Genomic DNA, 144,179 nt, shown 5'->3' with positions numbered 1-144,179 from the left:
AGTGTGTATTTATAACAAACACTTTCTGTGATTCTTAATCCAATGGAATTTGCAAATAGGCATCGCGAAAATCTACCTTTGAAAAGTAACGTTCTGCACCAAGCCTGTCCAAGAGTTCCTCAGGACGAGGTAACGGATAAGTGTCAACTATTGTCTGTGGGTTGACTTTATTCTTGAAGTCAACACAAATGTGAATGCGATCAGAAGGCTTAGACAACAAAACGAGAGGACTTGCCCTTTGACTAGCCTGAACGGGAGCAATTATACCATTATCTTGCAATTCTTGCAATTCATTGGCTACTTTGTCTCTGAAAGCAATTGGAACGCACCGGGCCCGGAAAAACTTAGGCTGTGCATTGTTTTTCAATGCAACACGAGCTACAAAGTTATTAGCTTTTCCCATTCCTTCTGAAAATAGTTCAGGAAATTCTTTAAGCAAGCTAGCTACATTGTCTTCTGGATCAAAAGCAGACACTGAAAGTACATTGTCTTGGATGCTAAGTCCAAACAAATCAACGGCATCAAACCGCATATCTTCTCACTGTCTCTTGATTTCATCAGAGTAAAATTCACTGTCCTAGTGTGAGATTTGTAAGTGTCAGGCAAACTACATTGTCCAAGCACTGGAATTTCCTGTCTTTCTAAGCAATGAGTGCTTGCTAGATTTAAAAAGGCACGGTGAGCCTAACTGTTCGCACGTGGCACATCGAAGCAAAGATACTGAGGCACCCGTGTCTAACTGAAAGTTCACGCGACAGCCAGCAATTCGTAATGAGACAAATAATTTGTTAGAACATCGTTGCACAACACTTGGGCGAGAAGGAGGCACAATACTAATCTTACTTTTGTGAGAACCTGTTGCAGGTTTTGGAAACACAACGTTCACTGCAAGAGCACGAAGCTGTTTTTTGTGTGAGCGGGCAAAATTGGCGTTTTAGTGTTGCAAACAAACTGCTCGGATATTTTTCACACGTGTAACACGTTGCGTTACGTGATGGGCAATCCTGTCTTTTGTGGCAAGCAAAACATGTAGGGCAATTCACAGGCCTCTCACATGGCTCTCCACGGGGAGGTGTACGTGCTCGTTGTTGTGGCTGCTTGAGTCGGTCACGAACAAGGGGCGACTCGACCCGACAAATCGGGGCCTGGTCAAACTTATCGGCCGTTATAACACCCGAATCATATTGCTCTAGGATCTGCAATACTTGAAAAAGTGATGGATCTAAGTACTTTAAGATCTGTTCCCGTATTCTACTATCCAAGAAATTTAATGTTAATGCATCACATATCATTATATCACTGCAGAAGTTGCCACAACATTACTTAAATTTACACTTCCTAGTCATGCCCGTTAATTCTGTGTACCACTGGCGGTACGTCTGTTGCGGCTTTTTCTGCAAGCGAAAGAACTGATATCTAGCTGCAGCTACGTGGACTTGCTGGTCATAGTATTGAATTAATGCAGCGATTACTTGGTCATAGCTGAGTTCCTCAGGAGATGCGGTTGGGAACAGTTTTTGTATTAACCCGAACACTGAGGACCCGCAATCGAAAGGACGTATTGTAACTTTACAGTACCTTGAACACGATGAACTTGACGGAATGCTTGGAACTGGGTCAGGTATTCAATCCATTCCTCTTCCGTTTTCTTAAATTGCCGGAATGGCGCTATACTGGTTGGCGGCACTTGCTGGACTGGTTGCTTAGTCGCTTGTGGCTGTGCTGCCGACGCGGCTTGTGCAGCCATTAGTTGTTGTACCGTCGTCAGTAGGGTAGCAATTTGTTGGTTCTGAAACTGAAAAGCTGGTGTTAGATCCATTATATTGGCCGTCTGAGGCTGAGGCGCGGGGCCATGGGTTGGAGGGGGCTGGGAATTTATGGTTTACACAAATATGTTATATAAAAAAGCAATCAAAGCCTCTGAAAAGAGGAATTTGATGAGTTCTGTGGCTCCCCTCCTGGAATACATGCAAAAACACAAATATAAATTAGCAAAGAGAAACACTTGAATATGATCAGCCCTGCAAGCTAAAATACAAGAGAAGTAAGCAAAATCTTCAGCCACGTTGATTATCTTAAATCACCATTACACAGTCTTGTACTGTAAGGAAGAAAGGGAGAGGATGTTGTTACGGGAGGCCGGTATCGTCTGTCTACAACACAAATATGCACATGGGTTAATACAGTTCTTTATTTACATGAACTGCATGTATTTACTTAACTTGAATAGAGTCAGTGTGTTGTGGAACAAACTCATCAGTAATAGTCCTCTTTCAGACAAAAACGGTAATCTTGCTATTACGAACTGTAGTCTCACTGCTGGTGTACACTATGTGATCAAAAGTATCCGGACACCCCCAAAAACGTATGTTTTTCACATTAAGTGCATTGTGCTGCCACCTACTGCCAGGTACTCCATATCAGCGACCTCAGTAGTCATTAGACATCGTGAGAGAGCTGAATGGGGCACTTCGCGGAACTCACGGACTTCGAACGTGGTCAGGTGACTGGGTGTCACTCCTGTCACACGTCTGTAAGCGAGATTTACACGCTCCTAAACATCCCTAGGTCCACTGTTTCCAATGTGGAAACGTGAAGGGACACATACAGCACAAAAGTGTACAGGCCGATCTCGTCTGTTGACCAACAGAGACTGCCGACAGTTGAAAAGGGTCATAATGTGTGATAGGCAGACATCTATCCAGACCATCACACAGGAATTCCAAACCGCATCAGGATCCACTGCAACTACTCTGACAGTTAGGCGGGAGGTGAGAAAACTTGGATCTCTTGGTCGAGCGGCTGCTCGTAAGTCACACATCACGCCAGTAAATGCAAAACGAGACCTCGCTTGGTGTAAGGAGCGTAAACATTGGACGATTGAACAATGGAAAAACATTGTGTGGAGTGACGATCACGGTACACAGTATGTCGATCCGATGGCAGGGTGTGGGTATGGCGAATGCCCGGTGAACGTCATCTTCCAGCGTGTGTAGTGCCAACAGTAAAATTCGGAGACGGTGGTGTTATGGTGTGGTCGTGTTTTCCATGGAGGGGGCTTGCACCCCTTGTTGTTTTGTTTGGCACTATGACAGCACAGGCCTACATTGATTTTTAAGCACCTTTCTGCTTCCCACTGTTGAAGAGCAATTCGGGGATGGCGATTGCATCATTCAACACGATCGAGCCCCTGTTCATAATACACGGCCTGTGGCGGAGTGGTTACACAACAATAACATCCCTGTAATGGATTGGCCTGCACAGAGTCCTGACCTGAATCCTGTAGAACACCTTTGGAATGATTGGAACTCCAACTTCGTGCCAGGCCTCACCAACCGACATCAATACCTCTCCTCAATGCAGCATTCCGTGAAGAATGGGCTGCCATTCCCCATCACATAGCGTAGTACAAGTCACTAATCTGGTCGCCATGCACTGTCGTAGCATGTGATGAAACGAGCCCGCTCTACAAGAATACTGATAGATGCCAAACTGGAAGGGTGAGTCCGTGAGGCTCTCCGGCCAGCGGCGGCGGCCTAAATACTTGCTGTCGAGAGGGCATTGCCGGATTGTTGCTTGTCAGAGTGTCCTTAGCCTCTGTCGTGATAGGCACGCTTGATCCTGCGCCTACTAATCGATCTTCGCTTCATCTTTGCTGACCAGTGTGCTGGGGACAGCTTATGCCAGCATAGCTAAACATTGTTATTCTGACGTATTTTTGCAGACGTTTTAGTTGTTGAATTGGCATTGTGACAGTTGACAAGCGACATAGATAAATGTATGTGTGAAAACATTTAATTTGAAGGTCCATTGTGTCTTAACACACAGGGTAAATCCAAAGATGAAATTAACTGCGTTCTTCCCATAGCTGTCAGTAGTTCAGATTGCCTATTTGTTTGTGTTCTTGCCTGCTTAACATAGTTGTTTAACTTTGTACAGTTATAAGCTGGACTGACTTCATTTAGTTTAAGAATACATTATGACCCTCAGTGTATCATTACCATAAGGACTGCAAAGAGAAGACTGGGCTAATTACAGTGCTCGCAGAGAGATTTAAGCTATCGTCCTTTCCACACTTCATACACAAAATGGAGCGACCAGAAGCACTCTTAAGTGAAACAGTGAGAAGTATCCTCTGCCATGCATAGTTTTCAGAGTATAGTAAATGGCACAACTCCAGTAATAAATATAGACTTTGAACAGAAGTCTGTAGCTAAGGTAGAATTTTCAAAATTTTTAGGTGTGTCCATTGATGAGAGGTTAAACTGGAAGCAACACATTGATGGTCTGCTGAAACGTCTGAGTTCAGCTACGTATGCTATTAGGGTTATTGCAAATTTTGGTGATAAGAATCTCAGTAAATTAGCTTACCATGCCTACTTTCATTCAATACTTTCGTATGGCATCATATTCTGGGGTAATTCATCGTTGAGTAGAAAAGTATTCATTGCTCAAAAACGTGTAATCAGAATAATTGCTGGAGCCCACCCACGGTCATCCTGCAGACATCTATTTAAGGATCTAGGGATCCTCACAGTAACCTCACAGTATATATATTCACTAATGAAATTTGTTGTTAATAATCCAGCCCAGTTCAAAAGTAATAGCAGTGTGCATAGCTATAACACCAGGAGAAAGGATGATCTTCACTATGCAGGGTTAAATCTGACTTTGGCATAGAAAGAGGTAAATTATGCTGCCACAAAAGTCTTTGGTCACCTACCAAACAGCATCAAAATCTTGACAGATAGCCAACTAACATTTAAAAATAAGTTAAAAGAATTTCTAGATAACAACTCCTTCTACTCATTGGCTGAATTTTTAGATATAAATTAAGGGGGGCAAACAAAAAAAAAAACAAAAAAAAACTTAAACATTAGTGTCATGCAATATTTTGTGTAATGTAATATCTTGTACAGACATCTTTTATTAACCGACACGTTCCACATCATTACGAAGTGTCGTATTCATGATCTATGGGACAAGTATTAATCTAATCTAATCTAGATGTAGGTCTGGTCCGTCTGATGCATCGAAAGAACATGAGAATATAAATCAAATGCATCACGATAACTTTTACCAAAAACAAGTATCTGGTTACAATGAGAAGCTTAATGGCACCATTTAATATTTGACACATGTGTTCGGCACCTTGCGAAACTCTTTAAACACTTCTCACAATTAGCTACAGAATCGGTTTTGACTATTACCTGTGCAGAGCGCCTCAGTATCGTACTGACGTCCTGAGAGCAGACAAAAGAAAAATCAATTAATTTGTTCGGTAATACAGGGTTTCTATATCTGCAAACCACGGAGGCCACAATCCCCTCGACGCAAATGAGCATCAACAAACGAGAATTCTCTGTGAGTTAAATGATAGACAAGCGTGAGTGAATAGAATTTTCGCCCGGTTTTGCTCGTGTTTGGATGGTTGTTGGTCTTTTAGCGAATCATCAAAGTAGTTTCACGTCCCCTGTACTTCAGCAGTGCAGAGAGTTTTCATCTGCTGTTTTGCATGTGAAATGCAAACTTCAATGGTTTCGCTTGATGATGGCTGATTCTGAGTCAGTGAAAGTCGGTAAAAGTCGAATGGCTTCAGCCAATAGACATTTGTTTCTGGTTGCAACAAATGTTAGTTAGCTGACAGTAATACAAGACATACACATTGTTTTCTGCTGCGTAACTTTGCTGGACTTCACTTTATTTCATTGTATTTCCTTTACTTGCAATAAGTGCAGGTGATAGCTGCGGTTAGCATATTTATCAAACATGTCAATAAGTAAGGTGATTTCAGTTTTATTAACGAACAACATTTAAGTGATTTTTATCTCTGCATGTGATTTCTGCTTTCTCAGAAGCATTAGGTACGGTTTATGGAGCCAACACTGCAGTGACCAGACATGGCTTGTTCCCCACTACACGTCTCCTCACTCCGTGATGGACTACATGAAGACCAGTCTTACTTCCTTCCTTCCCCCACTACTGGAAATGGCCAACTAACAAGTAACATCTTGTACTTTGTTCTTGACATGAGTTGTAAGAGAATTTAATGTTGGTGATAGAAGGATCTGCCCCATCAGTTGCAAAAGTTTTGAGACTGGATTAACAGAAAATAGAGAAACATTGAGATGGTGGTTATAATGCTTCACGTGCTCAACATGCCCCCCCCCCCCCCCCCCCGCCCATTGTACTCTTGAGTACAATGCATAGAATATTCATACAACCACATGAAACTATCAGACAAGTTGTTCTTTGGGATGTAGTTCAACTCATGCATCACATTGGCTTGAATGTTGGTCGCGTTATCAGAGTGTGCCCCTTCATGTGAATTTCTGCACTTTCTCGTTTTATGATAAGTCATACTGATAACACCTATTTTCGTCACCTGTCATGATATTCTCTAGAAAACAATTGTCCTCTTTAAGCATTTCAGTCCAGATGTGGCAGGCTACCAAGCATTATTGTTTTTTGTTCGGGAGTCAATTTGTGAGGGACAAACTTTACACATTTTTTGTCTTCTCCAAAACATACTGGAGAATGTCTTCAACACTCGATCTAGAGATGTTTCTCCATTGCGATCTGTAATGCAATAACGTTGACCCATCCACTACAACACTGCCTGTTCACAACCGACTGGTCGAATGAACATCTGTTGTTTACAGTTGTTACATCAAGCTGGTTCAAATGGCGCTGAGCACTATGGGACTCAACTGCTGTGGTTATCAGTCCCCTAGAACTTAGAACTACTTAAACCTAACTAACCTAAGGACATCACACACATCCATGCCCGAGGCAAGATTCGAACCTGCGACCGTAGCAGTCGCACGGTTCCGGACTGCGCGCCTAGAACCGCGAGACCACCGCGGCCGGCCTACATCAAGCTGCTACCAGTTACTGGGCTGACATCGCTCGTAAGCCAGGGAAAAAATCAGTCTTGGAACTTTGTTGGTGGATGGTGCAGATGTCATAGGTGCTTGTGTGACCCAGTAGATCTACTGCACAAAATGCCGAGCAAAATGAGAAATGATCACTAGCAAATTGTGAAAGCACTCAAAGTTCCAACTGGGGACGTGAGGAAGATGATATATTCATTAAATGCTTCCATCAGGCGGTAACAGAATGAATAAGCACAAGTTTTGTATCTCCTTTCATTAAAAAAGAACAGCACAGTAAATTCCCTTGAAAATGTACGGGTACAGATATGCTGATAAAAATTATAAATATACAAAATACCTTATCATTCTCATCGATTACGTTCACTGTGGCTATAATTATATCACTGGTGTGTCATTGTTATTTTAGACATTTTTGGGTGTCGTAAATTAATGCATGAAAATAGGTTTCCTGCAAACACTGTGTGACGACTGTTAACGGTAAACCAAAAAGCTTCGACAAGGAAGTGAAGATCTTTGACTTTAGTTTGCTTTGGATCATTTCTGTATATGCGCAAGTTTATTGTAGTGTGTTTGAGATACAAATAAATAACAGAGACACATCGACTAGTTGGCTTTCGGTATCTGTCTCCACCGGCTTTGATACATGAAGTCCACACTGGTGACTTCTCTTGCCGATATACATATCCTCTGTGGCTAGCCTCTAGTGTTACCAGCCAAACTCTGAGCCCCCACCCGGGGATGAGCTGCCCACCCAAGTCAAGCGCGTCCACTCACACCTTACGAACATGTGCACGCCACAGCCATTCTCGCTGCATTTGGTGTTTGCACGTGATGAATTGGCTCACTGTGAATTCGTCACGTTACACGATGAAACGGTTCGTGCAGCACTTCAGCTGCCATACGCAGACCTGCACAGGGTACTCAGTTGGGCGAGTAACACCATGAACATCTTACTCAATGGGAAATGCCAAATGGTTTCCATCAACAGAGTAAAACACGCTTGGACCCTGGACGAAGGGGCCTTTCTCGGCTACTGCCACTGATATGGAAGTTACATGCCATATAATTACCCTACCTTGTGTAACAATGACTTCATCCAGTGTGACAACCCCCCTCCCCCCGTTCCTCATGTACAGTAGTGCTCAAAAGTATCCGAACGACCTGAATTGCATTTCGCCTTATTCGCATGCAACCCGCATAACGCAACTGTCTAGCAGGTCCTCTAATCGCTCCTTGGTACAGTCGTTTGACTATTGAAAATGGTTCCAACAAGTCACCACTAGAAAACACTGCTCTATATCGCAATAAATCAAGATGTAAAGTATTACCACGATACTACAAATATCAGGGAACACCTTATCACAGATAAGACTGTCCTTAAGGCTTGTAAGCTCACATTTATTACAGTAAATGACATACCTGAAATGTTACCATTCTCATTATTACGTCAGATAGGTAATGCACGTAGTAAGTTCGTCGTATTCATGATTTCCTTTTCAAAGTAACACACTGTACGTATTATTTAACACAAAATGACATTAAAAATTTAAGTTATTCACGAGCAGAATATGTATGAACTTCAAATGACACGACGAACCGTCTCGTTCTGCATATGGATTCAAACCCGGGTCATACATACTAAGCAAAGATTTCGTGACTGACGGAAACTAACAGTCATTCCTGACTAGGTACACAGAGAGTGATATACCTCGATTTTAGACAGCATCAGTTAGCAAATATCAACTTTTTAAACATAACGTAAACATTTTTAACGGACGCGAATTCCTACTCAGCATTGTCCCTGTTAACGAACTACGAGAGAAGTTGAATACTTCTTCTTCACAAACAACTTACTTGAAATGCCGTGAGGTGAAGCTTTGTGTTGGACAGGGATTCGAACCCAGAACCTAATCGGATTGTTATCGAAGCACAATCAACTGAGACATATCGGATTTTTTTGGCAGTAGCAAGATGTTTTAACTGAAATGACGAGATGAAACATAAATTTTTTCCCTCCCAGGACTCCAACCCGGGACCTATCACTGCTGTATTCTAGAGAAAACGAATGTTAAATATGGGTTTGTTACACCAGCAGCGACATGTGAGCATGTTTGAACTAGAAATAATATGACAAAGAGTTCAGTGCTGACTGGTAATCGAACCCCACACATATCGTTGTTGACTACACACAAAGAGACGTCAGCTACCGAATTTTTGTCCACCAGAATCTCGGAATAACATCCTTGAACTTACAGTGATCTTGCAAATAGTTCTGTGTCTCAATGGGAGTCAAAAACGTCAGATATCGTTAGTGTTGACAACGAATGAAAATACATTAAAAATCTAAATTATTATCCACCAGCAGATAGGCGTTCTCATGCTAGAGCTTGATAATAAATAATGGAAACTTTAGTGCCGGGTCAGGATTCGAAACCATTCACGAGCAATATGTGGAGATGTTGAGGAATCTGCAGTTTTGAACAAACAACAAATTGTAGCCGAGCTGTATTGCCACGAAGGGATCAAATTCCGCGCTCAGGGCGGTCTGAGTTGCATTCCCAGTTCAGAACCAATTTTATCGACATACAGAAGTTCAAATAAAAGATGGAATAAGTGTCCTGTGACCCTACAAAGCGTTTGTTTCGTCATTAGAAATAAATAACTAGTATAAGAAAGGTTACTGGTGATTGAGTTTCTACATGTCGCCACTCCTGACTTTAATGTCATTCAACCTAACATCTACTTGGTACAGTAGGAATATCATGTTTAATGTGTATTTTAGACCACAATGCCATTATACCTTTTCCACTTGGGGTAGCCAGAAGAGAATAGAATCCGTCTCTCCCTATCAAAAATCATCAGCAGAAGCTGGAATCGAACCCACACCATAAGTATACGAAATTATCATCAATACAACAGACCACCAAATCCTCATCTCTCTGACTCATTTTTCTATCATAACGCCGTTGCGCCATACTGGATGAGAATTCTGACACACAGTCTCTCTGCAGTGGTTTGCAGCATATTCAGTACATTCATTTACTTGGATGACCGAATCGCCATGAACTAACTGCCTCGGCTACCCAGTGCATACATTCGACTCTATTTTGTAATCACCGAAACAAAATCACGTAACTGCCACCTACACAGAACTGCCAACAGTGAAGGATGCAGAAATTTAAATAGGAAGTGTTCCTTTCCACTTGAGCTACTCTATTGCGCTGTTTGTTGGAAACGTCATGCAGTGCAAAAGAAAAGCTGTAACTGTCTGTCTCTCAGAAGTCTAGATCCGGGCATATGCATTATCTCACACCACTGTGGAATGCGGAAGTTCTTAAGGAATTGTTGTTGACTCCTGGAGCTGCTGTAGCTATGTGTCAGCTAGTAGCATAATGGTGAGTGTCGCACACCGTAGCTAAGATGTCACGTGTTCGAGCACATTCGCTGCTACATTTTTTTAAACGCTGAAGTTATCAATCTAATGGAGCTTTGAACATAATTCCCTTCATTTCTCAACCCAAAATAGTTGCATGTGGAAACAGGGCTTACTTCTGCGACATTTTGTTCTTTTCAGGTTTAATAGATGGCCAGGCAGCAGATGCATCTCGAAACTTTTGTATTATGCATGGGGAGAGCGCATCGTGCCAAAATAAGTCAGAAAAGTATTTTCTACATTAGCTGTCATGTGGTAGTGGCATTTTATTCTTCTTCAAACCTTGTTCAAATGGTTCAAATGGCTCTGAGCACTATGGGACTTAACTTCTAAGGTCATCAGTCCCCTAGAACTTAGAACTACTTAAACCTAACTAAACTAAGGACATCACGCACATCCATGCCCACGGCAGGTTTCGAACCTGCGACCGTAGCGGTCGCGCGGTTTCAAACCTTGTTTGACAGCTTTAACTCAGAACAAGTTTTCTACATGCATGTAATCAATAAACTGCATGTGCATTGTCAGATTGTTATAGATAATATCAGAGAGTTCGCATATATCATTGATGATTAGCCGGCCGGAGAGGCCGTGCGGTTCTAAGCGCTACAGTCTGGAACCGAGCGACCGCTACGGTCGCAGGTTCGAATCCTGCCTCGGGCATGGATGTGTGTGATGTCCTTAGGTTAGTTAGGTTTAATTAATTCTAAGCTCTAGGCGACTGATGACCTCAGAAGTTAAGTTGCATAGTGCTCAGAGCCATTTGAACCATTTTGATGATTAATTTCTCTCTCATGTTTACTATTGTTTCAACAACACTAAACGAAACCTTGCGAAAATTGTGCACTGCATTATAAGAAATGAAATAAAACTACCCACGATAACCTTATGACGAAAGTCTGTTTTAATAAAACTGAATATCTGTACGCAAGCGTGCCTCTATCGGCACGAATTAGTAAAATACTACTCACTTGGATTTCGATTGGGTCTGTGTTTAATTGGTATGCTGTGTCATACTCAAGAGGTATGCAAATGTGGCATTTCATAAGTAAAGTTATGTATTCCTAGAAACCCAAAATTTGTTTGTCAGCAGTGGAAAGAGGCGTTACCTGTTGTGCAGCATTGTAAGGCCAATAGTGGCTAGAACTCGTAAACCGCTATTTAAAGGATTTAGTTGCGATTTGCATGTGCAACGACTTTCCTGGGCTGAAAACAGTAAATTTTTTGCATCTCCGTAAATTTTTACACCTATGTAAATTTTTTACACCTCAAGCGATAATAACTCAGATTATTCAATAGAAATGACAAGAAAAATCAAGTGAAATTTGAGGCTTAATTCCGTGCACACCAGGAAGTAACTCGTCGATCACAGAGTTGCCAAACATACCTTGCCTTGTTGCCAAATCTCAGTTACAGTACCAGCAGGAAGAAGACGAACCGATGTGTTCCTACAGTGGGCTGGGAAGTGATCATAGCTGGCGTCTCAAAGACGCGGCTTCCATGGCCTGGAATACATAAAGCGTCTCATTCGCATTTCTGTAACTAGGTTTAGGGACTGGAGCGTAGTTACTAATAATACTCAGAACTGAATGCAAACTAATCATCATAAATCAGTAACTCTCATAGTTGTTTTTACATATTTTCATAAGTGTACTCAAAACTAAGAAACTCATTCATGGACGTTTTCGTGCCTGGCCGAGAGTAGAGCACAACAAACAAATAAAAATAAAAAAAAGAATGTGTGTGTGTTATAAAGAAATTGAATCATGGTATGTAAAGAAGTCTTTCATTAAAATGACACGTTTCACATCATTACGAAATGCAGTATTCATGATCTATGGAACAAGTATTAATCTAATCTAATCATATTGCTGACTAGCCATGAAGAGTCATGAATTACCGAATTTTTCGCTAATATCAGCAACCAAATCTAAACTTGAAAATAAAAGACGGCAGTTTTTTAATAATCTGGGACTCCTATCAAGACCCTTTCGTCCCTGTTAACTAACCACGAAAGATGTCTGATATAGCTCCATTCAGAAATAACGAAGTGTGCACGCATTTAAAGATGAAGTGCATAATGTGAAGTTCTGTGACAGAGATACGAACCCTACACGCAATCGGATTTTTAACTAAGTACAATCAAATGATACATATCAGTTTCTCTTACCAGCTGCTAGGTGTTTGAATCTAAAATAGGGATACAAATTTTTGTGCCTGAGTGGCAATTGAACCGCACACCTACCATACTTCTTTATCATCAACGAATATAGCTTAAGTATCAATTGCTTACTCACCAATAGTAAGATGTGTGCATGTTTGACCAAAAATAACGACACCTATTGCGATTGTTGGCAATATATGAACAGACATTAAAAATGCACGCATACCAGTGGAGGCATGTTGAAGTCCTATGAAAAGGCATGAAAAAAAAAACTTTCTGAATTTCGCATTCTTGTTTATATAATACTATGTATGACATCTTATTGCCGCACCGGGTAGCCGCGCGTTCTAAGGAGCTTTGTCACGGTCCGCGCGGCTCCCCCCGTCGAAGGTTCGGGTCCTCCCTCGGGCATGGTTGTGTGTGTTGTCCTTAGTGTACGTCAGTTTAAGTTAGATTAAGTAGTTTGGTCCCGTAAGACCTTACCACAAAAAAAGCACACTTGGCTAGCTTCCGACTCCCGTCGCGCGCATTATTCTCAGGTGCCGACGATAAAGTAACCATTGTGTTGTGCGAGGTATCAATTTTTTACTTTTCTCAATAACAACTATTTTATTCGCGAATCACACATTGTCAGTTTGGCAAGCCGTAGATGAGTAACCAACATTTGGCATGTGCTCGTCATTCCACCTGAAAGGTATGCTCGTCATTATTTTAATACTGCTCAGATGAGAATAAGGAATAAAATCCTTTAGTAAGTTTCCATTCCAGTCGTTCAGAATGAAAAATACGATGGGTTATGGGGATTCAACCAAAACTCCAACAAATTTGGCGATTTATTTTTATGTTAATTGTTAACCTTTTCTCATTCGAAGAAGCATCAACATTTATGAGTAACGACCACATTTCTCTTCTTGACAGGCTTAATTGTGCTTCTTTTGCCAAAACACAGTACAATTTGCACAAGCTCATTTTTGGAGCAGCTATTGTGACAGAATTCTGGAACAGAGTGTCCCGTTAAACAAGTAATTGGCAACCAGAGAGCTCAACAGCTTGCGGAAAACCTCATTATGTCGGTTTGCGGTAACAAAAAAGAAGAAATTTCGTGTTTATTTTCATACTAGGAAGCTATTGTTTCACTAGCTGTCGATAACTCTTAAAAAATTACAGTCAGTTGAGTGAAAAAAGTGTAACAGAAAGTACAACTTCTGATATATCGCCATAGATAAGAAAGTTCAGTGTGTTTACGAACTGGCAAAATGCTCTCATCCTTACGTGCCATCATTCGCTAAAATCTCGTTTCGATGTCTCGAGCGGTTTAGGAGATATTAGGGTTGTTGTGAACATTACATTCTCGCGGGCGTGAGATCGGCAGTGAACGTGCTACATAGGATCCATTTTCTCGAGATCGCAGACAGATAGAGACCTGCTCCCAAGTGTAAAGAAAAATTCAATATGTTAGCTAAATTTCATACGCAGCAACATATGGTGTAATACACATCAAGCGCAAAAGCATAGCGGCCCCTAATTTTCATTGCAGACTTCTCGAATTTCGCGTAGTGTCTTACTAAAGTATGTATATCACAATAAGTATGATCGTTAGCGAGATGATAAGCACTTCGTCACGAAGCTGACATATAATGCTTCAAGTAAGGCAAAAGTGATATAGACCTACAGAGTGTACATAAGGTTCAAAATGGCTCTGAGCACTATGGGACTTAACATCTGAGTACCCTAGAACTTAGAACTACTTAAACCTAACTAACCTAAGGACATCACACACTTCCATGCCCCTGGCAAGATTCGAACCTGCGACCGTAGCGGTCGCGCGGTTCCAGACTGAAGCGCCTAGAACCGCTCGGCCACATCGGCCGGCAGTGTACATAAGGTCTGGGAACACTTTCAGTTATTTATTGCACAAGAACTAAACATTGTACAGATGTCATACATATTGCATTTTGAAGAGAAACTCTGAAAGATTTATTTTTACAAACATTCGATATGCAAACCATTAGTGACCCGGCAGACGTCAATACGGTAATCGAATTCTTGCCATACCCGTCCCAGCATAGCATTGTCGACTGTGGCAGTCGCTTCCAGTATTCTCTCCTGGAGCTCTGCTGCATCACGTGGTAGAGGCGGTACACACACCAGATCTTTAATGTGTCCCCACAGAAATAAGTCACACGGAGTGAGATCAGGTGATCGGGGAGGCCATTTCATGAAACAGATGCCCCCTTTGTAGCACGGCCATGTTTGTGACTAGCGCTGACTTTCGGCAAATTACCAAACTACGCTGTGGCGGTATACATGGAAAAAAAAAAAAAACTTACAGGATTTCTCTTCAAAATGACATAAGTATGGTATCTGTACAACGTTTGGTTCTTGTGCAATAAATAATTGAAAGCGTTCCCGCACTTTATGTACAGCCTGTATTTTTACTGAACAGTTTCGTTTGAGAAAGATTACAGGGTGCTCGCGCTTAGATTCTGTCAGTGGAGAGCGTGGCCAGTTGGCGCGTGCGAATTATGTGAACGCGTCTCAATACGCGCAGGGCCCGAGTAACATGTGCGGAAAGTGCGCTGTGTTGTCGTGTCACGTCACATGGGCTGTACGTGTCTCAATTTGCGCTTAGCTTTACGCTGAACATTCCTCCCTCCCAAAGCGACGGTCCGTCATCCTGTAGGGAGCGCGACAACGGAGGGGGAGGCAGGAGTGTGGACGCTTCGCTGGACCGGAAGCTGTAATTGCAGAGGACGTCGACCTTCCGGTCGTATCCCGCCATCTGGTCTTCGCTCTGGCGGAAACGTCCCCCGGAAAACGACCAGAAGGTTACGCGTCCACCCCCTGAGGCCAATAACCAGGTGTAGAAGGCGTCGGCTGCTGTGGTGTGGGCGGGTCTAGCCCCATCCGTAGGACGAGAGGAGGCGGAAGAGGCGAAGGTCCGGTCTCCGTGGGGTCTTCCCGCGGTGTCGTGATAATACCTTCTGGCGGCTGCTGTGGCCGCGGCGTCCTCGGGATCTGTGAATCTGGGGGAAGAGACACAGAAAGATCACCGTGTACATGACAATCGCGAAGTTGATTGTGATGTCGGCGCTGCAATCCGTCTGGACCTGAAATGAGATACGTGATAGAGCCAAGTCGACGGACGATCTTGCCTCGCGCTCACCGTCTGCTGCCGCTAAAATCCCTGTAAAACACAATATCATACGGCGCGAGGGATACTTGCGGCCTTCCTTCGATGCCGGATGCTGAGGAGGGTGGAGCAGGTGGAGCAGTGTCCGATGGCGGCTGCCGTGAAGCAATTTCGTCAGCGAGAAGTTTGGGCATCTGCTGCTTGAAGGTTCTGAAAAAACGTTCCGCTTCGCCGTTTGACTGTGGATGGAACGGTGCACTAGTTAGATCCTGATGCCATTGCATTCACAGAATGTTTCAAATTCGTCTGACGTGAACTGAGGACCGTTGTCTGACACTATGACTTCAGGTAAACCTTCGAGGCAAAAAATAAGAGGACAACACCTGAATTGTGTTACATAACGTTGTCGAGTTCATTGGCACAGCAGAAGGAGACTTGCTATACGAATCTACCACAACCAACCAACGAATGTTCCAAAAAGGTCTCGCAAAGTCTATGTGCACACGTTTCCATGGTGATTGCGATTTAGGTTAAGCAGAGAATTTTTTTGGCCGATCGGACTGATTTTCCGCACAAGCGTGACACTGTGACGTCATCTGTTCCATTCGGGTGTCCATACCCTGCTAAGCACAGTGTCGAGGCGCTGACTGTTTCGTGCGAACAATCCCCAAGTGTCCTTGGTGAAGTAACTGCAACACTTGTTTTTGCAGAGCTTTAGGGATCAACACACGTGACTGTCCACTGTCGTTTTGAACAAGAATAACAGCTTTCTGTATAGCGACGCTACACCGGCGTGCAAAATATCGGCGCACTACAGAGTTCTTTATGCTGGGCAAGAAACGAGGTCAAGATGTGCGAATGTATGTGAGCAAAATGTTCAAATCTGAATCAGCTTCGGTAGCCTGTGCAATTTTCCTATAGTTCAGTAGAAAAGACTGAAGCAATTCAGAATCCTGAGCACCGATGTGACAAGACGCAGCAGAAGCGTGAAAGTCTGTATCAGGGCCAATCGGAAGACGTGAAAGTGCGTCCGTATTACCATGCTGAGCTGTCGGACGATACACAACCTCGTACTGGTATTGAGACAACAAAGCCCATCTTTGCAATTTTTGGGCACTTCGTACAGGAACCGGTTTTGTCGGATGAAACAAGGACTGCAAAGGCTTGTGATCCGTTACTAAGTAGAATTTTCTGCCATACAAATAGTGGTGGAATTTGGTGACACCATGCACAATAGCCAAAGCCTCTTTCTCAATTTGTGAATAGCTACACTGAGCTTTGGACAACATTTCTGATCCGAAAGCGATAGGCCTGTCTTCATCGCCAATTCTGTGCGAAAGCACTGCACTGATACCGTAAGGGGAAGCGTCAACTTGCAATACAGCTGGTTTGACAGGATCAAAGTGAACTAAGCATCGGTCACTGAGCAATGCATCTTTAAGTTTTTGAAAAGCTACTTGGCAGTCATCCGTCCAAACAAAGAGGACATTCTTGCGACGCAAGCAATGCAGTGGAGCTGTGATTTGTGCAGCTTTTTGTAAGAACCGAGTGCAATAGTTTATTTTCCCTAAGACTGACTGCAATTCTGGGACATTGCGAGGAACTGGCAAATCTCACACGGCTAACAAACGCGACTGAAGAGGATGTACACATTGACTGTTTATGACATGGCCAAGATACTGCAACTCAGGTTTAAAAAAAAATCACACTTGTCCAGTCTACACTTTAATACTGCTTCACATTAACACACGTCCGCAGCTCGTGGTCCTTTGGTAGCGTTCTCGCTTCCCACGCACAGGGTTCCGGGTTTGATTCCCGTCGGGGTCAGGGATTTTCCCTGCCTCGAGATGACTGGGTGTTGCGTCGTCTTCATCATCATCATTCATCCCCATTACGGTCGGAGGAAGACAATGGCAAACCACCTCCGCTAGGACCTTGCCTAGTCAGCAGTGCGGGTCTCCCGCATCGTCCCCTACGCTCGCTCCTCGGATTATGGGACCTCATCATCATCACATAACACACGAAACAAAGCAAGCAAATTTGCAATATGATCTTCTGATGTACGACCTGCTACAATATCGTCCAAATAGTTTGAACAGTTTGGCACTTGAGCAGTCAGTTGTTCCAAATACCGTTGGAAAACGGCGATGCAGAAGCAATGCCAAAACAAACGCAAATATTTAGGCAAGCCCAAATCACTGTTCATTACACACACTTTCTGAGATTCTTCATCAAGCGGTATTTGAAAATACGCGTCGCGCAAATCAATTTTTGAGAAGGAGCGGCCAGCACCTAATCTGTCCATGAGGTCCTCTGGGCGAGGCAACCACAGTTTGTGGGTTGACCGTATACTTAAAGTCGACACACAGACGAATGCTACCTGAAGTTTTGGGGAGCAAAACCAGTGGACCTGCCCATTGGCTAGTTTGTATGGATGCAATAGCTCCGCTATCTTGCAATTCTTTAAGTTCAACAGCGACTTTGTCCTATAATGCAGTGGGAACAGTTCTGGCGTGGCAAAATTTCGGCTAAGCATTGTCTTTCGGAGTAATATGAGCAACAAAATTGTTAGTCTTGCCTAAACCTTCAGAAAAGAGTTCCGGGAATTCTTTCAGCGAAGCTAGCTAGCTACACTGTCTTTTGCATGGAATGTGACACTGACAACACATTGTCCTGAATGTTAAAGCCAAACAAATCAAATGAATCAAGGCCAAATATGTTCTCACAATCGCGTGATTGTAGCACTGTAAAAGTCGCTGTTCGCGTATGCGAGCGATACATGGCAGGCAAAGTATATTTTGCGAGAACGGGAATGTCTTGTCCATTATACGCCATCAGGTGCGTGCTAGTTTCAGACAGGCTTGGGGAGCCTAACATTTCATAATGTATGTGTGACGATTCTGCAGTGTGACAGAGACACCCGTGTCCAACTGAAATTTCGCACGTTTCCCACAAAGAAGCAAATGAATAAAATGTTTGTTGGACTGGCGTAGCACTGAAGAAACTGCTCACTTGCAAGTTTTGCTAGTGCCTGTTGCAGTCTTTGAATATATTGCAGTAATGACGTGGGCCTTGTGACTAGATTTTTGTCAGTGGGCTGAATTCTTATGTTTGTTCCGTTGCAAACATACAGATTGTAAATAACCTTTCTTGCCACAAGCGTAGCACTGTGATTGTCGGGAGGGACAGTCTTGACATTTGTGCCGTGAATCCCATCCTCGTCACCAGTATTGTTTCCTGCCCACTCGTCTAATATATAGGGTGCCTAGTAAGCTGTTTTCTCGGATCGCTAGACAACAATTCAAGGTTCAAAAAATGGTTCAAATGGCTCTGAGCACTATGGAACTTCTGAGGTCATCAGTCCCCTAGAACTTAGAACTACTTAAACCTAACTTGACCTAAGGACATCACACACATCCATGCCCGAGGCAGAATTCGAACCTGCGACCGTAGCGGTCGCGCGGTTCCAGACTGTAGCGCCTAGAACCGCTTGGCCACCCCAGCCGGCCAACAATTCAAGGAAATCGTATTAATTGAATTTATTACAGTAAGTTAAATTGACAATACTTTGCGTACTCACAAATGTGTGTCGCAAGCAAATGGCGACATGCATATAATCAATGTCCTTCGGTACATACAATTTCAATGCAAGCAGTTTTTAAGTCATTGCTGTAGCGTTTGTATGACGGCTCATCTTCCACTCCAGCCACAGCTAGGCGGCGTCGTGCTTATATTCTCTTCAGCGTACTATCGACTGACGTCGTCTCACTGCCATGTCTGCTCTTGCGTTCTTGATCGTCGTGCCGGCTCTTGCCGTTAAGCCGGAACAGACACTGGCGAATTTTCTGCAAATGCTTGTTTGCTTCAGTTACTCGTATTCGCTTCCATTCAAGCTGGTGTAAACCAGCCTGCCCCCAGCCTCGCTGTCAATATGTTGGGTTTTGGCAGGCAGAGCTTGCTTCCTCCACTCGCCTCACACTCATAGAAACTTGTCGATGACGTTGTGAACAAACTGCACAGCTGCGGTTGTGTGTTGCATGAAGGTTTCGCTTTTTGTTATGAGACAAGTGCCTTTAAAGTTTACTTTGTAGTTACCAATCGTAACTGTGCCTTTTAAACGATATATGAATTAAGTATTTTAGACAAACTTAGGGGAGAAAATAGTGATACGCTCGACTTACCCGGAAGTGACGTCAAAAGTATGTATCACTTGGTGCGACCATGGCAGTCGACACTTTGAAGTTGACATATTGATTCAGTTGTACTTCGTTGTTTGTGTATTTTAACTTACATGTCATGGCAGTGTGTCATTTCGGGCAGTGGTACACTGAAGATTTATCAGAAACATATCACTAAATGTCAGTTAATGAACCACGCCTTTGGAAGATCATAAGCTGAATAATATTATTGTTGAAAGTTGTATGTGTTTCTGTCATCTAGTGGTTAGGAACATTGAATTATGGAGTCTAAGAAAGTTGGTTTGTGTCCTGCTACGTTCCATAATGACAGACATCGTTTTTAATAGTGCGACCACAGGCATGTGGTCTCACAGACCTCAAAATTTATGATCAGTTATGGAATATATAAACATCACATGTGTCCAAAAGTAGCAACACAGGAAAGTATAAGACAAAATTCAAATACTTGTGATTGACAAAAAAATCAATTTAATGTAAATGAAAAGCAAATATTAAAATGATACTTATAAATTCCCATTTTATAGTTAAACTTGATTACTAGAATGATTCAGTTTATATTAAACATGCTCTTTCTTAACTTATAGTACATTTTAAAAATCATATTCAGGAAATAACAAAAAAAATTAAAAATCTAATTAGTAAATAAAAAACCTAAATGTTAGTATGCCGACAGTTTCCACAAGCTGGCCTAGAACACTCCAAGCATGTTGGCCGGCCAAAATGGTAGCAATGGTACGAAGTCTTTCACCTTTTAAGTTATGGGCAAGTGCTATATGTCTTTTTGTTATTAATGTGCTTCCATGGAGTTTGATGAGCTAGTTACTGAAATGAAAATATATAATTGTAACATCTAAAAGTACGCTACTTTCATGAAACAAAAGAAGCTTTACTCACTAAAAATATTATTACCTGCAGGTATTTTGTCTTATAGTCTTATAGTCCACTTCATATCCATTGGTACTTGATGTGTATTGAACCTTCTTTGCATATAAGGTTCCATTAAATCTTTCACTAGTGTGAACATAAAATTTTTCCAGCAAATCAATTCACTGTCCCTGTTAAGTCTACAGAAAGACTGAGCATTCATATTGGCTGTGTCTAGTATCCTGAAAAATGTACTTCAAAAATGTTCAAATGTGTGTGAAATCTTATGGGACTCAACTGCTAAGGTCATCAGTCCCTAAGCTGACACACTACTTAACCCAAATTATCCTAAGGACAAACACACACACCCATGCCCGAGGGAAGACTCGAACCTCCGCCGGGACCAGCCGCACAGTCCATGACTGCAGCGCCTAAGACCGCTCGGCAAATCCCACGCGGCAAAATTTACATATGGCAGATATCTGAGTTTGCAGTACTATACAGGGTGTCCCAGCTATCTTGTCCACCCAAAATATCTCTGGAACAATAACAGCTATTGGAAAACGACTTTCACCGGTATCAATGTAGGGCTGGGGCCCATGAATATACATATTTGGAAACATTCTAAAACGAAAGCGTATGTGTTTTTTAACACAAACTTATGTTTTTTTTAAATGGACCTCCTACATTTTTTCTCCAGCAATCCATAGCATGACAAAGCACATACACAATGGCGTTGATTGCATCGCAATATTCCCATTACATCCCGAGATATTAAGACGCGAAGTTGACGCTTGAAACACCCGACATGCGCTGCTAGCGCACGTCCTGAGGCTCAGGCGTAAACCCCATGCTGCCCGTAATCGCGATGTGATTGACATGCGTAATCACACTTCCATACTTATCAAGAGGTCCGAAACGAATAATACGGTCTGCTGCCATCCTGCATTAACGCCGTACATTCCAGCAGGTATTTATCCCATAGGCTAGGGGTGATGCGGTTCTGTAACACATCTGTGTACCGCAACGTTAGTCACAAAGTTAACTTCGCTTATCGTTAACCCGTTACTAAAAAGGTAATGCCGTTCAACGTTAAAACTTTACTTTACTGTAGATCTAGCGCAAGTGACAGTTAATCATTCACTCGTAATAGTAAAATTCATGTTGATGGTTTTAGTGAAACGAGCAAGTGGACTAAAAGTTTTACCGTTGTTTACGTAAAAATGTTTTGATTTGGGAAGTTCAGGTAGGACATAGAAGATGAATGTAAACATGTTTAACCAATTAGTTTTATTATCACATAATTATCAATGTTATGTTTATCTAATGCGTTAAATGACAAATTGTTGCAAACAAATGTTTCTTAACATCACTGGGTAAAATGGCCCTTTGTAGAAACTTCCACTGTGATACCAGCACTACATACTAAACATAGCGTTCACATCTCATGCTCAAAGTGATGCCCATTGGCTTGCATACATAGGGTCACTCTGCAGATGAAGGATGCCCTACTTCGTGCTACTGTTTCCTCTTTGATGGCTGTACAAGCATCAATAATGGTGTTGTTGGTTCATGTTGGTAAACAGCATCCTTCACTGCTCCCCAAAGAAAATAATCCAGCGGTGTAAGGTCCGGACATCGGGCAGGCCACCTAACTGGGCCATCTCGTCCAATCCATCTACCAGGGAACTTACGGTTCAGAAGTCGTCGTGCTCGTAAGGCGTTATGTGCAGGGCATCCGTCATGCTGATACCACAGGACCATTCTCCGGTTCAGAGGTACGGTGTCCAAGAGAACAGGAAGATTGTGTCGTATAGATCTGGAGTATTGTCTGCCATTTTGGATACCATTTATAAAGAAAGGTCCGATAATGGTATCTCCAATAATCCCACACCAAACATTAACTTTGCACGGACGTTGATGCTCTACCTGACGGAGCCATTTTGGATTGTCTGCGGACCAATAATGCATATTCCTCATATTGACAATTCCTTCGTTGGAGAATGATGCCTCGTCGGTAAAGAGAACATGTGCAAAAAATTCTGGATTAGTCAGAAGTTTTTGCTGAGCCCACCGACAAAATGTTACCCTATTGCGGAAGTCATTTCCATGAAGATCCTGGTGTAAATGAACATGGTAAGGATGAAATTTATGACGTTTAAGAATACGCTGTGCACTTGATTTCGACACACCAACTTCACGTTCAATTTGACGTGTGCTGATTTGAGGATTCACAGCTATGGTAGCGAGCACAGCAACTTCAGCACGTTCATCTGTGCGTGTTCTAGGACGATGTCGAGGTCTTGGATTTAAGCTTCCCGTTTCACGTAGACGAGATGTGAGGCGACCAAACATCCGGCGCGAAGGCGATGGCTTGTCAGGGAATCGTCTTCTGTACAGTCGTTCTGCCTGAACAGCATTTCGTCCACCTAGAACAGGGCAAAGTACAGGTATGTAGAGTAGGGTAGAAAACAGACATATTAACTTGATAATCATAATGTTCGCTAACAGTACTATCAACAAACAAGCAATCTCATAACGTATTTCCCGTCAACGTACATTCTCCATAGATCAGCAGCATTTCTACCATATCTTCATGTGTGTACATTATACTGTACAGTATAAGTTCCACAACACAACGTTTATTCACGATGTGTACTACCTCCGTGCCGTCACTAGATTACTCTGATGCACGACTACACTGGCAAGCGGTGTACTGCACGCCAAAGCAACAACAAATGGGATGCTCGGAGGGTGGTGGAGTACAGGAGTTTGCATGGGTCGCAAATCACAAAAAAGGCGAAGTGGTAACTGCGGCAGTAGTTGGAACTACGTTGGGCACTTGACTAGCTAGAGCCAGGCCCTGCGCGACAGACACAATGGGTCGTATAACGCATTAGATAAACCTTGTTTAGGGTGTGCAGGATAAATAAGACAACCTGACGGGTGTACACCGATCGGTACTGGTTCATATTGTGTACGTAGATACGTAAAACGTGCAAGAGGGAAACCATTATGTGCTTGTGAGAGTTGATGGCAGCAGACCGTATTATTCGTTTCGGACCTCTTGATAAATATGGAGGTGTGATTACACATGTCAATCACATCGCGATTACGGGCAGCATGGGGTTCACGCCTGAGCCTCAGGACGTGCGCTAGCAGCGCATGTCGGGTGTTTCAAGCGTCAACTTCGCGTCTCAATATCTCGGGATGTAATGGGAATATTGTGATGCAATCAACGCCATTGTGTATGTGCTTTGTCATGCTATGGATTGCTGGAGAAAAAATATAGGAGGTCCATTAAAAAAAACACAAGTTTGTGTTAAAAAACACATATGCTTTCGTTTTAGAATGTTTCCAAATATGTACATTCATGGGCCCCAGCCCTACATTGATACCGGTGAAAGTCGTTTCTCAATAGCTGTTATTGTTCCAGAGATATTTTGGGTGGACAAGATAGATGGGACACCCTGTATGTGGTGTATTTTTCATCTTGGGCGTCTACACCTCCCTTGGTATTGTTGTAATATGCAACTAGTTCCTCTTTTCCTGTTTCCTTACCTATACCTCTGCAGTCATGCATAGATGACGCCAATATTGTGGCTCTCCTCTTTTTTCGGATCAATGGAAAGAAGAGTCATCGCTTTAGGAAATCGACGTATTGGCAGCCCTTCTGGTATAGTATTTTTTGTTGTGTTGTCGTTGTTGCACCAACATACACCAATCCATTTCTTACAGATGTTGCATAAGTGGTTCTGATAAAACCAGTTATCACTGGTTGCACTTACGTTTGTTTTGAGCAGTGGTTGGGATAGTCTCCAGACAGACTGAGATGTCTTATTAAAAATACACACTGTAAATATTTTATTCCTAGAATCAGTTAGACATTGCACTTTTATGCCACACGTTCTGAATTTGCACCTACCTCTGAAACCTATAAGTATTTCGTCAATGTACACGTTCTCCCCAGGTATGTAGAACGCTTGACATCTGAAGAGTTCTGATGTCTGAGCTAATAGCTCAATTTTTTCCTCTCTTCTCTCGTTTTGGTATCGTCACTCACAGAGCTATCAAAATACAGTATAACCTCGTTAGCGCGAACTCGCAGAAGACGAACTCGCGGTTAACGCGAAAAAAATATTGGTCCCACCAGGAATACATTAGTTCTTATGGTATGTTTTATCGGTTAACACGAATTTCGGTTAAGGCGAATTATGAACTCTGTTTCAGTTCCTAGCGCAATTAAATTTCACTGTAACACAAACTTCCCACCTTAGGGTATTCTAAAGAGTATTTTTTTCCGAAATGAATGTAGGAAATGTAGCTACAAAGCTAATTATAGTTATTGTTGACTCGTTTTTAACTTATTGTAGGTCGGTAGCCGCAATTATTACCTCAAGAATCAGTGTATGCTGTACATTGTAAGACATTCAATAATGTGTGCAGCAGCATTTAGGAACGTACTCAGTGCCAGATTTGACAGGTGTTCTGTTAGTCGTAGCCGTATTGAGTTGGAATACTGAATAAAAACTACAGTTACAACCGGTACCGTAGCACGCGAAAATGGCAAAGAGGAAACAGACAGCTCTAAATGTACAGGTAAAGTTTAAGATTCTAGATGAAGTGGACCGTGGTACCAAGAAAAGAGCAATTGCAGAGCAGTTTGGAATACCTAAATCTACTTTATCTACGATTATTAAGAATCGAGAAAAAATTATTAATGCTGCCGCATCAGGTTCTGGAAACAAATCTAAGCGACTTCGTACTGCCAAGTATTAAGACATCGAGACGTTACTGCTAGAATGGTTCAATCATATGCGTGCATTTAAAATACCTTTAACTGGCCCTGTGATTCAGTCAAAGGCAAATGATATTGCTACAGATATGGGCGTCGAAGACGTCCGTTGTTCTGCTTGTTGGTTGTATCGGTTCCAAAAGAGACATTCAGTTTCATCTGTACAAATTTGTGGTGACGCAAATAAAGTTGATGAAGAAAGTGCGAAAAGCTGGTTGCATGAATTCAACCGAGTGAGGGAAAAGTATGCCTCGTGTGATGTGTTTAACATGGATGAAACTGGATTTTTCTTCAGTCTTTTTCCATATCACACCCTGGGGATAAAAGGTGATAAGTGTCACGGTGGAGCACGAAGCAAACAACGTGTGACTGTTGTACTGTGCTGTAATGCTGACAGCAGTGAGAAGCTTCGTCCCTGGGTTACCGGTAAATCCGAGAAACCACGTTGTTTTAAAAACATAAATATGGACACTTTACCTTGCATCTACTCTCACCACAAGAAAGCTTGGATCGATGGCACATCATTTCGCAAGTGGCTTCTTCGTTTCAACAGTCGAATGGTTGCTCAAAATAGACATGTTCTTCTTACATTGAACAGATTTACTGTCCATAACGTTCATGATCTGAACCTACCCAACATAAAGGTTCAGTTTTTTCCACCCAACGCCACAAGCCGCCTTCAGCCTTTGGACCAGGGCATAATCTCTCTCATAGAGAGAGCTTATCGTAAGCGACTTGTAAGAGCTGCAATTCGTGCTGCTGAAAACAATAGTACAACCCCAAATTGGAATCTGCTTGGCGCAATAAAAGCCATCGCAGCAGCCTGGAACTCAGTATCGCCACATCATATTGGGAAGTGCTTTAACAGAGCTTGGAGACATAGGAACACTGAAGATGTCCACGAGTTAGAAGATGCCATTTCATCTGATGAATGGACAGTTCTGCAGGACGTTGCGAACCCTGGGATTAGTTTCGAAGAATTCATTAGTGTAGACGACGATGTTGCCGTATGTGCTTCTGTGGAATCGGATGTGCCAAAAGCTGTGAACGAGGTGCAAGAAGGGCCATCAGAAGAAAGTGAAGAGGAAGAGAATACAGATACCATTCCACCTACCCGTCAGGAGATGTTTACATCCTTGGACTGTTTAGAACGATTCGCTTCAACATCCGACGTCACTGCTGGGTTGGTTGTGAAATTACAAAATATTATCATTCCCAATGAACGTCAGCGAACCATGACCGAAGTTTTTCCAAGAAAGTAACGTACATAATTTTTGAGTACTTGTAATTTTACCATCACTCTATACAGTGGTGTTATAAGTCTACAATAACGTGATTGATAGTGTAGTATATTACACATTAGTGTACTGCTGTAAATGTATACTTATTAAAATGAGTGTTTTTCACTTAACACGAATTTTTTTAACACGAACTCCTGATTTTTCAGTCCCTTCGGATTCGTGTTAACGAAGTTTTACTGTAATAGCAAATCTCTTGCAATTCATTATTGCACTGAATATTTCTCATCCAGGTGTGTGCACTAGAAGCCCAAAAATGTCCTCATTTCTAAATAGCCAATATTTCTCATACTGGCATCACTGTAATTGGTATCACACAGATCCCCTACTTTTCCGAATCTTTCATTAGTGTGAAGAACAATTTTGCTTATGAAATCATCAGTTATTAGTAATGACCACATTTCGAGAGGTTTTGGTTCATGCCCACTTGCAGCTTTTATTTTTAGTCGCAGTAAATGCATTATTATGTTACGTTTTGATATTAGAGTTCGCGTATTAGCAAACGGTATTTCTATCCACGTAACATCTATTTTTGTCACAAAAAGCCTTACCTCTGTTTTGAGATTGTTGAATTTCGGCAATGTTGATATTGTTGTCACTGTTTTGCATAGAGCACGAATCATCTATGTCTGAAACTTCACTCTGCTAAGGTAAGCTGTTGTGCTGGCAACCAATTATATTAGTATCACTATCACATCACAGTTTTTAATATCGTCCTCCAACCACTACCCGACTATTTCAGCAATTTTCGGATCGTTCAGATAATGAAGGCATGTGGGCAGTTCCGGCTCTACAGCTACTGAGAATCGAAAGGAGGCGCGCTTCCCTGAAAATAAATTATACTTGTCTCCAGCTTTCTAGGGGTCTGAGAGACCACATGACTGTGGTTACGAGATATGCTGATTTTCTTCACTTTTGTATCAAATTTTCAGACTTTCTCACTAAAGTAATACAAGTATGTTCTGCAATGTTACGCTCTCTCAGGGACGAATTTCTTCGATTTTGTGATCTCTGCCTCATTAATACATGAAGGGTGAAATTGATGCAAGTGAAACAATGAGTAACGACGTTTGTATTTTTACTTGTCACAAATAATGGTCGTTTTCCAAATATGTCGCGACTTCCGAGGGTGTGGTTAGGCAGGAACTTCAGTCACAGTAATGAAATTTATATTCCCTGCTTGTCACAAATATTTCACTATTTATTTCAGAATACCGTATGTTGCGATTTCAGAGGGTGTGTTTAGTCAGAAATATAGGAGGGCAGCTTAAACCGCTGCGAGTGAAACTAGCATTCCTAACATTCAAATTCTTCCTTGTCACGTGTATAGGGTTGTCTGTTTCCGAAAGTGTTGTGATTTCTGAGAGTGTGCTTAGGTAGAACCTAAGAGAACAACTTAAAATTGCTGTGTGCGGCATATTTAGCTTTTTCTTCTGCGAACATGTTGCGATTTCAGTGTTCACACTTGCCCAAGGGAGCAGCTTGTGTCAGTGTAACACTTGACTTACACGAAACGTGCTGCTGGACATCAACACGTCGTTTTGATGTCACTTCCTTAAGTAGTACCCATGATCCCGGACATGGCGCGGTTTTTCCCTAACAGGGATCAACTTATAGTTGGACTGAAAAGAACGACATCGGGAATTCCCCGTTATTAATATAGATCAGAGACTCGTAATTTCAGAGAGCTCGTTTCTCTGAAACGTAATAAATTACTGAGGTAGAACAGGGACAAAATCTTGTATACCTTATTCTCCTTTCTCCATCCACGTCACTTCTAAAAATATATTTCGAAAGAAAATGAGAAAAACCATTGACCTCGTAGAGTTTGAGAATGAATTGGTAATAACAAAATTTATCGTCAGAAGCTCGTCACTGTAAAGCGACTCTGTCTGCATGCCTTTTTTCACCCAACACTTCTGACAAAAAATTTCTCTGAATTTGAGGTCTCGGGAGGATTCGCCGAATGTCCGTTGTCAAGGAAACACGTAAATAGTTATTCATCGTTTGAGTGAGCAATGCATTATTTACTGTAATTTTTCCGAAATGGCAGAAAAAGTTGTATCATATCCGACTACACTTGTGAAATACGACAATCCGGTGTTGGTGACTAGGCATCCGGAGAAGAAACCACCATCTGAGGTATAGTTAAATAGAACTGTTATTCTCATGTCACACGCAACGCTTGTGTTACTGAATCAGACACGCTTCTAAACAACTATAACTGGCATTAAAAAAAAAGATGTGCTGGCCTCAATTCTGGGACGTTTTTGCGTTATACTGAATCATTTAGTAATCGAAACCGTGCGATTACTGATTACAAAATATGTAAAAGGGTAAGCGAGTGGTACGTTAGAATAGAAGTATCACGTGTTTCGACGATAATCATAAAACAAATACTAGCTGCTGTATGCCACATTTAACGTAACCATTTGTTAATGAAATTGATGAGGAGCTGTCGAGTGTCCAGCGTCTGACGATCGAGCTGAAACCTGAACAATGCACATGTCAGACGAGTAGTGCTAGACCGATAGCTACTGCTCAGGGAAGTCTTTATTCAAGTCTATCGTGTACATCGCGCTTTCTTGTGGATTTCAGAAAGTTTCACGGACTGAAAGGGGAAAAAGTTTTCTTTGATTTAAAAACCATCTCCGCTAAATGTCACTCCGCCTTATCTTTCATTCTTGCAAAAGTCTATTTAAAGGAAATCTTATCGATATATAAACATAGGAAAGCTTTACTACTCCGCATTAAAGACTTTCGCATGGGCTGAAACCAGGCCAATCGCCGTATGATTTTCAACTATTCCTCTGAGAAAGCTAGGATTGAACAAATCGGACGGAAACTATATGGCGAAAATTGTAGAAACAAACCTTTGAAAATGGTTATTTTTGTTGTTATAAGCCACATTTCTTTTAGTTGCTAGTCACTGTCATCTGTTATTCCGCCAAGTACGTAGGCCTACCGGTACCATACTTATTTGCTTCCTCTTCAGAAAACCGGTATTAGCAAGTCTCATTGGGCACGGGTATAATATTTTCAATAAATGATAGTGACGGGCTATGTTCTCTTATACTATAAATATGGACTATAGACTGTCGTTTATAATTTGTAACAGCAGAGGTTAGTATATTAAATATGAGCAAAACTTTTTCTGCAACTGTGCATAGCGTCTTTTTAAAACTGTTCGACACCATTTGCAAATGGTCCAACCCAACAAGGCTGGCTTCACATTACAAGACGAATGGCGACTTGGAAGTAGCCATAAACGATTCCAGTTCCTACCCTGATAACAACTTGAGTAAACCTATTTTTTTTTACCATTTTCTTGAAACAAATATACCCGATTAAGCCGTATAATTTCCCCTTCGAAAGAGCTAAGGGGGAGGGGCGTCTCCCGTGACTCTAGGTATGGACGCACTTGATTGTGAATGGTAGTCATCCCGATTTGATTCCAGTTCCTACCCTGATAACAACTTGAGTAAACCTATTTTTTTACCATTTTCTTGAAACAAAAATACCCGATTAAGCCGTATAATTTCCCCTTCGAGAGAGCTAAGGGGGAGGGGCGTCCCCCGTGACTCTAGGTATGGACGCACTTGATTGTGAATGTTTGTCATCCCGATTTTTTACAATAGTGGTTTTCAACCTTTCTGAGACCATTACCCCTGAATGCAGTCAGATATTCCCTGTTCCCCCCCTCCCTCTGCCCCCCCTTTCGCCCATCATCGACGTTCGTGCCCAACTAAACGCCAGAATGAGAAAAAGGGTTTTCTTTGAACATTTTTATTTTTGAAGTGATGAAAGATGTGCTAACCAATTCCATTTTATAATTGTTCTATTAAAGAACAAACTGATGAGTCAATGAGACAGTTTATACTGTTAATTGCTAACAAACCTTTTTATGGAATGATGAACAAGTTCTCAGTGTGTCACAAATGTCAGCTACAACTCTTCTTCAACAAAGGAAGTTAACTGTCCACATTGAGGGTAGATACTTGTTACACAGCATGCTTCCTCTGCACCACTCCTCTCCCTAGTGACACTTGTTTCATCCACACCCTGCACCAGCATTTGAAATTTACCAAGTTAAAATGTGTGTGCTATAGGTTATATATTGTTTGTAAATCACTTGATTGCAGAACTCCTTATTTTTGAACTGGCAAAAATTGAAAGCCTCCAGGCTGCCAAAGATTTGTGTCTGAGCACTGCCACTAATAATAATAATAAATGTGTAAAATGTGCAGCAGTGTAGCACAGCTATTACATGGTTACTGTTGTGTTGTGCTGTCAGTCAGTTCACTTACTGTTGCAAAGTGAATAATGAAGAAATTTCTGGTCTGTTGTGGGACTACCTACAACTTTGAGAAGGAATCTTCATGAGATATTCAAGCATATGTGATAGATATCTCTCAATTTTTCTTTGTACAAAGTACAAAGTTTTCTGCATAGTGAGTGAAGTTTGAGAGGAAGATGTTTATACATTTGTTTTACAAACTATCAACTCCACCACATATGTCAATGCTAGTATTTGAAATAAAAACTGTGATTATTGGTAAGTTATGTAATCAGTAGTACAGTCTAATGAAATAGGGATGATAGTAACGATCATCTGAAAATAATTTAGTCTTATGACCATAACTCAATTGAATCTTTTCATTTTTACCCATTACAAAAATTCATTTCACTCCTCAGGGGGTAGTTACCTGGACGTTGGGAGCCACTGTTCTGGAAGTAAAGAAATAACTCAGCCCCATAACAGTCCTGATTTTGCTTATGCATGCACTCTTCTTTGCTATTCTGATAGAAGTGCTCTCTGAATCTGCTATCAATGACCAAATATGCAGTGTAAAGTTGCAAGCAGTGCAAACATACATGGTTGGTAACGAAGGATCTTTGTGAAAGCGAATAAACTGATCACAACATTATTAAAGAAACTATACCTGTTGTATGATCCACTTGCAAATATCACACCAGTACATTAAATCTGGACTAGCGGGCAGATTGTGATTCAGCTCCTTCTTGCATCTGAACAGTAGCTGTGTCTGGTTTGTAATTAGCTAAGTAAAATATGTAGTTGTAATTTTATGATTGTCAAAAGGCTTTTTTGATAATGGACAGACAGTAACCAATTTTATATGTTCAATAAAATTTTCCTATGTTTGTGACTGCATTGTCAATATATATAAAACTACCAACATTTCAGTTCCTACTGCAAGCAACACCCTGAAGAAGGTCGCTTGCAACAGGAACTGAAACATTGGCAGTTTTATATATATTGACACTGTGGTCACAAACCCAGAAAAATTTTATTGTATGTGACAGTGGCCACAGAACCATACACTTATAATTTTATATATTGTTTAAATCATTTTTTTTCCCTTTGTGTATGATAAGAAAGCAGAGGAGCTTGCTTTGTTTAGAAAGAGAGGTAAGGCACAGCTTTCATAATATGTTTGAAGGTAGAAAGTTTAACATCCTATCATTGATGGAGTCAGTTGAGAGCAGCTAAGGTTGGGCAGCAACGGGATATGTAAACAGGTGCATCCTATTCGAAAGCATCACACACATGTCTGGCTGAAGTAGTTTCAAGAAACCATGTAAAACTTAAATAATCATTTCAACTGCAATACATCTTCAAGAATTTGCAGTTCATTTGTTGAATGTTGCTTTATGATCATTACAAACAGAGACAAAACATATTACCTAGTACCTAAGAACCTACTTTAAGTGGCTTTGTTTAAACTTAGAAGTCACTGTAAATGCTTTGGATCTGTATGATGCATTTTTCCCCAAATAATTGTTAATGACATATTGCTTAGTACTGAACCCACACTGTTTTCATTCCTCATATACTTTATGTGCCCTGGTGTTTCTCTTCAGATTGTGTCAACAAACATATATGGCATCCAGGGCTGCTACTCTATTGCCCACCCTCCACCCCTTGGCACCCGCAGTACGGCATTACACTTCTTTGCGTTCGAGACCAAACACATTCTTGAGGGACAACATTCCCCATCCCCCAACCTTCCAGTCAGGCTGAGTTATGTTTAACAACTGTGCCATTTCTCTCCTGCTCTGTTTCCGCAAACTGTTACCTTTCATGAAGATATAATTCAACCCAGTTATTTGCTGTTCCCCTAACAGTTATTTTTCTAATTTAAAAAGCTGGTTTTCGTTACTAATTTTGTCACGTGGTTCTGGCATAGGAATATATAGCAGACTTTAATTCAAATGTTGTTATTACATTATTGCCAAGGCTATTAATATTCTCAGTTTTAGAGAAAATAGCAGTAAACCATTCCTATTTAATAAAAAAATGTATAAATCATTTCAGTATTTCAAAATTAAAATAAGATGTCATCAGACCACAACTTCTGTACATTTTGTATGAACAAAGTCTTCTAACTGGCAACTCAGGTTTTAAAATTTTCTCTATAGAGAAAACGAAGTCTTCTTCTCATTTTTCCTGGTCTTTTTCCCATATCTTCATAGGATTGGCATGTCAGTTTTTGGATTTGTCGTAGAATGTAGTCAGATGCCCTTAGGGAAGTATGGGGAAGGAAATTGGCATTTGCCTTAAGCGATTTAGGGAAGCCACAGAAAACCTAAATCAGGATGGCCAGATGGGAATTCAAGTGGGATATGGGTACCATCTGATATTCACTTTGCAAATGTGCAAAACCATGTAAAAACCATATTCAGCCTGACCGGCATACTGGCTCTCATCACTAATACACTGGGCAGATTTAGTCGCGACTCCTCAAATCCAAGAAGTGGTGCGCTAACGTGCATGGCCATCTGGGTGGATCCGGTAATGAAAGTAACACAGTCATTATTCAGTACAACAGTACATTACTTGGTACTGTAGGCACTCCGGTGGTCCCGGTCGCCTACGGTGGACTGGATGACCGAGCGGTGACCTCTCCAGTTGTCAGGATGCTAGGAAATGGCTGTAGAAGCGTCAGAAACGCCAAAGAAACATTATTAATTCATAACACCTTTATTCCTGCCGAGTACAATGTGGCTTGGTGATATCAACAACCTTCCCCGAGTCCTCGCTGACTCGTAGCGATGACACCAGATCCGGGCCACACAGTCTTGCTAGCGCAGTGCCGCGTGCTGTGACGTAGCGGAGGAATGTCCTTACTTCGGCCGTGCGTGGCTGGCGGTGCCCAGCTGGGTGGTGGCTCAGCTGCGGACAGCAAGCTGCTGCGTGTGGAGGCTCTGGGTTGGAGTCCTGATGCTGTCGGCACGAGAGGCGTTTTCGTAGTGCGGAGTGTACTCTATCCCACCCCGTCTTCTTCCCCGCTCCTCCTGGTGGCTCATCCGCGGTGGACAGGCGGAACGGGCTGCAGTTCCCCAGCATCGTCGGCTCACCCGGTTGTGACGGCGGATGCACAGGGCCTAGGCCCCGCACGATCTCGACGACGGCTCACTGATGTGGTCAGCATTGGCGGCGAGCGAGTCTGCCGCGATGTCTGATAATCCTGGGTTGATGATTGACAGCGACAGCAGAGAGGACCAGAGCTGGTACTGTCCCCTCATGTCTGCTGCTGGATGGGCTGCCCTTACTGCAACATCTCCTTAATAAAGATTAACATGTCAATCACAGAGCTGAGTGCTACGCAGCGACCCAGTACACATCTAACTGTGAGTGCGAGTGCCTTGTTGCTATCAAAGCTGGCGTATTTAAAGGAAACACGAGCGACGTCCTGACGTCATGCTCGTTTGTAATGAATGCGTTCGTTCAACTTATACTGCTGATTCCTCTGTCGTACATGCCCCTTAGGTGTTCTTGCGACAGAGTTACGTGTTGTTGCGGCAGACTTACGCGAAGTATTGAAATGCAATACAGCTGACGCTAGACCTCTGTCTTGCACTCTACGAAAGTCTCCGTCTAACACAAACCCGCGTGCTAAGCAATTCTCTCTCTCCTGTTGTGTGTAACCAGGCTATTGCCCCTGCGTGATGACACATTCACTCTTGGCTAACCTACTGCCTCTGGCTCTCGGCATAGGCAACGAAACTTTGACAATATTTCACATTTCCAACTCTTTACTATTCCACGACACTACAGTACTGCCGTACTTGAGGTTGTGTCTTCTTGTCTTCGTTTGACTTTTGAACTGATTTATTCAGCCAGTTATTGAGGTACCTACAATGTAGCATAGAATCTGAGCTGTGACTTTTCCAATTCAGAAAGAAATATGAAGAAATGTGTTAGCAAATATGTAGTAGAAGCAACTACAGATTGAAACCAAACTTTTCAATTTGCATTAATCTGAGCATAAGAATACAGCTAACAGTCTTCATGACCAAACTTTTCAATTTTCATTAATCTGAGCATAAGAATACAGCTAACAGTCTTCATGTTCAAGACATACTTGAAAATGCATATCAGTAGCACTGAATTATAACCTTTTTCAGTTGAAATGATGATTTAAGTTTTACACGGTTTCTTTAAACTACTTCAGGCAGACATCTGGGTGAACAGACTGCAGTTGTTTTCATACCCCATTGTTGCCCGAATCTGAGCTACTCTCAACTGACTCCAGCATTGATAGGATGTTAAACTTTCTATCTTCAAACATGTTTGGAAAGCTGCGCCTTACACTCTTTCTAAACGAAGAAACATTGTCAAAAAAACCTTAAGCCTTCTAAGTTTAAAAAACCAATTAAAGTAGATTCATAGGACCTAGGTAATATATTTTCTCTCTGTTTGTAATGATCATAAAGTAACATTCAGAAAATGAACTGTAAATTCTTGAAGATGCCTAGCACATTAGATTCTAAACTTTTCTGTATGTAACACATGAGAAGTTTTGCTTTGATGAAATCTTACTTTTAATTGTGAAATCTTGTAGAGCTGCATAACCTTTTTGATATGTAAGGCTGCCTGTTGTTATTTTCTTTAAAAACAAGAACATTAATAGCCATGGTGATAACATAATACAATGTTGATGTATTCAACCAGTAGTTATTTGATAATTGTTTTCTGTGTTTACAAAAAGAACAGCATAAGTGTAACTTTTTGGGACAGTGCATTGTTATTAGCTTTCCAATACACATAATAATTTTCTCTAGCAGAATCGGAGAATTGGAATTAACTACACATATCCAACTGCTTGTGTTTCTCATGTTCATTACTTGTGTCTCCACTATTTGTGGGCATCAAGTCTAATTATGAATGTAAGGAGGACACCCTTGTCTTTCTTATTTAATTGCAATTTTTTTCATTTTCTTATTGTTTCCTGCCTCCATATTTATTCCAATGTTGGTGAACGCTTCAGCAAAGAAACTGTATGCTAACTTCTATTGTTATCTGTGAGAATGTGACCATTGTTAGGATGTTTCATTGTGTTCTGCTTGGAAGGTGATAGAATAGTACTTGATTGATTACTACAGTCATCACTTATTGCATTAAAATTATGAGCTCAAATATCAAGTATCACTAAAATGTACGTTTCAGGCCATTATTATCAATCCTCTATCCTGTTCCATCCACATATTGAGCAAGGGAAAATTTTTTTCTGTGGTGTTGAGCCAAAGTCATGCATTTTTTTTAAAAAAAAGTTAAACCACCATTTGAATGTGTATACCATATTTATCTTGTGTACTGTCTATTCCAGCTTTTATGCCATTACCAAGTACAATGCTAAAAGTTATTAGACCATTTTTATGTCATATCTGTTAAGGCAGTCCAAAGCAGGTAAACAAAACTGTCACATGTCTTTAAGATGTGACTCTTAACACCACAGCTGTGCAATATTTTTTTTTTTAAAGTGAACTGCCATTTGAGCATGTATTTCTATATTTATTTTCTGTACTATCTAGATTTGAGCTTTTATGCCATTATCAAGTACAATGCAAAAGTTGTTAGACCGCAATTAAGTCATATCTGTTAAGGCAGTTCAGAACAGGTAAACAAGGCTAACACATGTCTTTAAGATGTAACTGTCAAGGGGGGATTTTAATAGCACTGGTTTTTTACCTACGTTTTAATCACCTTCAATTCTGCTTTACATCTCTTCGGTACGTTATGAAAGTGTTCATCATTGGCTTTACATTTTGCTGCCTTGATTTCTGACTTACGAGGTCTGTTCAAAACATTACGGAACATTTGCAATTTTGTGACAATAGTGTGCTTGAGTGAAATGCGGTTGGCTTCCCTTGCACAAATCTGTGTTTAATGTGTAATTGCTGTTAGTTATTGTTCAGTGCTGTATTGAGTATAACATTGTGTCACTCAGCTGTGAATTTAGAGGTGGAAGAGTGAGAGGGGCAATGCATCTGCATTAAATTTTCCATGAATCTCAAGAAATCTTTACATAGACATACCAAATGAAGCAGGAAACATACGGTGATGAGTGCTTAACCAGTACTCGGTGTTACAAATGGATCATGTGATATAAAAATGGCTGGACTGAAGTCAAAGGTGACCCTCCTTCAGGACACCATTTGACATCTACTAATGACGGTTATGTCAAGAACGTCAATGAAATTGTGCATGCCAATAGAACACTGACTGTCTGAGAGATTATAGAGGAACGTGACATTTCAGTTAGATCATGTCATGAAATCCCGATGCAGCATCTTGGAATGCACCATGTTGCCGCCAAGTTTGCCCCATGGCTCATGAATCAAGACTAGAAAGACCTTTGCCTTGCAATCTGTGAAGAGCCCAGAAAATGAAATCACTGTGCTGCCTCATCATCTGTACTCTCCAGACCTGGCCGCTGCAAACTTGAAAACCTCATTGAAAGGATTAAGACTTGCAATGATAGACAAGAGAAAAGAAAATTCGCATATGACGCTTTGCACAATCCAGCAAGAGGCATACCAGGACTACTTTCAGAAGTGGAAACAACATTGACAGTAATGTATGAATTGTAGAGGAGAGTATTTTGAAGAAGACCATTCATAATAAGTAAAAGAAAAGCATAGAAAAATGTTGTGAACAAAGTACCAGATTTTTTTGAACAGACCTCATATAATGCCGTTTTACTTTTCTGTTCATTTTGTTATAAGCGTTATACTGTGATATGATCTCTTATAGCACAGGACCATCAGGATTCTTGTATTATTTACTGTAGCTGTAGTGTACCAACTTGCAGCCTTTTAGATGTAGTAGAGGGTTTCTGTTTTGCAGTGAATGTTGTAGTGTGTTGGACAGATTTAATCAAAGGTTTCCATTAGAACATTTAAGAATGTAGTTGTTTACTCGTTTGCTTTTATATTCTGCAGGAAATATTTATTGAGGTTTATTAAATTTAATCTGTGTTTTAGCTGAGTTAATTTGTGAAGATTAGGGGTTCAGATTAATCTTCCATTTATTTTATTTTTTACAGGAAGTTGCAGCTGTTCATGGTCTTAGAGAGATAGTTTAATATTACACTTATGTTAAAAAAAAAAAATTTAAAAAAATCGCACACACACACACACACACACACACACACACACACACACACACACACACAGAACATCTTGAACGACTGGAGGTAGGATGTTCATATACACAGAATATGCAAAATTAGTATGTTCTGCAGAAACGATTAGCATTTCAGTCACCTTGGTTCAGCATGTGTCCTGGTGTCTAAAAGGCACAGGATCTGCCACAGGCCCTGCTAAGTTGTTCCATACTACGTGATGGTATTGATGCATATAAGGCATGACTGGCATCCTGTGGTATAGCCTTCCATAGTGCTTTCATCTGGTTCCAAAGTTCATCGGTGGTGATGGACACTGGGTCACAGCACTGCACCCATTATTCCACCATATCCCACACATATTTGATTTTCAGCAAGCTTGATGATATGGTGGGCCAGGGCAAAAGGCTGACATCTTGTGACATCAAGAAGGCATGTGTACATGCAGCAGCAAGTGGTCGTGCATTGTCTTGCTAAAAAATGATGTCTGGAGTGTTGTGCAGAAAGGCTATCACCATGGCTCACACAATGTCATTCATCTACATCTACATACATAACTCTGCGAGCCACCATATGGTGCATGGCAGAGGGTACCATGTACCACAACTAGTTGTTTCCTTACCTGTTCCACTTGCAGATAAAGAAAGGGAAAATGACTGTTATATGCCTCTGTATGAGCCCTAATTTCTTGTATCTTATCTCTGTGGTCCCTATGTGAAATGTATGTAGGTAGCAATAGAATCGTTGTGCAGTCAGCTTCAAGTGCCAGTTCTCTAAACTGTCTCAGTAGTGTTCTCCGAAATGAATGTCTTCTTCCCTTCAGGGATTCCCATTTGAGCTACTGATGCAGATCTGTAACACTTGCATGCTGATTGAACTTACCAGTAACAAATCTAGCAGCTCCCAAGGGGGGCAAGGAGTAGGCCAGGGGGCAAAGGACTAAGAGGGTGCTACCTGGAGCTGGGCACATGCTGCACAACTATAGGCCATCTTTTTGATATTGCCATTGATCCAGGGCCAGTACACCTGGTGGTGTGCCGCTGTCTTCATGTGGGTCTTGACAGTGAAGCAAACTCAATACCTGACAATGCAATTCTGCTGGAATAACCACTCACTGTGCCTCCACCTCAGTATCCAAAGATATCCACAACTGAGAGTCGGTGATAAATCTGTTTCTGAAGGTGGAACTCTGTCATCGACCAACGAGTGAGATATTGGGGCCAGTCATGGATCTGTCACAGGGTGAAATTCTGGCACTCCGCTGTGTCAACACACTTGGTTGTAAGGGGAAAGCTGTACAATGTATGTTGCCTTTTGGCATCAGTGTGGAAACAGAGCACTTCTTCTTGGGTGAAATCAGAGTCTGGAGAAGCCAGTAGATGGGACAATGTGTCCTCATTAGAATGCTGGGCTGTCGTCTTTTACCGGATAGTATAATTGTAGGGATTGAGGAATAATGTCCATTCTGGGAGGTTGAAATGCACCCCAAATAATGCCGCCAATGGCTTGTGATCCATAATTAGAGAAAACTGCATCCCAAAAAGGTAGACATGAAATTTCTTTACTGCGAACACTGTTGCCAAGACCTTTTCGATCTGGGAATAGTTGCATTGTGCCGGGGTCAGTGTCTTGGATGTGTCTGCCATAGGCTGTTGGGAACCATCCCCATTCCTGAGTGCTAAAACCACTCCGATACCATAGGCGGATGCACTGTCTGCCACAACCGATGGGCAATCAGTAGAATAGGGCATGAGGCAGGGTGAGAGTGTCTGCATGGTTTTCAGTTTCACAAAAGCCTGGTTGTAGGCAGGGGTCCAGGTGTAAGAGATGCCCTTTTTATGCAACTGATTGAGATGTTGTGCAATGTGGGCCACCTGGGCAAGAATTTAGCATAATAGGTGAGCTTGCCCAAAAACGCTTAGATTAGATTAGATTAGATTTACTTTCATTCCAATTGATCAGTAGTGAGGAGGTCCTCCAGGATGTAGAACATGTAAGGTAATTCAGGTAAGTTTCTTGGGCAAGGTAAAGAAGTGATGGTGGCAATGTTCCAAAAATCGCTGGAATATTGCAGGGGCTCAGGAAGTGTCAAAGGGTAGTTGCTTGTAATACAACCCAAACAGTGTGTTAAGGACAACAGTGTTCTCAGATGTCTCATCTAAGGGTAGCAGGAGGTACGCATCAGTGAAGTCAATCTTGCAAAAATATTCTCCCCCCAGCCAGTTTGGTGAGGAGGTCTTGCCAGGGAATAGAATAGGCTTCTACCTGTGACTGAACATTGATGGTCACCTTGAAATCCCCATGCAAGTGAAGAGACCCATTCAGCTTCCGAATGATGATTAGAGGCATGGCCTGTGCACTAGATTTGACAGGTTTGACAGTCCCAGCTGCCTGCAGATGAATGAGTTCCTGCTTCACAGCAGCCCATAAGCCCACTGGAAGGTCTGGCATGGTAAAAATGAGGTGTGGCATCCAGCCAAAGGCTGATGTGCACCAGAAAGTCTGAAGTACACCCCAAATCGATTGAAAGAGAGGTGAAAATGCTGTTCAGAGGTCATCCGGTTCCTGGAAAGAGACCCCAGTGGAAATCACCTTGACTTCATCTGAGATAGAAAATTCAAATGCCATGAAGGCACCAAGGTCAAAAATGTTGTTAGCTGACAGAAGGTTGACGACAAAGAATGTCAAAAGCCGAGTAACATATTTGAAGTTCACGCATTGAGAGCTGCCTGTGAAGAGGAATTGCAGTGTCTCTATAGGCTATCATATTGCATGAGAGCGGGGACAAGTCAGTTGAACCCAGTCAGTCAGAAGTTGACTGATTGATCAAGGAGAGGGTGGCCCCAGTGTCCACCTGAAAACGGACATCCTGCTGAGACATGTGAAGCATGAGAAACAATTTCTGCATGAAGGGCTCACGCTGGGAGACTGCTTTTTGCAGTGTGTGTACTGTGTCCTGACGTGGTCGTAGCACCGGGTGGGGGTGTGTCGTACAATTGTGGCATACTGAGGGGAGGTGCCCCTCCTTGCCACAGGGTGTACAGGACTCCCAGAAATATGGATAGTCAGCTCAGTAGCGAGAGAAAAAACACTGCAGGCACGAATGGAGCTGCTCCTGTAGCCACTGTTGAGGGCCAACTGGAGGCTAAGAAGTCATTGGGACATCAAACAAAGACGAAAGACAACATTGCTGCAAGATGGTGGTCATCCTCTCTTTACGACACTGGGGTGGTGCACTTGGTGATGTGAGAACTGCCGCCACTTGTGGCTTTGCCATGAGTTGGTAGTAAGCCACCTGTGCACTTCCACATAATTGAGTGACGAGCAAGATGTCCTCTAACGACGGGTTATCCAGTTTTAACACTGCCATGTGAATCCAAGTAAAATCACATTTTTGGCTGAGTCCTTGCAAGTCAGTGACCCACAAGTGGTATGACCGTCCTGGCTGTTTATGATAATGATGAAATTCTAGGCTGGAGGCAACCACATGGTACTGATAGTAATAATAATTAGTCAGCAGAATGCGTATCTCCTGAAAGGAGAGGGTGATATGTCAGAGAGAAGCGCTAATTTTCAGAGGAGAAAAAAAGTGTCCGGAGACGCCCAAGACACAAAGAGTGATCGCTGCAGTGAATCATCCATAACTTAAAACATTGTGAAATGTTGCTACAGTTGATACAAACATGTGTGCCAGTTCTCCGTACCATCACTGAAAGGAGGAAACAGTGGTGGACAGAATGTGGTGTCAAGTGTAGTGGACACTGGTCTGTGGGGCACAGCAGCCCCCTGCACACAAAGTTTGTCTGCCAAGGCCGGCCGGGGTGGCTGAGCGGTTCTAGGCGCTACAGTCTGGAACCGCACGACCGCTACGGTCGCAGGTTCGAATCCTGCCTCGGGCATGGATGTGTGTGATGTCCTTAGGTTAGTTAGGTTTAAGTAGTTCTAAGTTCTAGGGGACTGATGACATTAGAAGTTAAGTCCCATAGTGCTCAGAGCCATTTGAACAATTTTTGTCTGTCAAGAGCTGAAGTGGCTTTTGTAACAAGTTCATCTGTATCTGTTGCTGGTGCATCAGCTGTTGCTGTTGCTTGAGCGGGCTAACCAATTTGCTTCCATGCTATGAAACAACTTTCTTTTTTCTCGTCACCAATTACTATATCAGCGAGTAGCCAGATACCAGAGCACATATCATAAAAACAGGAGAGAAATGATGATGATGCAAGGTGGAAAGACTGTCTGCAGACGAGACTCAAAACCCACACCGGAGTCGAGCAACAGGGCTGACCGAACAGCATACACAACACAACAGGAACAAGTCAGTAGCAGCCTATGCAACAATGAAGTGCCAAGAAATTTCATCACAGTGCTGTCAACAGGTGAGGTATGAGCCACAGTCAAAATCAAGACCAAAGAGGAAAACCAATATCAAAGCAAAGTTGTCAGTGTGTAGTCAGAAGGACAGTGGAGATAGTAACGAATGCTTTCAGACAAAGTACTTGACTGACTGAACAGTCGAGGTGCCACAGTATTTATGCTGTGAGGGACACTATTGGCCATGTCATCCATCAAGGTCCATTTGCTCCAGCAGGCATTCACCTTTCAAGTAGCCTGATACCAGACAAAACCTTTGTAACAACATCACGTATGACCAAGCCATTAAGCTAGATGCAGAGATGCAGACATGAGGGATACATGGGATTCCAGCCCCAGCAGGAACTGATATTAGCTATAAAATGTACTCGATAGTATTGGGCCCATCACAATAATGTCTGTATGTAGAGGGCAATGTCCCAACTGTATGACTCACTGACTCATCATTGCTCAGCTCAAACTAGTGAGGACAGAAATTTGAAATGTACAGCACAATGGGCGTCGATCTTACACTGTAGGCATTGTTGAAGAAGGTATTTTTTGAAATTCCACCTCTTAGACGATGAAATAGGGGATGAAAGACTTTTTAAAAACTGTCACTGTCACTGTTAAGGCAATTTTGAAACTAGAACTACGAAAATTGGTATTTGGTTTATCAGTCAGAAATAAGGAAATATGTTTTTGAGCATTTTGAGAAATGTCATCTCTATGGGAATGTAACAACAAGTAACATTTTTTTTAAAAAATAAATCATTATTATAATTGTGTTCCAGTGTTTTTGGAGATTCAACCCCTAAGGGGGTGAAATCAGGGATGGAATATTTTATGGAAATATTTCTTCATGAAAATAATGTTAAATCTATGAAAATTTGAATTTGGCTTCTTGGATAGAAGTAAAAAAAATCATGTTTCACTATTTTTTGAAAATTCAACACCTAAGAGGGTGAAATAGGGGAGGAAAGTTTTTATGGAAATATTTTATAATTCAAGCATTTTGAAACTAAATGTATGAAAATTTGTGTTTGGTTTCACTGTTACAAATTAAAAAAATACTCATTTCATTGTTTTTGGAAATTCAACCCATAAGGGTGTGAAATGGGGTATGAAATGTTTTATAAAGATATTCCATTATGTAAGCATTTTTAAAATTAGATCTTTGAAAACTCATCTTTGGCTTTTTAGTTAAAAATGACAAAAATTTGTGTTTCATTGTGTTTGGAAATTCAGCCCTTATGGGGATGGAATAGGGTGAGACTGATTCACTGACTCATCATCACCCAGCCCAATCCACTAGGGATAAGATATTGGAAATTTGGTGAGGATGTAGGCATTGTTTAAGAAAGGGTTTTTCAAAATTCCACTCCTAATGGGATGAAATAGGGGATGAAAATATTTTTGAAAATACATCACTATTAATGCAATTTTGAAGCAAGAGCAATAGAAATTGCTATTTGGTTTCTCACTCATAAATAAAAACAGTGTGTTTCAGCATTTTTGGAAATTCAACCTTTAAGGAGGTGAAATGGGATGAAAATTTGTAAGAAAATATTTTGTTATATTAAAAAAAATTTAAAAGCTAAATATTTAAAAATTGGTATTTCATTTCTTGGTTAGAAAAAAGAAATGTGTGTTACAGGATTAAAGTTTCTAGGGAAATATCACTACAAGAAAGAAAAAGGCATGGTTAACAAAAACCTTGGATTTCAACTACCAGAATTGCTTTCTGGCCATAAGTACATTCAGAAAAGACCATGCTTCTATGGCCTTATTAGCATGAAAAGTTTAGGTGTTATGATTGTGAATAAAATAAAAATTTGATTAAAGAAAAACAATAAATTCAGTGCAGACTTGCAGTCTACATGAGCTAATCTACATGAGCTAAGCTAATAGCCTATATACAACCTCTGCAAAATAGGAGAAGCACCATACCAGTCCCAATACAGCACTGGTTGGATAAAGGGCATCGGATTGGAAGGAATATTATAACTTAATTGCAACTTTTTGTTAATAAATACAAATACGTCACAATGTTTTAGATTTGTTCTATAGTGACTTGTTGCTCATTCATATTCATTTGGTACACTTAATTTTAGTTCATCAGTGGACATCCAGTGGTCATTAACCATAAGCAGATTACATTTAAGATTTTCTAACCTGTATTGGAGTTCCAGTATTGGGCATTGTATATTTAAACTGGGGCCCTAGGAACGACGGAGGGCACCATCCTGCCGTAGCCCTCAGTAGTTCACAACCCCACAACAGGCCACAGCAGTCCACCCACCCCACCACTACCCCACACCAAACTCAGGGTTATTGTGTGGTTTGGCCCTAAGTGGACCCCCATGGGAACGTCTTGTACCAGAGAAGTATAACCCCAAATGCTTGTGTGGTAGAGTAATTATGGTGTATGCACACATGGAGACAGCATTTGCACAGCAATCACTGACATAGTGTAACTGTGGCGGAATAAGGGGAACCAACCCACATTCACCGAGGTAGATGGAAAATGGCCTTAAAAACCATACACAGGCTGGCTGGCACACCGGACCTCAACACTAATCCGCCGGGTGGATACGTATCAGGGACCAGCATACCTTCCCGCATGGGAAGCAGTGCATTAGACCACGTGGCTAGCCGGGCGGGCTGGAGTTCTAGTAGCTTAATTTCTAATTATGCTACATAAATATGGCCAATGGCCTTGCCAAAGTGGTAACATAAGTTCCAGTCAGATAGCCAAAGTTAAGTGTTGTGGAGCATGGATAGCCTTTGGACGAGTGCTGTTGGCAAGTGGAGTGAACTCCAATTGAGGAGTTACTTGACTGAGAAGTAATGGCTCTGGTCATGGAAGTTGACAATGGCTGGGAGAATAGTGTGCTAAGTACATGTGCCTCCATATCTGCATCCAGTGACACCTACTGTCTGAAGATGATATAGTGGTCATTTGGTACTATTGGGCCTTCCCCGTGTTCATATGGAAGAATAAGAGGTGCATAAATATGCAGGAACATCAAGTCTTTCTCAGTGCAAGTTGAATTTCATGGGGATACTTCCTGGTTTTCAGGATTATAGAGTGTACTTGAATGTTCTAATTTCTGCAGACCTAAATGAATTTCCTTTGCATTCAGCACTGTATCAGATGTGAACCAGCTCAATGGTAAGGTGGTCCCTTTCTTTAGATTTCCTGGCAATCAAATTTATTATATGGCAGTGGTGTCACAGGTTTTGAGGTTCTTCGTGCAACGGTGTAGATGTAATGTTTTTTGCCTCTACTATTAAGATGGAGGCAATGTGTTGCTTGGCAGTCCATGTTTAGGCTTCTTAAATCTAAAAGTATTATATTTTTGTATTTTCCACAGATTCATTCCAAGTCACTATTAAATTTAGTAATTTTCTTTATCGATATTTTCCGCAAATTCATTCCAAGTCACTATTAAATTTAGTAATTTCTTTATCGATACTTGATCTACAGTTACAAAGATCATTTTTTAGATACATTAAGAACAATTACACTGGTGTACTTCAGGTCACAAAAGCATTTTTTTAAACATTTCTACTGCTGTTTTTCTGTTGTTACTGTAGATACCATATGCTCCACTGGAAAGCACCTAACAGTCTTAAATACATATTCCTGTTGACTGCTGAGCAATATTTTCTGTAATAATACTACTCCAGAAAACTTGACATTCACACTTTTGTTTAAATTAACTGGGATTCTTCTTCTGTGACTTCCATCACTGTCATTTCAGTAGACTATAACATCATCATTGAGTAACTGTGTGATAAATTGTTTATGTGTATCCAGAACATTAGAGGTCCTACTATGCTTCCATGGGACACACCTGATGTTATTTTCATTTCTGTGATATGTTTGCTATCCTACAGTCAAATATTCGCTGAGCCAGTGATGTATATTACAATCCATACAGCTGAATCTTTGTTGGTAGTAACTAATGCGATTTGGGGTCAAACGTCTTTTGGCAATCAAAGAAGACAGAATCTACCTCTTCACCTGTATCGGTTGTGTGCAAAATGTCATGTATGAATAAAGGAAGCTGTGTTGTACATGAGTGGTATTTCTTTAGTCTGTGCTGATTCTTTGAGAGAAACTAGTTTTCCTCCAGAAATCTCATAATTTTTGAGCGTAAAACATAGCCGTGGACACAACAACTTTGCATCATTACCATTACATGTTCTCTGTCTCTGTGCCATGCCATGTACTCTATCCATTACTTACAGTGGCAGCTGGTAATGCAGGGGTGGTGCCACATTGGCTTTCTCTTTCTGATTGTAACTCTTCCTAGAAAATTTATAAGTGCAGAAGACCTTCACTATCACTTATTAATGTGATAGTTGTCATGTTTGTCTTATGCTACCCATAATTAACCCTGTAGTGGCTACATAAGCTCACTATACCTAAACTAACATGAAAATCAATACTAATTGTTGTATGTGCATTCTGAAGTGTCCAGTACAGACATACACAGTAGAAAGGTGCTATTGGCTGAAATACCACTTGGTACGCTGCAATGAAGACCAGTGTAGGCAGTTACAAGCTGTGAGAGAGCACAAAGCCTCATCCATTTTAGTTGCTTCCACCTCAGATTCAATTAGCAATAGCCTAGTTGATCAGTTTCAGGAAAGAAAGAAGAGGGTATTTTGGTATTTGGAGATAACCTGCTGAGAGCTGCAAAGCTGGAATCTTGGACAAACAATTGCTGCAAATGACCAATTTGCTATGTACTTGCCTGCATGTCTGAAAGAGCAGACACTCTTGACAATCCAGAGCTGTACAAAATATTTCACAGTTTATTTGTTCACTATGAATTACATGACATCAGCTCTATTTAGTATAGATCTACTATCCAGCAGTGACATATGAAAATTTTTACCATACTGAGACTCGAACCTGAATTTCATGCACATCACTAGTGATATCCTAAATCTTCAATTCAGAAGTGTTATTTTATGTTACTCGAGGAGCGAAGAATGCTCAGCTGTTTGATGAACTAAGGAGAGCAATACAGGAGACAGAATAGCTGTTGATACTATCACAAACAGTTAAGTGGGTGTTGCAGAAGCAAAGTGAATCTGTTGAGAGCTTTGTAGATAGAATATGAAAAATTAATGTTAAAACATACCTGCTGACAGATAGTGATGAAACAAATAATGTCATCCTGCTGGAAGTGGATCAGAGGGTGCTATACTCATTTCTGTGGGGGCTATCACCTGAAGCATCAAGAAAGATGCACAATAGTTTCCAAAGGACTTGGCTGAAGCCATAGGCATAGTGATGGCATTGGAGAAAATAGATGTGGTAAAGAGACTGTGATAGGAGAAATCTGATGTGAACTGCTATTGTTGTAAATGTTCAGGCCACACTCAAAGAGACTGTCATTAGTCACATTGTGAAGATTGTGGAAGTGAATGGTTTTGTGCAATGCCATCCCAAATGATTCAGACTGCCACAGTAGCTTGTAAGGTACAGTTACCCCATGGAGAGACAGAAGTGGAAGGATGCCCACCTGATATCCCCGCACTGCAACCCTATTTCCACAAAGAGGGTCCACTCAGGATATATGCTTATATGATCCAATAGTGGCTGTCATGAACTGGTACAGACAGAGGCTACCTAAGAATACATAATGGTTGGAGCTGCAAGGTAGCAACATATTGGTAGATAGTATGATTTTTGATATTTCAAGGCCAACTTTCCACTTTCCTGCTACCACAAGCAGGAGCCACAATTTCAAACATAACATACACTTTACTAAAGTGGCCTAACAAACCTTTAGGCATGCTACCTGCTCAGAACTCAATTTTCCTAAACAGTACCGTAGAACTGAACCTCCTTAACTCTCTGGATGAGTTAATAGCTGTGCAGAAGGACGTATTAACGTAGAGCAAATGCTTCAGCACATGCAAAAATATAGCAGTAATTATCATCATAAAATGTAAATAACATCAGCTCCAGCTATGTGATATGTGTCATTGTGCACATTCAGCTCTGAGAAGTACTTCACACCAGTCACTCACTTGATGTGGGTCATCTTGCATAACTACTGCTAGATGCTGCCTCCACTAACTGTGGGTCTATGGGCTGCACCTAGTCCTGATATGAAGTGTGCTGAACTGGTGCCTTCCAGCTGCCAACTTCTGGCTGACTTCATCTGATTTCAGGGCACCTACCAGGGAGTCCATGGTTCACAGTCTGTGCTCAGGCAACCCCCTTTGCACCTGACTTACTGCCGAGCCACTGCTCACCCTGCATTCATGCACTGTGCTACCACACACTTCACCTGATGCATTTCCCTTATTTATTTTACTTATTTTGGTGGACATTAAAGTTCACACTTACATTGTAATCAGTTTTTTTTTCATTTTGACAAAATATAGAATGCTTTATAAGGAAATTGGCATCATAATTGAAAAAAGTTTTACTTGTCTCACAATGGTGGTCTCAGTGTCAAGGCTTCTTCCTTTGTGTTGTTGTAACCTATAAAAATATTTGGTCCTGGGTTCATCTCAATGACAGAAACTAAAACATTATGTTGCTGTTGTCCACATTCTTTTATTGATACTTGCTTGAAATGTGACTATTGATTACATCGTAATAAATACTACTTGAAAAATACATCACAGAACTGGTTTCCACCATGCAAAGAATATAGTAATCTGAAAAAGCTCTACCACGCTAAACAATCTGATGCCATGTAACAACCACTTGAAACTGTATAACCCTGTCTAATGCTGTCTGACTGTCCCGTCATAAGCTGAGAGCAACTTGTACCAAACTCTAAAAAGGCACATCCCATTCTTTCTATTATGAATTAAGCTCCCAGTACCTTCTAGAACAGGAGATAGTCCAAATTAGTATTAACATGACTTGTAATTGAAATTATGTGTCGGTTTTAGCTTATATTTTGTCTTCTGTAAATAATTATTTAAGTGAAGATTTATAGGCCTAATGATTAATGACAAAGGTTGCAAATTTTGACAATATGAGAAATAGAATCTTCTTTTATTTTATAAATTTGATTTCTTTATTGATAGTAAAATTAATGACATTATAAATGCTTAAAGATAACATTGAAAAATACACATTATTGGATCTAATGTAAACTTCATTTCAGACCATACACATTTAAAATGGTGACTACTAATTTTTATGGTGTAAGATAGTATATTGAAATACAAGTAGAAAGATATATTCACGGAAAAATTGTATTTCACATTTAAGAAACTTTATAACCTTTCACAGATAAGAAATAAATAATTTGTGTAGTAAGGTCAACCAAATCTGGCAAAAATTTAGATGATATCGAACATTTCATTAGTTGAGCAGAAGTTCCGACAGGCTAGATTCATTTTAACCAGTGGGCCGCAGATGCTGCATTCTACCTGGAGGTCTAGTTTGCATCCATGCCTCCTGCACTGGGCCCACCACAGGCTATTAGCTGGACATACATTTGCACCATAACAGTATAACTGGATTACTTAAGAATTTGCTGCTCCAGTGTGCCTGTCACCTGTCTCGCCTGATGCAGCTCTACATGCCTACTGAGGAGCTTATTTGGGCTGTACCTCATAGTTTGCCTCTCTGGCTTGGCGATTCTGTGCCCTGGCTGGCTCCTGCTGCCATGTGCTGAGCTAAGCAAGCACCACCATCCTTGAAACTTCATGACAGATTAAAACTGTGTGCCGGACTGAGACTCGAACTCATGACCTTTGCCTTCTTGGGCAAGTGCTCCACCAACTGACCTACCCAAGCACGACTCATGACCCATCCTCACAGCTTCAGTTCTGCCAGTACCTCGTCTCCTACCTTCCAGACTTCACAGAAGCTTTTCCGCGAACCTTGCAGAACTAGCACTCGTGGAGGAAAGGATATTGCGGAGACATGGCTTAGCCACAGCCTGGGGTATGTTTCTAGAACGAGATTTTCACTCTGCTGTGGAGTGTGCGTTGATATTAAACTTCCTGACAGATTTAAAATGTGTGCCAGGTTGAGACTCGAAATCAGGATCTTTGCTTTTCACGGGCAAGTGCTCTACCAACTGAGCTACCCAACCACGACTCACGAGCCATCTTCACAGCTTCAGTTCTGCCAGTACCTCATCTCCTACAGGCTGTGGCTAAGCAATGTCTCAGCAATATCCTTTCTTCCAGGAGTGCTAGGTCTGCAAAGTTCGTAGAAGAGCTTCTGTGAAGTTTGGAAGGTAGGAGATGAGGTACTGGCAGAACTGAAGCTGTGACACGGGTTGTGAGTCATGCTTGGGTAACTCAGTTGGTAGAGCACTTGCCCGCAAAAGGCAAAGATCCCGATTTCGAGTCTCGGTCTGGCACACAGTTTTAATCTGTCAGGAAGTTTCATATCAGCACACACTCCGGTGCAGAGTAAAAAGTCACATTCTGAACCACCATCCTTGGCTAGCCCATGCCACTGGACGCTGACTGCAATAAGGCAGCACTTTCAGCTGCTGTTTGAATGCTTATCAATAAACATATTTGGAAGGAGAGACAGCATTGGTCGTATATTTTTGTTTATTATCGCAGAATCGATTTTCGGTCACTTAGTGACCATCTTCAGTGCTGTAGTATATAACTTAAATTAGTAAGCACTGGTGTCAATAAGCGTACGGTGATCACCGTAAGCTTATTGACACCAGTGCTTACTAATTTAAGTTATATACTGCAGCACTGAAGATGGTCACTAAGTGACCGAAAATCGATTTTGCGATAATAAACAAAAATATACGACCAATGCTGTCTCTCCTTCCAAGTATACCCATTATCTGGTCGTAGTGCACAGGACACTATGGAGTCGCCAATCAATAAACATATTGTTGTTTCTCACTGCCTGTATGAATCCATAATGGCCCAATATCAGGTTCTACATACGTGCTGCCTTGGCAAACATTCCTGCATCATCTTCCCAACCTGCAGTGAGGCCAGCAACCTGTTGAACCACCATGAGCCACTACATAGAGCTGGGGAGCTTAGAAACAGCTTTAATCACATCTGTGAGAGTGACAGTATCCAATGGAAACTACGTTCCATATGGAGCTCAGCACCAAGCAGATCTGTAGCACATTTATCTGTTGGGTTAATTGTATACCTCAGTTTGCTTACTGAATTCAGAAAGTAATCTTTTAACCCATTTGCTGCTTCAGACATGCTCTTTGGATCCTGCGCTGAGGCAGCTGTTGCTATCGTTGTAATGCTTGCCCAATTCTGGTGCCTGTGCTGAGAGACAGCTTCATGGCTGATATGAAATAATTATAATCCGATTTTTAAAAACTGTTAGGTGAAAAAATTGGTTTTTGCACATCTTGCAGTCTAATGTCTTCACCCAATAAAATACTGAATTTCTTTTCATTATCCCTCATACTTACTGTGCTGCATCAAATTAAGTAAAACATTGAACAAAATTTTGAAGGGTTCACTGAGGTAAAAGTGCATTATGTAAACTTTGCATGTGGTTGATTTTACTTCATACATGGCTGTGAATGAAATGTAGATAAGATACTGAAATTTTATTTACAGTTGAGAGCAGAAGGATATTTCATTTCACTCTCAGGTTATGGGATCTTACATCCAAAGGACTGCAGCACATGATGCGGCCATTCATGTCCTTGCGCATTACAAATCATGTGGTCATAACAGCCATCATATTTCAAGTATTTCAATATATCAAAACAAGGTTTTTTGCAAATGATAACATGCAGTGAAGCTCATATATTGTATGAAAAATACTCAAAACCTTTCTATTCAGTGAGACAAGGAAGTAATACATCTGTGGCAGTGAGAGGTCAGTGGCTCAGGATTCATTCAGATGTCCATAGTACTGTAGGAAAATCCGAGCGGCATGCATATACACATCCACAACACCTGGGGAACAGTATAGCAGGATGTGTATACATGCCTACAGCAGCAAAATGTGTGTGTGTGTGTGTGTGTGTGTGTGTGCACCCATGTGTGCAAGAACGAGAAAGCAATGGTATGTTGTTAGACACAATGAAAAAAATGAAAATGAAAAACACACAAATACCTTAGGTAAGTCTTTCCGCTCCCGGGATTGGAATGACTCCTTACCCTCTCCCTTAAAACCCACAGCCTTTTGCCTTTCCCTCTCCTTCCCTCTTTCCTGATGAAGCAACCTTGGGTAGCGAAAGCTTGAAATTCGTGTGTGTATTTGTGTGTTTTCATTGTGTCTATCAACATACCATCACTTTCTCGTTTGGTAAGTTAACAGCATCTTTGTTTTATATATATATATATATATATATAGAGAGAGAGAGAGAGAGACAGAGAGAGGGAGGGAAACATTCCACATGGGAAAAATATATCTATAAACAAAGATGATGTGACTTACCAAACGAAAGTGCTGGCAGGTCAATAGACAAACAAACATATGAGGTGCGGCTAGAAAAAAACCGGACTGATGCTGGAAAAAACATTTATTTACAATTATTTACAATTTCATGTTATCTCCTTCAATGTACTCTCCTCCTCGGTCTCTACACCGCTCCATACGAATTTTCCACTGTTCATAGCAATGCTGCAGATCATTTTTGGTAAGTCCATACATTACTTCCGTCGCTTTTTCTTTTACTGCTTCAATAGTCTCAAATCTAGTTGCTTTCAAAGCTGACTTGACTAGGGAAAAGAAAAAAGTCACAGGGGGCCAAATCAGGTGAGTAGGGTGGATGATCTAAGATGGGAATGTTGTGTTTTGCCAAAAACGTCTTCACTGACAACGCACTGTGAGCTGGGGCATTGTCTTGGTGAAGGATCCATGACTTTTTTCTCCACAAATCGTTCCGTTTTCTCTGTACTCGCTCACGTAGGGTAGCCAGGACGCTAATGTAGTAATGCTGATTCACTGTTTGTCCCTCTGGTACCCAATCAATGTGCACAATCCCTTTGATGTCAGTTTTTGCTGACAATGGTGTGCCAGTGCGAGTGTTATCACTGGTGTCTTCGCGGCCATCTTTAAATCATTTAAACCACTCAAACACTTGTGTTCGCGATAAACAATCATCGCCGTACACTTGTTGTAACATTACAAACGTTTCACTTGCAGATTTTCCTAGTTTGAAACAAAATTTGATGTTAACACGCTGTTATTTCTGTACACTCAACATTTTCCGACGCACAGACAAAACGTCAACTACTTAAAACAGACGCCACGGGTAGACTGAGTGCAGGAGGCAGATGAAACTCGAGCAGTAGGCGGAGCGAGAGTCACGTGACAGGCCACGCGACTTTCAGCCTTATTGCATTCGTTTTATTGTTTCACCAGTAATAGTCCGGTTTTTTTCTAGCCACACCTCGTACACACGAAATTCAAGCTTTTGCAACAAACTGTTGCCTCATCAGGAAAGAGGGAAGGAGAGGGAAAGACGAAAGGATGTGGGTTTTAAGGGAGACGGTAAGGAGTCATTCCAATCCCGGGAGCGGAAAGACTTACCTTAGGGGGAAAAAAGGACAGGTATACACTCGCACACACACACATATCCATCCGCACATACACAGAAGGGTTCCACAACCATGGTACTTGATCGTCGGGAATATGTGGCTGAGGGACTGTGTCGGCTTTCAGACAACACTACATACAAAGTTTGCCAAGGTAATCCCATTCCTGATGTCCAGGCGGAGCTTCAAGGAATCCTCAGAACCTTAGGGCCCCTACAAAACCTTTCACCTGACTCCATCAACCTCCTGACCCCACCAACACCCCGCACCCCTACCTTCTACACTCTTCCTAAAATTCACAAACCCAATCATCCCGGCCGTCCCATTGTAGCTGGCTACCAAGCCCCCACAGAACGTATCTCTGCCTACGTAGATCAACGCCTTCAACCCATTACATGCAGTCTCCCATCCTACATCAAAGACACCAACCACTTTCTCGAACGCCTGGAATCCCTACCCAATCTGTTACCCCCGGAAACCATCCTTGTAACCATTGATGCCACTTCCTTATACACAAATATTCCGCACGTCCAGGGCCTCGCTGCGATGGAGCACTTCCTTTCACACCGATCACCTTCCACCCTACCAAAAACCTCTTTCCTCATTACCTTAGCCAGCTTCATCCTGACCCACAACTTCTTCACTTTCGAAGGCCAGACATACCAACAATTAAAGGGAACAGCCATGGGCACCAGGATGGCCCCTCGTACACCAACCTATTCATGGGTCGCTTAGAGGAAGCCTTCTTGGTTACCCAGGCCTGCCAACCCAAAGTTTGGTACAGATTTATTGATGATATCTTCATGATCTGGACTCACAGTGAAGAAGAACTCCAGAATTTCCTCTCCAACCTCAACTCCTTTGGTTCCATCAGATTCACCTGGTCCTACTCCAAATCCCATGCCACTTTCCTTGACGTTGACCTCCACCTGTCCAATGGCCAGCTTCACACGTCCGTCCACATCAAACCCACCAACAAGCAACAGTACCTCCATTATGACAGCTGCCACCCATTCTACATCAAATGGTCCCTTCCCTACAGCCTAGGTCTTCGTGGCAAACGAATCTGCTCCAGTCCGGAATCCCTGAACCATTACACCAACAACCTGAAAACAGCTTTCGCATCCCGCAACTACCCTCCTGACCTGGTACAGAAGCAAATAACCAGAGCCACTTCCTCATCTCCTCAAACCCAGAACCTCCCACAGAGGAACCCCAAAAGTGACCCACTTGTGACAGGATACTTTCTGGGACTGGATCAGACTCTGAATGTGGCTCTCCAGCAGGGATACGACTTCCTCAAATCCTGCCCTGAAATGAGATCCATCCTTCATGAAATCCTCCCTACTCCACCAAGAGTGTCTTTCCGCCGCCCACCTAACCTTCATAACCTCTTAGTTCATCCCTATGAAATCCCTAAACTACCTTCCCTACCCTTTGGCTCCTACCCTTGTAACCGCCCCAAGTGTAAAACCTGTCCCATGCACCCTCCCACCACCACCTACTCCAGTCCTGTAACCCGGAAGGTGTACACGATCAAAGGCACAGCCACGTGTGAAAGCACCCATGTGATTTACCAACTGACCTGCCTACACTGTGAAGCTTTCTATGTGGGAATGACCAGCAACAAACCGTCCATTCGCATGAATGGACACAGGCAGACAGTGTTTGTTGGTAATGAGGATCACCCTGTGGCTAAACATGCCTTGGTGCACGGCCAGCACATCTTGGCACAGTGTTACACCGTCCGGGTTATCTGGATACTTCCCACTGACACCAACCTGTCAGAACTCCGGAGATGGGAACTTGCCCTTCAGTATATCCTCTCTTCTCGTTATCCGCCAGGCCTCAATCTCCGCTAATTTCAATTTGCCGCCGCTCATACCTCACCTGTCTTTCAACAACATCTTTGCCTCTTTACTTCCGCCCGACTGACATCTCTGCCCAAACTCTTTGCCTTTACAAATGTCTGCTTGTGTCTGTGTATGTGCGGATGAATGTGTGTGTGTGTGCGAGTGTATACCTGTCCTTTTTTCCCCCTAAGGTAAGTCTTTCCGCTCCCGGCATTGGAATGACTTCCCGGGAGCGGAAAGACTTACCTTAGGGGGAAAAAGGGGCAGGTATACACTCGCACACACACACATATCCATCCGCACATATACAGACACAAGCAGACACATGTCTGTCTGTATATGTGCGGATGGATATGTGTGTGTGTGTGTGTGTGTGTGTGTGTGTGTGTGTGTGTGTGTGCGAGTGTATACCTGTCCCTTTTTCCCGCTAAGGTAAGTCTTTCCACTCCTGGGATTGGAATGACTCCTTACCCTCTCCCTTAAAACCCACATCCTTTCGTCTTTCCCTCTCCTTCCCTCTTTCCTGATGAAGCAACTGTGGGTTGCGAAAGCTTGAATTTCGTGTGTGTGTTTGTGTTTGTTAGTGTCTCTATCAACATAGCAATGCTTTCATTTGGTAAGTTACCTCATCTTTGTTTTTAGATATATTTTTCCCTCGTGGAATGTTTCCCTCTATTTTTATAAATATACTACAAAAAGAACAATAGCTTAAAAACTGGTCAAGTTTTATGTGCTGTACCATGAGTCAGTCAGCTGCAAGTAAGTGGTTAGCCAATAAAAATTATGGAAGTTAAAGTCATGAACTCTGCTTGCTAGCTGACTGAATATTCACTTATATCAGTGACAAGCAAATACACATTTTGCAACACAAATAGACAGTACACAAGTACTGATCCACATGATGAAAATGGAGCTCTATGTAACTCTGTTATATCTGCAATGAAACAATTATTTTTTTCAGGCATGGGAAGGTAAGTCTGCATCTGGCATTCTGTCACCTACACAGCCTGCAGGAAGAGCAAAGTCAGCGGTAGCACAGAGCGCTCAAAGTGTTAAGGAAACAGAAGAAATACTTAATGCCATACTACCTCCTCGGGAATGTGAGGAGAATGGCCAGCTTTGGAGACAGCAGGTTTGTTTCTGTAGCCAGATATGTTAATCTTTACATTTGTAATCAACAGTTTACAATATTCAGCACAAAAATTGCTTTCCTTCTTAAGTGACCTGTATTTCCAAACTGTAATGATCTTGTTAATTAGTACACATCTTTAATGTCTTTTAACTCAATGTTAACAAATTATTACATGAACATTTACTTAAGCTAATTAATGTACTGATCAGAAATATTGGTTTGATGAAGATGTATTTCAGTATCTTGCAATGAACATTAGAATTTGTAAATGAAAAACATGCATAAGCAATATTTTCTTTTGTTGCATTTGTTTATCTTTCTCTTTTCTATGTATAGACTGGCAGTATATGACATGTAATATTAATTGTGTTATAGAATAAGAAACTAGAGTAATTACTATATGTTTATACAGGGTGAGCTTTAATAAAACCAACAAATTGCAGGGATTGATTCCTGCCTGGAAAATTCCTGCCTGGAAATGGAAGAAAAAAGGTCCTATGAACATGTGTCTGGAAATTTATTGTTGCCACAGTAGATGGCACTGATGAATGAAAGATTCTCTGACGACATGCCATGTATTCCTTGTGTCTTGCAGGCTGTGTGACTGACACAGAATACTGTAAGCAACAGAATGGTTTGTCGGTAAAGAGGACTGATGACAGAAATCCTGTAGAGGGAAATATGCTGCTGATGATGCTTGCACTCATTGCTGGTGATAGGGATAGTAGTGTTTGTCATGCAAGATACACACACATAACCATACTTTGGCTTACCCCAAGTTGGTGGGCCACTTGCCTGGAGTTTGTTCTAGGGTTCATCTCAATATCCTGTCAAATCTGGTGCTTCAAATCTGGTGTACACACAGTTCGCTGCCTCCCTTCACATTCGTCTGTCTGAAAGGACCCATGATCACACAAACATGAATTAAGGGATTGAAATGTTGTGTGATGTGGTTGGTGTCTGTGAGGGTACTTGTTTGTGTGTAGCTGTACTTCCTCTTGACCATTTGCACCTGCTTGGCCATACACAAACACCATCTCAGCTTGTTCCCAACATGAATACTGGACCATTCTGCTGCTTGAAGTATGCTGAGTCAATATCACAGTCTGCAACACATAAGGATCACACGGTATGTGAACAGAGGAACTTCCATTCATCAGCACCATCTATCGTGACGACAAATTTCCAGACACATGTTCATATGACCTTTTTTCCTTGCTTTCCAGCCAGGAATCCATACTTGCAGTCTGTCAGTTTTATTAATGTTCACCCTGTATAAAGTACATTGTAAACCTTTGTGCCCTGGACAAAAAAAGTGTAATAAAATTATATATGCAGGATGTATGCCCTCTCTAACTCTGGCACCTGCAAGAAGTATGATAATGCTTATGTCACAAGGAAATGGTTCAGACAAGGTTTGTTTGTCTTCAGTAAGCCCTATCTACTTATGCTACCAAAAATCATTTGAATGGTATATTCTAAAGTATACAATGGTCTCAAAGATTTTTAGAATAAGATTATAGTATTTTAATGCACCGGAATAGCATATCTGATGAGGCAAATTCATTGATATAACTATCTTGGAGGTCTGCCAATACAATTGTATTTGATATGGATTTTTTTAGCCGTTTGAATGATGTGTTAATACATATTTATGTCACTGTTCATGGAAAATAGAGGCAAGTGATGACATTGTGTTTATGCCCTTCACACTGCAGAGTGGAGTAAATTTCCAAGTGGTGAACTATTCAAACAGCTATAGAAACAGCACAAAAATTCCCACATTCAGTGTAATTTTATTCTGTGATTTCTTGTCATATTTGCCATAAGGTTATTTTACTTAATCTTTATCATCAAGAAGCTTTGCTATTTTGATGGAAAAAACTGTCATCCCATACTTTTTGTAGATTTCAGAGTTTTCAAGTACAGTTTTAATTCATATGAAGAAGTAAAATTGTTATGTATGAGGTGGAACTATGGGCCTCATTGAAAAAGGGTGACCCAGCTGAATCACGCAATTTGACTCTTAGTCTGATCATGAGGTGTGACCATTGCACGTGTTGATCACATAGGCTGATGTGAGGATCAATGAACTATACTTGACGGGATGTATCTGGAACATCTTAGGTGATCAGAAAGTTAGTAGACAGGAATACAATTAAATACTTAGCTTTAATTCAGCATCAGCGGTGAACGTCAATCTTGACTTTGTACAATAATATTTACAAGTGCAGTTACAGACTGAACTGTGAATACTTCTCTACAGTTCTGATTGCTTCACACATATAGATCAATTGTCAATGCATAAACTGTATGTGGTGCCTGGCTAGGTCGTAGCTACTGACTTAGCTGAAGGCTATGCTAACTAGCATCTCTGCAATTGAGATCTCTGAAGCTATAACCAGTGAACCATTCCTATTAAAGTTGGCTGTAGAACTGGGCAGTGCACTAGCTTGTCTTGTAAGACCAGCTGTGTGGTGGCGCTCGGTTTGCTAGCATCGACAGTGGTGGCTCGCGGGTCCGATGTGTACTGACGGACCGTGGCTGATTTGAAGCCTACAAGCTAGCCAGTGTGGTGCCTTGCAGTGACACCACAAAAATACTGAGAAAACAACCATTTTTGTAGTTCAAATAACAGTAGATTTAACTTGCATGACAGATATGTGCTTTTACTTGAGTCATGCCTGCGTGTACCAATAATATGTTGTAAGAACAATAATAGCAATAACAATAACCTGTTTTGAGGTGGACATCAATGATGGAGGGATATAAAACAATCTGTAATTCAATTATTAATTGAGAATGGCTGTATGTCGTAAATACTGCTTGTGTAAATATGGATTCCATGAGATACCAAAAGTATTTGGGAAGCATCCTTATCCATGATCACTGAATTACCACCCACATTATCATTGCCAAAGAAAGAGGGCTGCCTGTGTGCAGGAGCCAATCTTTCAAGTCTTAGGGACCCATGACCGTAGCAGTCTGGTCCCTTCAATCCCACAAACCAACCAACCTTTCAAGTCTTGGTGAATGAGTGTATGCTGAGTGATTTCCATGTGGCATGAGACTATGATCTGGGAACACGGCGGCACCCAGGGCTCATAAAAGTATTTGATGTGGCTATCAGGTTTGGCATCTGGTAAGGAAGAACAAAACACAAAACTCTCAAAAACCTTGTCCTGAGGTGCCTCACTAATGAGATTACAACCAGTTGCAGGGGCGTAACTGGTCAGTGAAACAGCAACTATAGCAAACAATAAGCATTTCCCTCTTCGAGAACAAACTGGCAGTACTGTACGATTAGCGTGCTTCACAAAAATGAATGGCTTCTATGTGACATTTTTTAAAAAAAGTTAATGACATTCTGAATCACTGGTGTCCTGGCTTTCCACTTCTAGATTCTACTGAATTTTCTCAGGCAGACTCCTTATAAAGAAGAAATGCTTGTTAACTCATCTAAGTATCTTCATTAATGTATCAGCTTTTCAATTTCTTTCATAAAGAATTTTGTCATTCTTTGTATATCTAGTCTCTATGTTTATCCCATTTTGATTCCTACAATACTTTGTGTCTTCCAAATATATTTGTTGAAATCCCTTCCCAAAATAATCATAGCTTCCAAAATTATCATTATTTTTACTTGCAGAATCCAAAGTCTCCCCCTAAAACACTTTGCAAATTTTATCTTTATCATTAGTTTCAGTTATAAATCTAGCCTTAAAACCTTGTAAAATATCAGTTTGTAATCGTGACAATTCTGGAATGGATGAGATGTAACCACACCTTGATATTCATTTTAATATTCCAATTTCTTTGATGTTCATCATACCATACAGGATATTCTTGGAATTGACATACATATCAAAATACATCCTTGTGAGAATGAAATCTATCATATTGCTGGCATTTGACACTAGGACATTTGACGATGCATTTGAATGAGTTAAAAGACACAGGATCCAAAGTGATTTCACTATGTAAAAACTGTAGGTTAATGTGCCATTACTTTGATTTAGTTTATGTAACTATTGAGGAAGACATTAATGGTTAATGGATCAGTGAAAAAAACCCACATGCAGCTGACAATGAGAGCTTCACTTAGTGAAACCAAGTATTCAGTCATGATGTTCACCCTTGTAATCATTTGTACATAATCAAAATCATTTATTATATCCCATGTATAGAGGGTACCATTCTTTGACATGGTGTTTATTTAACTTCAGTTCTAACAAGAAAAATGCATGTGCACTGTCATTGATATCTTACACTGTTTCCTTGATCACAGTGATTTCTGTTAATGTGGTAATTACTCTAGTCTTTTAATCACTCCATCCTTAACTGAAAAAAGTCTCGTTGGCTTCAAGCAGAGGCAATAGATGAGAGTACTGAACTAGTCAGTTTGACTTTGTACCTCACAGAAGAAATTTACAATTTTCATTGTGGTCACTTACTTCAGAAACTAAAACTGCTAGAGTAGAGAAATGGGCAACAAAAAATAGTACAGCAGTTGCTAAGCATTTAGTCCAAAAGATTCATGATAACATATGAGCAAAATTTTGGAAGCTATCTGCTATCATAATTTACATATTTGAAGCACACAGTAAGCAATGCATCAGTGCCCTCTTTCTAATAAGACCTTCGGAGGGCTCTCTTGAAAGAGAGAAGTACACATATCCACAGTATTACAGTTCCTGTCGAACCATTTCTAATCATATTTTAGTTTGGCTCTTGTGAATGTGCAAAGAAGAGCAACAACATTGGTCCAGGAAAATTTTGAGTACTGAATTAGTTTTACTGGTGTCATTAGTAGCCTAATGTGGGACTAACAGTGATTGGAATGAAGATTCATAGATTTGTGAATTTCAGTATTACTTTTAACTGCATTGATTGACATAAAATAAAGTTCAATATGATGGTACAGAGAAGTTTCCAGAAGTTTGATCATTCATATAATATAAATGTGCTTCACTGGAACAAGTCAGTAGGCAGATTCCTCCTTCATAGTTATACATAGGAGTGAAACAGATTACCAAAAGAAACCTTAAGTCCTGATTTTAGACACTTACAGTAATGCAGAAGAAGGCTGAAAATGTCTGGGTTAACAGTGAACAGAATTAATGAGATTAGTTGCATATACGCATCATATAATCTGATTGTTCATGTGTGTAACAAATGTTGTATGAGGAATAAGTGCAACATCAGTTCATTTGATCATGGCGAGTTCATAGTTGTCCCACATATGGGACACGCCATCTTAAGGTCAAGCAGGCACTAGACTTTTCATGTTTCAAAATGTTAAGGATGACAACAAGTGAGCAGGCACTCCATCTAGATCTACATCTTCAGTGCTGGGTACAAAATGTATCTCATCTAATTCATACCTATGCTCATGGCATACCTCATGACACAGAGATTAGCATGAGTGCAGGAATGCAGAATGGTTACCTGGACTGATGGATCATGTATACATTGGTACACCCTATTGCCAAAGAACAAGTCATTAAAAATTCTTGGTGTGGTGCATCCCTTGTGCCAAGGCAATATAACACCCCATTTCCCCATATCATGTTTGAAGGACATTACAAGTAAGAGGGTATTTTCCCTCCATATCACTTGATCCAAATGATATGTAGCACACCTAGGACAGCACCTAGTTAGAAGCATGCATATTGAGCCCAAATTCAACACTTCATCTTTAAATGTGGGTGGCAGTTCAGTGGTCATGGATGGGAATGCCTTGCCAGTTCCTTTGGTACCTCAAGGAATCTATTCCATGATATGTTGCCACTGTCATCAAGAAAAAATGGTTTGTTACATATAATCAGATACATGCCTTCCTTCAGTCAATTGTGAATGTAATAATAATATTTGTAATAATAATAGTGTAAGGAGTGTTCAAATTAAAAGGTATGAAATGTCATAACAACCAAACCTGTTGAAATCTGCATACTCCACTGTGGGATAATGTAGTGAGATATCTAGAGACATGACTGTAGTGTCTGGTGTGGTAGTGCAAATGCACAGGCATATGACATAGGAGAGAAGCAGGCAAGTGTGTGTTCTGTCTATTTGATGTAGCAGTGCATGTGAGAATCCTATGGTGTTCACATTGCAAAATTCGATGATTGAGGAGCAGAAAGGTGTTATCAAATTTCCAACAAGTCAGTGAGAAAGTGGAATGGCCATTTTTGTGGAGGCCAGGAGTGTTTGAGTGATGACTAAGACAAGGACAGGCAAAGACGGTAATCATGGCCAACCTTATTGACAAGGTGAACAACCTCATGAGAAGTGATTGGCGGGTCATAATGGAAATGTTGGCAGTGATGGTGGGGCCAGTGTTGGAACTGTATGGACAGTTGTGCATGACAGGTTGGGTTACTGGAAGTTACACATGCAGTAGGTTCTGAAGAAGCTCAGTGAACCACAAAAGGAAATGTGCATGAGGTTAACACTGCAACCCCCTTTGCTGGAGTGGATTATCACCAGTGGCAAGAGCAGGTGCCTTCACTTCGAGCCAGAGACAAAGTGGGACAGCATGCAATTGAAGCAAACGTCATCACCCCACCCCACAAAATTGAAAGCTGTGCTCTCAGTAGACAAGGTGATACTCAGCATCATTTTCAACATCCAAGGGCTTCTACTAGTTGAATTCCTTAAGCATGGAAAAACCATTAATAGTGATGTGTATTATGAGACACTCCATAGCCTACACAAGTCGATCAATAGTAAATGGCCTGGGCTGCTCAAGAAGGGAGCAGTTCTACTCCGTGATAAAGCATATCCACGTGTGTCCAATGTCACACAATATATAATGGCCAAGTTCAAGTGTTAGGAGCTTTAGCATCTACCCTACTGCCTGGAAATGTTACGCTGTGACTTCATGTGTTTCTTCCACTACAAAAACATCTCAGAGGGAAGCACTTCAATTTGAACAACGAACTGAAAGAAACAATGGAGGACTGGCTCCAGTCATAGCCACAGGAATTCTGGGAACAGGGAATCCTTCATCTTATGAGTCTGTGGTATAGTTATGCTCAGGCCTCTGGTGAATGCTTTTGAACAATGCCTTCAATTAGCAATATTGTTTCATACAGTTTCATTGGAACACCCCTCATATTAACTTGTCTTTCAGGTGGACATCAGTAGTAGATAGGTTTAAAAGAAACTGAAATTCAGTTGTTAATTGAAAATGGCTGTACTTGGCAAGTAAATATTCTTGTACTGAGCTTTATACTTCTTCTTTTGTATTTTTTGTTTATTCCTAATGTATTTAATTTTTGGGGCCAGGTGACTGTTTAGTAGTCATTTTATGAGAACCATCCCATCTCATTCTGCATCAGTAAGCAAATTAGGGACTGGACAAGAAGAAACAACATGCTGCATCAGCAAAAGATGTAATAACTTAAGATTTAGTTATTGAATGTTCGACAGATGTGTCACGTAAGTTTACTTCAGTAGTATCAACAGAAATCAGAAATTTTATTTCTTATATTACTTCTCTGGAGTTATCCACAGACAACAGTGCGTTGTAGCTGTTGTATCAATTGCAGTGTTACAGAAACTGCAACAAAAATGAAGGTGAACCATGAACAGTAATCTTTACTGAGCAATAGAATGTGATTGAAATTTAGCATTTCCTGTCATATTAAATGTGGTTGCTGAAGACAGGCACTAATCTTAGAATCCTTGACATTATCAGATAGTAATCTTGCCATTCAACCATAAAATAAGGTGCTTAATATACTATGTAGCTTAAGTAGTTAATAGCTTATCTTTGTTACATGATCCCAGTATGAATACTGAACGTTTCTTGTGCTGTCAGAATAAGTCACAAGACACAGTTATTTCCCTATTTTGCCAGTCACTAAGTGTTTTGTCAAGAGTTTGGATGTGAATAACTTGTAATGAGATTTTAGTGTCAAACAACTCTGCAGGTCTCAAGCACACCAGCAACTCGCCTTGATGTTATAAACTTACAAGAACAGCTGGATATGTTATTACAACAGCGGCAGGCTCGTGAATCAGGAATATGTCCTGTTCGTCGAGAACTGTATTCACAGTGTTTTGGTATGTATATGAAATCAGACCTGTTTCCACAAATGTCTTAGAAATACAGACATTGTTAAGCTTCATTGAAATTTTAATTATGTATTAACTGAAACACTACCATTGTCCAGATGAACTGATTCGACAAGTAACTATCAATTGTGCAGAACGTGGTCTGCTTCTGTTACGAGTGCGAGATGACATAAACATGACAATTGCTGCATACCAAACTCTCTATGAAAGCAGCATTGCCTTTGGCATGAGAAAAGCCTTGATGGTGAGTTTATATGTTCAAAGGGGTGAAAGCTATACATAATAATGGAAATAATTTATTATAAAGAAACCAGTGCATATTTTCATGTCAGTAATTACCTACAGTAGGAGATATGTATTTGCAGTTTAGCGTCAAGATTAAGTAAAAAGAAAACTATACCTCACTACAAAAGAGTGGTTGTTATATTCAGATAACTCTATATAGAATATAACTTAACTAATATCTACACATAAAAATATGGATGAGAGTCTTTATATAATACTGCATTATAGAAGATTTAGAAACTGAGGGTGGAATAGATGTACTATGCATGTCTGAACATCATATAATCACAGATATGGAAAAGGTAGATATAGATGAATATAAGCTTTCAGCACATGTAAGTAGAGACACTATGGAGAGAGGAAGAGTTGCCATATATGTTAAAATTATCATAGTGTTAAAAAATTATAAACTAAAAAAAAATTGTTCAGAGCAATGTACAGAACCATGTGTGTGAGCTTAAACTAAATAATGATACTTCTATAATTGTAGCTGTGTATAGGTCCCCACTGGGAAATTTTCAGCTACTCTTGAAAAATTGGATTCTTCATTGTGCTGTCAGTCATACAGAAGGAAGCAAATTATTGTTTGTGTGGATTTCAATGGAGATTTTCCGAAAGAGTCTGATAGAAAGCTTGACCTTGAAGTATTACTTGGTTCTTTCAATTTGATTGGGTTGTTAGGAGGAGGAGACCAAACAGCGAGGTCATCGGTCTCATTGGATTAGGGAAGAATGGAGAAGGAAGTCGGCCATGCACTTTCAAAGGAACCATCCCGGCATTTGCCTGGACTGATTTAGGGAAATCACGGCAAACCTAAATCAGATTGGCTGGATGCGAGATTGAACCGTCGTCCTTCCGAATGCGAGTCCAGGGTGCTAACCACTGCGCCACCTTACTCGGCTTCAATTTGACATCAGTTATTGATTTTCCTACTCAGGTAGTACAGGAAAGCAGCACACTGATAGGTAATGTTTTTATAGACCTTGATAAATGAAATCAAATTAAAACTTGTCTTGTTAAAAATGGTCTGTCATATCATATGACATAGCTCCATACAGTAATGAAAACAGTCCTCCAAGATAGTGTGTTCAGTTAATGATTTAACAATTGCAAATTTTAGGGAAAGCCTGAAACAGTTAGACTGGGGTGAGGTGTACGGGGAACCTGATGCTAATTTAAAATTTAACCTATTTCATGATACCTTTGTGAGTGTATTTGAAAAAGTGTCTCCCTAAGAAAACAGTGAGACATAATTACAACAAACCATCTAAAATACCATGGCTTGCTAAAGGGATAAAAATATCTTGTAAACAGAAAAGGGAAATGTATCTTATAGCTAGAAGGAGTAATAATCCAGAAACAAACAAACATTATAAAACTACTGCACTGTATTAAGAAAAGTTATTAAAAACTCCAGGAATATGTGCACTATGTCTGAGATTAGCACATCTGACAATAAAATTAAAACGATTTAGAATATTGCCAAAAGGCAAACAGGGCAACTGAGAGCATAATAGACTGTATTTCTATCAAACTCAATGAAAAGTTTGTTAACACAAAGTCAGAAGTAGAAAATATTTTTTGTAATCATTTTTAACATGTGTTGTAGAGAAAATAGGGTTCATTCATTCGAAAATGCAAGGCTGTATATGGAAGAGGCAATAACTATGACCGAGCGAAGTGGTGCAGAGGTTAGCACACTGGACTCGCATTTGGGAGGACGACAGTTCAATCCTGCGTCTGGCCATCCTGATTTAGGTTTTCCACGATATCCCAAAATCGCTTCAGGCAAATGCCGGGATGGTTCCTTTGACAGGGCACGTTCTACTTCCTTCCCTAATCTGATGAGACTGATGACCTTGCTGTTTGATCTTTTCCTCAAAATCAACTCTACTCAAATCAATAACTATGAAATTTGATAAAACTGAAATTCAACCCATCTCTCCTACTGAAATTAGGAAAATAATAAGTTCCCTCAAAAGTAAAAGCTCACATGGAATTGATGGTATTTCCAATAGAGTACTAAAAGCTTGTCCCCAACATATTCTCAGCCACAATGTAGTAACTTACTGAAACAGTGCATTTTTCCAGATAGATTGAAATATGCTATTGTTAAACCATTGCATAAAAAAGGGGATAGGTCTGATGCTAATAACTACCCCCCCCCCCCAAAATCTCACTTCTAACAGCTTTATGCAAAATTTTTGAAAAAGTGATTTATTCAAAAGTAGCTTCATGTATTTGTAAAAGTGAAGTACTAACGAAATGTCAGGTTGGTTTTCAGAAGAGGCTTTTGAGCAGAAAATGGTATATATGCATTCACTGATCAAATATTAAATGCTCTGAATAAGCAAACATCACCCATTGGGATATTTTGTAATCTCTCAAAGGCTTTTGAATGTGTGACTTACAAAATTCTTCTATATAAGGTTAAGTATTGTGGTATGAGTTGGATAATGCACAAATGGCTTAATTCATATTGAACTGGAAGAATGCAGATAGTCTGCAAAAATCAGCAGAGTCCTGTAATTGCAGAGGTATCAAGAATGGTGTTCCATAGGGTTCAGTTTTGGGTCCCTTATTGTTCTTAATATGTATTAACGACTTGCCACTCTTATTCATGAAGATGCAAAGCTAGTTCTTTTTGCCGGTGATGCAAGTATGGTAATCACACTCAACAAACAAGAATCAGCCGAGGAAATTGTAAATTACATCATTCAGAAAATTATTAGGTGGTTCTGTGCAATGGACTCTCACTAAATTTTGAGAAAAATACAGCATATACAATTCTATACAGTGAATGGCATAACACCATTGGTAAATATAGACTTTGCTAAGGCAGAATATTCAAAATTTCTGGGTGTGTGCATTGATGAGAAACAATATGGGAAGAAAAACATTGACGATCTGCTGAAATGTTTGAGTTCAGCTACTTATACTGCTAGTGTTATTAGAAATTTTAGCAATAAAAAAATAAATAAATAGCTTACTATGCTTGTTTTTGTTCACTACCTTTGTATCTTATTTTGGGATAGTTCAATGTTAAGGAAATAAGTGTTCATTGCACAAAAACATGTAATCAGTATTATAGCTGGATCCCAGCAAAGATCATCTTGCACACATTTATTTAAGGAGCTAAGGATATTCATGGTAGCTCCACAATATATATATTCAGTTATGAAATTTGTTATTAATAACCCATCCCAATTCAAAACTAATAGCAAAATGCATAGCTACACCACTAGAAGGAAGGATGATCTTCACTATTCTGGGTTAAATCTGATTTTGGCACAGAAAGGGATGAATTATGCTGTCATAAATATCTTTGGTCATGTGCTAATATTGTGTAAGGAATACCTATGTTACACAGATATGTTCCACATCATTAAAAAATATCCAATTCATGCCCTGTGGAACAAGTATTAATGTAATGTAATGTAGTCTAACACATACGGTTGTTATAATCCTGCTGATTTTTTGCTACAAATGTGGCAGCAACATTTATTTATTTATTGTATCCATAGACAAAATACATTTTATAGATCTTGGATAATCATATTTCAAGCACTGATAAGTACACAGTTTTTACTAAGCATTTAGTAAGTTATGATCTTTTTATAATGAAATTCTAGGCTTATTTTGTAGTAGACTGCAGTTTTTGTTTACATCATTTGTGCTATTTGTAATTGTAAATGTAAGTGACAGTTATTTTAGATTCGGTAATTGCAGTGCACTTTGTTTTACTGTAAGACTGTTTGACTGTGAAACTCATAAAATCATTTATACTATAGTAACAGTTTTCTCTCAAATAAATTTTGAGAGGTTTTTTTGAAAATATTTTTTGTTTCTTGTCATGGTTGTGTTAATTCTTGTTCTTTTGAGTATCGGGAGCATGCTTGAATTTTATCCATCACAGAACTTGTATGAGGGTATGCAGAGTAGTGTTAGGATCTTTAAATGCTGGCCACTTGATTCTACAGAGTCCACCAGAAAAATGTATACACACTTTAAGGAACGAAAACTATTACTTATGTGTTTATTTTGTATTTAATAATTGAACACATATATTGTACAACCTTCAGTTTAGCACATGGTTACTTTAAATGTTCAAAATGTTCACCGTTAGTGGCTATACACATAACAGAATGATGAGTGGTCGCCACAACTACATCAGTCAGTGTTACAGTGGCGATCACTGCACTTGTTGCTGTAATCTCCTGGCGAAGTTCCTCCAGCATGTATGGCTTACATTGATAGACATTATCTTTCACAGTTCCCCACAAGTAAAAGTCCATATGTGTTAGATCTGGCAACCATGGAGGGAACTCAATGGGCCCTCTTCATCCAATCCATTGCCCCCAGAAACTGTCATCCATGAAAGCTCATACGGCTAGGTGCTATTGTGGTGGTGCCCCATCCTATTGGTAGAAGACCTCTTCATCAGCTACATAAAGTGCATGTATACCTGGCAAAATTGATGTGCGTAACATTTCCAGGTACACTTCTCCAGTGACAGTAGCATCAAAGAAAATGGGTCATACTATGCCCCTAGATGATAATCCACACCACACATGAACCCCTGGTAGATTGACTGCTTTATCCACATAAACATGTGGATTTTCTGCCCAGTACGCACTGTTATGTCGATTCATGGTTCCATTAAGTTTAAATTGTGCCTTGTCACTCCACACTACCTTCATCACATATTGTTTGTCATCAGTTACCATTTGCTGATACCATTCGCAAAATTGCATTCAGCAATCAGGATCATCATCACTAATTGCGTGCAGTAATTGTGGAATGTGCACATTGCTTAGCAGACTTCTGTGGAGAATTAACAAACATTTCCCATATGAGAGCCAATGAAGCAGGACTTGTAGCTGTATGCTGTCTTCCTGATCTTCCTTTGTGAATATCACAAATTATTCCATGCAATTCAGACTTGTCAATGACACGTCTAATTGTTAGGCGGGTTGGCGGTTCTGTTTCAAACTCTAGCCTCCTCTGACATTACACTTCAGCGGCATTATCAAACTTGAAAAACCACTTCACAATACATTTTCATTGCTCAAATATCAAGCGTCCTCCAGCAATCTTGTTTTCGCAATACTAACTTAGTACTAACATCTGTTGAGCCAAAGACCATACTACAACACACTCGTAACTCAAATCGAACGACAATATCGATATCTCAATATATAAGGTTGGCTATCATCCTTATCACTCTTTTATCTAACTTGAAAATTCTATTAATGTTTGTTTTGAGGTACCTCCCTATCAAACTATGTCATAACTTAATGCTGAATGGGTTAGTGAGCAGTTTATCATGTTCATAATATTTGTGTTTTTTAGATAGCTGAGTCTTCGCAGTACATATAGGTATGAGCTGATTTTCCCTCTTATATAATCAATGTGTTTATCTCAGTTTACATTATCATTGATTGTTTTCCAAGGAATTTTGTTATCTGGAGTTTTCTGTTATGCACTGATCAGTGCAAATATTAATGTCTTCACTACAAAGTTTTTTTAGTTTGAAATTTACACAGAGTATTTTAGTGATATTGTTACACAAATTTAATTCAGTAAAGCTTTGAATACCATTATTTATTTCTAAGTTAGCTTTTATTTCTAAATTTTCTATGTCTTTATCCATGAACAGTATAGTTGCAACATATGCATAAATAACTATTTTACCACAATTAATAATGTTTTGAAGTGATCTCTATGTATAAAAGGCAATATTCTGACTGAGTGATGACTCATCATCGCCCAGCCGAATCCACTTAGGATAGAAACTTGCAATTAGCAGAAGGTATGGATCTTATACTGTATGTGTCATTTAAGAAAGGGTTTTTTTGAAGTTCCAACCGTATGGAGGTGAAGTAGGTGTTGAAGGATTTTTTTGAGAAGTGTGGCTTTCAAGGCAATTTTGGAGGTAGAGCTAAGAAAATGGATATTTGGTTTCTTAGTCAGAAATATATGTGTTTCAGAATTTTTGGAAATTTAACCCTATGGGAGTGAAATAAAAGGTTGAAAATATATCATTGTTAAGAACTATTAATATATTTTTCAAGCTACATCTTTGAACATTAGTATTTGAGTTCTCAGTTACAAATAAAAAACATGTGTTTCAGTATTTTTGGAAATTTAACCCGTAAGGGGGTAAAATAGCGGATGAGATTTTTTATGAAAATATTTTATTATGAAAGTATTTTTTAAGTTAAATCTATGACAATTTAAATTTGGCTCCTCAGTTAAAAATAAAAAAAAAATACCTTTCACTGCTTTTGTAAATTCAGTGCCTATGGGGATGAAACAGGGGATAAAAGTTTTTATGAAAATATTTCATTATGCAAGCATTTTGAAGCTAAATCTAAAGAAAATTGTATTTGGCTTCTCTGTTAGAAATAAAACGTACATATCTTACTGTTTTTGGAAATTCAAACCCTAAGGGAGTGAAATAGAAGGTGAAATGTTTTATGAAAATATTTCATTGCGAAATGAATTTTAAAGCTATCTTTGAAAACTGTTATCTGACTTCTCAGAGATGAAAAAATATGTGTCTCTGTTTTTGGAAATTCAACCCCTAAGGGGTGAAGTAAGGTCAGACTGATTCGTTGACTCATCATCACCCAGCCCAAACTGCTAAGAATAGAAATTAGATGTTTGGAGGGTGTGGATGTTATGTGTAGGCGTTAGTTAAGAAGGGATTGTCCAAAATTGCACTCCTAGAGGGATTCCTAATGGAATGAAAAAGCTGTTAGAGAATTTTTTAACTAGTACTATGAAAACTGGTATTTGCTTTCACACTCAGAAAATAAAAATAATGTGTTTCAGCATTTATGGAAATTCAATGACTAAGGGGATAAAATAGTGGATGAAGGCTTTTTTGAAAATAATTAATTACTAAAGAACTACTAAAGGATTTTTAAGGCTACATCTATGACAGTTGGCATTTGACTTCTCAGATAGAAATTTAAAAATAGTGAGTGTTTCGGTGTTTCTCAGCTGCTAAAGGAGTGCAATAGAGGATGAAAATTTCAAGAAAATTACGTTAAATTTAAAAAAAATTACAGCTAAATTTATGAAAATTGGAAATCACTTCTCAGTTAGATATAAATAAATATTTGTTAGGGGTTGAAAGCTTCTATCGAAATATTTTCACAAGAATGCAAAAGGCACGGTTAACAAAAACCTTGTACTCCAGTGACCAGAATTGCTTTTTGGTCAAAAGTACATTCGGAAAAGACCATGCTCGTATGGCATTAATTTATTTGAAAAGCTTAGGAGGTGTTGCAATTTGTGAACAACATAAAAATTTGGTTAAATGAAAACAAAGAGAAAAAAATCTTTGTAGGTCATACATTCTACATGAGCGAAGAGCGAACTAGCGGACGCTAACCTAGTTTGTGTATAAAATGAAAATCAATGGACCAAATTACCCCTTTGAAACAGAGAAGTTTATAGTTCATGCTTCAGATGTTATTTTCTCTTGTGTCATTCTTGTGATTTTGTATATTGTTTTCTCTTTCTTTGTCAGGTGTGATAGGATCCAGTCCACTGCAGTCCCTCTTGTACCACATACTCCTAATTCCCCTACTAAAGTTTTGTGCTGTACATAGTCACATGCCTTCATTAAATCCATAAATACTCCTACATATTTACTTCTAGGGTCTAAGTTGGTTATGACATTCTTGATGAGATTGATGCCAGTATCTGTGGAGCATTTTCCTTTCTGGTAGCCAAACTGGTTAGTGAGAAGTGCAGTGAGTCGCTTTGCATAAGCTCATTCAAATATTTTTGATATAACTGGTAGAAGAGCTACAGATCTACAGTTTTCTGGTTTGTATTTGTTTCCCTTTTTATGTATTGGTTTTATCAATGCTGTCTTGAAGCAACCTGGAAAAATTCATTCCTAGAATGATGTGTTCATTAGTTGTGTAAGAGGTTTCTTGAGTTCCTGTCAGATAGCCTTAAGCCACACTGCTGAATGTGATATGCTCCTCCTAAATTTATATCATCTGATGCAGACTGTATTCTTTCTAACTATAGTACAGGAGAACAGTAGCACAACTTTTGATGTACAGGGTGTTTCAAAATGAACATACTGATTATAAGGCGTTGTAGCATTTATTACGTTCAACTTACAATTGTAAATAATACACCAAATGAAGAGCAACTCAAACAGTTTTGTTTGTATACTTGTGCGCAATGGGAAGAGTATGAAATGACAAAGAGTGACTGAAAAACATGTTGAATGAATGTGAGTCTTTCACGCTTAACCCCAAGAAATATTCCTGGGGGAAGTTTATGGGCCTTTCTTTTTTGGTGAATCAACTGTAACTAATGTTTCTTATCTTGATGTGCTACAGCTATGGCACGTGCCTCAATGGGAAGAAGCTGAACAACACAACTCTACTTGGGAGCAAGATGGTGCACCGCCTCACTGGCATAACTCAGTATGCGACTGGTTAAATGACATTGAATCCGACCGGTGGTTTGGGCACAAGAAGCCGGTTGACACAGCATTTTATGCATGACCTCCATGTTCACACAAGATCTGGCACAATCATGTGTATGTGCCTCTGATACCAGCTGATCTATCCGACTTAGAAACAGTGTTATTGCAATAGTTACTCCTGACTCATTGAGCAATGTTTCGGAACAACTCATCTATCGACTTGATGTGTGATCGGTGTTTACACTGAATAATTGTAAGAAAAACTGTTTGTGTTTCTCTTCCATTTGGTGTATTATTTATAATTATAAGGTGAATATAATATGTGCTACAAAGCCTTGAAACCCTCATATTCATTTTGAAATACTCTGTGATTACAAATCATTTATAAGTGTTAATCCAGTGGCAGCAGAGACTTTTTGAAACCTCATTAACCCTTTCATGAGCCGTGGGAAACATGATTCCCACTTCAATGAACTCGCTCCTAGTCCCGTGGGATTCACAGTTCCCACCTCTGTATGGTGCTACCATCTAGTGAATAGTGTATGGTACTACTTCCAATCAGAAGTACCCGCCATTTTTGCTGTACCTTCGCGCAGAGGCATTGTATAGCTGAGTGTTGCTCTGTAGAGGAGCCTTTCAGTGCTGTTTGCGTGACATTTTGTGATTTTTTACTCAAAGCTATAGCATAAGGTAAATAATTTTGATTTTTGCTATGGTGTCTTATTATTTGGTGTTCCCTGTTTGTTGTAAAATGTGTTTTACTTACATTACTTGTGGACTTCCTTCCCACCGCCTCTTTGGTAGCCCATTGTTTTACGTCTCTAGAACGAATATTTCTATATTTTACCACATTTATTTGACATTTTTGACGTAGTGGGTTTCAGAAATAATGCACAGATCATTATGTTACTAAAGAATGTCAAGTTTACCATACCAAACCAAGTGCTTGCTTCCGTTGAATCTCTCATAGTATTTTTAACACTCCCCAGTTCTCTATTTCGTGGCATTGCTTTCCTTTCAGAGGTCTCATTTCCTAGACCTCAACAATCTCAAACATGTTGACGAAATTTACAGTATATTATTTTCATTACCTGATGAATGTGATTCAGAAACTGAAGGAGATGATGGTGCTGCAGATGAACTGAATGTTCTAGATAACACCATCACCAGTGCTTTAAGGCATGTTCCTGTGGAACAAGACATTTATGGTGATGAACATGACAGTGAATCATTCGTGCTTCCGGCTGTTGCCAGTAGTGATACCTTGGACAGTGAAAGTGAAGAAGAATGGAACGGCGACTGTTCTTACTTCAACAATGTAAAGAACAACTTTGAAACACAAATGGAAGGAAAACCAAAATTTCTCTGTAGTGCCAATGATCGGGAGCTCACTTATTTCTCTAAGTTCTTTGATGATGATGTTTTCACTCTCATTGTAAATGAAACAAACTTGTATGCAAAACAAAATCGTGGTAGTAGATATCCGTCAAAAACCTGGGTGGACACAATTACTCAAGAAATGAGAGCTTATATAGGATGTCTTATTGTAATGAGAATTCATAAACTTCCTGCTCTCTCTAACTTCTGGAGTTCAGATCCTATACTAAAAGTAGAGCCAATTGCTAATGTAATGACACGTAAAAGATTTAAAAAGATTGTAGAGAATGTTCACTGTAATAACAACGAAACTGCAAAGCCAAGAAATCATCCAGAATATGATAAATGCATAAATTATGGCCATTGATTGAAAAGCTTTTGCAGAGCTGTAAGAATAATTGTGAGCCCTCATCATTTATGTCAGTGGATTAATCGATGATTCCTTTCAAAGGACAATCATCTATGAAATAGTATATGCCAATGAAGCCAGTGAAACGAGGCTACAAAGTGTGGTGCTTGTCAGATTCACTCACTGGATATATAATTGACTTTGATGTTTACACAGGCAAGTATAGGCAGATAGTGACTTGATGTTGGGTGAAAGGGTTGTAGTAGATCTAACAAAGGAAATAAATAATAAAAATAATGTAGTTGCATTTGACAGATTCTTCACCACCATGAAATTGGTGTCAACACTTTTGAAGAAGAGTGTGTATGGATGTGCAACAGTAAAGACCAACAGGAAAGATTTACCCAAATTTATGAAGGAAAACATAAAATTGGAATGAGAAGAATTCCAGTTTGAAACAAAAAGGAGCCATTTCTGCAGTAAAATGGATGAATAACCATCCAGTCACTTTCCTTCCCTCAATTCATGACCCAAGAGAAACAGCCATAGTGAAAAGGAAAAACAAGGATGATACTAGTACAGAGATTTCTTGTCCTGAAGTTGTGGCAGAATACAACAAAATAATGGGTGGTGTCGATAAGTTTGTTCGATTACGAGAAAGGTATGCTATTAGCAGACGTTCTGTAAAATGGTGGCACAGAATATTTTATTTCCTGGTGGATGTTGCTGTCGTGAACAGTTTTATCCTGTGGAAAATAAGTAAAAGAGAAAGTGGACAGCATGATCAGCTCACATACAGGATCCATCTAGCCAGACAATTGATCACTGGCTTCTCATCACGAAAAAGGCGTGGACAGAAACCTGTCTTTCTGGCAAAAAGGGGTAAAGTACCAGAAGATGTTCGTCATATGGCTGTAGGGGAGCATCAACCCATTTTAGGAGAAACCTACTGAAGGTGCCGTCATTGTAGTACCAAAGCTGCAGAAAAGAGCACTCGCTGTGTTTGTACGTATTGTCAAATACCACTTTGCATAGACCCATGTTTCAGAAAATTTCATGGCAAGTAATTGTGAAGAATCATTGTAACAAGACAAATAAATTTATCAAATAAATATGACATATATTGAAAAAGTTGTTTTGTCATTTAACTCCAAGGAAGGGCAGTGGGAAGAATACTTCCCACCTTGTTGTGTGACCTCACTTTCACAGTTGGAGCAAATTTGATATTCTGTATGATAAATATACCTATCTGTTAACTACCATCAGCTCTCCATTCATTAAAAAAATTGCTCAATAATTTTGCCCACAAAAGGGTTAAAGGATAAGAGTGGCAGGATATTTATAGTGCTGATAACATAGAAAATAAATATAATGCTTTCCCGAGTGTATTTCTCTTGCTCTCCAAAAATTACTTTCAATTAGAACTCAGAACTTAAAGAGCAGATACTAAATGCACCACACATACACAGACACACAATTATGACATATTTCAACACTTTGTGGTCCTTTTTATCATCATTATCATTAAGCACACTCTCTGACTTGAGGTTCAGATAAAACTGTCAATGTACCTCTAGTTATGAAGTACTGCTACTACTATTACTACTACTACTACTGCTAATAGTACTACATACAAAAATTATGTAGACACTAAATTATGTTGCGAACCCTGGAGCAGTGAAAGCAACAAAGGCATGCTTTGTGTGTTGGGCCCATATGGAAATGAATTACATGATAAATTGGTGAGCCAGCTGCTCATGTATACAGTATGGGCCTACAGATATAAACAAAACTAGTTTACCACAAGATCAACAGACGTCAGAAGCATCAATTTCAAAATTGATGACAGTATGCTTTGGGCCCTTATGGTTCACAACACCTCATGCAAGGGTTACAACATACATCACTGGGGTACATCCAAAGTTACTTCTATATCTGTCAATGACTCTCCATCGAAGATAACTTGCTGCATCCTCCCTACCAAGAAATCCTTAATCCAGTCACAAATTTTGCTTGATGCCCCATACAACTGTGCTTTTGATAATAGGCATCATATATATGGTACTGATTCAAATGATTATCAGAAATCAAGGGATACTGCATCTCTCTGACTGCCTTGATCCAAAGCATTCAGTATGTCATGCAAGACTGGGGTTTCACATCACTGATATGTGTAGAATCCATGCTGGTGGCATGGATGATATTATTTTGATAGAGATTCCTCATTGTGTTTGAGTTCAGAATATGTTCTAAGATTCTACAACAAATAGACGTCATGTATACTGGATGGTAGTTTTGTGGACCAGTTCTATTACTACTTTGTAAATGGGTGTGACCTGTGCTCTCTTCCAGTTACTGGGAATAATTTCTTGTTCAAGGGATCTGTGACAGATTATAAGTAAAACAGGGACTAACTCAGCTGCAAATGCTGTATAGAATCTGATAGAGATTCTATTTGGCCCTGTAGCTTTGCTCAGATTTAATGCTTTCAGGTGTTTCTCAATGTCAGTGCACACTTATTTTTCTCATCTTTTCAATAGTACAAGTATTAAATTGGGGCAATTCTCCTGGGCTTTCCGTTGTAATGGAACACTTAAAAATGGAGTTAAGCATTTCAGCTTTTGCTTTGCTACCCTCAGTGTCAGCTCCTTTATCATCCTTGAGTGATTGGACGCTAACTTTGGTGCCACTAACAGCCTTTACATCTGACCAGAATTTCTTAGTTTTGTGAAAGATCATTTGACAATATTCTGCTATGGTAGTCACTGAAGGCTTCACAAATTGTTCTCTTGACAGCCAAATGCATTTTGTTTTGCATCTCGCTATCTATAGTCGTATGTGTTGATTATACCTACTGTGCAGCTGTTTCTGTTTCTTTAGAAGTTTCTTTACAGTGGAGAGTCTGTCCCATTATGAACTGTTCTATTGGAAACATGTCTACCCCTGTTTCTGTTTCTTTAGAAGTTTCTTTACAGTGGAGAGTCTGTCCCATTATGAACTGTTCTATTGGAAACATGTCTACCCACTGCATGGGCAGCTATTCTTTTGAACTTGATCCATAGTTCCTCTAATGCTCCTGTCCTGTGCTAAAAGTTTCAAGTTCCTCATTGAGATATAACACTACTGCTTTTTTATCTAGTTTATTGAACATGTATATTTTTCTAGTTGTTTTAGTTGTCCTTTGTGCTGTGGTAATGATGGTTGCCACTATACCTCATCGTCTGTGATAACAGTTTCGATGTGAACATCATCATAAAGTAGCCCCTGGACTGAAATGGATAAGAAGGGACATAAGATAGGCCTTTTTGTCGCCTAATCCTTGGCAAGTTGCAGTATAAGAAACTGAAGCATAGAAAGACAATAATAATAATAATAATAAGAAGAAGAAGAAGAAGAAGAAGAAGAAGCACTATATCAAAACGGATATGATCCAATTTGTAGTTGGAAGTTCACAGTTATGTATAACAATAATGGGAATTCCTGGATGGAGCAATATGTAAAATAAAGGAAAGGCAACCATTCACCTACAGCAGATCGTTGTGAGGAGCACAGAAAATAGCATACACACTAGCTTTCAAGCACTAGGTCTTTTCCAGCAGTAGCCCGCACATTCACACACATAAACACCGAAGCGCACACTGTTTGCATTTGGGTGTCTGCGTGTTTTGTGTGCACTTGATGCATAAACATTGTACTTTAGCATGTGATGCGAAGACCAAAGTTCTTTAGTCTGGCTACTTCATGTGTGAAAGCTGCTGGAAGCAATTAAGTGAAACCTTCGATGTATGATGTGTTGCTCCATCTTGTTGGAAGAAACTGTATTCTTTTTCATTACCAGTTAATTATGTTTAAAATTCTTTGAAGATTTTGAGGTAAAGTTCTGTATGGCAGTCCGGTTGGAACATATTGGTCCCACTGTACAATTATTGGAAATGACACACTAAACACTGATTTTCTCACAGTGAAGTGGGTGCTCTAATATCCCGTGAGGATTCCTCACCTCCCAATAGCTGGTATTCTATGAATTAATATGGCTTGATAAATGAAACCATGCCTCATCTGATGTGAAATATGACATCAGGTCTATATGTCCACCAACAATGTTTTTGAGAAGTCCGTTGTAATAATCAATTCATTTCAGTTTGTCTGTCTGCTTCAGTTCTGTCACAGTTGTAACATGGTATAACTACAATTTTAATTCAGGAAAAATTTTATGACACTATGTATTTAACACCACATTGCTGGGATAACTTGTGTACAATTTTTTTTTGGACTGGCAGTAATTTGTCTTTCAGTATCAGCAATAGCCAGCAGATTTCTAATAAAAGGTCACCTATTTCATTTTGTATTTGAAATTGAAATTGTTATACACTATTTTGTAACTAAATTATGTATGCTACTCTCCACTGGGATAGTGTTATTCAGAAATTTTTCTGTAAACACTTGACATTTTTTCTTCATACAATCAAGAATGAATATAGGCTTCAACTTAGCTGTTCTGTCCTCAATTGAATAAGACATTTTATGCTAGCACAACTGTAGTCACCATTCTGCACTACAGTGAAATGTATACTGCACCGACTTGTAACCATCTGAGGAATGGCAGCAACAGTCAGTACTTAGTGGCAGATGCATCTTGTAGGCATGTTAGTTGTGTGAGAGTCTTCCATACACAGTGTCCGGTAGTTATTTCATTATAGATTTGGTTTTTGTTGCTCACTTTGAGTAAAGTAATGTGACAGTGTGTTAATGTGCTTTATGTGTGAAAAATTTTGTAGCCTCTAAAAGTGACAACCAAAACGCACTTAATGGGCCGTAAGAAACTAATAAAGCTAATAGGTATTGGTGTTACTTACCAACAGGCAGAACAAAGTAAAGGTGATCTTGAAGAGTTGGTTCAGACACTGAAATCAGAAAAAAGAGAGTTGGAAAAGCAAGTTATTGAACTCAGGCAAAAGGCAGAACAAGTAGAACGAAGGTCAAAGGAAATGCAACAGGCTGAAGAGAAGAAACACACTGAAGAAGTTGAATTTCTGAGAAAGACAAATCAACAGCTAAAGGTAAGTTACTTAAGCAAAAATGTGTTCTTTGTTCATAGTGTGCATGATGTTTTTTCAGTTTCATTCAGTATTCTGATACTAGAAAGCATTATTATGTTACATAGTTCATTCATTTTTTGGTAGCACAGTCATTTTGCTAACAAAGTTATAAAGTGTCAAGAATTTGGGTTATCATCTCTCTACCATTGTATTTTGATAAAATGTTTAAGCATAAGTAATTGCTTAATTGTGGCCATACTCAAATAATCTATCATTACAGAATGATTTTACTATAGCTCCTTAGAATTTACCCCCAGTTGCTTTGATGCCTCTTTCTCTTTGACAGAATGTTAAATCAGTTTTCTAATACAAGAAAGAAAGAAAAGGGGGAAAAGAAAGAACATACAAAAAGCAAGCACTTAAGGCCATGTGAGCTTCATTACAAAAACAATGTCATTAATATTGTAAATCAGTATGTTCCCTTTCTACATTTTTAAAGTTCCTGTCTTGCTCTCCTTTTTTCTACATTAAGCATTGTAAGTTGATATATATACCACAAACTGGTTTGATATTGCAAATATGTATCAGTTTCAGATATCCAATGACTATAAATGTTATACAAAACATTGGCTAGCAAAATGAATTTTTTCTGGACAGAAAAGAGTGTCCACAAAAATACTACAACTTTATACTACAGTTAAGAGATCTTGCCACAGTTACCTTTTGAGTCACTTCTTGACTCAAAATATTCTTCCTGCAAAACTGATACACACAGTGCTTACTCATAGACACAAGTATGGAGATGAGCAAATAATATGTAATTACATATGGAATTCATTTCCAGCAGCATTTTTAAAAAATATATGAGAAACTAGTCTACAATAGAATACAGACCCCCTAGTCTGAGAAGAACTCCTTAACAGTTTCTGTGTTTGGGTTTTACATAGGATTATTAACAAAGTTAGTCAAATGTAAAGATATTGCATGATTAAACAAGGAATTATTTTCATCCACAGTTAGAATATTCATTTTTTGAAGAGCATGAAATAAGGATTTCCTTAGGTTTGATAACAATTGTCTGTGTTACTGAGGTGGGGAAGTGTGGATTATTATACAGCAGTATTCAAAGAACTGTGACTGATGCCGAAACAACAGTGAACTGACATGTATTGAGACTAGAAAATAGTGTATTGATAATGAAAAATCTGGATTTGCCAAAAAAAAAAAAAAAAAAAAAAATCCTAATGGAAGGAAACCTGATGTGTGGATTTTATTTTGCCAATTGAGGAGTGGAATATTGTTCACATTTAAGAGTTTGAGATGAACACTCATGTGTCTTTTTCTAAATGACACCTTCTCTTTACATCAATAAATCAGTTTTATATCTGCCTTGATTTCTGCATTCTATTTTGTAGTGCTTATATAAGCTGATTTTTTTTGGAAATTCATGTTAATGTTCATTGTTCCACATATTATGTTAAGAGTTTGCCTTAAAACATTTTTCCTTTGTAGTAATACAAATATTTCTCCTTTACAGGCTCAACTGGAATCAGCCATTGCACCAAAGAGAAAACGATAATCTTTTAAAAGCTGATAAATTTTATTTTTAATACAAAGCTTTTGTTGTTTTGTACATTAAATGACAAATACTTTGTGGCAAAAACTTTTTTATATGGAAAAACTGTTACTTCAGCTCCAATTTCTGTACATATATTCATGGCAAAGCAAGTTTTTTCAAGAGAAGTAATAAAAAGAAAAATGAACATTTTTTAAAAAAAAGTAATGAGAATACAAGGATTATTATTAATTTCCACCTCACCTACACCAGTGTATATCATTGTCCTGCAGATTTACAATGATTGCCTTTGTAGCATTCTGTTAGGCAACTGGTTGTAGCGAACTTTCTCCTGAAAATGATTTGTCTTAAGAAAAGACATAAATAAACTGGCTATTCAGAAAAGCATGACTGCATTTTTGCACTTACCTAAGCTGTATACCAGATCATTAAATGTAAGCAGACTTTTTGTAGTTGGAATTGAATTGTGGGTAACTGTTTCATCACATCTATGTGAGATTGTACATGTGCAGAAGTATAACAGGTCACTCCTGGTAGCACAAAGCAGTCCTTGTAAAAGGGAATGTCACAAATTACTCCGTTTCTTATAGTCTCATACTTTTATATGTTGAGGCATAGCAGAAGCCAAATTGTGTGGTATTGTATTGTCTTTTTTAATTATTTTATCATTTTTGGGGAGGCTTGCGTGCCTCAGCGATACAGATGGCCGTACCGTAGGTGCAACCACAACGGAGGGGTATCTGTTGAGAGGCCAGACAAACACGTGGTTCCTGAAGAGGGGCAGCAGCCTTTTCAGTAGTTGCAGGGGCAACAGTCTGGATGATTGACTGATCTGGCCTTGTAACACTAACCAAAAAGGCGTTGCTGTGCTGGTACTGCGAATGGTTGAAAGCAAGGGGAAACTACAGCCGTAATTTTCCCCGAGGGCATGCAGCTTTACTGTATGATTAAATGATGATGGCATCCTCTTGGGTAAAATATTCTGGAGGTAAAATAGTCCCCCATTCGGATCTCCGGGCAGGGACTACTCAACAGGATGTCGTTATCAGGAGAAAGAAAACTGGCGTTCTACAGATCGGAGCGTGGAATGTCAGATCACTTAATCGGGCAGGTAGGTTAGAAAATTTAAAAAGGGAAATGGATAGGTTGAAGTTAGATATAGTGGGAATTAGTGAAGTTCGGTGGCAGGAGAAACAAGACTTTTGGTCAGGTGATACAGGGTTATAAATACAAAATCAAATAGGGGTAATGCAGGAGTAGGATTAATAATGAATAAAAAAAATAGGAATGCGGGTAAGCTACTACAAACAGCATAGTGAACGCCTTATTGTGGCCAAGATAGACACGAAGCCCACGCCTACTACAGTAGTACAAGTTAATATGCCAACTAGCTCTGCAGATGACGAAGAAATTGAATAAATGTATGATGAGATAAAAGAAATTATTCAGATAGTGAAGGGAGATGAAAATTTAATAGTCATGGGTGACTGAAATTCGACAGTAGCAAAAGGAAGAGAAGGAAACGTAGTAGGTGAATATGGACTGGGGGGAAGAAATGAAGGAGGAAGCCGCCTGGTAGAATTTTGCACAGAGCACAACTTATTCATAGCTAACACTTGGTTCAAGAATCATAAAAGAAGGTTGTATATTTGGAAGAATCCTGGGGATGCTAGAAGGTATCAGATAGATTATATAATGGTAAGACAGAGATTTAGGAACCAGGTTTTAAATTGTGAGACATTTCCAGGGGCAGATGTGGACTCCACAATCTATTGGTTATGAACTGTAGATTAAAACTGAAGAAACTGCAAAAAGGTGGGAATTTAAGGAGATGGGACCTGAATAAACTGACTAAACCAGAGGTTGTACAGAGTTTCAGGGAGAGCATAAGGGAACAATTGACACGAATGGGGGAAAGAAATACAGTATAAGAAGAATGGGTAGCTCTGAGGGATGAAGTATTGAAGGCACCAGAGGATCAAGTAGGTAAAAAGATGAGCGCTAGTAGAAATCCTTGGGTAACAGAAGAAATATTGAATTTAATTGATTAAAGAAGAAAATATAAAAATGCAGTAAATGAAGCAGGCAAAAAGGAATACAAACGTATCAAAAACAAGATCAACAGGAAGTGCAAAATGGCTAAGCAGGGATGGCTAGAGGACAAATGTAAGGATGTAGAGGCTTATCTCACTAGGGGCAAGATAGATACTGCCTACAGGAAAATTAAAGAGACCTTTGGAGAAAAGAGAGCCACTTGTATGAATATCAAGAGCTCAGATGGAAACCCAATTCTAAGCAAAGAAGGGAAAGCAGAAAGGTGGAAGGAGTATATACAGGGTCTATACAAGGGTGATGTACTTAAGGGCAATATTATGGAAATGGAAGAGGATGTAGATGAAGATGAAATGGGAGATAAGATACTGCGTGAAGAGTTTGACAGAGCACTGAAAGACCTGAGTCAAATGAAGGCCTTGGGAGTAGACAAAATTCCATTAGAACTACTGACGGCCTTGGGAGATCCAGTCCTGACAAAACTCTACCATCTGGCGAGCAAGATGTATGAGACAGGCAAAATACCCTCAGACTTCAAGAAGAATATAATAATTCCAATCCCAAAGAAAGCAGGTGTTGACAGATGTGAAAATTACCGAACTATCAGTTTAATAAGTCACAGCTGCAAAATACTAACTTGAATTCCTTGCAGACAAATGAAAAAGCTGGTAGAAGCCGACATCGGGGAAGATCAGTTTGGATTCCGTAGAAATGTTGGAACACGTGAGGCAATACTGACCTTACGACTTATCTTAGAAGAAAGATTAAGGACAGGCAAACCTACGTTTATAGCATTTGTAGACTTACAGAAAGCTTTTGACAATGTTGACTGGAATACTCTCCTTCAAATTCTAAAGGTGGCAGTGGTAAAATACAGGGAGCGAAAGGCTATTTACAATTTGTACAGAAACCAGATGGCAGTTATAAGAGTCGAGGGGCATGAAAGAGAAGCAGTGGTTGGGAATTGAGTGAGACAGGCTTGTAGCCTCTCCCCAATGTTATTCAATCTGTATATTGAGCAAGCAGTAAAGGAAACAAAAAGAAAAATTCGGAGTAGGTATTAAAATCCATGGAGAAGAAATAAAAACTGTGTGGTTCGCTGATGACATTGTAATTCTGTCAGAGACAGCAAAGGACTTGGAAGAGCAGCTGAACGGAATGGACAGTGTCTTGAAAGGAGGATATAAGATGAACATCAACAAAAGCAAAACGAGGATAATGGAATGAAGTCGGGTGATGCTGAGGGGATTAGATTAGGAAATGAGACACTTAAAGTACTAAAGGAGTTTTGCTATTTGGGGAACAAGATAACTGATGATGGTCAAAGTAGAGAGGATATAAAATGTAGACTGGCAATGGCAAGGAAAGCATTTCTGAAGAACAGAAATTTGTTAACATCGAGTATAGATTTGAGTGTCAGGAAGTCATTTCTGAAAGTATTTGTATGGAGTGTAGCCATGTATGGAAGTGAAGCATGGACGATAAATAGTTTAGACAAGAAGAGAATAGAAGCTTTCGAAATGTGGTGCTACAGAAGAATGCTGGATTAGATGGGTAGATCACATAACTAATGAGGAGGTATTGAATATAATTGGGGAGAAGAGTTTGTGGCACAACTTGACCAGAAGAAGGGATCTGTTTGTAGTACATGTTCTGAGGCATCGAGGGATCACAAATTTAGCATTGGAGGGCAGCGTGGAGGGTAAAAATCATAGAGGGAGACCAAGAGATGAATACACTAAGCAGATTCAGAAGGATATAGGTTGCAGTAAGTACTGGGAGATGAAGAAGCTTGCACAGGATAGAGTAGAATGGAGAGCTGCATCAAACCAATCTCAGGACTGAAGACCACAACAACAACAACATCATCATCATTTGTTGTACAAAATGTGCAATATGATGTCGGGCAAGACAATTTGCATTATTATGAATAGTTTGCCATGATTAATATTCTGTGAACTGCTGCAGTCCCAGATCTACGGTATTTCCAAACTGGGGCAAAAATCTGATAGCAGCGGCCCCTATCCTTCAAGCATTTGAGATGGGACATCAAAAATTAAAAGGAATTGATTTTTCAAAAATATGTTCATTTTGTAGTGCACGTCTTTCTGAAGAGTTTGATTTATAAAACATGAATGTTCGAGGAAATGTAAGACTTGTTATTTGGTTTTAAGTTTGCCAAAGTGCAGTGGCACACCATGCCTCTTCACACAGCATTCTTCTATTGCATGACACTGTATTTTCCTCTGTGGAATTCAAATGTATATATTTTGTAATGGAAGCCATCAAACTTGTATTCAGAACAGTAGAAATCAAAATTTCCTCTGGTGCCTCTCGTGCTCCCAGACAGCCGGTTTGACATTCTAGCCTCTTACTTACATGCACACACACACACACACACACACACACACACAATTAATACTGGGTGGGATTATCTGTGACTGGAAGAATAAGAACTCTTCATAAAATTTGCACTCTTCCTTGCGCATTAGCTAATAACTTTCATGTGATATAAAATAAAATATAGAAACATAAATCCGTAAAGACGAGACATGCAAGACAATCCCCAATTCTTCATTCCTTAGGTCCCAGCATTTTTTTCTCTCTAATCTTGCTACAGCTTTACACGGCATGCTTGCCTTTGTGTGAAAGATTCTATTATCTCATCAAAGTTCATCGAATGTTTTGCTACACGAAAAATGAAAATGTCATTGTCTAAAACTGAAAAAGCTGTTAATACGAATAGTACTCAAGACTGGTGTCATTTCTCAGTTTGATTGTCTATTTTGTCACTGTCTGCTACATAAAATGAAATAAGCCTTTCTAATATTGCAGCAATTGTAACACATGCCAAATAAGCGAGACAGTTTTGGGACAGATGATCATTTTTTTGTACCTCATTTACATATATAACATGACAGAATATCAAATGCCTATTATGCCTACTACAACCAAAAAGTTTTATGTTGAGAAATAGTTTTACACTTCATTCATTTACTCCAGTTTCTCAAGCATGAGATCGAAAAGTAGTAGTATGAAATTTTTATAAAAATTTGGAATCGTCATACTCTTCCATACAATTTGTATCATGTCTCCGTTTCTTCTCCTTTGTCATTCCAACAACCAACCTTGTCATCACTCATCCTGTAACTATTCTTGCTATTTTTGAAACTTATTCTCCAGTTAACTTCACTAATCCTGCCAGAATGACTGATTCCATTATCATGCTTTTTTGGCCAGTTAGATGTTATTACATGTTTGTACTATTTGTTTTCCATGCTGTTCCAAGAGTAGAATTTAAACAGCTGCTAACAGGGGACTGTACAACAGCCCTTACTAGTGTAGCAATCTGGCAAAAAATTTATGTCATAATTTCATTTTCTTGGATACACCGAGAAGATAATATGTGATCTTTCTTACCTCTTATTCCTGTTAGCCATTTATTTCCACTCTGGTAGTCTGAATCTATGGATTTCACTAATAATTATACCAAAGCTGATCATATGCACACCAAGTCAACCACACAAACAACAGCGATTGGCATTCACCTATTCGGGTTTATTTGGCTCAGCTCGTACAGCTCCATCCCCTTTTGTCTGCGGGAAAGTTTTTTATTTCTAGATACAATGAGGATTCTCCTAGCAGAGACATCATGTACACTAAGCACGCATTCAAAAATCAACTTATGATTCATTCAGAAATAAACTTAGAACACAGCCAAAAATGTTCAAAAACCAACAGCAGTGCATTTCAAAATCATATGAATAATTGATATAACAAAAACATGCACTGCATGCTTGGCGCTTTGTGAAATAAGGCTTTTTTTTCTTCAGGAATATAAATTTCGTGCCCCCTGAAATTGCCGCCCAGGGCAGATACCCCGGTTTGCAGCCTTCCCCCCTCCCCTAGATCCCGTCCTGAACTGTTAACATAATCATACATTTTCTTAAAATATGAAAGAATATTTTAAGTAGATCTAAGCTCTATTCTTTTCATCACAATGATATGTGAGATAATTTTCATATGGTTCTTCCACATGATATGAACTACTGCTAGGTAACTTGCTGTATTTATACAATTTGCAGTCATGCAGACTAAACATCAGAACACTGTCTGATTCAAATGTCACATATTTAACAAAACATTCAATCAGTTTTCACACATAAGACTTTTGCTATCATTTCACACTTACTATTATGAAGTTAGTAATAGATATTCCTGTTACAAGATGTTCATCTTTACTGTGATACTGCTTTTTAACAAGTAATTAAGGGTAGCTGTTTTAAATGTTGAAGTATCTTTCATCAGTTCCATGCCAGGTACAATAGTTAATTTTGCAGTTTGCACAGATCCATAATGTTTTAGTGCTGTGTGCGAAAACTGAATATGTATGTACTATTTTCGCATTGGGATATGATTTTGTTAGCAGATGAGTTTCCTTGGACCATAGCTCCATACAGTGGCAGCTTGTGAGTATGAATTTCAGGTATTCACAAATTTTTAGATTCAGATAAATTTGAGAGTGTGAAATTAATAGCATCTGCTGTATAACAGTTATGCTTATCAAGTTCATACAACTACAGCCACTGACAGTAATAATGATAACATTAGTAATAATCTGACAAAAGGAAGAATTGTTTTTGTGGAATTTTATTGCTTTGTACATAATTATGTACAGTTTAGGGTAATAACAAAATAATATATAAGCTTTCACAACTCTCCAATCTGCATTTTTGTGTAAGTGGGAGATTTCCTCCTTTACCATTTTTTCGGGAAAATGTACAAGATCCCCAACAGATGTATTGTTTCACAACTTTACTTCCAGGTGGAAAATCAGATACTCTTATACTGCACCCACACAACAACTTGTGCTAACTGTGCACTTCCTTAGTAAATGTTTGCTTGTAGTCATGCTTATTTGATTTTGTCACTCTCTCAATCAAAGGATCTGTTCTTGGAGGCCATAGTTCCTTTGTGGCTAACTTTTGCTGGTAATTTACTTTTCTTTTCTCAGAATGAGATTTTCACTCTTCAGTGGTGTGTGCGGTGATATGAAACTTCCTGGCAGATTAAAGCTGTGTGCCAGACCAAGACTCAAACTCAGGACCTTTGCCTTTTGTGGGCAAGTGCTCTACCAATTGAGCTACTCAAGCATGACCCACAACCAATCCTCACAACTTTATTTTCTGTTAGCATTTAAAACAGATTCAACGTAGTTTACACTGCACACAAAAGCCGATTCCCGCACAGTAAACAACCAACTCCAGACACAAAGTGTCATTTGTGGAAATAATTAAACTCAAGTATTAATGTCTACCAACATGGTCACTTGACTAGAATAAAATTGAGGTGTTGAGATCCATAAGGGCCTAAAGCACACTACTTTCGATGTAGCATTTAAAGTGAATATTAGAGAAACCAATGATAACAGCTTTACGTGAATTTTTATATATACAATGTGGGTGTACAGCACAGATAAACCTGACTAACCATAAGATCAACAGATTTCAGAAGCGTTAATAAATGCTACAGTCTCACAATGGATGGTGATGTGCTTTAGACCCTTATGATTCCCAGAATCTCAAACAGATTACTATGTGATACAAATTCATAGCTTAATGTACTATAACTCATTCAGAAACCCATGAAATAGTTTACTTCAAGACAGATTTAACATGTACTGATGTCCAATCTAATTTTACTACAAAATATAGTGAGTAAATTAGCATATCTGAGGAGTGAGCTATTATCTAGCATGATTTATGCTGAGCAAACAGGGATAAAAGTCAGCTGCAGAGTGCTACCACTTAGTGCACTGATGTAAACCTGTAGTTGATTGGCAAGAGCTAGTTGTGCACGTCATGAACCGTGCACATTGTTTATCAAATATGTATGTATTTGGCCCATAAGGCATTTACATCATGCAAGTTGCACATGTGCAGAACTTCCTTAAAATGTGCATAACTGTAGGCATGCTCACAACCCTGATGCTAAGTTTCACAGAGTCTAGAGGAGCTGTAGCATGGTAGATTTAAGTACCATATCTTTCAGATTGCAGCATCTATGTTGCATTTAACAGCATTCAAAGAAAAATAACCAATAAATCTGCAAGGTGTTGGTAGTTAGGATATTCATGTGGTCTTGTGCTCTTACACCGCAGTCACCACTGACTGCATATCATGAAAATAAGTCTACCTGACTAAACGACATATTTTAACTCTCTTTTCTCATCTGTGACCAGAAAGTATGTTGATGGAATATCATAATAGTATTCATTTCTGGAACATTCCATTGGTACTTGTAGGAACATAGACACATTCAAAACTAAAATACACAGAATTAATATTTCACAATAAAAAAATATTATTGTGGGACATAAATACTATATGTTTCAGTTTTTAATAGAGTATTCACCTTATTGGATATATATTGCATCTTTCACTTACATTAGATCCTCCTGAACCTATACTCAAAGAACTGATACAAATTATATTCTCAAGAGAGATTTAGTGCATAATTACATATAAAGAGGTAATAGGTGCTTGTTTTTTACTGTATGCAAATGCATTGTGACTGTTTTTGCGTGTTTATTGCTATCCTGTTTCCATAAAACCAATACATATGGTGTGTTGCTTGCTTTTTAATTTAATACTGTGGTTTTTGTGTGGCATTGCCTCTAATTGATGTGTTTGTATTGTGTGCAACTTTGAAAATTTTATGTATTTTTGGTATGGGATTGCTGGTTCTATGTTATTTTAAAAAGGCCAAAACAGCACTGGTTCTGGAGTGAAGCATTGTGAAACACTGTATTTAGTGCTCTGTTTTTTCTGAGCAGTAGCACTTATATGCTAATAATTTCTTTAAATGCAAGCTCAACTATTGGGTTTCTATTCTATACATAAGAATTAATTTGCTGGTAGGCAAGTTCCCTAATACTTACATACTTCAGTTTCATAAACAATGTGTTGTAGTTTATGACACTAAATGCAAAATTACTGAAGCTTTTGTAGCTACATGTTGACGTATTTCCTGTCGGCTTCTGTCTCAAGTTCTTTGGCCAGTGTTTCTTTTATGATTGTTCTGACATTTTGCAGGCACAAGTTTCTAGCAATGTCAGTGCTTCACCCTCCATTGCTGGTGCCAGACTGGATGGTTGTCTGCAGCTGGATATTATACGTACCTGTTGCAGCAATGTCTGAGGGCTTTTCTTGGTCATTGACACTGTGGTTCTCCCCATGCTACCTGCAAAGATCGTTTTCTGCAGCATGGGGATCAAATGTCCATTTAGGCTGAGACTTTCCTCTTTCTTACTTTAGCAGTTGTCATCCTTATGGATTTCTGTGGCTTCTTCACAGCAAGATCTTCTGTGTCAACAAATTTTATTGTGTAATTGGTCTCACACATGGTATTCTCTGGCACAGCTAATTTCTCCTCTTGTCCCAGCCTGAAATGCCATTTATGTTTGATGATCCTGATGTTGATGGATTGTTTAGTCATCCCACATAAACTTTTCCACATGTACAGGGTATGATCTATATTGTGAACATTGCATGGGGGCCCTTTTGTCCTTTGTTGTTCAGAGACACTCTTTACTCTTCATGATTGGCTTGCAAATCACCTTTAAGCAGTGTTTGCACAACATAGGGCCAATCTTCTCTCTTGGCGTACATACAGAGGAACCTGCACAACACAGGAGCCCTACCACCTCAGCTGTATGGATTACTGTGCTGCTAAGACTGATTGTAGAGACTCCTGGCTTACTAACACATAAAATGGCAAAATGCTCTGCTTCAGCCACAGCTGGGAAAGACTGATACATGTTTAAACGACTCAGGACATTTCATTGAGATCTTCTTGCACCAAATGACATTCAGTGTTATTTCTTTAGTTACCAAAATGCCACTCAATGATTCTTTGGAGCATACTGGCCCCATTTTCCCATTGATATTACCAAGCTTTTTCATGCATGTGTTACGATAAGCTACTTCATGTGGAATAGTAATCTCTATGAACAACTTGAAGGCATTACCCAGTGGTGTGACTAGCATGAGTGGCTCCCAGGGCTGTGTCGATAGTATCACCTCATGAATAAAAACTCTTAAAATTGACAAAACTGGATATGTGTCAAGTATGATTTTAAGTAATACAAATGAGAGTCATTAATCATTAAATTTCAGTGTATGACATAATAGTATTCTTTTATTATGCATTATACATTATTACATAGTATTACACACTAGACGTTAGTATAGATTTGTGGTGCCAATGAAATCGACACCACCATCAATATGCATTCATTTTTGGACTCCAAGCATTATCTTTGTCTATTCCACCATGTTCAGTTCAGTTCTTTGTGTTCCTTGTATGTGTTAAGGTTAATAAATGAACTATTGCTAAATGGGTGTGATTATTGGTGCAAACAACCCGGTAATCCTCCTCACTGGTGACCCCAAGTTGTAATGTCTTCTGTTTTCGCTGTTTTACTGTGTCCGCGACCTCCACGTCAGTCATTTTCACGTGTATTACATCGACACAGTATTCGAACAATGACTTCGGCCCAGCACCTAACACCGGATTTTGTGATCGATATGCATCATGTTGCGGGCAATGTACACCCGCCAGAACTGCAACACAATGTATCTCACTCGATGATTCCGCTGATTTTGCTAGACATTTTCAAGCCTGCAACAATAAGTGAGGTTAGGAGTGTGCAAGACTCCGGCTATCAAATGCCTTTGTTGCCGCCACATGTGCCCTCCCTCATCGACTGTGCAGTTACCTCTTACGGATCTCCATGCAATGCAGCACCAATGCCGATTTCTGCAAATGCTTCGTCGGACAACCTACTTCTGCCAGGACAACGATTTGCCACGCTGCAATCTGTGCAGTACCACGTGGATACATGCCACATGGCTGGAACTGCTTTGTTCACAGGTCTACCTCCTCAGCATCTGACCATGCTCGCGCCTTCCTTGGTTCAGCATCAGCACATGCCTTCCTACTTCGATACCTCAGCCTGCGACAGGAACAATAACTTGTTATCTGTGCCAGACCTCCACTTCTGTCCTACTGCTACGCCTCAGTGTTTTGTGCCACAACATTCACCTTATCCGCACACTGTTTTGAGTGGAGTGGCTATGAACAGTGAATATTCACACATTCCGTCCCACGTTCAACATCATTTCCCACACTGTATTTCTGGACAGCCATCACCTCCGCAGCCTCCCTGCAACACAGGTGGCCCCAGCTCTGATCATACATTGAGCTTTCCGCGGACTAACACACGTTCTCAAACTTTGAACTTTTTCTCACCTGTTGCACCCGCGCCGATTCCAGTCGAGCTTCCGCTACCATTCTCGGCACATCTCAGTGCCTCATCCGTGTCGGTCTTCCGCAACGTGTCATCCGAACACACCCACAACATGTTGAGCTGCCGCAACCGCAGTCACATTACGGTGTGTCACCCGCATTGGCCTTCCACAACGTAACAGATCGCGCCCAACCACAACGTGTCACCTTCAACCTTCCACCTGAACAGCCATTGTTGCCACATCCTCTGGAGGCACACTCTCTTGGAATACTACAGCAAACAACAGCTCGATTCAGGCAGTGCTCCGACGAACTCAACCTGTTCTTCCGAACATTCTACAATGCTTACCGACGCTGCCGCCGTTTAATCCCGATAGAGCAACAACCTGCTTCAAAATTGTGTACGAAATGTTCGACCATTACAAACTCGACGAGTCGACCAGGTTTCTGTGCCTCATCACCCACCTGTGCGACCAGGAGGACTTGATTGCTGACCTGGTCGAAGCCCTGGACTCATCTACCCGGTACACTCTAGCCAAAAAGACAGTTCTACATCGCCTTGCACACTCAACTAAGGCAGCAATACGGCAAGTGCTCCACGTCAAGCAACTAGGCAACGACAAACCTTCCCAGCTCTGGAGACGGCTACGTGCCCTGGTCAGCACCGATCTACTCTCTGACACAGCTCTCCTCGCCATCTTGTCAGATAAACTATCTCCTCACATCCGCTTTGCTCTGGCTCAAAGGTGTCCTGAACCTGTCGAGCAAAGAATGACAATTGCTGACAAGCTACACAATGCATCACTGCTCTATTTCGCCAACCACTGCCTACCTGACAAGTCTCATGTTCAGGCTCATTGCCCTGTGTCCGGACACGGCCGGGGCCGTACTGTGCTGACTGTTCCGCTCGCTCCGGGAAGCAGTAAACAAGCAGCTGGGACGTCACCGGCTCCGCCCACTGTCACGCCCCCTCCTGCAAGTGAACCTGCTGTGGCCACCGAACCTTGGCCACCGCCACTGGCAACGAACCTTCCACAGGAAATACAACTGTGCTACCCATACTGTTACTTCCACACATGGTTTGGTGAGGCGGCACAGAACTGCAGACCACCCTGCTACTTCCCAAACTCCAATCGCAGGTAGGTCTGGGTGCCGCCTCCTGCGCACAACATGACAGGCACCCCCCAGTGCTCCATTCTGTCCGGGAACAACCGGATGATTGCGGACATCTGTACATTAATGACATTTCGTCGGGATACCTTTTCCTAGTGGACACAGGCGCCGATGTTTCACTGCTGCCTATGCCCTTAGCATCGTCGAACATCCACCCTCATCATACTTCACTGCAAGCCATGAATTCAACTAAACTACAATGCTCGGGTTCAACTTCCCATGTCGTCTCACTCTCCGCAAACTGCAAACTCGAGTGGACTTTTTTAGTGTGCGAAATTGACAGACCTATACTAGGCACTGACTTCTTGTGACACAACAAACTTCCACCGGACCTAGTGCGAAACACCATGTTTCATCATCCGTCCAACACTCACTTCCCCTGTGCTCCGTCGAGCTACGGTCCCCCCGTGACACATCGGTCCGGGCTCATCTCATCCATACAAGCTCATCTCTGTCAACGACGTTACAAGAAACCATGCACAAGTGCCTTGTCGAGCTTGAACACGTCGCTCGCCTATGCAAGGAAAACTTCAAGCTCTCCCTCTGGCTCCACGAAACACAGCTACAGCTCTCTGATGCAGCAAAGGAATTACAGAGACTACAGCAAGGACAAAGCAAAGTCAGTAAGTGCGCCGAATCTGCTTGCAATCCAGCAATCGAGCCTCCATGTGTTTACCTGCCGCTACCCCTCACAACTGTGCTATCAAGACTGCCATAACGTGTACTGACAGTTCCGCAGGGTCACCCCCTCCTAACATGGCAGCATTTGAAACTTGGCCGGACACAAGTGCGCATGCGCGATGAGCATAACGTGTTCCCGAACTGACAGCTCCTACCCCGTCCCTCATGAACAGCACCTCAAACTATGCAACTTCGGCTCCTGTGCGCCGCCATGTGACTGCCACTGACAACACAAACAGTGCACTCGCGCCAAGCGTTTCGCCCACGACCATGCTGCCACAGGCTGCGCCCTCAGACAATGGACTCACTAACGACTCATGAACTCTACCGAGCTCACCCGACCACGGTGCCACTGCTTCGGCCCGGCGGCCATCTTGTCGCGTTGACTCCTGGTACACTTTGCCACCTCGGCTCCCGTCGGATCCGCCAAGTGGCTCCAAACACCACGACCATGCCTCGCCTGCCCCACCTGCCACACATTGTAAACAAACTGCCTCCCGTGCCGCCAGCAACATTTCCGTCGTCACCAACGGTATGGTTCACAAGCTTCGCCTCACACCAGGTTGCCCGATCTCCAGTAAACCATGTCAACTTTGTCCCGAGCGCCTAACCAACCTTAAAAATCAGATATCTGAACTACTAAGCTCCGGCATCATTAAACCTTCTGCCAGTAGCCGGTCTATGCATATACATATGACACTCAAGAAAGACGGGTCCTTCTGCATGTGCGGAGACTACCGTCGACTAAACGCACGAACCTCATACCCAACATTGCCGACTTTACCAGTTCCCTCGAAGGTGCGACCACGTTCTCTGTCATTGATTGCAAATGGGCCTACCACTAGATACCCATGGCACCTGAAGACATCGAGAAGACAGCAATCATCACCCCGATTGGGTTATTTCAGTTTCGATTTGTAGTGGTTAATAAAAAAAGAAAAAGTTGAAAATGTAGGAAGAAATCGTAAGTGAAATTCGTTTTTTTTTATTCGTTAATGACTGTGAAAAAAGGGAAAGAAAGAAAGAAATGCAGATCGGACTTCGTATTACAGAAAAGCTATCGGACTTCGCGATTCGGAAAAGCTATTGTTGGGGTGGTCCTTGTGGCGTTTTTGAGCAAAAGTTAAACCAATTTCCACTACAAAAGTTATTGAAAAGAAACAGAGAATAACAAAATGTAACTGACAGGGGGAAGTGACATAGATAAGAGTTCATCCTTTACCAGGTTAACTTGTCTTCTTTCGTGCGGCGTCCAGGTCTTCAAAAATCTACTTCATTTCTGCGTGAAAAGTCTGCTCCGAAATCTTGCAATCGTCCAGGAATCACTAATTTATACCAATTAAAATCATCTTGATACTGTATGCAATTTAATTTACTTTGCTACTTCCATCCTCCAAATTTCTTAACGACTCCCACAATATGTCTACACATTAAAATCAGATCAAGACTAGCTAATAAGTTTTTTTTTTTACGTCTTCATCAGATCACGTCTGCCTTAAGCCTCGACTATCAAGAGACAATCAAGAAACGGATAGAAAACAAAAAGAAGAGTTACAATTTTAGTATTTTCTCTGCCGTCGAGCGCTTATACCCCTGCGACGGGATATTTTTTATCTGAGGGAACGAGTGTAGCGCGGCGAAATTCAAAGTACCGCTACAGATTCATGCCCTTTGGTCTGAAAAACGCAACCCAGACCTGGCAACACTTCATCAACGAACTGCTATTCGACCTAAAATTCTGCTTTGCATACCTTGATGACATTCTTGTGTTCTGCTCCTCCATCGAGGACAACATTCGACATGTGCAAATTGTTATGAACACTCTCGCGGCAGCAGGCGTCGAGACCAACCAGGACAAATTGCAGCTTCATCAACCCGTTGTCACTTTTCTTGGTTTTCAGGTCTCTACCGACGGCATTTCACCACCCCCTGAGAAAGTGCAAACAATACTAAACCTACCCAGACCTTCGTCATTCAAAGAGCTCTGGCGCTTTCTGGGGACAGTTAATTATTATCTCTGACATCTACCACAGGCTGCAGAGATTCAGGCTCCACTGACGGATGCCTTGGAAGGCACCAACACTTCTGGATCTCGGCCCATTCCATGGACCCCTGCTATGACTGACTCTTTCACTGCCCTCAAAAATCTTCTTGCCGAGGCCTGCACCATTGTGCATCCTCATCCTAATGCACAGCTTTTCATAACCACAGACGTGAGTGATACTGCCATCGGTGCTGACCTTAGCCAGACAATCGACGGCCAAACTTCGCCTCTGCACTTCTTCTCGCGCAAGCTCACCAATGCACAATGGAATTATTCCGCATTTGATAGGAAGTTGCTCGCGGCCTACGAAGCGATTAAGCATTTTAATACTGACATTGAGGGACGCCCGTTCTATGTTTTAACGGACCACAAACCCCTGGCTGCAGCCATTACAAACCCGCCAGCTGACCTGTCTCCTTGCCGCTTCAGATACATGGACTTCATATCTCAGTTCACCACAGATGTCAGACACATAAAGGGTGCTGACAATATAGTTGCTGATTTCCTTTCATGGGTAGACACCATCCATTCGCTGTTAGACCTCTCTGAACTGCCTAACCCCCAACCCGCTGATGAGGAAACACAAAACCTGATTTCAGACTCTTCTTCTTCACTACACTTCGTCTGCACCACCTTCCCTGGAATTTCTGGTGAGATCTGGTCCTACGACAGTACGGGCAAGTTTAACGCCCCCTCATCCCAACCACGCTCTGTTGAGCTGTCTTCAATGCATTGCATCATTTAGCCCACCCCGGTGTTCGTGTGTCGGCCCGCCTCATAGCGGAGCACTTTGTGTGGAGAAATGTCAACAAGGACTGCCAGCAATGGGCATGCTCCTGCTTCACATGCCAATGCTGCAAAGTTCACAAGCACACTTCACCCCTGCTCGGCGCCTTTTCGATCCCTCCTGGGCGTTTCCAGCATATTCACATTGACGTTGTTGGCCCTCTCTCCCCGTCTAACGGCTTTCATTATGTTCTATCGTATATCGACCGGACAACTCGCTGTGTCGAGGCTGTCCCTCTCCCCAATATTACCACAGAAACTGTTGCTTGAGCTTTCGTCGAGTCATGGGTATGGCATTTTGGATGTCCAGCTATCATCACGACTGACCAGGGCAGACAATTTGAGTCGGCCCTGTTCAACGGGATTTGTAACATTTGCGGCATCGGGTGCATCTGTAGCACAGCATATCACCCGCAAAGTAACGGGCTAGTCGAGCGCTGGCACCTCACTTTCAAGGCGGCTCTATGGACAGAGGCTCTTCCCCTTGTACTATTCGGCATTCATGTGATCTATAAGGAAGACCTCAAAGGCACAATAGCCGAGTTTGTATACGGCCAGAACATTGTTCTACCTGGCAAACTTGTGAGCCCTTCTGCTTCTCTCCCTCAGTCTGACTTACCTTCCTTCATGGACCGCATCAGATGCCACTTCATCAACCTCCATATCCCTCCGCCCTCCAGCCATTCCCGCCCTAAGGTTCATGCCCGAAATCTCTGGACAATTGCGAGTACGTCATGCTCCGAGATGACACTGTCCGTGCTCCCCTCCAATCTCCATATACCGGCCTGTACCAAGTTCTCCGGCACTCAGCCAACACCTATGACATTCAGATGAAAGATTCAGCTGTTACAGTCCCTCTCCACAGACTTAAGCCTGCTCATGTTGAGCCTTCTTCTGCCCCCCTTCAGGCCATGACCACGCCATTCACTGTTGTGACTCACGACGCTCCGACCACTCCCTCCACAACGGACTTACACACTCGATTGAGTGACTTCCAGCTCCAATCGTCAAGCTCTCCTCTGACCTCGCCCTCTACTCTGGTCTCATGCACTCCATCGAGTGACCACATGCTCCCCACGTTGAGCTTACCTATGATCACGCCCTCACCGCTGGGCCCTTCGCCAGTCCCTTCGACCTCTCCACCATCGCCTGTCTCGCCCTGTCGAGTTTTCCCACGCCCCCCCGTCTTGAACGTGCCCTCGCTCAAGGTGTCTGTACCTGTTCCCCTGGACATAATCCATGACATCTCAATAATACTGCGCCGTTATACACTGTTTGTTGTGTGTTTCTCTTCATCCAGGGCTCATGACACAACCTCCACCATTCCCTGCCACCTGGTGAAATGTGTTCCCCTCCCGCCCGACGTCGACCTGGACATGCTTTGTATGTTCACCAAGCCCAATGGAGACATCGTCGTCGTCGCTCCGTTCCACGTTCCACCCACATACCGCCGGCCTACCTGTTGCCACATGACCAGCACGCCCAGTACGACACCCGGCTCGCTTCAGCGACTTCCAGGTTCGGTGGCCGAACCATCCTTCGTGACATCTTCCCACACAGCTCCCCGAAGACACTGTCGAACTGACCGTGGTCCAGCCCCCACGGACCACCCCTGCCGACACCATAGGTACCCTCCCAAGGCCTCTCAAGAGTACTCTGTACTGCGAGGGGGGGGGGGGGGCTATGTGGCACCAATGAAATCGACACCAACAGCGATATGCATTCATCTTTGGACACTAAGCATTATCTTTGGCTGATCCATCATGTTCAGTTCAGTTCTTTGTGATCCTTGTATGTGTTAAGGTTAATGAATGAACTATCGCTAAATGGGTGTGATTATTGGTGCAACCAACCTGGTAATCCTCCTCAAATTCTTGAGAAGACTAAGTGTTAAAGCAAGATATAAACACTTAAAATTTCTTCATAGCTTTAAAATTGCTAACTCTGAAATAACATCTTCAGAATTTATAATTTATGTTGCCTCATGCTTGATAGTTAACATGGCAATGTTATTTAGCCTCTTGTTACTCTTTTTAACTGTAAGAAGATTTTAATGAAATTTAATTTACTTAAGCTCCTCTCACTTGAATCGACTGGTACACAAATCAGTATAAATAACTTAAGAGTGAGTATAAGGCTTGGAAGAGAGTCTGTAAAAACCCATTATGTGATGAATTTAAAAAGTCTACACACGCCCAGTCAGAAACTGTAATATCTGCTGCTTTTAAATGTCTTCTCAGCCTTGGAATCTCAAAGAGGAGTTCTGTTTCTGATACCTCATCACAAAAACCGATAAATTTTGAAGTAAATTTCAACTCTTCAATGTTTGCCAAAAGCAAAGTTTTTTGCTGCACAACCTAAAACAATATGACAACATCTTGAATGGATTTTGATCTGGTGTGAAATTCAATACTGAATCAGTCAAGACACTTCCACATATCCTTTTGATGTTCTGGTTTCAGTGTGAGTCCTGCATTGGTGTCCAGTAAACCAGCTATTCGTTTTTTATGATAAATTCATCTTTCTATTGGAATGTCGTAGTTCTTGGATTTTTTCACAGCAAGACCTATTGCCTCTTCCTTAATATGGCATTATTTTTGTTCAGTATAAAGACAAAGTGCCTTTATTTTTATAGTTAGTTAATTAAGACACAAGCCTTTACTTTGCATTGCAACCTGAGTGCAATTTATTTCTCATTCCAGAAGTAAAGGTAGCAAAGAAATGTGAATTTACTTACTGCAGGCAAAAACATTTGTGCCAAACTTCCTGTGTCTAAATTTAATCACGATAAAAGCTTATGTATTAATTGTGTTCAAAAATGTGTAATTAACTGATTCTGGGTGACTGGTAATGTGTGGACTTACGTCATAAAGTTTAGTTGTTTTTTTGTACAAAGTGGAAATAAATATATTCTGGTGCATTGAATGATATTCCAAGAGTAGCATATTCTTTAAATAAGAAGAGAGAGAGCGAGAGAGTGAAAATTTCCCCTTCCTAGCAGTGAAATCTTTGGAGAAGCGTCCGGTGCTAGCAGAAGACATCGGCGCTGCAAGAAAGCAGAACCAGCATTCTTCAACAAGTAAGTCCACGAAAATGCTTAAGCTGTATAGAGAGAGCTTAACATTACACCGGGCCACCGCAAGAACGTGGTGACCGTAAAGAAAGGACCTGAGAAAGAAGGGGAAATATTAAAGAAGTTATAAGAAAAAGAAAAAAAAACAGTTGGAAGTTGCCATAGCAACCAATAACAGCAAGGCTGAAGAGCAATTCCACGATACTTATCCAGAGATATCATGTTGATAAATGGTGAAATGACTAAGGGAATCAAGAAAATAGCACAACGCTGGAGTTAGTCTCAAATCGCCAATGCCGCTGTCTACAAATGCCAACGCCACCGTACACCAACACCGAGGCTGCCGTACACCAACGCCGACGTCGCATCACACCAACGCCGACGCAACTGTCCACAAAATCCGATGCCATCGTCCACCTACGCCGACGCTGCTGTTCATCGACGCTGATGCCACCGTACACTGGTGCCGACGCTGCCTTCCACCAATGCCGGGTGAGCTACTACTGACCTTTTATTGTTTGTGAAGTGTGGGGGGTTGTGGAAATAAGCGAGTGTACTTTTAATGATAACTAGATTAAAGGCAAAACAAAACACAATGGAAAAAGAACATCAATCCTTAGAGTCTGTATGGGCTATGGGAATTGAAAAACAGGGGCCAGATTTAGGCACATTAATGACGTTTATCAAAGTGCAGTTTGAATCACAAAACACAAAACTAGAGGCTCAAGTTAATATCCTAAGTAATCAGATGCAAGAATGGAAAAAAGAATTGAAAAAAAGTATTGTCCAGTTCCCTGAGTGAACAGACAAATATTTTATTTAAGGATTTAGAACAAAGAAATGAAGCTAAACTAAAAGGGTTAGTTCAAAAATTAGAATATGATGTAGACTGTTAATGTAGTAATTTGGAAGCACAAGTTAACGAAAAATACGACTTTTTGAAAAATGTATGTAATGTTACATTTGATGTGGTCGAATGAGAATTAACTACGCTAAAAACCAATGTCCAGAAACAAGATAAGTTGCTACCCCTAGTACAGGCGCAAATTTCAGGGGTCAAATCACGGGTGGATACTGTAGAACAGAACTTCAAAGAAAAGTTAATGACTGCAGAGCTTATAAATTTGAATGGCTTAGAAGAACAAGTAGAAGAATTAATAGGACGAAAGGTTGAAGAGAAACTAAGTGTTGATATCTCTTCGCCTATAATAACTTCCGATTTAGATAACACCAAGAAAGACTTAGAAACGTTGAGGAAAGAATTCAAGCTTATGCTGAAGGAGCTAGAGAAAGGCACAGTTTCCCAAAATATTATATTAAATAAGGACATGATAACTGATTTGCAATGGGGATCAAATTCAGGCTTGTTGAGACAGTTTCCTAAATTTCTAACCAGATGGGGAGGTACACCCCACCCATTTCTTAAATCTGTTTAACCAAGCCATACCTAAAAGTTGGCAGGATGCTAAGAAAATAGAGTTTGCGGTAGGTTATTTAGAGGGTGAAGCTTCAGAATGGGGCACAGTAAATATTGAAAACTTCACATCCTGGGAAGTTTTTCAGAGAAAGTTTAAGGAAAAATATTGGTCTTCAAGTGCACAAGAGAAATTGATCTCAGATTTGTGGGATCCTAAATACTATAGTAATGCCTGTGGTACAATGCACAAGTATTTTGACTGGCATTTGACAAGGGCAAAATATTTAGTAGATACTGTGACGGGAGAGGAAAAGGGAATGTATAGTGTGAAGTGAAGGATATAAAACAATATGGACAAAACCCCCAGGGACGTTGACATTTTGTGCCAACAGGCGGAGTGACGTCCGCCGGTTTCTGAGTTGGGTTCGGTGTTGCTTCCACATTAGTTTTCCTACACCAAACTCCCTTCAAATCTTCGACTATCCTGTAATCTATTTGTAGACCTTAAGCTATCCTATCATATTATTATTAAAAGAGACCAATTATGACAACACGGTGTGGTGTCACAAGGCTTAGGCCTGTCCCACCCCTCATTAAATCAATGAAGACTTATACGAATAATTGTAAGAACAGTTATTATTATTATGTTCTTTAAGTTTTTTTTTGGGTTTTCAGAAATACTGTGGGAAGAAAGTTTATTTATGTTGCAGATAATGTGGAAGATGTTGCCCAACGATCACCACGAAAGTTCGACATAGCAGCAAGTGGGCAAGGAATAAAACGAATGCTGCAAACTACCGCGAGCCATGGAAGACCCAGGGCTGCGAGGGCATCGAGCTTCCTCGGTTGTTGTTGGACAGTGTCAAAGGAAGAGATATTCTGCTTTCTCTTTGTAAACAGATTGATCGAGTCTTGAAAGGTTCACGTAAAACGTATAGGCGGGTGACACATTAGGTGGGACCCGATGCCTGTAATACTTCCACAGTTATTAAAAAGTTGTTAAGCAGCAAAACCAATAGTTCATCATTTATATAGATAAAAAGTAGCATAGGAAGAGTTGCGGCATCAAAACAAAAAGCGATACATTGCTCAGCAACGAAGAAGGACGTAAACAGCGGGCGTTACATGGTAAAACAAATCAACTGATAAAATAGTAAGTCTGTAATTAAGCATAAAGCCATGTAACATTGCACATGGCGACCGCGAATTAATATGAATTCTGCGATCAAGACGAGACGATAAACGATATTGAAAACTCAAGAAAACATCAGAGAATATAATTACTCTTTGACAAGCAAGGAGAGACAAATTAATGAAAATATAACCACTTTCTATTAACATGTACGCCGACAATATTGAGAGTTAATGAAAAAAAGCGTAAAAATATTCCAGATTTACAGGTAGACAAAACATACCAAATTGTATTAGATATTAGGATGGAAGTGAGGGAAGTGAGAAGGATAGGGTTCTACTCCACCAAAGAAAAAGGGGAGGTTCCCTAGTCCTTAGGTGTTATGAGGACTTACACGACCATGAAGGCGGGGTCCTTAAATGTTAGGGTTTATGGGGTTCTACTCAACCATTAGGTGAGGTTCCCTGAGTTAGGGCCATTCCTTTTTAGTATACTATGGTGGCAAGAAGGATATGGGGTAATGCAATGGTGTAGTCTACCTTCAAATCAGATGAAGGATAAAAACTTAAGGGTGAGAAGGCTCTTTAGTGAGATATGATTTACATACCGTATCCTCAAAAGCTCTGTACATTCAAACATATCAAAAATAGATATAATTTAATATGTTGAAAGTGCTTGGTGTTTGCCAATCTGAATGAATTTGTATAGTTTGAAATTGATCTGACAATACTGTTCCAAGTTTAGTGTGATTTACTAGAGGAAAACTAACTATTATACAGAAATGTAGGAGTTATTATGAACTCTCTGAAATGTTATACAACTGGTTACAAACCTACATTTATAAATTAGTTTTCTGTTAACCTAACAACATGAATCTATAAAATACATGAGAATATAATTTTATTATAATACAAATAGGAAAAACAAAGTAGTCATAAGAAAAAGGAGTATTTATTATATAATGAGTAAAACAGGACAGATACCAATGAACACAAAATATAAAATGTAATATTCTTCAAAGTTCTGTTTTTGAAGATAATCTTGACAATCTTGAATAACCATAAGGTAATTAACATATAAAGATACCTGTAAAATAAATTTAACTATTAGTGAATTTTTAATGTGAATTTTCTATCTTGTTTTGTTTTGGTATTGACAAGATATGGTTGGGTTTATATTACTTTCTAGGGGTGATTGTTTGGTATAATTAGAGTTACACACATTTGTATTGCTCAATACAAACATTCACACGCAGACACACTACATACATACACAGACACTTATATAGTTAATATGGGGGTACTTATTTAGATACATATGTATGTGAAAATTTGTACTAAGCAAATACCAAAAATTCAGTAAATACTGAAGAATAAATGAGAATCTCTTCAGGAATCTTTGTCATCTATTCATTATAATTTGTCATTGCTATTGATATAATGAAATAAGGTATATCGATGGATATAAATGAAATATTAAAGTAAAAAGAATACCAAGAATAGTGATGAAATATTAATTAAATAGGGAGGATTAAAATAGAAAGGAACATTTAAAGTTTATGTGAATGTTTTATCAAATAAAATGTACAAAACAAGAATAATTCGCATAAGTCTGGTCTACAGTGGGGGTGTGTGGTGTCACAAGGCTAAGGTCTGTCCCACCCGTCATTAAATCGACCAACACTTACACGAATAATTGTAAGAACAGTTATTATGTTCTTTAAGTTTGTTTTTGGGTTTTCAGAAATACTGTGGGAAGAAAGTTTATTCATGTTGCAAATAACGTGGAAGACGTTGCCCAACAATCACCACGAAAGTTCGACGTAGCAGCAAGTGGGCAAGGAATAAAACAAATGCTGCTGCAAACTACCGCGAGCCATGGAAGAGCCTGGGCCGCGAGGGCGTCGAGCTTCCTAGGTCGTTGTTGGACAACGTCAAAGGAAGAGATATTCTGCTTTCTCTTTGTAAACAGATCGATCGAGTCTTGAAAGGTTCATGTAAAACATATAGGCGGGTGACACATTAGGTGGGACCCAATGCCTGTAATACTTCCACAGTTATTAAAAAGTTGTTAAATGGCAAACCCAATAGTTCATCATTTGTATAGATAAAAAGTAGTAAAGATATAGGAAAGGAAGAGTTGTGGCGTCAGAACGAAAAGTTATACATCACTCAGAAACGGAGAAGGACGTAAGCAGTGGGCGTTATATGGTGAAAACAAATCAACCGATAAAATAGTAAGTCTGTAATTAAGCATAAAGCCACGTAACAATGCAACGATTATGACTAATTTAAGGAATCACAATAAACAGTAACCTCTAAGCATGAGATAAAACTAACAGGGTAACATTCTAACAGGAGATATAATATGATGGTACTGTTTAGGAAGAATGATACCTAGATGACATAAACTGAACATGTGTATGAAATAAAAAGTGAAGTAACTAACTGAATAACTATTTCATTATAGTCTATATAATTTCTATTTTTATAGAATATTTTATATTTTTTGTAAAGTGTGATGTGATTTGGGAGGGTTTATATCTAATTTTGAAAGGGGTGGGTAGCATAGGCACAGACACGACCTACCCACCATGCCCTTCATACAACCCTAGCAGACAAGTATTACTGGTTCTTCATCATTTGCCGTTCCATAGGAGTTGCTAAGATCTTTTCTTCAGGGACTTCAAAGGTGACAGTGAGAATGTCCGTTCTGCAGGAGACGCCGAACATCATACCTCCTCCGACTTCTCACTTAAGTACCAGCGAAGTGGATATCTTGGGGAAGGGGGGTGGAAAGGGTTTCCTATCTTTGGGGCTGTCTTTTTTCTTTCTTCGATCGTAGCAACCAATTCTTTTATTTCCTTTCTTAACTCTCTTAAGAGTACCAATAGATCTTTCCCTCTGTCCACATTCATATACTTCTATCGCTGAAGTCCTTCTCTTTTCCGTGATTTCTATAAATCTTCAACTAAGAACCTTAGTGGGCCAAAGAATCAGGACACACGATCACACTTCCACACTCAAACAATTAAATACAAAGACGCAGACAAGTAATACATAGGGAGATGTAACAATCGTCACAGATAAGGGGGGAGGTAGTGCTCAGGAAGGGCTTGAGCACATGTGCTAAGTAATGATGGTTGCACATCCCAAGTGAAATGGCATAGTAAGCTTAAGCTAAAGGAACAAGGGGGGATGAAGTGTATATCCACCTGTGATCATAGCTATAGTAATACAAAGTAATATGAATGGAGATATAAAGAAATAGCTTTTAAGCCAGAGGTATCGAGTCAAATAAGTTTCTGATGAATAATAGGATTGTGCAGACCGAATAGCCCGAAGAAAAGAAATAAAGTTACAACCATGGACGAAACATATTTAGTTCTTAAGGCTATATAAGTGAGCTGTAAGTAATGAACAAGCAAAGAATTTAAGCAGGTGGTCTGAAGGACTCAGGAGGAGGAAAGGAGAGGTAGATAGAAATTTTAGCGGGAAATTTTAAATAAAATAATCTGCAGAGGAGTACGAAAGACGCAAGACTAGGAATCATTGTAAGAGAAGTTAGGGAGGGCACATCCGATATAGATGAAATGAGAGAAAGAGAGGCAGGTAGGCAGACCCAGAGGAGGCTGACCTATACTGTGCGGGAAAGGGCAGCAAAAAGGGGATTGACCTGTACCATAGTTTAGTATAAATGGAAGGGGCGTACCTACCCAAGGATGAGGAAGAAGATGTTTCCATAGTATCAACCCTTATGCAGATTGGAACCCAAAGGGAAAGGGTGGTATACTGACCTGAGATTGCAGTGGAAAGTTTCTCCTGGTATATTTGAATTCTATTTTTTTTTTAATAGAAAAGACGAGTCCTGCGCAAGGAGATAGAAAAAATAGAAAACCTCCAGTACAACTAACTTTTTTCAGACCCGGAAAACCGGTGGTTGTCATTAAAATAAAAGTAAAGACTCTACTCAGAATAATGGCTGAACTTTGAAACTGGCTAAGGGGAGGGATCTATTTTGGCTCAATCCTAGAAGCAAGAGTAGATAAATCTATTGGAAATAGCTAATACTTGTTGTACTATTAGTTTATCATACTACTATGTCTATGAAAGAAATTACCAACAGCTTAATGAAATACTGGAGATGGAAGAGAATTTTTGTACCTAATGTTTTTATGTAGTAAAAAGTAACAAGATAAGTGTTAAGAAAAAAAAATTATTAAAATATATGTTGCATGCAAAATAACGAGTGTTCGAGCTAAGGGGAGGGATATGTAATGCCCCCAGAATTTTACGAAAGTCTGGAGACACTTATGTTCCAGCCGTTTCAAACATGCCTTATTTTAAAGCAGGATGTAAGGATGAGCATGGGATACTGCACCCATTTATTTTTTGTGCAGGCGAAACTGGAAGGGAGATAATTCGTCGGCGCTGGCAAATATTCAGCACGACCTGCCAAGAATAATCAAATACAGCCCAGAAGCTCCATGGCCAGCTGCAAAGAGTAATGTAGCTTTGTATTGTTGATAAACAAATGGAGTGACTCATAATAGTGACTGTTTATTAGACGTTGAACTGCTGTTGAGAGTACATGGACTGGACGTGGATAGTCAGCAACGATAAAAGCTTATGTATTAATTGTGTTCAAAAATATGTAATTAACTGATTCTGGGTGACTGGTAATGTGTGGACTTACGTCAAAAAAGTTTAGTTGTTTTTTTGTACAAAGTGGAAATAAATATGTTCTGGTGCATTGAATGATATTCCAAGAGTAGCATATTCTTTAAATAAGAAGAGAGAGAGCAAGAGAGTGAAAATTTCCCCTTCCTAGCAGTGAAATCTTTGGAGAATCATCCAGTGCTAGCAGTAGACATCGGCGCTGCAAGAAAGCAGAACCAGCATTCTTCAACAAGTAAGTCCACGAAAATGCTTAAGTTGTATAGAGAGAGCTAAACATTACACCGGGCCACCACACAGGGTCTACTGCAAACATTAAAACTGGTTTACAGAGAACAATTTTTAAGAATGCTGATCCAAGATGACAGCAATCCTTTAGTGGATAACATAAAAAAGACCAATGTAAAGGATGTTGTTTATTGGGCCACTGAGGCATGGCAGGATATTTCAGAAAATACTGTACTCTGAGAAAATTGTGGAGAAAACTGTGGACATCTCTTGAATTTCAGGACAACCTAGTTGAAAATGAAGAAGAAAATCTACAACAAATGATACAGACAATGCCTGGATGTGAAGAAGCTAGTGAAGGAGACGTAGATGAGTGGATGTCAGCAGATGGAACATGTATGGAGAACCTTACTGACACTGATTTTGTTGCTGCTGTGACTCAAGACCAGGAAGAAGTGGACTGCTGTGACGGAAGTGACAATGAGCTCAAAAGTGACAAAGGAGATCTGGTGCCACACAGTGACTCAGCAGAAGCCCTTCACCTTGTACTACATTATTTGGAGCAACAGCCCTCTGCTAAACCTGCTATTTTGATGTTTATGAGACAATGGCACAACTATGTGTCATATAACAGACTGTCTTCATTATGCCAAACAACAATGAGTGAGTTCTTGTCATCTAAAAAGTAGGGTTAAAATGTCTGCTGTATTTTCGTAAGTTTGACAGCTTTTCTTTCATTGTTTTGCATTGTTTTAACCTAATGTTTTCTTGCCAATTTTCCTAATACACATTTACTGTACTGTGTAAATTAAAATAGTTTGTATGTTTACCGCACAGTTTTCCATACTTAGACTAACATTTTTCACATTCGGATTAACCGAACGTTCGCATTACCAGGGTTTGGATTAGTGGGACTCTGCTGTATATTTCATTCTCTGATCTCCATGTAGCGGAGATGCTGAGTCACAGATAGGCACAACAGAAAGACTATCAAACAAAACTTTCGGCCAAACAGGCTTTCACCAGAATTAGACTACACACACACACACACACACACACACACACACACACACACACATGCAAATGCAACCCACACACACATGACCACAGCTTCTGGCTGCCATGGCATTGGCAGCTGGAGACTGTTGTCATGCAAGTGTGGTTTGTGTTTGTATGTATGTTATCTACTTCTTATGAAGTTCTGTTTGGCTGAAATCTTTGTTTAACAGTCTTTTTATTGTGCCTATCTGTGACTCAGAATCTCCTCTATACGGTGAGTAGCAACTATCTTTTTCAAAATATTGTCATTACTCCATTCTGGATTTTTAATGTTTTTTTTTAATTTTGTAATCAGATATAATGGACTTAGCTTTCTGCTCTTGTTGTCTTGTGCATGATGTTTTTTCAGTAATCTTTGTCTTGCTTATTATCATATATTTCACCTTTAATTTTTGATATTTTCAAATCTCATCCTCTCCAGCAAGTCTTCTCTAACCTGGGGTTTTGGAGGACTTTCCTATAACTTGCCCCACTTCCTAAATGTTAGCAATCCTTTTCCTTCAGCCCTCTTTCTTTCCCTTCAATCCTTCTGCCAGGAGGAAGCACTGTGTTTCGGAGCTTGTGCATTTCCACATCTTTTATGTGTGTTTTTCCTGCTGTTTTATATGGTGTAACTGTCTTAGCTGCAACTTCCATACAATGCTTATTTCCAGTTTCAGTCCAACTTCTTATGCACTCCCATACAAGCAGTGACTCACTTTTATCCTTTATGGTTGGAATTATTGGTCATGTTTGGGTAACAGTTCTATATGTACTACACACAAATTTAAAAACATAAGGGAAATTAGTGAACTAAATATCTTCAACACAGAAAAAATATGTTTCATTAATAGCTAAATATTCCATGTTTTATATTATTTATTTTGTTTGGTCTTAATGTATGCCTTTGTGTTTTACCTACTTTATTTTTTAATAAGCATTTATACTTTTGAATACAAAGACTTGATCTGTGACTGTTAGTCCTTCAGTGAAAGAGCAAATATAAATTTACTATCCTCCAAACTAGGGTTTGTTCCATGTCATTTCTTTGTGAAAATAAAGTGTTGTTCCCAAATAATATTATGACAAATGCTTCAGCAGATCAACTGAAAATGCAGCTGTTTTAAGTTGCATATCAGTGTGCACAACTGTCATGCATGACTGTTTGCTCCTCATGTGTAATAACAGTTTCTGAGATGGTGACAGTTTTGTCTAGTCAATAAGCAGATAATGAATCCAATAACTGCACACCTAGAAAGTGATTCATTGATTTGCATACCAAGTGAAAGATGTATCAACACTGTTAAAAGACACTCAAGATGTTTTATGAATTCTCTAGAATCTGGTTATTTTTCTTGAGTGAGACAAATTCTCATCACTAGCCATAAGCAAGATTTTTGACATCATAATATTTTAGCTTCTATAGGAGAATGCTGTGAACTGTGAAGTGAAATACTTTTGACAACTTGGAGAAAATTCCAGTTGGCAGTATTTTTTATTTTAATTTTGTGTAATCTGATCTGTGAATTGAAAAATGGCATGTTCTATGAAGCTACCGTTTTTAAATCCAGATTGAGCTAAGTATGCAACTTATTTTGTGTAAATCATGAAATTCTGCTAGACAAGCTCAAGTATTGTGGCATGAGTGGGACAGTGCACAAATGGTTTAATTCGTACCTAACTGGAAGAGTGCAGAAAGTAGAAATAAGTAGTTCTCGTAACATGCAAAGATCAGCACATTCCTCAAACTGGGGAACTATCAAGAATAGGGTTCCACAAGGGTCAGTCTTGGGTCCTTTGTTGTTCTTATTATATATTAATGACTTGCCATTCTATATTCATGAAGAGGCAAAGTTAGTTCTCTTTGCTGATGATACAAGTATAGTAATCACACCTGACAAACAAGAATTAACTGATGAAATTGTCAATACTGTCTTTCAGAAAATTACTAAGTGGTTCCTTGTAAACGGACTCTCACTGAATTTTGGTGATAAACATCTTAGTAAATTAGCTTACTATGCCTATTTTCACTCATTGCTTTCATATGGCATCATATTTTGGGGTAATTCATCACTGAGGAATAAAGTATTTATTGCACAAAAGCGTGTAATCAGAATAATAGCTGGAGTCCACCCAAGATCATCCTGCAGACATTTATTTAAGGATCTAGGGATATTCACAGTAGCTTCTCAGTATATATACTCTCTTATGAAATTTGTTATTAACAACCAAACCCAATTCAAAAGTAATAGCAGTGTGCATAACTACAATACTAGGAGAAAGGATGATCTTCACTATTCAAGATTAAATCTAACTTTGGCACAGAAAGGGGTGAATTATACTGGCACCACATCCTTTCGTCTTTCCCTCTCCTTCCCTCTTTCCTGATGAGGCAACAGTTTGTTGCGAAAGCTTGAATTTTGTGTGTATATTTGTGTTTGTTTGTGTGTCTATCGACCTGCCAGCGCTTTTGTTTGGTAAGTCTCATCATCTTTCTTTTTAGATATATTTTTAGATATATTTTTTCCACGTGGAATGTTTCTCTCTGTTATATATATATATATATATATATATATATATATATATATATATATAAATTAAAAAATAAAAATAAAAAATAAAGAAAAACAAAAAAACACAATAAAATAAAGTTGTTATATTAACTTAAGTATGTTGTTAAATTAACCTAATTATGTCATGTATTGGAAAATTCGACTCGTTCCACATCATTACGAAATATCGTATTCATGATCCATGGAACTAGTATTAATCTAATCTAATCTAATCTAAGTATGTTATTGCTCATGTGCACATAATTTTTCCCACTATTTTTTAGGAGGTAAGCAGTAAAATACCCCTGTACAGTACTTTTTAATATATTTATTACTACTTATATTATAAAGGTTTCTGACATTAGAACATTTCAGTCATCTGTAAATAAGTGCTGTGATAATGATGTGTTCCATACATGACTGAAAACATTGGACATATGTGAGGAAAACTGTTTTAATAAATTACTTGAGATGACATCAAATCCATGAGAATTTTTGCACAGAGAGATTTAATGACATTCTTGTGGCTATGGAACTAACTGAACATTAAAACAAATACTGCAGCATTGAAGTGTGGAATACCTTATTTATGCATACTCTGTCTTCTGGCCTTTCATGTCTGGTATGTGTGTATCAGTTACTTTATTATTTTTCTCTTGTTTCATCTATCTACTATTGAGTGGTAATAAAGAGTGTGGTCTCAATATTAACAAGTACATGCAGTACTTATTGTGAATAGACATTTACTACAAATGGTGACCCCATAGAAATCTATAGATCACAAGTAGCACTTTAAGTGTGAGGTTAGAAAGCCAGCACCAACAGATGCCATCTCGTTGGAACAATTATTATGTGATTTGTGGGAAGTGACTACGTACAAATTAGCTGTATTGCATCTTCCAACCTGCGAAGAAAAATTGTTGTTCTGCCATGTATGGCACAGTAATTGGCCCTGGGGTTCAGCCTAGTAGAACTTCCATTTACATTATCAGGCATTGTTCATAACATGCCCACTGTGCAACTATGCACGTCTTAAAGGTCATGTGCTTCAACATGTATCAAGAGACCAATGCATTCAACAAGTGTCACAAGGCTAGGTTATTGATGATAAATCCTCATCAGAATTTTGTCATCACCTAAAGAGTGATTGGTTCTATGGTGACTTCAAGGTCACTATTAATGTGCAGGTTGTCATAGACATTTATTCCCTTCCCCGCCCAGAAGAGTTGGTCAGTAAGTTGCCTGGGGATTGCTTCTTTTCAAAAATGAACTTGGCTGAAGTGTAACCGCAAGTTCTGTTGAATGAGGCATCAAAACAGTTGCTTGTGGTCAATATACATTTCAGCCTCTGTCAGTATCAGTGGCTAATGTTTGAGATCACTAGTGTGCCAGCCATCTTTCTTCATTATCTCAAATATGTCACATTGGTTGTTCTGCAGTGCACTAACTATCTTGATGATATTGCCATGACTGTTGCTGCCAAGGAGGAACACCTATGTAACCTCTGTTCTTTGTTTACTGTTCTACAGTACATGTCAGTGCCATTTTGGCTTTGCTGTGTCTCTCTTATCTATGAGAACTGCAGGCATTCCTCAGCAGAGTGGCCTACTATCACAAGTTCATTCCCAGATGAGCTACTATCGCCCAACTGTTGGATAGACTGCTTTGGAAAAATACTCCTCTTGTTTGGTCCCCTTCCTGTGATCATGTTTTTGTACAATCCAAGGATTGTCTTGACTCCACACCATGTCTTGTACATTTCAGCTCAGTAACACCTTGTTTTGGTCACAGATACATCATAGTATGGGATGGGGGTGGATCTGGCCCATATTCAGTCCAATGGACCTGAACAAATGATTGCCTTTGCATCACAGGCACTTATTTTGGCTCAACAGCATTATTCTCAGGTGAAAAAAGAAGCCCTTGCCACTGACTATGCTGTAAAAAAATTGTTTTTGTATGGTGCCAAATTTCATTTAATTACTGACTAAGTCTTTGGTTTCCCTGTTTAGCCCGTTTGCATCCTTGCTGGACCAGATCTGCCCATTATCTTCAGTGTTAGGGCCTGTTTTTTTTTCTAGGTACAGTTATGAGATCCATTTTCATCCTGCATTGCAACAGGCAAACACAGATGCACTGTCCCAGCTCCACATAGGCCCTGACTCCTTTTTCAACTAAAAGGAGCTGCTTTGTTTTCACTTGGATATGAGGGCAAGACACATGGTGTATAGTTTTCCCAGCAGTGGCTCCCATATTGTCTCTGTGGTGGTGCCTGATGTGATGCTCATGCAGGTTATGTGCATCATATATCAAGGGTGGCCTGACTGGCTGCCATGCCAGACATAAAAGCTGCTTCATAACTATTATCGATTGAAACATATTCTCTCCCTCTTGGATGGCATTATTCTCCTGCCAACAGAAGAGTTTACTGCCGCTATCATGGTACCAACACTCTGCAGCATCAGGTTCACTGGGAGATCTGTCACACCAAACTGTTGATGTGCTGCCATATGTTATGGTCAGGCACCGATCAGGAGGTGGAACATTTTGTAATGGCCTGCCCAAACTGCTCGAGTCAGCAGGCAGTGCTGTGCACATCACTATGGCTGACTCCTACACATATTGGGAAAGAGTCCACATTCATTTCACTTGGCCTTGTTCAGATACTTTCTGGTCAGCAATTGACACTTTTTTACATTTTCCTTATGTCATTCATTGACCATCAGTGACAGCGGACACAATCGTCAAGGTCCTGTCTAATGTGGATTGCACCTTGGTTACCTACAATGGTCCTAAGTTTGTGGCACAATCAAAAGATTTGTACCCACAGTGGCATTCACCATGTTACAGCACCTCCTTTCCATCCACAGTTGAAGAAAGAGGTGGAATGCCATGTACGAACCTTGAAAATACAGATTTACAAATACATGGAAGGTTTTCCCACGGAGGAGGCTCTTATGTTTTTCTTAAGCTCATGCAGAATGGACAAGACTGAGTTCCTGCATGGCTGTCAGCTGCAGACACTGCTCAGCCACTTGCTGACAAGTGGGTACCCCCAGCAACATGGGTTTCATTGAAATTTGTGTGTGGCATGACCAACCCTTGCAGGTTGGGGGTTTGCTGCCACTACCAGCTCCTCATCCTTCACTCGCAATGGCTGCTCTGGTGGTCAGGCAGAGCTGGTCCCACCTATTTACCCCAGTGATTGGGACTTCAACCCCAACTGGCGGTTCTGCTTCCTGGATCTGGTGCTGACCCTCCCTGAGTACTGCATCTGTGCCACTGGCAGGAGGGAGGAATACTGGGGTGCCATCTCCTCGCCAGTCCAGTCACTCCTGTGGACCTTGATGTTGAGATGATCTCCCTTCCATCATCTGTCCTGTCTACCAGCTGCCCTGGATGGTGAGGAAGCCCTCGTTCCATCCACTTTTGTCCATATGCACTGGTCCCAATGGATTCACCTTTGTCTGCCACTGTGGATGCCATATATATCTCGGCAGTTGCAGCATCATGATTATGGCACCCAATTCTTCCCCTCACAAGGGAGAAGCGGTGTAATAGCCCACTGGTTACTACACTTGCTGTGGCCATACATCATGTAACTACAACAAGTGCAGTGCACGTCAATACTCGAATGACACAATGCACAATGACTGAGATGGCTGCTAGGGGCAGCCTGATCACTGACAGGAGGCACCTGACCCAGCGTGCGCATGCAGCGTGACACTAGTGCCGCCTGCCAGAAATTGTCTCTCTATATGGAGACGTGCATGCCAAACCCTCGGTTCGAATTCCCAGCCTTGTAACTACTCGATGTATATTCATGTTCTTCTTATCAATCTGTGACCTATGAACTTTGTTGCCTTAAGACTGTATCTTTCCTTCTGTTTCTAGTTAGAACAGTGTGTGGTGAAGGGTACGACTGTCACATTCCTGGTTCCTGCTCCAGTCACGAATGATGAGCAGGAAGAACAACTCTTCATAAGCTTCAGGAAGAGCTGAAATCGCTCAAATTTTATTTACATGGTTTTTTTATTAGAATTGTTTAGGAGGTTGACTCTTCTAGAAACATATGCTCTTGGAATTTTATCCGTAATATTATAGAAAGTATAGTAGGTACTCACTATATAGCGGAGATGCTGAGTTGCAGTTAGGCACAACAAAAAGACTGTCAGAAAGTAAGCTTTCAACCAACAATGCCTACATCAAAAATAGACAAAACACACACACACACAAGCACACACACATGCAAACCCAACTCATACACATGTGACCACAGTCTCTGGCTGCTGAAACTGCTATTGATCACATAATAGATTTCCTTCATGCAGCAGTGACACCGAGGTAATAGGCTCCACACTTGCAAACAATTTTGTCATCATGATAGACATCGACATAAAGACTGCCAGAAGTGGGCAGAAACTATGGGAGCAAAAGGAGGCAGATAAACTCACAAATCTCAATTCACTTAAAAAAGATGGTAATAGCAAAAAATGGGAACCACTGAACGCAGAAGGCAATTATGCACATTCTAAATGGGACCATTTTTATCTTTATTTAATTATTATTATAATTGTCTTACATGTCCTGTCAGCAAGTCATCAAAACAGTGATAGACGAGTACCAAAAAAAGAAAAACTGAGTGACTGGCGAAGTACACCATGCAAGAAATAAACAAAATTTATTACGACCTCTCCAAGCAAACAAAAACAGAAAACTGCTGAGACATATAACACACTATACAAAATAAAAAAGAAATAGCGCTGCAATTTCATCAAAGAAGTTAAAGCATTATTAATTAAGACAGCGTTAGATAAAGAAGAGAATTACTCAGCCTTATGGTTCTTCATAAATAAGGAGAGAGGAAAAGAAACAAAATTGACAGACTTTCTGCCCGCGGAAAAATGGCAGAAGTGATGTTAATCCTCTAGAAATAATAAGCACCTTTATTGGGTAATATATAACTGTGCAGGTGAACAGACAAAACAGAATAAAACAAAGAAAGTACAATACCAAAAATCCCACTTATAAACCATGTAATTGCATTCATCCCAGCAACTGATACAGACAATGCAGACTTAATAAAGAAACAAAAATTAAACTGTCATCTGACGTAGATGGTGTTACATCACACCTCATAAAGGAATGCAGGGAAGTATGCAGAAATCCTTAAAACATGTGCTGAATGCTGCAATACATGAATACATATTTCCAGAGTCACTAAAAGTGAGTACAGCCAGTATTTAAAAAAGGGAATAGAGGTAAATTAGGAAACTACAGGGCAATATATGTTACTGATCTCCACTTTTGCTAAAATATGTGAAATGATAATAAAGAATAGAATTCTGAGTATCATAAATAAAATTAAAATACTAAGGTCCTGTCTCTCCACCTTGTTTGCCGACAACTTCTTGGATGTCTGCCAGTTGGCGGGCATAGAAGCACTCTGTTAGGGAGAGTGCTTTTTGCTCATTGAACATATCCGGTCCAGTTCACTTGACAGGTAACAGAATACTTGTGCATCATGTCTAAAATATTTAACTGTGTGATACGCTAATGGGGAAACACTATCAGTATATGCTTTAAGAGAAATGCTGTGACACTGCCAAATTGCACATTCATTCATCACCTTTTATTGCACATACACAGGCCATTTAGGCTTTGGCAGAAGACAAAAATTTACAATTGCAAGACATAATGAAATGATTAACACATCAAGTCCTCAAATCATGAAAAAATGGTAGTAACATCACAGAAATGTATTACATATGTTTGCCCATTTACTTCTGCCTTGGGCATCTTCATACTGCCTGTTCGATTTGCTTCTTCCAGGATTACTAAGGTCCTGTCTCTCCACCTTGTTTGCCGGCAACTTCTTGGATGTCTGCCAGTTGGCGGGCATAGAAGCACCCTGTTAGGGAGAGTGCTTTTTGCTCATTGAACATATCCGGTCCATTGTAGCCTTCTTCTAGCAATCATCAATCATTCTTCCAATATCAGCTTTCTTAAACCGCTGATACAGACCTTCATGGTTCCTTCTTTCCCATCTCACAGTTTCCTTAAAATCTTCTTCTCAAATTCATGAATGCGCTGTTCCATTGTCTGTGTACTTGACCATGTCTCACAAACATACAGCCATACAAATCGTACATTCTGAATAGGAAACTGCACAGAAATCAGATATACTAGTGCTGGAAATATAATTAATTATAGATCTTTATTACAAATTATTAGACATGGTATGCCACAATGTTCTGTGCTCAGGTGAATATTGTTTATTCTCTACATAAATGATTTCCCAGAAGATATAAAACAGAAAATTACAGTCTATGTCAATGAATTATACTTGCAGTTGAGACAAAGGTGGAGCTGGGAAAGGAAGCACTCTCAAATATAGAAACTGCAAATAAATTCCTAGTATGAAACAATCTTTTTATAAATCAGTCTAAACCAATGTAAGTAGTATTCCAAACAAAACAGAGTGAAATGTATAATGTAAATATTAAATTATACAGTGAGGCAGGTAAGTACACAAGCAGCATAAAATTTTTAGGAACTATTACAAATAAGCATTTGACACAGGGGAAGCACATAGATGTACTGCTTAAAAAGATAAACAGAATTCCTCATGCACAAAACCACAAAAAACTAATGACTTGTGTTCTCACACCTGTCCTACTCAATTCATGAATGGGCAGTGCACATGATAGCTACTTAATAAAAATATTTAAAATTCAGAAAAGAACAGAGATATGTATAGCCAAAATACCATGCAGTTAAACTAGTAGAGAAGCTTTTGTGCACCATAATATTATGATAGTGTACTTACTGTATTCATATGACAATATTACGGCAGTGAGAATAAATAACAAACATCTTCTAAATAAAGATATACATGACCACGCAACAAGAGGAAATGAAAATTATTACACAAGACAGTGATATCTCAAACGGACAATGAATACTCCCAATGAAGTAGGAAAAAGTTGTTTTAATAGGTAACCAAAATGAAATAAACAAATTAAATTTTAGCTGTTGTATTGTAACAGAAAATATGTAATAACCTCGTACGTCGCTAGTAAAATGTAATCCTGTTTTCTTTACTGTACATTTAGTGTGTATATAAAATTCAATAAAAGACCCTATACTCTCAACTGAAAATTATTACCTAGAGTACATGGGCAAAGAATAAATATATAGTCACAACACTCACTGCTGTGTCAGTTGGAACGACACTAGCGCCACTAGTGGCAAGAAAGCCAGCTGTAAGATTAATTTTTATCTTTGCAGCGTCTCTGGCCCAGAGTGCCCTATCTTTGACTCTTATTTTTTTTTTGGACTGCTTTTGTTCTAGCTCTTTCTCGGCATGTAACTTGTTCTTCTGTCATGAACAATTATTTACACCTGGCCGCACAAGTGACCACCTAACCTTAACTGGCTCAACATGGCCATTGTCAAGAATGGCAGCACAACAACAGTCACAACATGGACAGTGCACGCCACCTAACGGCATCATGGACATTCTTCCAGTTAAAGACATTGTGGTTTATCCTTCATTGACACCATTACCTTCAGCATGGTTTAACATGCCGAGTAAGTTCCAGAACTGTGAATCGAACATTTCTATGCATGGGGTAGCACATTCTTATATGCCTATTGTCACAGCACCCTACTGCACGTCGTCTTGGTGATGCCAGTCACCTCGACCACACCGGTTTCAATGACCATTGCACTGTAGTTGCCCCACGACCACCTCCCATTTTCGTAACAGCACCAGCCATTCCACCTGTGCCGATTCCCAAGTCAGACCCCCTGTGGCTGCACCGCGACCGCCTTCTGCCTGCTGTTGCAATGGCACCGGCCGTTACACCCGCACTGTGTTCTTTGTCGGTCCTGCAGTTTGGACACACCATGGCGACTTTTACACCTGTCCCCTCCACACCATGTGCTGCATGCGGCTGCCACCCCACACAGACCTTGGGCGATGCACATTTCACCACTACTGCACTTCTGGTGTCGTAGGCATCCTGCTCTGCTCTCACAGATCTCTGTCCGCTACCTCAACATGTGTTACCCGGCAGGTTTCCCAAGCTACCTACTTTGCAAAAAGATAACCCTAAGACTTGATCTGCCTTAGTGGATCACCTACTGGACATCCACGGCATTTCGGAAGATGACGCCCATTTTGTCTGCCTCGTGAATCACCTCAACACTCATCTGGACCTCATTAGTAACTTGCTTTTACTTACCGCCCACCTCGCACAATTATTTGACGGTGAAAGCACTGCTCATTGTGTGCCTTTCTCACCCTTCGATGGAGACTATCCACCACATTATTCACAACAAGCATCTCAATGACCGCACTTCTTTGCAACTTTGGCAGCATCTACGTGCATTAATTGATGATCAAACATTACCTGAGACTGCACTTTGGACATTGTGGATGGTCAAAATGTCTTCAGATCTGCAACTTCATCTACTGCCTCACGTAGCCGACCCACTTGAGGTTTATTTACGCATGACAGATCAAGCTTACGCTATCATTCACCATTGACACTGCCTGTCACAGATGACATTTCCGTCACCCTCAGTTGGCACAGCTGCACCTTTGGTTCTGCACCCTGCCAGCAGTGGCCAGTGCGCTCGCCTCGGCGCCTCAACTGCCACTCAGGAGCTGGCATCTAGCAGCCTATAGGAGGTACTGCCTACGGCCTAACACCCACCGACCTCACCCGAATGGCTGCCCGATCGGCTACTGGCCCCAATGCAGTCAGCTGTGGCGCCCTCCTGCTCCGCACTGCCTCGCCTACTGGCCTATCCACTTTGCTGGTTCCATGCTACTTACGGGGATGCTGCCCACAACTGCTGCAAACCTAGCGACTACAAAATGATACCGGTGGGTAAGTTTTGGTGCCAGTTCCTTCACGACGTATACCATCAAATGCTGCATCACTCGCTTCAGTAACACGATGCCTCTAGTCCACAGAGATGTCATCGGGCATTCACTTTCTCGTCGACACTGGCGCCAACGTTAGAGTTATCTCAGCCAAGCACGCTGGCGACACACTTTCACCTAATACCTTCACCTTGATCGCCACCAATCATTCTCCTATTGTGGTCCATGGCTCCATCAAAATGTCGCTTCACCTGTCACCAGTTCACAACTTCTCTTGGAATGGTTCAAATGGCTCTAAGCACTATGGGACTTAACATCTGAGGTCAGCAGTCCCCTAGACTTAGAAATATTTAAACCTAACTAACCTAAGGACATCACACACATCCATGCCTGAGGCAGGATTCGAACCTGCGACCATAGCAGCAGCGTGGCTCCAGACTGTCCCACCTGTACAGGCTAGGCACCTTAATGCTTCCAAACTTCTGCGCGCCAAGGAGATGTCAGGATCTGTTGACTTTGGGTGTCCTCCACCCCTCTGATAGCAACTGGTCTTCATCCATTCACTGTGTCCCTAAAATGGACGGCACCTTATGCATGTGTGGGTACTACAGGTCCCTTAAAACTCTAACGCTTGCACCATTATCGATAACTTCCCCATTCCTCATATACAGGATTTCACGCAATTGCTACATGGTTCTAAATTTTTCTCTGTTTTAGATTGTTGCAAGGCATACCATCATCTCCCTGTGCATCCACTGTGCGAGCAGCCTTGCAGCTACCTTATTTGGGCCCTCACTGCATGCTATGTCGTGGTGTACACACGGTTGTCATCCACCTGCACGGACGTCCTCAGACTGTGTCTGTTAATCGACTGGAACCGGCATGGTCAGTCACCAACCTGCCTTCCGATGCTGCTGACCTGCCTTTGGCCGACGTCTTTCTGCCTGCACAGCCATTGGATTGGTACCACAGGACCCTTGCACCACAGATTCCGATGCACCTACTTCTCGCCCTGGCCGCCGCCTACAACCACTGTGCTAGCATGAGGATTATAAATTCGCGTTATGAAGCTTCCCTCCGCCATGCTCCGCACTACCGGGGAGAGGCACTGTGGCGTCTCTGGCGTAGAGCACCCTATCTTTGAATCTTATTTTCTTTGGACTGCTTTTGTTCTAGCTCTTTCTCGCATGTAACTTGTTCTTCTGCCATGTGTGTTCATTTTTTCTCGTTGTTGTTGTGTTGTTGTTGTGGTCTTCAGTCCTGAGACTGGTTTGATGCAGCTCTCCATGCTACTCTATCCTGTGCAAGCTTCTTCATCTCCCAGTACTTACTGCAACCCACATCCTTCTGAATCTGTTTAGTGTATTCATCTCTTGGTCTCCCTCTATGATTTTTACCCGCCACACTGACCTCCAATGCTAAATTTGTGATCCCTCGATGCCTCAGAACATGTCCTACAAACAGATCCCTTCTTCTGGTCAAGTTGTGCCACAAACTCTTCTCCCCAATTATATTCAATACCTCCTCATTAGTTATGTGATCTACCCATCTAATCTTCAGCATTCTTCTGTAGCACCACATTTCGAAAGCTTCTATTCTCTTCTTGTCTAAATTATTTATCGTCCATGTTTCACTTCCATACATGGTTACACTCCATACACATACTTTCAGAAACGACTTCCTGACACTTAAATCAATACACGATGTTAACAAATTTCTCTTCTACTGAAACGCTTTCCTTGCCATTGCCAGTCTACATTTTATATCCTCTCTACTTCGACCATCATCAGTTATTTTGCTCCCCAAATAGCAAAACTCCTTTACTACTTTAAGGGTCTCATTTCCTAATCTAATTCCCTCAGCATCACCCGACTTAATTCGACTACATTCCATTATCCTCGTTTTGCTTTTGTTGATGTTCATCTTATATCCTCCTTTCAAGACACTGTCCATTCTGTTCAACTGCTCTTCCAAGTCCTTTGCTGTATCTGACAGAATTACAATGTCATCGGCGAACCTCAAAGTTTTTATTTCTTCTCCATGGATTTTAATACCTACTCCGAAATTTTCTTTTCTTCCCTTTACTGCTTGCTCAATATACAGATTGAACAACATCGGGGAGAGGCTACAACCCTGTCTCACTCCCTTCCCAACCACTGCTTCTCTTTCGTGCCCCTCGACTCTTATAACTGCCATCTGGTTTCTGCACAAATTGTAAATAGCCTTTCGCTCCCTGTATTTTACCCCTACCACCTTTAGAATTTGAAAGAGAGTATTCCAGTCAACATTGTCAAAAGCTTTCTGTAAGTCTACAAATGCTAGAAACGTATGTTTGCCTTTCCTTAATCTTTCTTCTAAGATAAGTCGTAAGGTCAGTATTGCCTCACGTGTTCCAATATTTCTCCGGAATCCAAACTGATCTTCCCTAAGGTTGGCTTCTACTAGTTTTTCCATTCGTCTGTAAAGAATTCGCATTAGTATTTTGCTGCTGTGGCTTATTAAACTGATTGTTCGGTAATTTTTACATCTGTCAACACCTGCTTTCTTTGGGATTGGAATTATTATATTCTTCTTGAAGTCTGATGGTATTTCACCTGCCTCATACATGTTGCTCACCAGATGGTAGAGTTTTGTCAGGACTGGCTCTCCCGAGGCCGTCAGTGGTTCTAATGGAATGTGATTAATAAATGCATATTCGATACTTAGTGTGTGTTATTACCGACCAATCATACATGATAACCACAGCTTTAATTATAATTCTACTTAATTAAAGAAATATCCATTATATTTTTGCAGTCTAAATGTCAACAAATTATCGGAGACATGAATGATTGTGTAATAAACGTATAAAAAGAGATGGATCTCACTGATTTGGTGACATATCATCAGCTACAACATTCATGAAGAAATACTTTCGAATGCGTTTATAACTGCAGCTTGCTCCACTGAAATCAGCTTAAAATACACATGATATTTCGTATATGAGAAGCTTGTATTCCTACATGCTTATTATTATGAAACTAGCATTGACATTCATCAGTTCTGTATGGAGTCTAATGATTTACACACCTTTTTTACATTTCACTCGATTTTCTAATAGACGAATATTTTTTTAATGCCATTGGTTTTTTCTCTTTTTTAGAAGAAAGACGACTTTATTGAATTGAAGATCCATACCATTTGGGGCTCAGAGATAGGAACAACTGCAGAGGGTTGTGTTGTTTGGAGGAGGAGACCAAACAGCGAGGTCAACCGTCTCAACAGATTGGGGAAGGATGGGGAAGGAAGTCGGCCGTGCCCTTTCAAAGGAAGCATCCTAGCATTTGACTGAAGCCATTTAGGGAAATCACGGAAAACCTAAATCAGGATGACCAGATGTGTGATTGAACCGTCATCCTCACGAATGCGAGTACAGTGTGATAACCACTGTGCCACCACGCTCGGTAACAACTGCAGAATTGATTTCTTTTGTGCTGGGAACAGTTTACTTGCTTTTGACGTTTTATTATTCTTATAAACTATAGACTGCAACAATCAGTCGTCCTTCTTTAGATTTTATTACGCAAATCAAGATTTCGGCTCGTAGATAGCCATTCTCTACGAAATATTTTCTATTGTCAATGCAAGTAAGTCCGTGTTGTTCAATCGATACGCGCTGTAATGGAACTGCTCGACAAGCGTGCCTTTATTTGCATGTACGTTACGGGACATAGACCATAGAAAACATTGTGTGGACTATCTTACGAAAGGTACTATCGCTGCGCTCCTTTCAAAGATATATAGACAATAGAAAACTTTGTATGGTCTATCTTACGAAAGGTACTACGGCTACACTCCTTACAAAGATATACTTTGGCTGAAATACCTGTGTAAGGCCTTGTTGGATTTGGTCAAGCTCGTGTTTGGTGTATTTTTTTGTTATAACCGTATTATAACTAATGTACTGTAAATAAATGCTGTTCCCAAACACTTGTTCATTGATAATCTCTCGGAAAGGTAAGGTTCATTGATATTAAATATCAATGTCTCAGGGACGCATGACATACGGCAAAGTGCTGAGCTACAGTGTTTGTTGTAGTATAATGGATAACCTCATGAGCAACGGCCAGTGAGAACGGTCCGTAATATTTGTTGGTTTGATTCTAATCCTGCCATCTGCAAAAATTTTATAATTCACCTTTACAATTCTCAGGACATCAGGGACTCGCCATTGTCAATAAATTACAAATTAGACGTGAAACGTGGGAATGCGATTAATATTCAAAACAGTTTGATTATCTGGTAAAATAAACTACCACTCATAGTCAGCACAAGGAACAGGTAAAAGACTGACTCATATGAGAAAGAGTTAAAAGGTGACTTAGCCTCACTGTCAGCTGCATATACAGTATAAAAGAAAATTTACAGGCTAGTTATTTTAGGAGACTTCTTTTCCAAACAAGAACAGAACGTCTTCAAATTACCGACTTATGCAGACGTAATATATTCTGGTACTGGTGCAGGTGTATTTCAGCTGGTGTTTCAGTTACTTTCAACAGAAAAGGAAGAAGTTTACTTTCGTAGCAGTGAGTTATAATTTTTCGCGCAAATTAGAGCATTCTTCACACAACCGGCACATTTATTTAACGCCGAGGGAGCTTCTACAATGCATACCACTCCATAAAGACCTAGTGTGTAGTTGACAAGCTCTCACTTCCAAAGTAAGAAAATTTAGCAATAGTTATAGTTTTTCGCACAAATTAGAAACTCTTCACTCAACCAGCACACTTATTTACCTTTTGGGAGGCTTGTTAAGTACTTTTCATATTATACATCTATACATAAATGGTTCAAATGGCTCTGAGCACTATGGGACTTAACATCTGAGGTCATCAGTCCGCTAGAACTTAGAACTACTTAAACCTAACTAACCTAAGGACATCACACACATCCATGCCCGAGGCAGGATTCGAACCTTGCGACCGTAGCGGTCGCGCGGTTCCAAACTCAAGCGCCTAGAAACGCTCGGCCACTCCGGCCGGCTATCGATACATACATAAAGGTTGCGAAGTGGGCAAGTTGTCTATTTTCACATAAGGAAAAGACAGCAACAGTTTCCAAATTTGCTTTGAATGAACGAGCTTTTGCTTTAACTCGTCTGTTAGTCTGACTGGTGCAGTCATGATGATACCTTTACAACCAGTTAGCTCAATTTGAGCTCACTTTCACAACAGACATCTGTCTATTCCTTCGAGAAAGCCAAATGATATCTTTGAAAGTAGTACAGGGACAGTACAGAGTGCGCGACAGACCTGGTTTTCGCAAAGTATTATAGATTATGATACATCAAATGTTAAAGTATTTACCGTCTTCATGCATCATTAATATACCACTCACTCTTTTCTATAATTGTTGATTTTGGTAATTCAGTGTTATATATATTTGTATTTTTTTTTAAGTAATTTTGATCATATCAATACTTGATACGTATCTTTAGATGAGAAGATCGATGTATCCAATTACATCTTTGAACTGCAAGTAATGGTATCTTTAATTGCGTAAGCTTCCACGGCCACAGTCAGTCGACATAAAAGTTTTCTGGGAATGGTACAGCATCATATTGTATAAAACTACTGCTGGAGAAAACCAATGTTTCAACCACAGTTGCAGCATCCCTCTTTTGGGTCTACTGGTGTGTTCTAGCTATCCAGTGTCCCCTATGTTTTGTTACTACTGTTCACTGTGTGTGGCAATAAGTCATAATTTTAAAAAGATAGTTCATTTCATTGGTAACTTAGGGAAGAAGAAGGTACTTTAATTTAATAGGTTACTGTAGTGGAGGGGGGGAGCATAACCACTGTTCTCTATTGGCTCTTGTATTGTGTGCCATGATTGGTGGTCACCAGCGAATGAGAACTTTGCTCATGTTTTGCCAAATGCTGGACGTCAGCCATGTAGTGGAAGTTACTCGCCAATAGTGTTCGTGCCTCATGTTGACAGTGCGGTCTGTTGGGCTCTGATTGCTGGCAGTCTGCCCTGATAGCTGAATGGTCAGTGTGACGGGCTGCTGTCCTAAGGGGCCAGTTTCGATTCACGACTGGGTCAGGGATTTTCTCCGCTCAGGGACTGGGTGTTGTATTGTATTCATCATTATTTCATCCCTATTCGGCGTGCAGGTCGCCCAATGTGACGTCGAACGTAATAAGACCTGCACCACGGCGGCCGGACCTGCTCCGTAAGGGGCCTCCCGGCCTATGATGCCAAACGCTCAGGGGAAGCCTGAGTCTATCCTCTCTATTCATGTTCTTAGAGTGTTTAAGTATTTCGATGGCCTCTCTGATTTTGCGTTTCGTCGCAATGAAATGAACTATCTTTTTAAAATTGTGACGTAATGGCATGCACAGTGAACAGTAATAACAAGATATAAAGGACACTGCATAGCTAAAACGAACCAGGAGACCCAGAAGATGGCTGCTGCAACCGTGGCCGAAACGTTGGTTTTCTCTAGCATTAGTTTTATACAGTATGACTATACCCAGGAAACGTCTATGTTGAATGGTATCTGTGTTGTTGATAGTACAGTACAGTCTCTTATGGTGTACAGGCAATGGTAATTGTCTATTAGCTAGTTATGGAGTATCAAGAGTGTAGAGTTTCAGTGACTTATGGAAGAATTTTGTGAAGTTTTTCTCATGAAATTGTGATACTAACAAGAGTTTTGAAAATTATACTGAAATGTGACACGAGAAAAATAAAAACGATGGAAAAAATTCATTATGCAGCAAAGCACTTATTTGTCAAGAAGTGACCCTAACATGTCGATCATTAAATAAGTCCTAATATCGATGAAGATTTACAAGAAACAAATGAGCACATTTTTAAGTGTTATTACAATCTTCTTTCTCAGTTAAAACAGTGGTAAGATTACTCAAAACGTGCATGAAAATAACTCATGATTGTAATTAGTAACAGTGGGGGGAAGGTTGTGATAAGTCGGGGGCTCCAGTCTGGAATTACACACATCAAAATAAGTTTTGCATCAGTTCGATTCCGAGAGTTCTGGAACCTGTACAGAAAATTGGAATAGAGATCAACATAAACATCATTTCCGCCCTCTTTATTGCATGTTGTACCACCATACAGCGAGATCTTCAGAGGTGGTGGTCCAGACTGCTGTACCCACAGGTACCTCTAATACCCAGTAGCACGTCCTCTTGCATTGATGCATGCCTATGTTCATCTTGGCATACTACCCACAAGTTCATCAAGTAACTGTTGGTCCAGATTGTCCCATTCCTCAATGGCGATTCGGCGTAGATCCCTCAGAGTGGTTGATGGGTCATGTCCACAAACAGCCCTTTTCAATCTATCCCAGGCATGTTCAATAGGGTTCATTCACAAGATGTGCACGATGGGGTGTAAATTGTCGTCTGAAGACGAATGCCTCGCCAATATGCTGCCAATATGGTTTCACTACCAGTTGGAGTATAGTATTCACGTGTCAAACAGCCATTATGGCGCCTTTCATGACCAGCAGTGGCGTATGTCGGCCCCCACAATGCCACCCCAAAACAGCAGGGAACCTCCACCTTTCTCCAATCGCTGAACAGTGTGTCTAAGGCAATCAGCCTGACTGGGTTGCCACCAAACACATCTCTGACAACTGTCTGGTTGAAGGCATATGCGACACTCATCGGTGAAAGAAAGAAGTGATGCCAGTCCTGAGCGGTCCATTCGGCATGTTGTTGGGCCCACCTGTACCGCACTGCATGGTGCCATGGTTGCAAAGATGGCTCTCGCCATAGACGTCAAGAGTTCAGTTGCGCATCATGCAACCTTTTGAGCACAGTTTGAGTCGTAACACGGCGTCCTGTGGCAGCACCAAAAGCATTATTCGGCATGGTGACGTTGCTGTCAGGGTTCCTCTGAACCATAATCCGAAGGTAGCGTTCATCCACTGCAGTAGTAGCCCTTGGGCAGCCTGAGCGAGGCATGTCATTGACAGTTCCTGTCTCTCTGTCTCTCTTCCATGTCCGAACAACATCGTTTGGTTCACTCGGAGATGCCTGGACACTTCCCTTGTTGAGGCCCCTTCATGGCACAAAGTAACAATGCGGACGCGATCGAACCGTAGTATTGACTGTATAGGCTTGATTGAACTACAGACATCACGAGCCGTGTACCTCCTTCCTAGTGGAATGACTGGCACTGGTCGGCTGTTGGACGCCCTCCGTCTTACAGGCACTGCTCATGCATGGTTTTTTACATCTTTGGTTGGGTTTGGTGACTTTTCTGAACAGTCAACGTGACTGAATCTGTGATACAATATCCACAGTCAACGTCTATCTTCAGGAGTTCTGGGAACTGAAGTGATACAAAACTGTTTCTTATGTGTGTAATTGAAGACTAAAATTTGGATTCTGCTTCGCATTTTCAATTTTTCAGATTGAAAAGTGGAACTACATGTCAGTTTGTTTGGAAACCAGAGCCAGTGCAATCATAATGGATGGACTGATACTTATTCAACAATCAAAACTTATATGCGATAGCTACTATGACCAACAACGTGGTCAATGACAGTGGGGTATGTGCATGAAAGGTTAAGAAAGAAGTGATTATTTTCTTTGTTTTACTTCGTGTGTCAACATCAAAAGGTAAGTTTAGAGATTGGATCAAGGATATGGTTAAATATGGAAAATATGTCACTAAGTATAGGACAGTTTATTGAGAATTATAAGACAGAGACTCAAGAAATAAGGAAAAGTCACAAAACAAAAGGACAGTCAATCGATCAAACGAGTGATTTGTGTTATGAGTAAGATTCAGAAACAAATTGTGTCCATAAAGGAGGTGTAATGGTTAATCTTATAGAAAACAAGTGTGTTCTCATAATACTTAAAAAACCAAGAGAACTGCAATCTGATTGCAGAACTAGGTATATATGTATCCTGTTTTTACAGGCAATCTCATAATTTAAGGGTTACACAATGGATAAAATTCTAGAAACTAGCAAGTCATCTGGTGAGGGTCATGGGGTTTTTTCCTTCTTTCTTTCTTTTTTTTAATGAGATGGACTATTTAATTTTGAAACTAACTTTTTGAAAGTGTGATAAATACTTGTAAATTTGCTGTAAATTTTAATTATTCCAAAAATTAACTTGAAAAAGCAGTTGCACAGGAGAAAGGAACTGAGTTTCGGAATTTTGAAGTCCTATCAGGCTGGGGGCCCTGGTCTTGTGCCCCATTTATCTCTTGAGCAGAGAGCATACTGGGCACAAGCCTCTAGCTTTCTTGTGAATAGTGTCCATATTGTAAGTGCTACTGGCAAAAAGAGCAGTCCTATTTGAGGACAAGTACTGCTCAAGTTCAAAATTCATTAGGAGAAGTATGAACATTTATTTTTGAAACAGAGAGAATGTGACAGTTGCAGCACAGTCCAGAGACTCACCCAAATTACCCTCTGCCTACACTGACTACTTACACATCCAGGGATTGTCATAGGACAATCCAAGGTCATATGACATCACAAGATTATCCAATTGTCCTAAGTTAAAAACTTATCTCATGTTCAATTTTCTTTAATTTAATTTAATTTCCATAACTTGTGAGTCAGTGTCATAGTGCGATTGGACTATTGCAGTATTGATAACACACATAAGTCATTGCTAAGGAAGCCTAGCCCTGTATGGGTTCAACTCCGACCATGTTCAGTTTTCTAAATTTCATCAAAAATTTCCCAACAACAGCTAGTATGTTCTACAGTTGTCATTTCACTACTGTCATTATCCCTGTGGAACCACTCTGCTGCCAAATATGAGGTCCTGTCTCCACTACCAAGGTGCTACACCTGCCACTGGAGTCTCCTGACCTACCACAAACAATCAGAAATTCCCTATGACACCAATCTAAGATGTCAACATATTTAATTAACAATTTAAGACAGTGCTACACACCATGACTATAAACAACTTATTTTATAACCATAAAAAGCGAGAATTATGTGTAAAAATTACACTTTTATTTAGCAGAGCTTAAGACCAACAATCATACATATGGTATTTATACAAGAGGGCAATTTATAATGATATAACTCAACTATGAAAGACCACATGCATAGAAAGCAATTCAATTAGATCAGCAATCCTTGGAAGGAAGAAGATTACATTACGCTACTGAGATCCAAACCTGAGAGAGACAATGCCTCTAACATTTATCTCACATTGTTAATGTAGATCAGATCTCTTAAATAGAGATACAGACAGTCAAACTATTTATGGGGTGGAAGTGATTTCAATGGTATAGTGTTTTAACTGTAAGTTGAGAAGCAAAATTAATACACATGCCCCTGATGATGAGCCTATGGTGGTCCAAAGTGAACATCACAAATAATGATCACATATTACAGAGGTTACCTCTGTATCACTCATTGTTGCAGTGGAGAGAATTAAATGGGGTAGTACTTCTGTAGAGAAATATTTCAAGCTGCAGCACAGCATTTATGATTCTTCTCTGGTGCTGTCAATTTCGGTTTATCTGCTGCCCATGGGGGTCTATCTTGGTAAAACTGACCAGAATTTTGTTGGATTTTGTGAGATACATTTCAAATAACATCCTGCTTCAGCGCATTTGACATCCAAATGTCCTTCACTGATCATGTCTTTATCTCCAGAACTAGTATGCCATAGTCGCTGTTTCTTTGAGTGAGTCTATGGTCTATAGTATAAAGGGTCCCACCTTCATGAGCTTTCCTTCCAGGTGCCTACACATGGTCCAGTCACATTAATGTGATGACTGCCTGTAGTCAACATCATCACGTAATCACCACTCACAGACAGTAGGTAGCAGTACTAGCAATGAAAGGAATATAAAACATGTCGGGGGGACACTAGGAACAGTGCAGTCATTGTCATAATGTGGAAATGGGACGATTTATCTGATGTCCAAAATGGCTTGACCATTGGATTTCAGGCCAAGGGAAGCATTTTAGAAATGGCTAAGTTTGTATATGTTCACAGGCCACCATGGTTAAAGTATGACACTATCCAGAACCGGCGCCATCGCAGCTGTGATGCGCCATGTGCCATATATGACATGGGGGAACGACATTTGCAGAGATGTGTATGTGCGAATACATGTGCAACTGTTGAGCAACTGACCACCCAGACGAGCCAAGGGACTACCAACAAAGACTCCTCAACGACAGTTTAGTGAACGTAGCTGCGTAAGGCCTCTGCAGTAGGTGCCTGGTTCATCCAGCGATCCTGACTGCTGTTCCTTGGCGATGAAGGCTGCAACTGAAAGCCAAATACTGCAACTGTATGTCCACTGAGTGGCAACAGGTGGCCTTTTCAGATGAGTCACACTTATGCCAGAACTGGTAGCATTATGATCTGGAGAATGTTTTCGTGGCATTCCCTGAAGGATCTCATCACTCTAGAAGGCACAATACACCAACACAAGTATGAATGTAATCCTTACGGTCTATGTCAGCCCTCACATGCAGTTTGTTTCTCCTCGGCATGATGGTGTCTATCAGCAGGACAATGCAATGTGCCACACAGCTTGCAGTGTATGTATGTATTTAGGAGAGCACCACGATGAGCTTATCATACTGCCCTGGCCATCAAATTCCCCAGAATTAAAAGCAGTCAAGAACCTGTGAGGTACCCCAATCAGGTTGTTTGGACCACAGATCCTCATCTGAGAAACTTGGTGCAGCTGGCCACAGCACTGGACTCGGCATAGCTCCACATCCCTGTTGGTACCTTTGAAAATCTCGTTGATTCTCGTTCTCCATGTCTTGCAGTGGTCTGCGCTGCAAAAGGTAGTTACTCAGTTTCTGACAGGTGGTCAGTTTCAGCTGACTGGACAAAGTGTATCCAATACTTGTCCAGTAGTTCTTTTAAACTTGTGCCAGAGTACCTCAGCTCTAGTTTAGCGTGAAAGAAAATAAATATATATAAAAAGAAAATTTATTCAATAATTTGATGAAATCATAAAAGAACAAAATCAAACTTCTTGTACTTACATTAACCTAAATTGTTGCAGTTCAAGTTCGACTCATTCATTTAAAAATGAAATCTGTTCTTGTTTTATTTTGTACAAAATAATCAATCAATTCCTTCATGATCTTTGAACGACATCTGATTTTTTTGCCATGGAAAGCACTGCAATCATATTTAGTCTCTCTGAAATCATGTTACTTCTTAGACAAGTTTTTATTCTTTTCAGTGCTGAAAAGCAGCATTCTGCCTCAGATGTAGTCATGGGACTTGTCAAGAGAATTTTTATCAGAGTTATAAATTCGCTAAGAACATCATGTAGGTTATTTTCCAGGATGAATTTCAGCAGCTAAATTAATTTGCAATATTAATGAGTTGCAGACCTATAATAAATTATTGTTAGCTCAGTTTTAACCTTGTCAGTGTTCAGTTATGGGATATGCTTCAGTGGTCAATACTATCTATTTTGTAGGACATTCATTCTTCAAACCAGTCATGCATTTCCTGTTGAACAATTTAGCTTCTACTAAATGTACCTTCTGCCATGAGTGTCTATGAAGGATTTTCACAGTACACTGAGTTCCTTAAATCTAAAATACCATTTCTGAAATTCTTATATATCCATGAACTTTAAACAAACTGATTTTTCCATACTGCATTTCATTGTAAATTATTTCAACATGAGAAGTAATGTGATGTAAATGCTTGTGGCGACCATGAGATAGACCAGTTGAAGAAATACAGTGCTAAGTATCGTGTGAAGAGATATCTTTCTCTCAGTTGGCTTTTGCTTGTTGTCTCCTAAAGTCATATGTTACTACCTATCTAGTCAAAGTGTATAAATCTTGAATAAATAGTTATTATATTTCATCTGACATCAGTTCCTAATCCATAGTTAGAGTAAAATGAGAGCTTAAACCATAAACAGGTGAAACAATAACTAGAACACGCAAAAAAATTCATAACTGAGACTATCATGACTGCCACTGACAAAGGAGACACTATCGACAACACTTCATGCAGCAGACAAAGAATAAAATACATTGTTCTATACTACAGTCACTTAGCTCCGACTAAAAGTGTGTTGTCTGCTCCCTACACCATTGTGGATCTGCAAAATCCCTCATCACTGTCGAACACTGATAACATGAAACTCCCGCCATTCTGGTCAAAAAACAGTGAACTGTATATTCTTCAAGTCGTAGCAACTTTTCATAAATACCAAGTGCACAGCGACTTCGACAAATATGTGTTGGTATTGGCACAATTAGACAATGATCACATCAAAAACATTGAGTATATGCTCCACTAACATTGTCCACTTCTGTGAAAAATTCTTTGCCTGAACATTATTTCTTGCCAGAACATGTAAAGAATCTGCTTTCATATCAAACTAACATGTTACTGAAACCGTGTGAAATGCTGAGGAAACTGAGTTCGTTTGCATGTAAAAATCTCTTGACAGGAACTGTATTATATCTAACAAGGAGAGGTCCCCAGTGATGCAATCCACTTTTTGAAACTACCTATGTGTTGATGTAGTTTAATATCCCATGTATCATACACTGCAACCATTCACCCTGGTGGGCCTTGTGAAAACCAATGAAAAAAAATTCGAAATTTTGTGTGACGCTAAATAGTGCTAAAAACGATATACTAAGCAGTGTGGTAGCCTCATATAATGGATATGGCAGCAGCTTCACATGCAGACGGTTGTGGGTTCAAGAATCATCAGATGGATTAATTTTATTTATTTTTAAATCTTTATCAAAAAAACTTTGAGAGTTAGTTTTTTCAATTAATAGATTTAAAAATAATTTTTTAAATTCCATTCCCTTGTCACATAATTTTAATCATAATATCTATTTCTTCATTGCTCTCATCTTTCTTCCTATCACTCTTTATCCACTTGAAATCTTTATCCACATGTCTTTAATTAATTTTGTGTACTAATTTTGATCTAATTTCTTTTGTTTTATTATCCTGTTTCTTCATTCACATTATTGTGTTCACATGGGCGTACCCAGCGATGGGCAGGGGGGGCAGCTGCCCCCCCCCCCCAGACGATATTCGCAGTTTTTCACTAGTTTACTGTTTTACTTAATAAGAAATGCTGCATGTTTTCTCGGATTGTACAAGCGCATTCTTGTATTTAAAATGTTTATTAAAAGCAATTTTTCACTGGTTTACTGTTTTATTTAATAAAAAGTGCTGTATGTTGTCTCGAGTCCTTGTTTCCTGAGACTAGTATGACCTGCCCCCCGCCCCCCCCCCCCCCCCCCGCAGTTCAGATCCTGAGTACGTCCTTGTTTGTTCATTACATCTATTTATCATTTTTTAAAAATTTTTATTTACTTTTGAGCCCATCTCCTTTTTAATTTTCATCTGTATTATTTTGTCATCAGTAGGTATTTTGCTTTGTTTTAAATGTTTGTTTGATGATCACTGTGCAAATAAAATTGTACATCTGGTAACCATAGACTTTTTTACACCACTGCACAAACATAGATCGACTTCCTCATCTTTTGCTTTTTCACTGACAGATCGGAATTTTCAAATAATTGATTATAATAATAGATAAATATAATTACATTCGTATTGACAAAAGTCCCAGGTGGCAAAAGAATGATATAAAGAAGAAATGAAACAAATGAAGAAGTTAACAGGTGATTAAAATGATGTGACAAAGGAATGGAATTAAAAAAAATTACATTTAAATCAATTAATTGTATAAAATGATGGTCAAAGTCATTTTGACAAAGATTTAAAAATAAAAGGAACTCACTGCACCTAACAAGAAGCAACCCATTTCTTCTGCTACAGTATTTGTCACAGGTGACTGACTATATGCCTTTTCCCGTGTTGCTGTCAGTGCACAGCTATTGAATGAATTCCCTGCACTGATAGACCAAGTTAAATCACGGGAAAAACGCTACCATACTGCACAGTATCACATCATGACCATGTCCGGACTGCCTGTTTTGCCTTGAATGATGGCTACCTCCAAAGAAATTTGCAGCAGCACAAAAAGTAATGAGCAAGATGTTAGAAGAAATCATTGTGTCTGTGTCAAATAGTGTTTGGGCATCCCTACTCTGCATCATGGGTAAGAAAGATGGTACATGGAGATCATGTGGCGATTACTGAGCACTAAATGCTCACATAAAACAAGACTGCTTTCCAGCAGCAAACATCGCCAATTTTAATTATGCAATTATTGGACTATCACTATTTAGTGTTGTCGATTTTGCGAAGGCGTTCTCATACATTCCAAGGACCAAGGAAGACGTAACGAAAACGGCCATCATCACACCGTTCAGACTATACTATTACAATTTTATGCCATATGGGTTAATGTCATGCAAAGGTGGCAGAGAATTATGCAAACTGTTTTATGTGATCTCTCATTTGCCTTTTGCTAACTTTGCGTTATTTTGACTTTTTCTAAGTCCTTGCAATAAAACTTACAACATTTATGTCCACTCTATCAACACCTTGAAGTTTTTGGTATCCACATTTGTGCAGACAAATATGTATTCACAAAAGTGAAGATTTCTTCTCTAGGCTACAAGGTTTCCTGCACTGAAAGAAATTGTTTCGGCAGTTCAAAATGTGCTGTGCTCTTCTACACACAGGGCCTTTGGCGTTTTATTGGATTGCTGAACTTTTGTCACCATCATTTACTGCATCTTCCGATTGCGCAAAAGTGTCTCAATCTGCATCACAAGGGAAAACACTTCCAGCAACAGAATAAGTCAGTGGTCTGTGGAAGCATCTAAAGCATTTGAAGATTAGAAGACAGAACTATCATAGGCAGCAATGCTGACACCTCCAAAGCCTGGTGCATCTACTGGACTTTTTGTAGATGTTAGCCAGGTGGTAGTGGGAGCTGCTTTGCGGCAACAGATTTATGGACTTTGACAACCCTTGGCCTTACTGAGGAGCAGACTAAATGAAACACTATGTGACAAGTAATAGGCAAAAGGAGAGAATCTCAGAAATCCCATTTCAGATTCTGGTTAGCAATCAGTTTGACTTGTTACCTGAAGTAGGCGAAGAGCTTCAACAAGTTTTTTAGATTAATAGGGTGCAGCGGACTCATAGGAACGACATTAACGCTAGATTGGTAGAAAGGTCAGGTAGAAAGAAAAGAGTTTTGCTACAAGGGAGTAGTCACAGGAAACGTGTAGGACAATTGCTACAGGAAAAGCTGGGCATAGAATACCAGGTCACAAGCATTGTGAAACCTAGTCCCAAGCTCAGCCAGGTTACAAAGCACATAGGGCCTTGTGCAGAGATTTCAATGGCGAGGATAAGCTACTCATAGTATGAAGAGCAGAAAACAGCCTGGCTAGCAACTTAGAATATGGCGTTAAATGTGACCTGGAGGAAATAGTAGAAGTAACAAGACCAGTACTGTGTTAACACAGTTGTTAGCTGTGTGAACAAAGAACTGAACAAATTGCTTTTGACTGAAGTCTTCCAATCAGTTCAGGATTTTAACGATTTAACGCGCCAGTTGGACTGAATTTGGCACAACATCCATCAAGAGGAAATCTAACAACTCTATCAATCAATGTCAAGCAGAATAACGGCTTGCATAAGAGCCAGAGGTGAGTCAACACATATTGAATTGCTCAATTTGTGAAGCTCTTTTCTTGAAAAAACCATGCAGTATTTCTGAAATGTAATTCTTGTTTGTCTGTACATGTAAATCACATCTACCGATTTCAATCCCATTTGGATAATTCCTTTTTTGGTGTGTCGTTTTTCTTTTCTTTATTTTCCTTAGAGTGTATATAAGTCAAAAAATAAGGGGGTAAGCACTGAACCTTGAGGTAGACCTTAGAGTGTATATAAGTAAAAAAATAAGGGGGTAAGCACTGAACCTTGAGGTAGACCTTTGTGAAGTGTTCTTACATTTCTTATCTCTCAGGTCGACCGTGTAAGTTCTCTCCTGTAGCCTAGATTTCATGATCTTCAGTGTTTGCTTACATTTGGTGACTCCTGCGAGTTTGCCTATAACCTGTTGGATCCATACTTGGATTATGCTAATGATAGGTGCAGCAGCACTACTGAATCTTGGAAGGCTCGTCCTATGTATGTGGTCAGCTTCAATACTTGCTCACATCAGCTGCTGTTTTTCCTGAAACTACCTTCTTCCACCAGCAGCAGCTTTTCGATAATGGTATTAGTCTGATGCCCAATACAATCTCAACGGTTTATGGATTTACACAGTAGAGAGAAGGATCTAAAGTTCTTTGGCTTAACTGTCATTTTCCCTAGTTTCATTACTGCAGTCACCTTTTGTTTCCGTCCATATGTTGGTAGTTTTGTAGAGTCAAAAAATTCCAGTAGTGCTCTACCTACACCTAGGGCCTTCGGATTCTCATGAGTTTCAGAGCTGCTTTGGCTTCACCAGTATCAGTTGCATGTGCAATTTCAGTTGTTCCGTTGAGGTTTTTTACATAACCCTTCAGCTTTCTACTTATTTCCTTCTTTTCTGAACTGTTACCTTTTATTTTTGCTGTTTTCTTATGTTTGAAAGAAATCTAGCTTGGTGAGGCACGGTAAATACAGTTTCTATCTACTTTGGTCCTCCCAGTTTTCATAGCAAATTCCATCCCTTATAGGTAGAATGTGTTAAGATAAGAGAGGATATTGTCTCTTACCGCCTGCTTCTTCGTTCTTGATGTAATAATTTGGTTATACACTCAGAAACATCACTGTCTTCAGTCCTTTTAAAGTCATCCAATAGTTTCTCACCTTCTTCTGACCAGCATGGATTGTTCTCTTTCTTTCCTCCATAAGGAACGGATTTTGTTGCTGCATCATTAGTAGCTTGTAAATCTTTTGTAATTTGCTGGTATAGGTAAGTTCTATTGATGCTTTCCTGCATGTATTCTTGATATGTTCTTCAGTTGGTCCTCATTAGATTCTAGCGAGAGACTGGTGGCTGTCTGTAATTGGGAGAGTTACGCCAACTTCAATTATCACTGGCAAGTGCTGACTTTTTGGGAAGCCCCACAGTACCCTACTTGATGTTTGATTTATTCCATGAGCAGTGAAGCGTAAATCAGGGGTCGATGTGGATTACTCCACACTTTTGAGTGGAAAGCTTCTTTCTATTTTGGATCATAAAGGAGATATAGATCATGACAATCTCCCCAAGTGACCAGTCTTTCACCATCCTAATTACACGTTGTATGCCCCATCGTGTGTGGTGTGCATTAAAATACGAAACATAAGGCTCCCAGATGCTCAGTATCTGGAAGGCTGCCTGTGGCTCATTCATTGTTTGGAGATTTATATATTTTCCAGATTGTCGTTAAGTCCTTTAGTTTTATACTACAAGCATGCTCAGTACTACTCGTCAGGTAAATGGCATACTTAAGTCTATTTTATTTTTTGTTTTTTACTGGGATAGCCATACCATATTTTTCTTGTCCTTGGTATGTTACCACACAAAAACCTGGTGTTTAGAGCCTTTAATCGTGCTTTTGTTGGTTGGATTACACACAGGGCAATCACTATTACTACTTCTTCCCTGAGAATCTTCTCGGAAACTGTTTCAATGTTGAAATTACATATCTTGAGTGTCTTTATATTTTCCTTCAGGCCGTCTCATAATAAACGTGTTTTCTGTCTTCGCCAGAGCTGGTAGGGAGATACATGTTCGGCCATCGCTTGCGAGTGACATTCGTGTCCCATATTGTGGTTCATTTTGCATACTGGGAATGAAACAACGAACTGTGGAAGGGGGAGGGACGTATGCTACGTCGCAGTTGACACCATCATCTAAACCACGTGCGTTGGTTCTTTCAACTAATTGAAAATTAACTGAAGGTGTTGTCTCTGGCGTTGCGGTTCTCAGATGTGCACCTCTAGTTTTTGGGGAAAATCAGTGTGATCGTCAGATAGCTGTGCTGTTAGTAAACATCGTGCAATAAAATCGCCAGTTACTCGAAGCTGTTTACCGAACATGGTTGTACTGGAAAATGGGAAAAAATTTCTTTTACAGCCATCTGGAGGCCAAGCAGAGCCCACAGCACTGTATCAGTCCAAGCTTCTCTGCGGACATGAGAAGAGGTTAAGTGAATGACACATGCACTCGACTATGGCATTACTATTTGAGTGGTAATTCATGGTGCAAATGTGGTAGCTACCACAAAGGTTATGTAGCTCATTGAATAGTAAACACTCAAACTGATGGCCTTGATCTGCGATAATGGCAAGAGGAATCCCATGGTGAGAGAACCAGATGTTCATAATTGCCTTGGCGATAGATTCAGACACGATGTCTGCTAGTGGTATGGCTTCTGGCAGTCTGGTATGATGGGAATGATTGTTAGTAGGTAAGTATAATAGTCTACACATGTTAAGGGTCTGGGAAGGTACAGGTGGATACATTCAAAATATGTTGTTGATAGAGGAAAATTTATCTGGCATGAAACACAGGAGCGAGTTACTTGGCACAAGTGTGATAATGGCACTTATACCAGGGCATGGCATGTTGTGAATGCCATGAAGAGCTCTTGGTGGTGTTTCTGTGGGGTTAGAGGCCATAAACGATTGCCACTTCAGTCAAACGCTTTCCACTTGCAGATCCATCAGCTGGTACACACGTCAGGCGAAGTGAGACGGGTGCTCTGTTGAGAATATACTGTTGTATGAAAGTATCCATCAGCTGGTTAGCTGCAGTCTTCAACCATCCATCATTGTTATACTGGCTACGTTTCTTGATTAGCGATCAGCCACAGTATTGACTTTGCCTTCGATGTGACAAATATGGGCTGTAAATTGTGCTATAAATTCTGTATGTCAGCAATGATGTGGCGAAATAACTTCAGATGGCCACAGTAAAATAGAAGTAAATGGACTGATGGTTGTAAACCCTGTGACGTGTTGGCCCTCAAAAATTAGTCAAAAGGGTTTAGCAGCTGGTAATTGGTGAGAAGTTCTCTAGTTAGTTAGTTACGTGTTTCATAAATCATTTTAACGATTCTTTTGTCGAAATGATGTGAAATGAAGCAGTATACATGATTAGTGTTAATATTAATGAAAACACAACTACTTTAGTCCTCCTCAAGTAGAAATTCATCAATGTAATACAAGGAGTTGTTTTGAAGAAATTATTTTAAATTACATTAAATTCTTGCGTCGTTACTTGTCAAATCTTTTATGTTATTGGGTAAATGATCAAAAATTTTTGTTACTGCATATTGAAATCGTTTCTGAGCAACTGACAGCTTTAACAATGAGAATAAAGTTCATTATTCCCTCTAGTGTTGTCAGTATGTACATCACTGTTCTCAAACTGTGATAGATTTTTATGAAGAATTTCAGTAGCAAATTTATGTATTGCATCAACACAGTTAAAACGCCTAGTTCCTTGAAGAGTTACCTAGAAGACGTTCATGAGTGAACACCACATATTATTCTTACTGCTCGCTTTTTTGGAATCAATAATTTGTTTCTAAGTGGTGAGGTAGGCCAGAAAATGATTTTCTATGACATTATTGACTGGAAATTTGCAAAATATGTCAGGAGGTTGACACCTTTGTTTCAAGATTAGCAATTGCACGAAGAACATAAGTAGCAGAACTTAATTATTTGAGAAGCTCAGTAATATTTTTTGTCCAGTTCAAGCTTTCATCAATATGTACACCAAAAAATTTGGAGCATTTCACCCTATATACTGACTCCAGCTCAAGTTCTACAGCAGTTATTAGTATGACTATTTGTTGTGCAAAACTGTATACAGTGTGTTTTTTCAAAATTTAGAGAGAGTCCATTTTCCAAGAACCAGTTAATAATTGTTTGGCAAACACCGTTTACCGCCTCTTCTGCCTTTTGCTCTCTAATGGGATTTACTGTAGCACTAGTAATCATCTGCAAAAATTACCAATTTTAATTAAGTTCATTCACATAAGAGGAATAGGGGTGGAACCAAGATTGAAATCTGTGTGACTACTTTTAGATTTTTTTCCAGTCAATTAAATTTTCTGCCTGAATTATTGAGCACAGCTAATTAGCATTTTGTTTGTTAAGTATGAATCAAACCAGTTGTGTTTTAGACCATCAGTTCCATAAAACTTGAGTTTTTCTAAGGTAATATAATGATATACACAATCAAATGCCTTGGAAAGACCACAAAAAGTACAACTGTCGATATACTATTATTTATGGTTTGTACTATATGATGAGTGAATATATAAATAGCATTCTCAGTCGAGCAACATTGTGGAATCCTAACTGTGATATGCTAAGTAATCTGTTTCCATTTAAGTGTGCAACTACTCTTGACTGCATTACTTTCTCGACATATTTTGGAGTAAGGTGTCAGTGAAGAAACTGAACAATAATTTTTTAATTGAGTATTGTCGCCTTTCTTATGAGGTGGTTAAATAATTGCATATCTTAACTTGTCTGTAAAAATTCCCTGTGCCACTGATGCACTGCAAATATCACTAAGGACATTACTTATTAGAATGGAACAACTTTTCAGAGTTTTGTTTCAAAACTCAATCAACCCCACAGTGAGCTCTTCCTTTCAGATTTTTTATAATTGTATTGATTTTAGTGAAGGCTGTTGGTTCTATTTCTAATTACTTAAAGCTGTAAGGAGTGACATTTTAATATATTCTTTCACTTTTTCAAATAGTCCAATTTATCATATATTTGCTGCCACATTCAGAAAATCTTTAATAAAGTACTTGCAACTTGTGAAATGTCGATCATTTAGTTTAATTGTTATGGAATCCTTTATACAGATTCGCTGTTCTGTCTCTCATTTGACAATGTCCATATAGTTTTAAACTTACTATCTGCATTATTTATTTCTGTTGGGACATGCATACTTCTGGACATTTTCCTTAAAATACTACAGCATTTTTTGTTGTATGCAAGTAATGTCAGATCTTGACTTATTCTGGCCTTTACATAAATTTCTCTCTACCCCTAAAATGAGATTTTAATTCCCTTAGTTATCCATGGCTTATTTCCTTTTAGGGCTCAGTGCCTCGATAGGTGAAAACAGAACCCTTTGTTGTCCATCTATCTGTATGTCTGTCTGTCGGAATGTTAAAAATCATTTTCCTCAGGAGAAGACGTATGAAGTTGAAATTTACGTCACCTATTGAAGTCTGTGGTCCACTGATGGTGTAAAAAGCTGAAGCTTCTAAGTCAGTGTAATCAGAATATATGGCTATTTATGTCACATACTTTAATACTCTCAAACTCACAGATCAAAACCTACAGAGTACTTCCCATTGATCTACAATCATGAAATGTGAGAAAAAGAGAAACTTTACGGTAGAAAAGATATATGACCCTTTGATATCAGTAAAAAAACGGACTTTGTCTTGTGTGCTTGTAGTCCCCCTACACCTTCTGCAAGGTACTCAGCTAATTATTCTTCCCCCTGCCTATTCAGGTGCAGGTCAAGTTTAGTGTACCCTTACCTCCCACCCACCCACCCACCCACCCACCCACCCACACCCACCCACCCACCCACCCACCCACCCACCCACCCACCCACCCACCCACACACACACACACACACACACACACACACACACACACATATATATATATATATATATATATATATATATATATATATATATATATATATAGGGTACATCAAAAAAATGCATACATGCTTTGAACTGTCATAGGCAATTTATTTCCCGTTCTACAAGGTTAAATATCTGTGAGAAATTAATGTTATGTTTCTTCAACAGGTGGCAGCAGTGGCAAGGAAGTAACTGCAACATGGCGGAAGTGCGTTTGAGCTTTGAAGCGCGGAAGCAGATAATTAAGTGGTACTGGAAGTTTGAGAATTTAGCTGCGGTTCGAAGACAGTGGAGAAGTGAGTATGGTGCAGAACCACCTTCAAGATTTACAATTACAGGTCTACGAGACAAATTCG

At 40.1% G+C, this 144,179-nt stretch overlaps 1 protein-coding gene across 1 annotated transcript; it reads left to right on the top strand.

Moving 5' to 3' along the window:
* Positions 1 to 28,796: 28,796 nt before the first annotated feature.
* Positions 28,797 to 82,287, top strand: LOC126236411 (33 kDa inner dynein arm light chain, axonemal). The gene is made up of 6 exons (XM_049945710.1): positions 28,797 to 28,921; positions 56,869 to 57,039; positions 64,977 to 65,109; positions 65,220 to 65,365; positions 80,456 to 80,653; positions 82,170 to 82,287. Exons 1-6 carry the CDS (start codon positions 28,826 to 28,828, stop codon positions 82,209 to 82,211), a joined length of 786 nt encoding a protein of 261 aa, XP_049801667.1. The 5' UTR covers positions 28,797 to 28,825; the 3' UTR covers positions 82,212 to 82,287.
* Positions 82,288 to 144,179: the final 61,892 nt, after the last annotated feature.

Source organism: Schistocerca nitens, chromosome 1 (genome assembly GCF_023898315.1).
Source record: "Schistocerca nitens isolate TAMUIC-IGC-003100 chromosome 1, iqSchNite1.1, whole genome shotgun sequence".
Taxonomy (NCBI): Eukaryota; Metazoa; Arthropoda; class Insecta; order Orthoptera; family Acrididae; genus Schistocerca; species Schistocerca nitens.
The sequence above is the reverse complement of the archived record's forward strand: the minus strand, read 5'-3'. Positions and strand labels throughout refer to the sequence as shown.

Bases quoted from the DNA above. Each gene is read 5' to 3' on its own strand.
- LOC126236411 (XM_049945710.1), top strand. From the start codon at position 28,826: ATGGCAGAAAAAGTTGTATCATATCCGACTACACTTGTGAAATACGAC. The intron at 57,040-64,976 runs GTTTGTTTCTGT...ACAACTCTGCAG, and splicing joins GCCAGCTTTGGAGACAGCAG to GTCTCAAGCACACCAGCAAC. The intron at 65,366-80,455 runs GTGAGTTTATAT...ACTTACCAACAG, and splicing joins GCATGAGAAAAGCCTTGATG to GCAGAACAAAGTAAAGGTGA.